This window comes from Pseudochaenichthys georgianus, chromosome 16 (assembly GCF_902827115.2).
Source record: "Pseudochaenichthys georgianus chromosome 16, fPseGeo1.2, whole genome shotgun sequence".
NCBI lineage: Eukaryota > Metazoa > Chordata > Actinopteri > Perciformes > Channichthyidae > Pseudochaenichthys > Pseudochaenichthys georgianus.
This window is the reverse complement of record NC_047518.2, coordinates 20,845,971-20,990,149: the sequence shown is the minus strand read 5'-3', so window position 1 is coordinate 20,990,149 and position 144,179 is coordinate 20,845,971. Positions and strand designations below refer to the sequence as shown.

The 144,179-nt window shown below is 41.4% G+C and overlaps 2 protein-coding genes and 1 pseudogene across 4 annotated transcripts in view; all 3 read right to left on the bottom strand.

Moving 5' to 3' along the window:
- Nucleotides 1-8,623, bottom strand: part of slc6a3 (solute carrier family 6 member 3) — a 26,297-nt gene extending 17,674 nt beyond the window's left edge. The window contains exons 1-7 of the mRNA XM_034102743.2: nt 8,536-8,623; nt 7,705-7,810; nt 7,138-7,345; nt 5,583-5,714; nt 2,417-2,633; nt 1,333-1,471; nt 950-1,084 (exon numbers count right to left, since the gene is read on the bottom strand). Coding sequence (XP_033958634.1) covers nt 950-1,084; nt 1,333-1,471; nt 2,417-2,633; nt 5,583-5,714; nt 7,138-7,345; nt 7,705-7,761 — 888 coding nt within the window. The 5' untranslated portion in view covers nt 7,762-7,810; nt 8,536-8,623. The remainder of the gene's footprint in view (nt 1-949; nt 1,085-1,332; nt 1,472-2,416; nt 2,634-5,582; nt 5,715-7,137; nt 7,346-7,704; nt 7,811-8,535) is intronic.
- Nucleotides 8,624-27,782: 19,159 nt separating this feature from the next.
- Nucleotides 27,783-74,410, bottom strand: LOC117461242 (lysophosphatidylcholine acyltransferase 1). Of its 3 annotated transcripts, none has more exons than XM_034103040.1 (14): nt 73,969-74,410; nt 47,351-47,490; nt 46,181-46,395; nt 38,574-38,686; nt 38,334-38,394; nt 37,874-37,932; nt 36,087-36,121; nt 35,016-35,070; nt 34,812-34,894; nt 34,018-34,143; nt 33,298-33,451; nt 32,763-32,861; nt 32,218-32,359; nt 27,783-31,748 (listed from the first exon to the last, which is right to left on the bottom strand). In XM_034103040.1, exons 1-14 carry the CDS (start codon nt 74,089-74,091, stop codon nt 31,516-31,518), a joined length of 1,638 nt encoding a protein of 545 aa, XP_033958931.1. In that variant the 5' UTR covers nt 74,092-74,410; the 3' UTR covers nt 27,783-31,515. The 3 variants fall into 3 exon arrangements, with proteins under 3 accessions (XP_033958931.1, XP_071061932.1, XP_071061933.1); XM_071205831.1 differs by having other exon boundaries at nt 74,205-74,410; XM_071205832.1 differs by lacking the exon at nt 47,351-47,490 and having other exon boundaries at nt 73,969-74,034.
- A 1,638-nt stretch (nt 74,411-76,048) lies between these two features.
- On the bottom strand, nt 76,049-76,690 carry LOC139435402 (uncharacterized; annotated as a pseudogene).
- Between the last annotated feature and the right edge of the window lie 67,489 nt (nt 76,691-144,179).

The following is a 144,179-nucleotide window of genomic DNA, read 5'->3' as shown; positions in this document are numbered from 1 at the left end:
GGCACAGGAGAGGAAAAAAGCCATTATTAAGGATAATTGCAGGAAACTCATTCAACGGCCGTAGATGAAAGACGCTAGTGAATACAGGGGTAATTTTGCAAATTACTGCTCCATGAATCTATCTAATCTAATTCTCCAATTGCTGCCATGCATCTCTCTGTCTCCTTTCTTGCTTTCTCTCTCATTCTCCATAACCGAGTCCTTCAGTCCTGCATGCTTACTTGTTGAGCTCTTTAGTGCTGTGATAACGGCTTTCACAGATAAGGAACATATTAGAAATAGTTTACACAAATAGTGTTCTCACTTTATTTTTAAGCCTAAAAGGAAAAGCCTCTCTTTTGGTAGCCCACTTATCCCTGCAAACTAACCTTTGATTTATTTGATGTTTTAACTCAATACTTAGAAATTCCGTTTGCAGGAATAGTTCCCTACTCAGGCATTTTTCATTGAAGCACGTTGATCAAAATGAAAGATTAAATATCTTCTCCTCATTTCTCTGCTACTATCTTAATTTGTTTTTGGTTCTGTGTGAACTGTTGCAGTTTGCCTTATATAATATATTTTCTTTAGAGCATGTACAAGTGAAACACAGCACAATCAACATTGGAAACAACATCAATATTGCCTTCAACACTCTTTAGCAGTAACAGTTTGTTGGAAAGCCCTTGACATGGATTGTTATCTTCATACAATAAATATAGTTTGCAGTCATAACAAAATTGTTTAAGTGTTAATGCAGAAGTTAATTCATTACGTAACAACTTGGGGTGGATAATGTCAATGATAATCTTTTATAATGGCTTATAATTATGTGCATTTTCAGGTTTCTGAAGACATTTTTGGTGAAATATTGAAGTAATAAAATAAAATCATATTGAAGTAATAAAATAAAATCTCTACACCCTTCCTTTTCTTCCTCTTGCTCTACCCCCTTCCTGTTGAAACTCACCTGGGCATCACACAGTTTCAAGAAGTCCACGGAGAGGTAGGCCTTAATGCCATCGATGGCTCCAGGCAGAGTGACTCCGCGGATCAGCAGCACAGTCAAGACCACATAGGGCATCGTGGCTGTGATCCACACAACCTGAAAGGGTCGTACGAGGTACACACACACAGATACACACACATTTGAACAGCAGATTTGCACAGAGATATAAGGACACACAAACACATAGTCAGATTCAAACATGTGCATGCATTCAATATGGAAAACAAGCCTTTTCTGTTGATATTTTCTAATTTGTTCTAGCGTAAAGTGAGTCACTGAGAGGAATCAGCGTAGTTTTGTGTTTTTCACATAAAAAAAAAATTGGAAAGTGTTTCATTACCCACCTTTCCAGAAGTTTTGACGCCCTTCCAGAGACTGAAGTAGAGCAGAACAATCACTACACCTAGACAGGAAGTCAACTGCCAGCGTGGACGGCCCAGATTATCAATACCATTACTGTCCTGGATGTGGAGCACCCCTCGTCTGAGGAAGGAGAATATGTTGGTAAGAACCACTCTCCAGTCAAAACTCTGCCGGCTTTTGTTTAAGAAATCATTGAAATATTATATAATTTCAATTCACAACCTTTAACCAATTCTTGTTCTAAGACCTACTGCGCTGGTAGAAGCCCTTGCCTGGAGGATACATGGCCTTTATCGGTCGTTATCAGCAGGATAGATTTGAGCTGGTATGGCTCTGTTGAGCATTATTATTCACAACATGAATTGAGCTATACATTTGGATGTGAATCTGGTAAATCTGATATTCTGCATTTAATTGGCTCAACAATCAATGCCTGGCATTGTTGAAAGAGAGATCTAAAGCCTAAAGCAGAAAGATGCCAGGTGTTCACACATCTGTTGCTACTAAATTTGTCATTGTCATTAAGTTATGATCATAATAGCCTGCCAAGGCAAGACAACTTCACCTGCATTTAAAGCTAACATATGTCAAAGTATACTTTCAAACTGCATTCTGTAAAGTTGGCTTACACGAGTCACCTGAAGGACGAAACATCTTTGATTCAAATTATTTCAGAGACTGCCTTACAGACAAAAAACGAAAAAGATCAGCCGATGCTCGACCAATGTGGTCAAATTGTCTGCAGGTGTTTCTATGTATATAGCGCACAGCAATTTCAACTAGCATGGATCAAATATCTCAACTGTCACAACAGAACAACCCCCAACTCTTTGGAAAAGGAGACACCTGGTCAGCTTCACAGTGTGGGAGGCTGCATAAGCTAAATGCAGCCAAACTCTGCATCCGTTTTCAGGAAATCATACCCATAGAAAATTATGCTTTTCTTTAAGTACTTATAAGAAGATTTGCCAACAACTATTATAGCAATTATTAATACCCATGTTATTTAATTTCCTTAAATTATAACGTGCTATAGGAAACAAACATTAAGTAAATCCAACTTACTCAAAGTATTCCTGAGCAGGGGTAGACTTGTAAATGTCGCTGACTGAGCTATTGTCAGCCCAGTCAGAGCAGTTTGGACTGTTCCAACTGTTGTTGCAGTGGACCCACGGCAGCTCGCTGGTGAACGAGGAGAAGAGATAGAAGAGCGCCCAGGAGATGATGACATTATAGTAGAAACCAACGTACAGGGAAATGAGGATCACCGTGAAGCCTACACCTGTTAGAGAAAGAAATTAAAAGGCATATGTATTAAAAAGAGCTACAAAGAGGTGAGGATTTGTTATGCTAACTGCCCACATAAGAACATGATATTTTAAAAGGGGCACCTCACTGTAATCGCTTACATCCCACATGCACATCACTGCGTCAGTCCTTAAAGAGTGGTTTTTGGCTTATAACCCCTCACAAAAAAAGCAACCGCCAGTTTACTTCCAACCAGTGATCTTTTTAGCATGTCACTCTGCATTTCTCTCCAGCTGCTTTTAATAGTATTACACGTATACCTGGTTATTGTTGTCTAACTTTATATAAATGTATGTGTGTGGTGGCATTCTAGTCACTTTGCATTCTGAGCGCTACTGCTTGTTACAACTTTATTCTCTTCGCCGCACTCGCCATCAACTATTATTGCTCAGATTAATCTCGCCCCAGCCTCCAATGTAAGCCTGACGTATTGGCTTCTTGGTTCTTGACCAGCAGTTTTTTGGTGCCAGATGCAAACCGGTTTTAGGGGCTGAGAGCCGGCCCTGCTGCGGAACTGGCCCTGGAACCAGTTTGATGGGAAAGGGGTACTTGAGACCCTTTGTGGTTGACACACATTGGTAGATAGGGGTTATTCTTCTGATGCATTGGATTTCTTTAGGGATTGCAGTACTGATGGTTGTTGAATTGTTTTCTAGGGAATGCTTGCTGGAGTTTGTCTTGCTGAAGGAGCCCTGTTCCAAAAGTGCTGATTCTGTATCTGTAGATTTAAACACACATGAGCTGCTGCTGGCCACGCCCCCTATGGAAGTGTTTGGTTAAAAAAACACAATGGTGCTCTAGGAGGAGATTCAGGTGATAAGGTGGGCGGGCGTTACCTTGGTTGGTTAGTGGCTAATGGTTGTCCAACCCAAAAGACAGTTGTGACTTCACAATGTGGCCAAATCTGATCAGCTCATTTTCTTTTTTAAATATTTGGATCAGGAAAAAAAGAGAGAGATTCTTTATTCCTGAAACTTTCAGAATCTATTCACATACTGGGGCAACATGTTTATTTATAAAATACATGAAAAAGTGGATTTAGCATAATGGGTGACCTTTAAGCATAATTTCAGGCATTCAACAGTGACTTTATCTGAGAAAGATTTCAGCACTGAATTGCATACCAGAAAGCATAGTCTCACGTTCAGTATGAGCCTACAAAACATGCCTGCGGTCGTGAAGAAAGACCCTCAACTAAAGGTTTCCTCTTCAAGCCACAATTATCAACATCTACCCTTCAATACATCTGAAACAATGTCCACTCTTCTAAAGAAGGATTTAATTGTTAATCTTTGCTAACAGCCATGACCACAAGTGTGCCTTATCGATTCCTTTTGTAATGTGGATGTGATATTTGTCAAGGCAGCGATGCCTCTTATTAGCGCCACATGTGCCATCTCTCCGTCTGCCTTTCATGCTAATTTTCTTCAAATGCATTGATCCTGACAGGAAACCAGCTTGTTGATCAGAGTAATGACTGTCAATATGGGCATGTGTGTGTGTGTGTGTGTGTGTGTGTGTGTGTGTGTGTGTGTGTGTGTGTGTGTGTGTGTGTGTGTGTGTGTGTGTGTGTGTGTGTGTGTGTGTGTGTGTGTGTGTGTGTGTGTGTGTGTGTGTGTGTGTGTGTGTGTGTGTGTGTGTGTGTGTGTGTGTGTGTGTGTGTGTGTGTGTGTGTGTGTGTGTGTGTGTGTGTGTGCGCGTGTGTGCGTGCGTGTATCTTTATAATTACTGTTATCCCCTGCTGAGAGACAGTGAAAGAGTGAAGCGTGTGATTAGAACGTCAACCTACAGTGTGGTCTGCGGCAGAAGGCACATGCTCACACGCTCAGAAACACACTACAGGGGCACACACAGTACATGTTAAGTACTTTTTTAGCTAATTCCTAGTCATTAATATATATTTAAAAATGGTAAACTTTGTATATATTTTATAAAATGATTTCCTTTTCTCTCAAGTCAGGAATCATTTAAGTACAGTAGGTCTTTGGTCACTGCTAGGTCACACCAGACACATAGTAACAGTTGTGGCGCCCCTTTATCTTCAGGTGGCACTTCTGTTTAGTGAAGATTGTTTTACTACAGGCACATGTGTTTTTGAAAAGCTCAAGAATCCGGTTAATATGCAGGTTGAGTTTTGGCAGAACTGTTGTTGGTATACAGCGTGTACACTTCTCTGTGTACTATTCGCAATGTCATTTCTGCAGCTGAATACTTTGAATAAAGCTTCAGTTTGTCAGACATCAGATTGCTCTCCAGCTTCCTTGTCTTCCAGTCAATGCTCCAGAAAAGACATCCCATCAGAGTAGACACTGTTTGACAGCATCAGCATCGTCCTGTGCAGCAACAGATGGTCAGCTGGTTTTAATGGTATTTGACGTCGTAATGCTGTTGCATCTTTGGGGTGATTGTAAGGTGTAAAATGTTGATTAAGGTCAAACTCTGCAAACAGTACAGAGAGAGAGAATATAAAGTTGAACCAAGAAAGCATTTTCTTTTTACCAATGACTTTGCTTAGAAACGTGACATTTCTTCTCCATTAGATGGCATTGCTCCTGAACGGCTCTTTTGCTTATTGATGTGTTGCCAAGTACTCCTGAGAGTCTTATTTGACAGAAGGATTTGGACAATCAGGGTAAGAGCCCAATTTTCATTTGCTTTCCATCTGAGTGCCAGCACAACCTGATGTTCTGGGGATGATAAACAATGCCTGTCGCCCCACTCAAGGAGAGACAAGCAGACAAAAGAGACTGGCATGTGGACAGACAGGCATGTGGGCAGACAAGCAGACAGAAAACACATGTAGATCTTAAAGGTCTATTATCAAACAGACAGGCATGCGCAAACCACGACAGGCGGATTCGAAATACATGTGAAAGCATTCCTGGGACATAATTTGCATCATCTGAGTACGTATCATTCATACCTTTAAATATGGGACAGATCTTCCAGACGCCTGCTGCCCCCTCTCTGTTATACTGTCCCAGAGCCAGCTCCATGTAGAAGAGAGGCATGCCAGCTATTAACATGAAGAACATGTATGGCACCAGGAACGCACCTGCACACACAGAGACAGGTCAACAACGTAATGTCTAAAAAGGACATTTCAAAATGCTATATTACAGGATAAAATAAACAATTTCCAAGTTTCATGTTAAACCTTTGTAATTTGATAGAACTATCTTTAATATATAAAATACCAACGATGATTAGATTACATCAGTGATTCTCAAATGGGGGTACACGGACCCCTAGGGGTACGTTGGAGTACTGCAGGGGGTACGTGAGATAAACAAAATAAAATGGTTCGCGGAAAATATTCCTAGAACCACCAAGGGAGTCCTCATATAAACCTATAAACATGACAAATTTGTGTATTGCATTTTATAGTTTTTCATAATATATCATTTGGTTCACTGGTTTGTTAAACTATTACTTCAATTGAAAAACTCCTTGGAATAATCGGTTTCAATTTTTTTTCGTAGTGTTCTTTTTTTCATGCATACAGATGAAAATATCCTTAGTTTGTTGTAATTCATGCATGAAGGAGTTAATAAATCACACACTGATGGAACATCACTATATTGTAATTATTTATATAGGCTTTTTCTATCAAAAATGTTCGGGGTCGGTCAGGGGGTACTTGGCTGAGAAAAATTTTCAAAGGGGGTACATTACTGGAAAAAGTTTGAGAAGCACTGGATTACATAATACCGTTACTGTCACAGAGTAGGGATTATGGTGATTATCAACTATATTAAAACAAATATAAAGTTTATGTTTGGCGCACCTTGGTAATGGAGTTATAACGCCAGAATGTCCCTGGTTTGATTCTAACCGGGATGCTTTGTCATTCCCCCTTCAATCTTCTTATCGTCAGATTTCAATAAACATAAACCGCTTCAAATGATAATAAAAAAGGGGTAATTTCCTCAGATTAAACTGTTAAATGTTGCCAGATTACAGGTATGACAACATGCTGGATTTGAGGGACATATGGTGAGCCTTGCCTATGGCCACAGCATCATTTAAAGCTCATAATTAGAGCTCTATGTTAAACAGCTATAATTAGTGCTCGTGATTGTTAGAGCTAATCTATTCTGAGCAGCTGTGGTGGTTTTCCCCCTATTTTGATCTCTGAAAAAGGGTGGAAAAACAGATCTCAAACAGAACAGACAAGCACATAATCTTTGCTTGCACATGGATTTGAAAGTAGGATCAAATATACAGCATGCGTGATTAAATTCCACCTTCATTTCACCTTCTTCTATTCTGTTTTCTGTACTCCCTGTCTTTTCTAATAATACAAACACCATCAACGCTTCAATTTCCTCCTTCGCTACTCTCACAGGAGATGAAGACATTCACTCTCACATTAAACATTCTTAACTCCTTTCCTTACTTCCTTTATCCACCCTCTCTAGGCCAACATGAGCCTTCTCCCCCCAGCCCCCTCCCCCCAGCCTTTTCATCCATCTCACCTCCTCCATTCTTATAGCAGAGGTAGGGGAATCTCCAGACATTGGCGAGGTCCACGGCAAATCCGATCACAGACAGGAGGAAGTCGATCTTCTTCCCCCAGGTCTCCCTCTCCTCCCCACTGGGGTTGGTCTGAGGAGGAGTCGGAGCCACTAAGGTGGAAGAGGTGAACTGAACCCCATTTTGCTCCTTCACCAGAATCAGCTCCACCTGAAGAGTCATGGAGTTAATAATCATCAGATGAAGACATACTAATTTAATGTCACTTAGTTAAGTCTCACCCTCACTTTATTACGCTCTCACTTCGCCCACATGACAGACAGTAATCACTTTCACATGGTCAATTCTTTATGCACCAGCATATTTTGTCTTCTCAACATTAATTCCATTTTGGCTCAAGAAAATGTATCTCCTTTGAGTTTTTATCCCAACACTGTTTTTAGGAATGTAAGAGAGGAATGCACTTAATTAAGAAGCTTGCCCCCATACTGTGTTTCAATTAGGTTTTCTGAATCAGACTGAATTGCATGCCATTAATCCACTAATATATGCGTGAGGTCCGTACAAACCTCTTTGTGGCCCATGGTGTTTGAGGCGGGCTTTTCTGGGGCCACAACCGAAGACATCAGGCCGACAGTGCTGGTGGTCACTGAGGAGGAAGGAAGGTAGCTGTGGCTGAAGAAACAGAAAAAGGTGGAACTTTAATATTCCCTATATAAATTAATATATCAGATATACAATAAGTGAGACATTCAGCATACAAAACATTTAAACATGTGATTGTTCTTCCAAAATGTAAAAATGTTAAATAGTCATTCATTTTATGATTTCAAGTCGTTACATAAAATTCAGAAAGATCAAGAGGAGAGTGGAGAAAGAACCGAGAGTGGAATCCCCCAAAGGGGAGCAGGAGGGGAAGGGGAGCGTCTCCAGCAGGACATTACAGCAGGCTCAGTTTATTTCACACTTGTTGATCGCCATTTTGATCACAGTTTCGCACAATTGGCCCAGTGTCCACTAACCCCATCTAACCACGACATGGTGTACACCAGATCCTGTCCAGATTTCCTTTCAGTACTTTTCACTAAAAGGATCTTTAGGAGAAAAAGGACCAGTTGAAGGCCCCGTTTATATTTTAAATATTAGAAAGTGATGTAAAAAAAAAAATACTTCAAATGTCTACAATATAAAAAGTGCCTTTTTTTGCTTTTTCATTTGAAAAAAAGTAGACTTGTGCTCAAAATGTGGTCAATTACATAGTTCATTGTCTACAAAACAGCAGACTCTCAAAACTGATAACAGATAACATCAAAAGTTATAGAAAAATATAAGATATTTAAAGATAACAATAATATTATGGTTAAAAAAAACGATTTTCAAGGATGCAAAAAAAGACCTACCTTTGAAATTTGACAGGTAAACACTCCTCCGTACGTCAGTTTGGACAGTTTAATTCCAGACGTGCTGATGTTCCTCTGTGCGCTGCAAACTGATGCTGACCACATTTAAGTGGACCGCCCTTGATGAGTTAGACTTGGACCAAGATTAAGGCAAAATGTTTTGAAGAAATAAAGAGAGTAAGAGAGTCACAGTAAGACAAGAGATGAGGATAAAGCCCTCCCACCCTCTGTGGATCCAGTGACAGACACACAGAATCCAGAGTACCCTGTGGTCTGGTATGGAGATCTGTCTGCGATACCACTCTTGTATGAGAATCAATCAAACACCCCCCCCCATGACCGTCACTCTCCTCCCTCCCTCCTTCGTCTGTTCCTCCTCCTCTCTCTCCAATCATTGCATTTCTTTTTACCTGATTTAGGTATTTTGCTGGATTACTTTTCTTTGTATGAATCTATGGAGGGAAAAATAAAAGCAAGAATTAAAATACATTAATTCACAAGATAAAGACATTCTTTGGATTTTTTTTTTTTATGTTCTGTCTTTCACTACTGTCGAAACAGACCGAGATGCTATTAGGGTAAATTGTGATTAATGTTATCACATCATGGATCTTTCTTAGCCAGAGGATTTCACTGCTGTGAAAGAAGCTTAAAGTTAGGTTGCAAGTGTTTATCTTTTCTTCATTGTGGATTCTTAATAACAAAAACATGTTCACAGCATGATATAATTCAAACATTTATCAGATGTTTTTTGTATATAAATATTCCTGTAAATAAAATGCTTTAATTAAGGTTGAAATAATTATAACGAGCATGTATATGTGTGTGTATGTGTACAGTATACACATTGTCTATCATCATATAAAAAAATTATCCCTAACGCAAAAACTACATTTTAAGAAAAATCAGCACCAGGTCCTAGAGTCGACAATGACATGTGAATGAATGGGATTCAAATGTACAAAAAATATTGATTATAATCTTTAATTATTTTATTGATTCAAATGGATATCTTAATTCTGCATCAATTCCTCAATTGTTCTAGGGTGTTCTTTGTGATGGTGAGGATTTCAACCGTAAATATTGCAAGCAAATAAGTAAAAACGTTTTTAATCCAGATCTCAGCAGCTTCCAAAGCAAAGTTGATTTTTTTTCATTGTAAATAATTGCTTGGATTTGGTTGGGAGTGTCCTGGCAACACAGCCCAACAAGTGTTTTAAGTTTCGGATTCATTTACTGCTAAATCCTGATTGGTTCTTGGAATGAAGTGACAACAACTTTGTAATACTTAGCCCCGCCCACATCAAACCTTTAAGCAGAGCACAGACATGATATTAAGAAAATAAATCTCCAGGGCTTTTGATTCCTGCATTACATCCACTGTGTAAAACATTAAAGTCCCTCCGTACCACTAGATGAAACCAGTTGCCCACTTTTAGCATCCGTCGATAGACCCCATTGACCCACCCTACGGCCAGTGGCGGTTCTACGGGGTGGCAGGTGCCACCTCAGAAAAATGCCTTGCCCCCCCAGCTGCCACCCCAGTTGGCAGCTTTGTTTTGAAAGAAAAGTTGTGGCTCATCGGAAATGTATGAGAGAAAAGCTCTAATGTCCGAGTGCAAGTGAATGCAGCACAAGACGCGAGCCTTGTAACCCCTCCCCCGGCCCTGGCACGAGCGTGGAAATATGATTGGCGGCGATTTCATTTGAACGGGGGGACAGCGCAAAACGAGAAGCATTTCGGATCCAAGTAGACGGAAGGAATGAGGTATTTGCGGTCAGGTTATGGGCTGGGGTAGTCTACAGCCATACCAATAAATTAGCCCCACCATGAAAAATGATGTTAACATAAAGTCCGCCAACTCGCGCGGAGTAAATTGCACAGACAGCAGTTAGTAAGATTGATTTCAATAGCCACTTGTCTGGAAATACCGAAGACTAGAGACGGTTTTGAAAACTTTTGTCACGTAGTGATCGTCTTCTCAATAGAACATCTTTGATAATGTCTTCTGGCCAATCAGAATCACGATAACGGCGTGGTGTTGTTGCAGGAAGTCCCGACGGAGAATACTTTTGCTGTAGTAGGCTACATCTCTATATACATCGATACAACATTACGTGTTGATAGAAATCAACACGTAATGAAATAAGACCCCACGGTTTGATGATTGATAGGTGTGTGGGCTGTCTTTCATTTTAAAACACATCACAATAATAATAATACGTTTTATTTCGAGGCGCCTTTCAGGACACCCAAGGTTGCCTTACAGTGCAATGGGGGCCATACTTGCCAACCCTCTCGATTTTCGCGGGAGACTTCCGATTTCATTGCCCCCTCCCGGTTTCCTCCCGGGGTGATATTTCTCCCGATTTCTGACAACATCTGATGTACTCAGGACTGTTTCCACTCGGATTTTAATACACCATTGTTTGGTTTCTATGGTAACGCCTCTCTTTAGTAGCGCGCGCAACTGAAAGTCTGAGAGGGTGAGGAAGATAGTCACAGAAAACAGAACAAGAATCGACAACTCTACCCTCTGCTCACTCCTTTCCTGTATACAAGTCCAGCCCACACATATGCTCCATCAAGGATGGTGCTGGTGCTACAGGGCGCAAGGCCTAATTGATGCAGTTAGTCACTTCTTTAATGTTTGTTCTTTCTGATGTAAAGTCAAGGTTGTAACTGTTTGCAATGAAGTTGTGGGGCGCTGAACTGTTCTTTTAATTATTTTGATTTATGATAGTAATTACTTGTCTTTCAAATTTGAAGGAGCGTGAGCAAGCATCTTGAGGAACATTCATCATTAACTCCTCCAAAAAATATAGTTTCTTTAATAATAACACTGAATATGTGAATCATATAACAGTGATTGACAGCTGATAGGAATAATATGATTGTTAATATTATCATATTCATACAGACAAACATCGATGAGATAGTTAATTAATGTACTTATTGCAGCAGTCTGCATATATTTGGTACCCCTGCTGGTCTAAGAGTGAGACAAACTCATTCAGTTATTGTTCAGTTAAAATTCATTAAATTATGTCTGCCACCTTATATATTTATATTTAAGGCTTTACTGATGTGCCACAATAATGTCACCTAATGTTATTGAGTTAAAATATCAATATTGTGGTTTTCCAAGTTAACATTGATTGATATGACTGCGATTAAATCAGCATATACTTCTGCCAGGGGATGCCACCCCTGAAATTCTCCTACCACCCTCTTGCCACCCCACGAATATTTTTCTAGATCCGCCCCTGCCTACCGCCTTGCCAATAGGCAGACAATCTCATTACCTGTAATGTCCGACAGGTCTAAACATAATTATCCCTGACACTCAGACCTCTCCCATTTCAAACCCAACCAAAACAGGGACAGCGTTTTAAATAACCCAATCAGCCCGCTCCCCACGGACAGATTTATGGCCGTGTGTCCACAATGACAGCTTGTTGTTTGCAAGCCACTTTCAGTGATCAATCGGCCACTAATCCCTCCCACCAACACCACAGTCGCACCAACACACCCTGAAAGTGCAATCATCCATCAAGCCTTGGGCCTCATATCAGAAATTGTTGGGTCGATGTAGGCCGCGCTCGATGTATGAGGTTTCCGATGGAGCTCGGACAAACGATGAGGTGAACATAATCGAGTGTCTTGTTTTCATAAAGGCAACAGCTGAGACCCAAAGAGGGTGGGGGCAGAGTAGATGGGGTGCAGGAGGTGAGGCAGAGGAGATGGAAGAGGGTGGTGGTAAAAATGAAAGTGCATTTTGAATTGTGCACATCCTGGGCCTTTCAGAAACACCTTTCTTCAGAAAAAAGCAAGTAGCGGCCTAATTGCCTGCAACAGTATAGTCACAATGCCTTTGAAATCTCTGTTCCATTCTAACAAGTTAATTGGTAAATGGACAGCATTTATATAGCGCTTTATCCACTCTTTACGACCACTCAAAGAGCTTTACATTCAAGTCATCATTCACCCATTTACACCCCATTCATACAGAGCATGTCCTACTTTTGGTCAAGGAATCTAACATTTACAAACATTCACACACTATTGGCCATCGGGAGCAAGGACACATCAACATGTTGACTGCAGGTGGCTAAATGTCATATCTGGATCTTAAGCAGGAAATACTTTGCAAAGCATGTAGAACCAAAATCTTTCACCCGTCCTTATAGTTTATCTGAGCATTGTCTGCTTCCTGCAGGAACTTTCTAAAGGAATACAAAAAGACAAAACGAGGAATGAGGGCACATTTTTTGTCTATTGTGTGATGGATGATTCTGGACAATTAGAGTCCAAGAGGTTACCCCCCCAGCCCCAAAAAGAAAAAGGCGACAAATGTTACCTGCTGAGCAAAGCAGTGGACCGGCAGCCTTGAATGATGCATAACAAGAGCTGCAAAAGAGGAAGTAGTTAATAAAGAAGAAAACATGTCAGGAGTTAATAAGAAAAACACCACAATCACTTTAAAGTTACAAGTTTGAGCAGCCAAGCCCCTGTTACATACAAAGCAATGTAAGCAATACTTAGTTTCTGGTAACAATTTATAGGATTATAAAAGTGTTTCCAATAAATCCTGATGGGGGCATACTTAGCTGTAGGCTATGTACTATCATATACAATAACATGTCCAATAGAATCGTCAAGATATTTAACTGAAAACGACAAATATTAAAAAAGTAAGTAGTAAGTAATTGCTCAGCACTTAAGGAAATGTCAGGTGACAATCGAGGTGATGATCAATCAACATTTGACATGCTAGGTATACTACAGAAAAACTCTAGAGTCTCTAGAGACCATGAATGTCTACACAACCTGTCATGGAAATCCTTTCAGTCGTTGGAGTAGTGGACCAACCAACAGCCAGACAAACCAGGCCTCTGTACTACTAGAAAGTTCAAAATAGCAAGGCATTCAATCAGTCAAAACTGCAGTAAAAAAGAGACAGGGATGTAACACAAATTGAAGACAACCAGGAGAGAAAACTAAATAATGTCATCTATATAACATGCTTCATTGGTAGTTTAAATCCTTCGATAGCCGTGATAGAAAAACCCAATGACACACATTGCACATCCTTTGCTGCCACGGAGATACATCAACATGTAAATCAATTTTTCTGCAAACACAGATCTAATGAAAAAGGGCTTTGATGATGTCAAACTCAACTTGCTTATTAAGATCTGCATTATATATATATATATATATATATATATAGATCAGACATATCAGACATTCATTTAAAGCTGTACTGACGATCAGGTTCAACAATATTGATGATATGGATTCAAGGGGCCAGGGAAATGACAATACCACTTGCATTACATCTCTTGAAATAGGAATTATGTGCAACAGTTATTCACACGAGTTATATGAAAGACTTTAACACACCTGATGCAACTGCACTCCAGACTCAACACCGCACTGCCACCATGTTACCTCAAGAGGGAGACATTTGTACAATAAGCAAGATAAGAAGAAGAATCAGCTGCATTTCAACTTTGACATAATATACAGGCATGAACACGGGTCAGGAGTGAAAAAGGTGAGAAGGATATTATCCCTCTAGGGGGGTCCGGAGGCATGCTCCCCCGGAAGAAAATGTTGAATATTCCATATTTTAAAGCATCAATCTGATGCATTTTGAGATGCATTTTTTTGCCAACCTGGGGAGAGCTGGAGATACTTAACTTCAGCCATGAGTCAAAAATATTATGGCCTCCTTACTAAGTATTATCAGGGATGCAAACTCATCGGGTATGGAAAAGGTGACAAGGACCCGAGCCCCCCGACCCCACGGAATATCGGCTTTAAAATGAGGAATAACAGAGGATTTTAGCAGTCAAAACAACTAAAGCAGTGTTAATAATAACAGAAATGCTAAAGAGTCACATCTAATAGAAATATATAAAAGCATTTATTTTAATTGTGTAGCAGTCAGTTTATAATTTTGGCAGCACTGTTGAGCATTTTGAAAATCTATTGTCATGCCTCTGTGCAAGGCTGAGTCTTTCTATCTTTATGGCATCTGGTGTAAAGTAACTACATTCATAAACTCAAGTACTATACTTGGGTACAATTTTGAGATACTTGTACTTTATTTAAGTATTTCAATGTTTTGCTACTTTGTTCTTCTTCTCCTCTACAGTTCAGAGGTAAATGGTGTACTTTGACTCCACTACATGTATTAATACCTTTAGTTACTTTACAGATGTGGATGAATGATGTGAAATCTAATCAAGTCTTGAATCAGACTTTAGTTCCACCTGGAGTAAATCCACAAGCTACCCTGCAGTATACAAAGTCATTCAGACTAGCTGCACCTTCACCAGCTTTGAGAACACTTTCATGATCAATCATTATAAAACATATCATATATATTATTCTGAAATGGACCAATCTGCACAACGACTACTTTTACTGTCGCTACTTTCACTATATTTTGATGAGAATACTTTTCTACTTTCACTTGAGAAACATTTTGAATGCAGTACTTTTACTAACAGAGTATTCCTACACTCTGGTACTTCTACTTTTACTCAAGTACAAGACCTGAGTACTTCTACTTTTACTCAAGTACAAGACCTGAGTACTTCTACTTTTACTCAAGTACAAGATCTGAGTATTTCTGCTTTTAATCAAGTACAACATTACATTACATTACATTACATTGCATTTAGCTGACGCTTTTATCCAAAGCGACTTACAATAAGTACATTCGACCAGGAAGACACAACCTTGAAGAAAACAGAATCTTATAAGAACATCAGGTTTCAAAGAGCCAATCGTTTCAAGTGCTACTCAACTGGCTATAGATAAGCCAGTCCTTTATTAGTATATAAGTGCTCTGTTAGCAGTTCTTTGTTAGTCATTCTATCGCTCGAAGTGGAGTCGAAAGAGATGAGTTTTCAGTCTGCGCCGGAAGGTGTGTAAGCTTTCTGCGGTCCTGATTTCAATGGGGAGCTCATTCCACCATTTTGGAGCCAGGATAGCAAATCCACGTGTTTTTGCTGATGGGAACTTGGGTCCCCCTCGCAGCGAGGGTGCAGCGAGTCGTTTGGCTGATGCAGAGCGAAGTGCACGTGCTGGGGTGTACGGTTTAACCATGTCCTGGATGTAGGAAGGGCCAGATCCATTCGCAGCATGGTACGCAAGTACCAGTGTCTTGAAGTGGATTCTAGCAGTTACCGGAAGCCAGTGGAGGGAGCGGAGGAGCGGCGTGGTGTGGGAGAATTTTGGAAGGTTGAAGACCAGACGAGCCGCTGCATTCTGGATGAGCTGCAGAGGTCGGATGGCACATGCAGGTAGACCAGCCAGGAGGGAGTTGCAGTAGTCTAGGCGTGAGGTGACGAGAGCCTGGACCAGAACCTGCGTCGCTTTCTGGGTCAGCTGGGGACGTATCTTCCTGATGTTGTAGAGCGTGTATCTGCAGCAGCGGGTTGTAGCAGCGATGTTTGCAGTGAAGGACAGGTTGTTATCCAGGATCACACCCAGATTCCTTGCAGTCTGGGTCGGGGAAACAACAGAGGTGCCGATGTTGATAGTCAGATCTGAGTACTTCTACTTTTAATCAAGTACAAGATCTGAGTACTTCTACTTTTACTCAAGTACAAGATCTGAGTATTTCTACTTTTACTCAAGTACAAGATCTGAGTATTTCTGCTTTTAATCAAGTACAAGATCTGAGTACTTCTACTTTTACTCAAGTACAAGATCTGAGTATTTCTGCTTTTAATCAAGTACAAGATCTGAGTATTTCTGCTTTTACTCAAGTACAAGATCTATACTTATACCACCTCCGTTTATAGCCTATAGAAATTAGAAAACGAAGGCTAAAGCTAACGTTAGCAGATAGTGACAATGTATGCTAGCTAGCTAGCTCAACGATAATATTGCGACAGAAAAACTTGTCAGTGCACATCACGCTCTGCGCTCCGACAGGGAGCTCTGCTTTGAACACCTGAACGGCCCGTTCTAACAGCTGTTCACCAGCGGTCCAGTCTGTACCACAGTGACTCCCGACCGCACAGTTAATATTAACGAACGCACCCGTCGGTAATGTGGCTGCTGAAGCTAGACCATCATCGCGGAGCAGCAGAGCCGACAGGCAGGAAGACTCGAGCACACAGCTCGCGCTGCATTATAATATATAAAAAAAGAACACCATGCGTGTCATGATGGCATATAACAGCTCGCGGCCGCAGATTACTCCGGGTCCCAGACGCCCCCCATACCCCAAAAATATTTGTATTGCAGATCTACATGAATCACACAAACGACCTATTTTGGATTCAAAACGGCGAATTTCGCCGAAAGGTGAGTGATTCTCATGCCTGAATATAGAACCTTTTTCAATATGCAAGATGGAATCACTTTCCTGTATTAATCATACTTCAAATCCCTTCATGCAACCAAACCAACCTGATCTCACCAGAATGCGTGACTCCACCACGACTCCAATATGGAGTCAGATTTGGGTCAATATTCTAGCGCGTAAAACAAGCTACTCACGAGCGGAAAATGTGCTTTTACACGCGCATAAAATGACCCTCGCGCGCAGATTAAACCCCCGCGAGCGGCTCTGCGCCCGCGAGTGGCTCTGCGCTCGCTCGCGAGAGAGACAGCCTTCTTGCTCGCTCGCGGGAGTGTCAGCCTCGCGGAGTCTGTCTACGCGCGCGTGAAAAGTTTCTGGGATTTTGGAGCAGAGCCACTGGACTTTGATTGACAGCTGCAAGGAAACCCGGAGTTGCCAGGTTTGATAAATGCCTGCACTACCAAGAGCCGAGGAGTGACGGCAGCAAAATCAGTTGGACGAGATTGAATGGTAAAATTGTCCATAAAAAACTATTATATTCGTAAAGTCTACAGCTAATATATATATATATATACAAATGTATTTTATATAAAACAATATATTTTTGAGTGGGCTGTATCTGTCGAAAATTGCATATATATATATATATATATATATTATTTTATATAAAACAATATATTTTTGAGTGGGCTGTATCTGTCGAAAATTGCTAGCTACTGTCTGCTGTACACTCTTAGAAGGGATGTGTCAAATATGACACAACATGTGTTGAATTTCAACACACCTACAGAGTGTGCTCAGGGACAACACGTGTTGTGTTTATTTATGTGTAAATCATTTTTACACACAAAATGTGTTACATGCCCCTAACACACAATGTGCACATTTTACACGTTGTGTGTCATAAATGTGTAACCAAGATAAACACACTCATTTGTTATTTCTGCACATTTTGTGTTATATTTCTTTAACCAGAATTAACATTTGATTGTGTTATATCTGCACATTGTGTGTCAATGACGAATACTGGAAGTACCAGGTGGTGGATATGGTTTTTATTCAAAAAATCGAATGCAAGAATACATTCATTGGACATTTATTTACAAGGATTTCATTAGCACAATATGTCATTAAGAAAATAATTGTTAACATTTAAATAACATTAATATTTTTCTAATTCATCAAATGTTGACAGAATAGATCATTCATAAAATCACACCTAAAAAAACCTTATACCTTGGTTAAAACAAACTTAATCTTCAGCAAACTATTGTTGTAAATGACTTTCAGCTGAGGGAATATAGTGATGAGACTCTTCACAAGGACCACCTGTTCAGTGTTGGATGGATAATTAAGGATTAAAATGAATGACAAGTGAGCTATTTATTTTTTATTTTTCAAAAAGAATACAAAAAGTTCTAGCATACAAATATTACAAATGCGTGATAATAAAGCAATTGGTTATAAAGAATGTCCTTTTGTATCAAGTAAATAAATGTTTACAACCAATATATCACTTAAATGCAACAATTATATATACACATATGGACAACTTTACCATTCAATCTCGTCCAACTGATTTTGCTGCCGTCTCTCCTCGGCTCTTGGTAGTTCAGGCATTTATCAAACCTGGCAACCCCGGGTTTCCTTGCAGCTGTCAATCAAAGTCCAGTGGCTCCGCCCCAAAGTGCCAGAAACTTTTCACGCGCGCGTAGACAGACTCCGCGAGGCTGACACTCCCGCAAGCGAGCAAGAAGGCTGTTTCTCTCGCGAGCGAGCGCAGAGCCACTCGCGGGCGCAGAGCCGCTCGCGGGGGTTTCATCTGCGCGCGAGGGTCATTTTATGCGCGTGTAAAAGCACATTTTCCGCTCGTGAGTAGCTTGTTTTACGCGCTAGAATATTGACCCAAATCTGACTCCATACTCCTTTGTCGTGGTGCACACACGCATTTCTACAACGTCCCGCAGTGAGCTTTTATTCTATACAACGTTTTTAAAATCTACTATATAGCTTGTAGTAACTCACGGGAGGCTTCTTTTATTTTATTTGTATTCATAATAATTTTTATTTTTCGTCAGAATGTAAAATTACATTAGTTACGAATTTGTGTTCTCAAAAAACAGTGCATTGTGTGTAATGCAACTGTGATTTTTATTAAATCAGTTAGTTTTTAAGGAAGGCCAGAGCTTCAGCTGTGTCAAATAGATTGTTCCCTTCAGTTAACGTTATTTAAAAGATAATGATCATGTCCTCTGTATTGTATTACGAGCGTCCATTCCCATTGGATAACGGAGAATTTTACACCCGGAAGTAAGTAGCCTATTCTCCTTACTGTCGATTGATTTTACAGTGATATCTGCACTACTCATCGACTAAAAAACACCAAATTGTCCTTGTTAATTACACAACATTGATTGGTTTGAATTGTGTGCAATGCTTTTGTATTTTCTATGGAAGAAAACAAGAGACAGAAGTATTTGAATTTGATCAGACACCGAATTTATAGCATTGAAAATAATTACTTTGAAAATCATGTATCTGAATGTTTTTTGCTCCGAATTTACCTATGTGAAATAAAAATGTTGAAATTCAGATCCCAAAAATTCAAGCGAAAAAAATTCGACGTCAAATATTTCGGTGTTTAAAATTCGATGTAAAAAAATTCGGTGTATAAAATTCGATGTCAAAAATTGCGATGCAGCATCATCCGGGCTACTCAGACAGGATAAGCAATCGAGCCCGAATGCAATCAACCCGACTTCTGGGGGACAGTGCTGTGAAGCTCAATGCTGCAAACTGTAGGCCCTATGTTAAAATGTCCAACTTAACATCAGAAAATGAACATGTTTCTAGCCTGGATCCACAAAAACATATTCTGTATATAGTTAGATTCCCCCTTCATGACAACAGGGCTGCTTCTCCTGGCTCCTCTGTCTCACTGCTAGCTCCGTTAGCTCCATTGGCTCCGTGATGCTACAGCGGCTCAGCTCATGAGGAGAACACTACTTGAACTCGGCCGTGTTTGTTGTGTTGGCTCCTGGTGGACTATTCGTCATGAAAATATAGGATTTATCTGCGGTTAAAATAGACCGACCGTGAATGCAGTTTCTTGGGTAAGTCAACCCTGCATAAGTACATAAAGTACTTATGTTATGTTACTGGTGTTTTTATTAAGCTAACGTTAATGAATGTTTAGAGTTGGGTTAGCATTTGACCAGCGTAGCTCCATCTGTGCTAACGATGCTATGCGTAGCATCCAAGAGTGTATAACATTAAGTGGGATGCTACTGTATACCAAAAGACTTCTGTGCGAGGTTGCTAAAATAAGGTCATCCTTGTACGTTAGATAGTTAGGTTACTGTATGCATTGTTAAGGTTCGTTTAAATTCGCAATGCTCTACTATAGCATACAATATAGACTAGCTAACGTCAACGTATTGTTGAAGAGAGGCTTAGTGTATATTAAATCAACCTCACAATGAAATGTGTGTATCTTTCAAATATGAGCGTCACATTTCAAGATGGTCCAGAAATAACGCTCCCTTAGATATTGTAATATGGTTTGTTGAACTGGAGTTATTTATTGCAGCTAACCGCCTATCCGACGAACGACACAAACATTGTTGTTTTTAATATTATTATTACCAATGCCTCTTTTAATTGTATTATCCTCACACTTGAGAAACAGCCTTATCGTGGCTGTAGAACAGAACATGTAACTTAATGCCTGCATTTAAGGATGATGAATAGCGTAGTCAATGCTTTAGTGACAAGGAAATTATTTGTTTAAATATTAGATATGACGTTATGTGTGACTTCAGTGAAAATTAAGCTTATCCATTGCATTTGTTCAATAGGTTTGTGTCTTACCCTTACGTGTGTGATGCATATGAATATGGCATATGAAAACAAATACATTTGACTGACTCATGAAAACCTCATCCAAAGTAACAGTAAAATAAAAAGGACCTACACAATAATACTCAAACTGATACAGTATGAGGACTGTGATATCCAGCAATTTCTTAAGTAGAACAATAAGATTATGACCTGTTTTTAAAAGAAGATAAAAAGTAGTTTGCATGTAAAGAAGTCTGTAACCCACGCATGTAACTTTACATCCGTTTGTTCAAAGTGTCCTTAAGGTGATCCAGACAGGCTGGACCAGAGGAGGAGAGACAGATCTGGACTCCTAGCAGCAGAGAACTTCAGCACGGATTCCAAGGTACACCTTTTTCATACTTTACAAAGAATGCATAAAGTAATGACTCTAATACACTGATAGACATGCCATTAAACATGACTGAATAATAGATCACCTACACATCAGTGATGTTGAGTGCACTTTCTTAGCTAAAGGTTACATTTACATTTTACCAAGCAACATCACTTTTTTGTTCAACTTTCACATTTCAATGTATTTAAGGCAATATTATTGAACATAGTGAGAGCTGCGACACTTTCTCCTTAATGAGACAACCGGACAGAGCAAGCTTCTACAGTTGCACTAAGTTTTGATAACAGTTAAATATTATTTTAATAATACATTTATTTCAATGTTGATGAATTTAGAACGGTTTATTCATAATCTGATTATTTTTGTAGTACACTGTTGGATTTAAAAAACACATTAAAATAAAAAAATCATTATATTTATAGCCCCTGAACAAACAAACACACCTCTTTCTTAAATAACACACTTGCTCTGCAATAATATGTGTTTTGATATTTCTGTTAGGAAAGGACACGCCTGAGAGACAGGACTGCTTCACCATGTTCTCTTTCTCCGAGGGTCCAGAAGAACATCCAAGAGGGAAAGGAATAGCTGATGTGATGAGATTTAAGAGCAGTACAGGACATTCACTAAGAGACAATTAGGCCCTTTCTCATTTCACTAATTGCCCTCCTCGAAACTTAGTCCCGCCCACAGGAGATGCGAGCGGAGGAGCCAAGGAGGGGAACCGAGGAGAGAGGAGGAGGGGAACCGAGGAGAGAGGAGGAGGGGAACCGAGGAGAGAGGAGGAGGGGAACCGAGGAGAGAGGAGAGAGGAGGAGGGGAACCGAGGAGAGAGGAGGAGGGGAACCGAGGAGAGAGGAGGAGGGGAACCGAGGAGAGAGGAGTGGAAGCAGCAGGCGGTTAGAGAAATGAGAACTCCTCTCCTCTGAGCGGTCATCTTAAAGAGACGTCCATTAATGATGACAGAAGGCACAGCAGCCCTCTGTCTGATGGACAGATGTGTTCATGATGACTTATATATTTACTTTGATTCATTCACAGTGCGGTATAATGAGACAATAACAGGCTGCAGATGCGGACATATACACACACATAGCCTATGTATATATTTATATAAATATATACAATTTCAGAATCAAACGGAGCACTCTCATAATAACGTAACACTATCAGAGACTGGATATACCCAAATAAATGTTGCCAATCTTCAGTCAGATGTGAATGTGTAACTTAACATTTTCAGGAAGAATAACGGACAAAAGGAGTGCAAATGCAAATACAATTTATTGAAATGTGAACTAAAAGTTATCAAGCATGAACCATCACAATTTTTTTTAAATGAAATAATATACATAAGTTACACTAAATGTTAATCTGTTAATTGATTAAGTAAACACATTTTGTCAAATAAAGTGACAGGCTAGGCCTGTGCAGGTGGTAACAGCTATGCCCAGCATGGGCTAAGTTCTGTAGGTGCAGCTGGTGCAGGTCCTCCTCCCTCAGGCCGGGGGCCTGTACTACGAAGCTGGTTCAACCTAACCTGGATATGTTTGAGTTAGCCGGTTGGCCTAATCCAAAACATACGCGCTCTCGCTAAACTGTACTACGACGCTTACATGAAAGGGGTGGTATCTTACATGAAAGGGGTGGTATCTGGAGCATTCGACCAATCACAAACATGGACAAGCGTACTGACAGCGCAGCGTCATACTTCCTGAATGAAAAGTCAACTATAATATTAGACATATGAAGAAGTTAAACTTTAAACATCCATGACTTAAACACTTGATCCAGGATAAAAGCCACAGAGCTGCACCTGCAAGGTGAATACAGCTGGTAACAGAACAAGTGTTTGAATGCGTACATTAACAGGTTTATGATATCACTGCCCCGTCTAAAACACGATCTGACTTCAATTACATTTGACTCGAGTGTTTCGTCAACTTAATGTAATACTTCTGCATACAGTATGTGACACTGAGTGTTGCACGGCCAGATACGGCTCAGCTGACTCAGATCAGGAGAGATATGATACATTATGAAGTGATATGCCGCGGACTGTACTTAATGTACTCTGATCCGGTTACTTATGTTGTGGCAGATATTTAAGTAAGCTTTCTTAACGCTAATGTTATAATAGTCAGATTGCTCTGAAGATGGAGGTGATATTCTATTAATGTTCACGTTCACACAGTCGGTGATTTTTGCCGGCCGTCTTTCCTGCGACGGCAGCTTTTCTGTATTTCCTTTCTCCTGTAATATGACTTGATCGCTTTAAACTCCGCACACTGAGCTCTGATTGGTCAGCAGGCGGTGCTTTCACTGAGTTGAGCTCTTAGCCTGCAACCTAACCTGGTCCCGACCAGGTTAGCCGCTAAGCATAAGTTACCATGGAGATCTAGCCTGCTAAAAAGAGAACCAGCTTCGTAGGACCGGAAACCCAGAGTTTTCCCTGAATTTAGCCGGCTAAGCGAAAATCCTGCTTCGTAGTATACCCCCCTGGTCCTCCTCGCAGGGAAAGACCCTCAGCCCTCTCTGGCCAAACCAACAGACAGGACGTTCATAAAGCTGAGGTCTCCCCCAAAGTCTCTAATCATCCATCCTGTGAATATGAGAGGGGAACAAATAGTGTAATAGATGCTTTGGACAATAAGAAATATAAAGTTAACTGTTGAGTTGCTCAGTTTTTTAGATTGACAGGGTTTAATAATACAAACAAAAGGAGAGGCACCGTAAAATAAAGATTGGTCTTTCAATAAATTGTGTTGATTTTGTCTTTTGAATTGTTTGTCTAAAGTCAAGTACAGAACTGTTACTTATAGTTTGAATGATAGTCTGGTTATAATGTTTGGAGGAGGCATCACAGGTAAGAGCACCATTTGTTGTGTTGCATCCACAACAAATCAGATGTGTGTGTATTTATTTATCTACTATTTCTTGAATCATTACTGTCAGTCCAAAACAAGAGATTTTGTTTTAGTAACATTTTTTTAAAACATTCTCTTTTCCACTACACTATCTTGAATACTTTAGTTTTACATCACTACATTTATCTAACAGCTTTAACATTGTAAAGGTGTCACTTCGGACTCTGGGTAATTATGACAGCATGTCCTACTATTTTGAGAGTTTGAACAAACCAGACCTTCATCTATTAATGTAGAAAATAGTCAGCACATTAAACCATTATGAAAGTAATCATTAGTTAGCTCATTGTTAAAATGAGCTCCAACTACAACAGTTAAGTCAACTCGTGCATCGGTAATAACAATAAAACAAATTATATAATAGTATAACTTGTGTCGACTTTAACAACACTTTCCTAATTATACTAGCATACTTTTACTAAAGTAACATTAACATGTTTAAATACAGGGCCTTTGCAAGAGAGTATTTCGTATAGTGTAGTGTATATAGTGTCTACTTGACTTATCTAACCGAAGTGATCGTTACGTTACTTTGCAAACCCCCCCCACACACACACACACACACACACACAAGGACACAGTAACGTTGTGATTCACTTCAATTAATGATAACTACGGAGCTTGCTAACAGCAAGGCACAAGGCTACTTCACTCATTTAGCTAGCTAATGTAAGATACAAATGCTGTCGAGCCCTCACTGCTTGTAAAATAAAGAGCACAAACTGACTACTTACCCGAGCGGCGAGCCCTGCTGTTCTCCGTCATTTTTCTCCCGGGTTGTTGTGATCACATGACTGACAAAGCCGTGCTCTGATAGGCCAGAAGTCGGTTTGATTGCATTAGGGCTCGATTGGTTTTCCTGTCTGAGTAGCCCGGATGATGCTGCATCGCAATTTTGGACATCGAATTTTATACACCGAATTTTTTGACGTCGAATTTTTTTCACTTGAATTTTTGGGATCTGAATTTGAACATTCTAATTTTTTTCACTTGAATTTTTACATTTTTATTTCACATAGGTAAATTCGGAGCAAAAACATTCAGATACATGATGCTATAAATTCGGTGTCTAATACAATTCAAATACTTCTGTCTCTTGTTTGCTTCCATAATGTTCCCCCTTCGATTCGGAGAAACAAATATTTGTTCGGCGTTTTAGGATAGCCGAAGACACTACACTACCCAGAATCCTCAGCTATCGTTTGGAACTACACCATGTGCTTAGCTTGACAAACCCCGTGATCAGTCCTCAACCTCTGTGATTGGATGCGCGACGTTTACACACAGAGCGTCCAAAAGGACTTTGAAATGGAATGAAACCCATCGACGGCACACTATTCAAAACAGGAATCGAACGTGTCCTACCCCCCTCCCCCCCTTAGGTCACAGGCTCCTCCAACAGTGCTACGCAATAAAACAGATACACAGAAAAAAATAGTGAAATAGTGCAATAAGAGTCTATATACAAGTGATTGGAATATGATATATTAGATAAATAATTTCTAAGTAGCAGCCAGATGAATATTATTTCTAAATTCAGGTTTAATAGTCTTCTGGCCTGTGGGATGAAGCTGTCTCTGCGTCTGGTGGTTTTAGTCCGAATGCTGTGGTACCGCCTGCCAGACTGCAGCAGACAGAACCGTTTGTGGCTGGGGTGATGGTGGTCTTTTATAATCCTGAGGGCTTTCTTTAAGGTTAACATGGTATTTTTACTCCACTACATTTATTTTAGTTACTTTACAGATTTGGATTAATGATGTGAAATATAAACAAGCCTTAAATCAGACTTTAGTTACACCTGAATGAAATTCAGTGAAGGTGATTGTCAAGTGCCAACAATCAGGCGAGATATTTGATAGTTAGTGCTTGAGAAGACTAAATATTTATCTGCAGATCCATTTAAAGCATATTCATTACTCGTTATTCTCTAATAGTTCATTAAAGACTGTATATAATTGCTATTTTGCACATGCCTTTCAAGATTTCAAGATTTTCTAAGGTTTATTGACATATCATATACACAATAGCGTAGTTATGCAATGAATGACAAACTTAGGTCACAGGTTCATCAACAGTGCATTACAAGACATCTATCAATGTGTGTACCTCCACCATTACACTGTCGTATTCTGCACATTTCTTTAAATAAAGCCTTATTAGTTAGCACATCCTCCTATCAGGCACTAAACTGTTTTACTCTAGATATCATTTGAGTATCTTCTTGATATTTTCTATTCTCTATTTATATAATTGACCTTCTACTTTCCCACTATGTACTCTTAATATTTGAATGTTTTCATAAAATATAACACATTCAAAAGTGCGTTACAAAAATGAAAGACATTAAGAAAAAGGCATTTTAAACAGTCATTAAAAAGCAACACAATCTTCCTGCATTGCAATTACTCTAAACGTGTAATAACGTGCTTTAACCAGTAGGTGGTTTAGGTTAAAAGCATAGGTTAAAAGGCTGTCAAGTTTACAGTGTTAACAAAATAAAATATACTGCTGTTTCCGGTTTAGTTTACGACGAATATTATTTTGTTATTGTTTTGATATTTGTAACACAAAAGCGATGGAAAAAATCCATAGAAACCAAAAAAAGATGGTCTTAACATGACCCAGTCGTCTAGTAGTTAATAAAAAACAATAATATCAAAACAAAATATTACTACTAACTTTATTGTGAAATTAAAACAGAACGGTAAAAGAATAGTTTCCGGTCTATGCTGATGCCCGATCTCTGTAGATAAATAAAGAACTAAGACAGATGTGTAATATTTAATGCAGCCAAACCATTTATTACAATGCATTCATGTGATGACTATCAAAGAGTAAAGCAAGCACTGCTGAATAAAGTATGATTTTCTCTTTTACGAAACGTTTTTTTTTCATATGGAATGCAGTTGGAGGTCAACCAATCAAAGAACTTGAGGACTGATCACGGTGTTCATGGTGTAGTCCCAAACGATAGCTGAGGATTCTGGGTAGTGTAGTGTCTTCTGCCGTCCAAAAACTTCGAAAAAATATTTGTTTCTCCGAATCGAAGGGGGAAAATACAAAAGCATTGCACACAATTCAAACCAATCAATGTTGTGTAATTAACAAGGACAATTTGGTGTTTTTTAGTCGATGAGTAGTGCAGATATCACTGTAAAATCAATCGACAGTAAGGAGAATAGGCTACTTACTTCCGGGTGTAAAATTCTCCGTTATCCAATGGGAATGGACGCTCGTAATACAAGACATGATAATTATCTTTTAAATAACGTTAACTAAAGGGAACAATCTATTTGACACAGCTGAAGCTCTGGCCTTCCTTAAAAACTAACTAATTTAATAAAAATCACAGTTGCATTACACACAATGCACTGTATTTTGAGAACACAAATTCGTAACTAATGTAATTTTTACATTCTGACGAAAAATAAAATTAATTATGAATACAAATAAAATAAAAGAAGCCTCCCGTGAGTTACTACAAGCTATAAAGTAGATTTAAAAAACGTTGTATAGAATAAAAGCTCACTGTGGGACGTTGTAGAAATGCGTGTGTGCACCACGACAAAGGAGCCTCATTCACTTTACATTGGGGTTGTTTGCGTGGTGCCGACACGCAAATGTAACAAAGTTCGTGACTCCACCACGCATTGTGGTGTTAAGGAGTCGTGGTGGAGTCACGCATTCTGGTGAGATCAGGTTGAACCAAACACACACACCATCAATTACCATCGTGACAGAAACAACCACGTGTTAACATTTCATTTTTTTATTCAATCCAAGAGTCACATTAACAAGTTATATCATAGCAGTCCTGAACAGACAAATTCAAAGTAGCTTGCCGTAATGACTCTTCATCATCAAAATGCATTAATAAAATAAAACCTGTTGAGTATAGAAAAAAGACAGGAAGTAAAGCTACAGAGAAAACAGAGAGTTCAGTTTCTTGGTCCACGGACATAAGCCATCAGAAAAACACTATCGCTCTGTCAAGAGTACACAAGTCTTTCGTCTTAGGCTCTCTGCTGGACAAACTGTGGGAAGCAGGCAGCAGTAGCATAAATACAAGTTTATCTCTCGCAGGTTTACATGTGATCAGATTGATAGCAAGTACAAAAATTAGACTCACCTCTACAGAGGTATTTGACATAAAGGGAAAGTGTGAAAAACAAATGGACTCGCTATATTCGTACAGCCCCGATGCCAAATTGTACTGAAGTATTGAATATATATATAAATGCACATATTTGACTTGATAAAATATATGATTCTTTAGAACTTCACATTGACATTGTGTTACAAAAAACTAACACACATAACTGGGTTACAGTGGCTCAGAACATTTCATTCTGGGTCAATGCTTTGTTTTCCACCTATGTAAACAAACAGTATGGGTTCCGTTATACATAGCTACATAGTGAATTGTATAATTAACCACCTGCTGTAAAATCACATCACTTGGGAGTACATTTAATATTTAATCATTCCACGGTGCAGTTTTTAGTCATTCCAATCGTTTCCAAGTCCTACGCGTTTACAAAGTTGTTTCAAGCTTATACAAATTCCAAAATTCAAACATGTTAAGATGTTTACACGAAGCAAGCTCTTACATAGAGTAACGTAGGACAGCTTTCTGTAATGTGTGATCTCTAATTTCTTCTGCGCTTTCATTATCGCAGCAGATATTTGAATGCAAAAACGTTTATATATTAACAAAATAGAGCTACAATACTGTAACCTACAAACTTAACATGCTTTACTAAAAAAAATTAAGAAAATAATCTAAAGTGCAAGCACAAATACGTACAAGTTTAAAAAGGTGATAGAAGTAAAAGATTGTTGTTTAACATGTTAGTTTATATATGCGTACAGTCTGTGTGTTTGTGCAATGCGGCCCGTCATGTGGTGGCAGACATCACCTCGAGGCCCGACACACTTAAACAATGCCTTTTTCAACCTGCATGCCTTAAACATAAAAAAAAAAGTCAATGGTGAAAGAAGGTTCAAACTGGATAAAAAGTTTAAATTTGAAAACCATGACTTTTTGGGAATATGTCCACTGGAGATCAGCGCTTTGGGTAGCTTCTGATTGTGACAAGATTGTCTATACATTCTCTTTTTTAGCATAAAAACTCTATAGATTCAAGGCTATCGGTTTCATTAAGAAATCTGCATTGTTGTTTCTAAGCAGTCAACTTAGCGATAATCAGCAGTAATAATATAACAACAATAAACCTTTAAACTGTGTAGGAGGTGTACGACACAAAACATTTGCAGTATTATACAAAGGAAAATGATAATGTAGCTCATTTGTCACCATCAATACAATCTGCAAAAGAGAGAAGATCACAGATCTTTGTCATGGCAGTGGAAATAAAAATCATTCATATACGTATTTCAAAAATTCACAAAATGTCCTGCATTTGGAATATTCTAAATGCATATCAGAACTCTTTAGAAGCATATCTTTTGAGAAGATTTAAGAGATGTGAACTATTGCTACACCGAAAGCCATAATGAGAGTACATGTACAGTATGCATGGTCATGAATGGGATGGGAACGTGAAGCTCACCCACACAAACGTATACAATTCAAAGTTGTTCATTCTGAAGTGATATCAATAAACACAAACTCAATGGACTGAAACCATGAATGCACAGATCCAAAGTATAACCGGCTACAAACAGAGTCTCTTGTGTTTCATTCATCTGCTCAGGAGAGGTATTCCCTTTAACATTTAGTCGTGCTATAAAATAACATGATGTATAGCACTGTACATTTTGAAAGGCGTTGTAGTATAATATCGTTTCACGTTTGCAGAAATACGAGACATAAATAAGGTGATTGAAATGAGCATCATTATGTGTGGCTTTCTGGCCAATAATTCCAAAAATTGATTGTAATTTTAGATTCTTGATTTCAAAATCAAACAAAGATACTTTATGGTAAATTCTGGACACATTGCAAAACGCCAGAATAAAATACTTCGCACTGAAGTGAAACTGTGTGCTAAAATATGTTAAAGAATACTAATGACTAAAGAAGAGTGATTTCAGATTACATTTGTAATCCTATATAGTAATAATAAAACATAGGCCAACCCAGCCTTTGATTATTAACGCTGCAGGCTGCATGTTAGTGCACTAAGAAGTAATACAATCACATTGTGTGCCAATTAGATCATGATAACAAAAACACAAAAAACCAGGCAAACATATTACCATAGGTGGATATTTTCCAATTCTCAACTGGTCCCTTGAATGTGGCTAGATGCAAAGGTACTTGGGTATCTTTTGAAAAACAAGCGACTTAAGGCCCATTGTTTGAATATTCCATGAACACATGAGAAGTAGACGTTTCAGAGATACTGAGGATATGCTGTGAAAATGGTAGGAATGACTACAAATATAGCAGTGTAAGACAGAAAGGGAAGTAATATGACCTTGCCTTTAGAATACCCAACAAAGCCACCTAACTGTGCTTTCAATGGCCACACATTGTGAGCCCCCTCCCCTCCTTGCAGCCATTACACTACTGACAGAAAAGGACAGTACAGACATGACGGGTGACATTAAATCACCCAATGCATTTTTGGTCCACGTTGTGTGATTTCAACAATAAAAAAAAAGACACTTCAATTCGCCAACCTGAAAGAAATGTGTGAAGATAATGTGACTGAGGAGTAACAGATGAGTACTGAAAATAAAGACATGCACTTCACCCAGTGAGCATCAAAAATGATGACATCATACAAGTTACATTTTTGTCACTGAACCCTGAGCTAAATCAAATGTATCACTGTATATGTAAGAGGCTCATAGCAATTATGACCGTCCACTCAGAGACCCGGGTTAACCTCAAATGTGGCTACTGTACCTACAATTGTCACCAGTACCCTTAGGACTCCCTTCTTCAGATGAATAATCCTCAATACTGCTCAAAATATCATGAGCCCAAGCACTCTGCACTTCAGTTCAAAAGGCAGCTACCATTAAAGAGAGGGAACAGATACAAGTTACAGGTAAAAGAATCCAACACTGATTTTTACTAAATATTTGTTAACTTCCCTGCCCGGGGCTTGTGTTTTTTCTCGCTTCCATCATGTTGAACACATGCGCAGATAGCACTATGTTGGAGGAAAAAACATTTGCCCCAGGAATTTTTTATAAGTGCTTGCCCTATAAGTATTCAAGCCTCTGACAGCCATTGTTTGGCATTTTGACGATCCTTTCTATGAAAAAAAAAAGGAATTTATAACAAAATAAACTGGTTACCAGAATGAAGATAACCAAAATCATGGACACAATACTAATACAAAAGGGTAAGGTAAACTTCTTCATTTTTGTAGTTGTGGTTACTAAAATGATTTGATACTTGTCAAACATTTTAATAACCAACAAGTACATAGATACCCTCTGCTCCCCCACTACACAACACCCTCTCACCAGGAGAGGTGTTTGTTTTTCTCCCACTTTTTAAACCCTTTTAGTTGTGTTTCTTGAAAAGTCCATCTATTGTGCCGTCATGGTCTTTGGGGCTGAAGTCAGGGCAGATCCCGTTAGCTGTTTTTTTGTTGGCAGTGCCTCGCAGCTTCCGGGAAGACAGGCTGGACTCTGTGTGGTGAACGTGGCAGGAGCCGCTGCTGAGGCCTGCGTTCTCTGCGTACAGGTACTCCTCTGAAATGTCTGGGTGCTGCTCCACAAAGCATCTGAACTTATCTGTAGAAAGGCAAGGCAAGTTTATTTATAAACATAAGGCAATTCAAAGTGCTTTACAAAAATGAAAGACATTAAGAAAATGGCATTTAAAAACAGTCATTAAAAAGCAAAGATAATAAAATAAACATTAAAAGAAAAAATACATGAATAAAAGTTACAGTGCAGTTTAAGATGTGAATAGTTCAATTAAAAGCAGTGGCAACAAGAAAGGTCTTCAGCCTGGATTTAAAAGTAGTAAGAGTTGCAGTGGACCTGCAGGTTTCTGGGAGTTTGTTCTCGATATTTGGAGCATAATAACTGAACGCTGTGAAAGACCACAGGAGGGCGCCAGAGGCAAAGAAAGCATGAGACTGAGGCCTAAGAAATGCCCAGAGACAGACTGACATGGTTGTGAATCTACTGCTCCTCATGAACAAAAGCTAAATTAATAAAGATGACCTTATTGACTTAATTGTATCAAATCTCTTACCAAATGTGATCTTCCCTGTGTCTTCGGGATCGATGGCAGTGAAGAGACGCGACACGCTGAGGTGCGTCACTCCTAAAGCCGTTTTCAGGATAACTGCCAGCTCCATCTCTGTGATAGCACCGTCCTCCTCTGCCTCAAACATCTGCATAACACACAATGGGGAGAAGCGCAGGTGTTATCTCTCTTGTTATCAGCACTCTGACTGGTTGTCAGATAAGGAGCCAGAGAAATTGTTCTTTAAGTGGTTTCCCAAGTTTTTATAAATCATAAATCTTTATTCTCAATACTACTCATTGTTTGGTTATCAACAGATTGGTTGTTATGATAATGCACATTAAATCTGATGTAATGAAATACACATCTGAGCATGGACAATGAGAAACCTATGTTTAAACATGTGTCAATATGCTAGAACTGCTTTATTAGAACCTACAGTTAGCGTCATTTTAACACAGCACATGTCTCATTGAGATCCTAAGCAGGCACAGGGAACTCTTTTTCTGTCTGGTGGTTAGATAAGCGTAAAGCTTGAAAACAGAACATACCTTGAAGGCCAATTTCATCGTTTCCAGAGTTTTGGCGGGTCTGCATATGACAGATAAGGCTATCACATATTCTCTGATATCCATGCAGTTATCTTCATGCTGGAAAAACGAGAGAAAAACAACGCTTTACGAAAGATGAAGACAGAGGATGTGAGCAAGGCTGCGGGTGATTGTTGATTAGGTCGTGAACACATCGCTGCAATAAAAAACATGATTGTTTGTTTGGGTTCTATACTGCAAATGTATCCCCGAATGAAAAGCAAGGGGCTGTGATTAGTTTCAAATATGCATCTGGTATTCAATGCAGCCTCCAGTCTTTACAGTGTTTTTATAGAAGCACTTAGTCAACTGCCTGCTTGGAGTTTATTCATGCACTAAACTGAAGCACAAAATGCTTACTGCACATGTATCACAACTCCTGTCATTTAGTGTAGCTATATTGCAGTGCTTTATCCATCGAAGGCGAGTATTACGTAATATGAGAGTTATCCTTTAGAGCTGTCATGGTTGTGAGTGAAACAGTTCGAGTCTTTACCTCATCAAAAAGAGAGAACATGTCTCGGAGCATCTCTGAAACTGGCACGTCGAGGAACTGAGCAAAGTCGTCCAAGTCCAGCTTCTGACCTTCCAGCTTCCTGGCTCTGTTCACATAATCCTGCAGAACCTTCTCAGTGTTCCGGGGTTTTAGCCTGGGGCAGCAAGGAGGGATACATTTACAGTCATTAATAACTGGGTCATAGAAAACATCATAATGACCATATTATAGAGTTGTATCACATCAATTGCTACCTTTTTTGGACTGCATTCAATTAAGATTCTGCCGTATTGCTGCCAAATAATGAACATTTTCTATCCTTTTTCTCTTATCTGCACTAATCTTAGTCCTTGTCCCTGCCGAATATTGGACTCCATCATAAGACTTAGTGCTGCCAGTTTTGCCTTTCACCTCCCAGAGAGGAGTTGCACCAATAAGCCAAGCCATGTGTGGACTGGACACTATCCCCCTCCAGATCACACACTGTGCAGGCACAAGACCAACCAATGGAAGTCAGCAGCACAGCCACAAGAACACAATCCCATACTCCACCACCTGTGCACAAGACCAGTTTGATTCGCTGGAAAGCAAACCACTGCCAGATATTGAATCTGGATCCCTGCAGTGTTTGGTGAGTTCTTTGCCCTTGTTTCACCCTTTTTGCCCCTGGCCTGGTTCTCTTTGATGGGAGGATTACATTGGAATGGTTGAGAGACTCACCCCAGTCTCCTGGCGAGCTTGGAAAACTCCAGCAGACAGGTGTCCACTGGCAGTCTCAGCTGGCCTTCTGCCATGGCCAGCTGGCAGTCTTCAAATGAGTAGTCTGTGATGGGAACCCCCAGGGCTCTGAGCAAGGCGACAAGGAGACAGTGATCAGTATGTACAAATCAATACGAACTCTGGTGAAGACTCATAAAGGATAACTTAGTGACTGATATGGCAACTTTGATGATTGGAACAATGTGTTTAGTTTTTCTGCAGGACTTTTGTTTCCCATCCCCAGCTTCAAGAAGTGAAGCAGAGTGTGGGACAGAATGATAACACAGGTAAACTGTGAGCACTGCATACGATGGTTTGAATGAAGAGATATGCCGGGTGGTACAGAACATTAACATTACTGCAGGAGTTGTTATACTCAATGCAGGAGAGGTATTCAAGGTAGACAAAGTGTCAATACTCAGGAATATCAGGGATGCAAAATGTAAATAGAAGGTTTCAATTTAACATTTTATCTTCACATTTTCACAAAGTGATTGACCTGTGTTAAACTTTCGCCAATCCTTCTCCTTGGTCGAATTACAATAATGTTGTTGACCTAAAAGCAAACAAAGGCACTTCCTTGTTTGTTACATTGCTCGTTGTCCCTATTAGACAATACAAAGGTATATTGTATTTGATGTTTATACATTTAAAAAATAACTGTGGAGAGTTATCACCTATCCCCTCAACCTTTCCCTTTGTACATTCAAAAGGAGCGTCTGCCACATATGATATGAACAATACATTTAACTTACTTTGCCAAGACACGTCTCACGTTGATAGCATAGAGAGCAGGGTTCTTTTTCTCCTCCTCTGACGGTGTGTAAATGGGAAGGAACTGCAGAGAGACAGAGAGAAGAAATAAACTTCCTTTCACATAGAATACGTTGAAATACTACAAGTGCAGGGATTATCATGACTTAATAGGGCAAGATGTACATGCAGTATGGGGAGCTTACCTCGACCACAAACCTGTTGTGCAACTGGCAGAGTGTCAGCCACAAGATTTCAAACCTGTGAAGATAAAAGGACACGTTCAAAAACAGTAAACAAATGCAGTAACAAAGACATGTGATTGGTGTCCATGGCAAAAAAGGTCCGACAAAGAATTTACGGTGTGTTCAAAAGACAACACTTTTTTTCTCAGAAATTGCTCACTTCAACAGTTTTTCGAAAATGTTCACATTGTTAAATCATTACTTTTCAAAACCAAAAAGCCAGTGTTTGGACAGACTATTTTTTTTTTAAGTACGCTTGTCAAAGCTTAGGGAAATGCATACAAGCTCAACTTTGGTATGAATATATATATATGTAAATGTAGTATTACTCTTAAACTTTCTATGACAGGTTTGAAATGAAATGATAGTCTGACTGCATAATGTTAGAGTTTGTGTGTGTCTTTCAGAGATTTATTCCAATAATGTATAGCTGTGCTCCTCCGAGCCGGGCACACAGCCAGATGCATTCACAGAGCCAGCATAATGATGGAAACCACACCGAAACGTGATACAGACACATTATTCTACAGACATATATTCTGAGGATGCTCCAGGGACAGATAACAAGGGCAGGGTTTCTCCTCCAGCCAGAACTAATCTGCTTCCAGTCTATTTGAGATCTCACTGAGGAGATTCTGGTTCAGACCACAATGTTCAGTTCAAAAATAGTATCCTGCACTTGAGTTGTAGAATGACAACCTTGACGAACCTTTCAATTATGTTCATAAGAAAAACTATAACGCTAATCTTTTTCAGAGACACTGTCAAATTACTTTATTCAATATGTATTTTTTTTAGGTCGGAATAATTATCTTTCTGTACAGTGTAACCCTAACCCAGATGTTGGAGGATTTATACTTCATCACCATCACCATCACCATCATCATCATCATCCAGTCTTATTATCATTTATTTTATTATATATTTATGATGCATTTAAAAAGAGTTAAAAAACACAGTGCATTGTACATTTTAACAGCAAGCAAATATACCGAAGCACACTTTATATGAAATAAGGAATTGTGTACTTACGCTCCAGGCCCTTGCCACGTCCATGTGATCGAGTCCTGTAAAGAACATGAAGTGTAAACATCAGTTTGAAGTAAATATTCATTTTAATATTTCAAGAATGCTTTTCTTATGAACCGTTTGTTTCTTCCCGCAGCTGTTCCTGCTAAGAAACAGTTCATGCTCATTTGCCCACCAAACACCAGATTAAGCGTAATGAGGTTAAGGCAGGAAATCACCACGCTTACAAATCATGATAAGATCAGGTTGCCCCTTCTAGATAACAATATACCAGTTTTGGCATATTTCTAAGAGTAAAGAGATGATTTTTAAGCACAAGTGTGTCTCGTTAGTCATTGCTAAGGTCACAGGTTTACTAACAGTAATGTAGGCATACTGTAGTTACTAAGGTGCATGCAAACACAATGACTTAGCAAGAAAATAAGTGACATATTTCAGATATGTATCAATCTTTTGACTCATTTATTTCAAAAGCCTAACCACAGAATCAGGACTGGCACCACTCAAATGTTGCAACTACATTTGTGATTTCTGCAACTGACCTCAGATATAGCAGACCATATAGCAATAGCTCCCTCAATAGAACATGTTAGCTGCATTTATAACAGCCTAAAACAGTTCCATCTCACAATGTCCTGCGTGCATTACCACAGCCTCACTAACAACAAGCCCTATAACAAGAGATATGCCTTTATTTGCCTTCTGAGTCACACCATGATTAGCCAGATTCCCAGTCAGGCTATCAGGAAGAAACTGTGTGCGCATCACTGAGTTCTTCTCATAACCCAGATGTAAACAACGTAAACTAAATCAGACTCGTTTGTCGTTCCAGTAGGCCTCTCGTGAAGAAAGAGTCCATCATTCATACGAGATGCAAATTAGTTTAGTCTAATCCGAGCATCCAGAGCATGAGCGGGGTAAACTCTTTCTTTCACAATAAAATCTTCACCTATATAGAATATACTTGCCAGAGGCTGTGGAAGCACAATGGGAATTACATTTGAATCATAAATTAAATAAACAGTTGTAAATGTTTTATAAATAAACCAAAAATAGTGCATTCACTTAAGTATGCTGCTGCGGCAACATGAGTCCCATATGCCCACAGCATGTTGTATCTACATAATTACTACACGACTGGATTACAAAGCCTTCACAGACACATGATATCTGCGGAGCTTTGCAGTTGAGTAGGCACAGGGTATCGAAGCACTGATTGTTTTTTTTTTATATTGACTATTTTTGTTTCTTGTTGTGTTAGTTTTAAATGTAAGATTCAGCCTATTAACCAATATACACTGTATGTGTTCTCTTCTTTACCTTTTGAAACAGTGTCAGCGTTATCCCTGTATTTAAAATCAAACAACGACACAATGTGACCACGACAACAAGCGTTGACCGGTGGAGGATCTCACAGTACCGTATGGGATTCTGCTGAGTTTGCACATCTTTCTGCATTACTCAGAACATTTTCTCCTTCATGGATACTATATATAACTGCAATATCTTTCTACCCACCATGTGACCGGCAAGATCGTTACCTACCCACTGAGTGAGACTCTGGTGAGGTGCCAGGCATAGTATACACACACGCACACATACAAACACACACAAAATATGGCGCATGCAAATACTTCACAACTAACGCTGTGAATATGGAGATTGCTGGGGAGTCACTCATGATAGATAACCTATTGGTTTGATTTTACAACACTTCAATACAAAATAGAAACTTAAATTGTTATGTAGAAAACTAAAATCGTATTGAATGTTTGTTCAAATTATCTTACCAGTTTATTGGGGTAACGAATCACTACAGGCTGCACGGGTACAGCTGGGATGAAGGCCCCTGCAAGAGTAAACAAGACAAATAAATTGACTAAAGAACAATAGCACAATTATTTGAATAATATTTGCATGTTTTGTAGGTGCACTCAATGACATTTTACAAATCAAAAACACCAAAGGAATCAATGCAGAAATTAAAAAAGGCATTTATTTGCATATTCAAATATCTGCCAAATAAATCAGCCACCGATCCAGCCAAATGCCCAACCTTATTTTATCTCTATGCTTTATCTGTTTATCAAAGATGTTCTTCCAGCAGAATTTTTTTTATTTGTAATAATAAGTACATTTGCACGCAGGGTTACATGTGAAATGTCACTGCATGTGAGCAAAATGGCAGCATCATTTTGAAGGATAATCAAAAGAGAAAAGCTTAATAAAATGATGATGGGAGCGTTTTACCTGGCTTGAAGGTGATTAGGCAGGATCTATTTGTGCATGTTCCTTCTGGAAATATCATTATCTGTAGGAAGGAAGGAATGGTTCACAAATAAAAAAACAAAAACAGGGGTCTCATCCTGAACAAAATGTTATAAAACAAAACGATGTTTATTAGCTTGCACTAAAAAGAAAAATCTAATTAAATGTACTCCTGTTTAAATCAGGTGATGTTATCTGTATAAGCATCACATTTCTGTTTACCTGAGGCCATTCCCCCCCTGAGTGGGCTCTGCGTTTGATCTCCTCCACAGTCTTCTTTCTGGAGTCCTGGTCCGACCGTGAGACAAACACCGGTCTGATGAACTTAATCAGAGCTGGAAACAAGAACGCAGAAAGAACAGATGCTAATTTAGTTATTTAATTTGACATTAACTAATGTTTCTATGCATTATTGGTATCTACTGCATTAGGTAGAAGGAGATGAGGGAACTCTGACAGCTGGATCCAACAGGAATATGCACAATTTGCAAGAACTCAGACAAGTTAACCAGGTAACACATGCCGTGTATGTATATTGTGCCGCAGGGATGACATACTTTTGTAGGCCAAGCCAGAAGTTATCTTTGCCCTGGTTCCTTTAATCCTCTAATGAAAAGTAAATTGTCTTTCACCATTTCAGATTTTTGAAGCATAAATGCAATCACCAGAAGTGAGATAGTATAGTAATGTTTTATAATAAACTATACCATGGTCACATGACTATAGTCTAATTTAGCCACTTGTTAGCAAACAAATGTAAGAAAAGTACAAGCTTTAGAGTTCACATTTGGGTTATAAGCTGACCTTTTTTGCTGTAAAACATAAGTGACAATCTCTCAAACTGCCTTAATCACAGACCTTATGTCTGCCATCAAACCAAAAAGCCATTAAAAAAACTCATCGACTGAAAAATGATAACATTTTCAGCTTAAGGACTGATTAGTGCAGCAATATATTGCCTTAAACAGTAAAGAATGATGTAATTAGCATTATGATCATGACTTTTGAACGATCAGATACATCATTTCAGAAGCAAAAACACTTCACTAAGAAAAGCCAGGAAGGGAAGAGAGCATATCATCTCCTTTTTACATCAACCCCCACTCTAATGATGTCCTTAAACAAAGCACTTAAATCCAAATTACTCAGCAACAGAGCTGCACATTGAAGAGACGAAGAATGTGGCTGTACTGAAACATTCCTCTGTGTTTTTGTGACATTTATGTAAAAAACTACTGTTGAGTAAAAACTATAGGTTACTTACGTAACCCCAGTCTCAGAGTAACATGAAGTGATATGTCTCACTATGGGATGTGCCTCATCGCGGAGCAAACAGAAGCATCAATCTCATTACGCCAATCCTGATTGGCTGGTGATCTTGACGTCAGCGTCAGGGGAAATCAGCCCCTATAAGTAGCTTGCGCTACAACGCATGCGTCATTCAAAATAACCACCTCTTCTCGCTTCACCATAGCAAGGAGGGCCGTCTGGTGAGACACCTCACTTCATGTTACTCTGAGGACTGGGGTTACGTAAGTAACCTATAGTTCTCATTCATAACACTCCGTTCGATGTCTCACTATGGGATATTGTAGCTCCCGTATTGCCAGACGAGCTTATCTCGAAGATCACCGATCAACCAGAATTTAACAGGTGGAGTCCCGACTCAACAAGGTGCCCAGCACTGCTCGGGCCACGCTTGGAGCGGAGACGTTTAGCCTGTAAAAGCGGACAAAAGTGAGCGGTGAGGACCAGCTCGCCGCTGCACAGATGTCTTGGATGGAAACACCCTTGAACAAAGCCCAGGATGTAGCCAGGCCCCGAGTCGAGTGAGCCCGCAGACCCGAAGGTGCTTGCAAATTCTGACTCGTATAGGCCAAAGCAATTGCCTCCACAATCCAGTGGGAGAGCCGTTGCTTAGTAACAGGCTTACCCTTGTGAGGGTTAGCCCAGGACACGAAGAGTTGGTCATTAAGACGAAGCTCCTTTGATCTGTCCATATATGTGTGTAAAGCCCGGACTGGACACAACAGATCCTGCTGCTGCTCCCTGGAGGAAACTAGCGGCGGAGGAAATGCCTCAATGTCAATTGGGGTACACGAACCAACCACCTTTGGTGTAAAGGCAGGGTTGGGCTTCAACAACACTCTAATTTGCCCTGGGGCGAACTGAGTGCATGAGGTACAGACATTGCGTGAATATTGCTGACCCGCTTGGCGGCTCTGCCATAACGCACCCACAGCGGACTCACGATCCTTGGATGTGGAGTCCAGTCTGCATAGAGTGGTGCACCTCTGGACAGTAATTCTGTCCCGAGGTGCATAACTCCCGGTACCTGTGTCGCTCTCAGAGAGAGGAGACGTCTGCCGCTCCAAGGGATCAGTTTGTGTGCCAGTGTGTGTGACTGGAGACAACGCAACCTCCCTTGGTGGTTCATACACGATGTTGTGTTGTCTGTCCTCACGAGGACATGGTGTCCTCTGAGAGAAGGCAGGAAGCGTTTTAGGGTGGGGAAACACCGCTAAAAGCTCCGGGTGATTTACGTGCGCCCGCTGGAGGTCTCTGATCTAGAGACCCCTCACCGGGCGACCTTCGTAAATACCATCCTGTCTGACCTGCGTCCGTGGTGACCACCTTCCGTGAAAGGACAGCACCCGTAGGCGCGAGAGAGAGAACCTCTCTCTCCAGAATATGGGTTGACTCTCTCTGGGTTTGTGAAAACAGATAAAGTATAACTGTTTTGAGAAGCCCAGGCAGATGTCGTGAGTATCTCCTGCTGTATGCTCCAGCTGAGATGTCACGCTTACGGCTCCAGCCGGCACTGCGCATGCGCGTGACGGTGGTGCCCTTAAAGCCCCAGCCGGCACTGCGCGTGACGGTGGTGCCCTTAAAGCCCCAGCCGGCACTGCGTGTGGCGGTGGTGCCTTCACAGACCCGTCAGTAAACCGCCTTTTGAGAGATGCCGTAGCTGCTCTCAGAAGGGGAACAATTGACGGGCTGTTTATTGTTTTTATTGATTTTCTTTTCATTTTTTTGAGCTGCGCCCTCGGCCTGAAGCCTGGATGCGTCAGCGGCAAATGTTTTATAACAAAAGAATCAATCAGCATGTGACATGTGTTTGTGCGGACTTGAGGATGGTGTTTAGGCATCTCTCGAGGCGGCGGGAACACATTCACGGAGGGGAGAAGGAGGGGCTGTCACGCCGCTCGCTTCTTCTTCCTCGACTGCTGGCCGAAATTCTGGGTTGGCTGAGCCTGAGCTGCAGCCGGAACCGGAGATTTTCTCGGCCAACTTGCCCTTGTCTCCAGCCTGGGCTGGGGACTCGGGGTGGGCTGCGACCTCTGCTTGTCCGGTGCTTTAAACCGAGCAGAGTTCGAGACAGCTTGGGTGAAGGACTGCTGCTGCGAAGGCAGCAGCTGGACCCTTCGAGGGAGGCAGAGGTGGAGTGCCTCGTCCTCCTTCTTCTTCGTCTCACACCTCGTTTGCATGGAGGCGAGAGCGGAGCCGAAAATTCCCTCGGGAACGATGGGCATATCCAGCACATCCTCCTTTTCTCGGTCAGGGAGGTTGGTGATGTTGAGCCATCTCGCTCTTTCCTGCACCACCATGATCCCCATTACCTTGCCCGTGGCCTGGACGGCGCAGCGCTGGACACGTAGGCAAATGTCCGTGACCGCTGCCATCTCGTCCAGAGTGGCTGCTCCCGGGCTACCCGACAGGTCCTCGCAGAGCTCCGCTTGGTAGGCGGTTAGCAATGAGGACACGTTCAGGGCCCTGGCGGACAGCGCTGCCGCTTTGTAGGACTTTTCAGTCATTGTAGACTGAAAGCGGTCCGACTTTGCTGGCAGCGTGGGGTTCCTGCTCGGTGACGGGCCCACCTTCGGTAGAAGGTGGGCCGCTACCAGCGGTTCCATGGGCGGTATGCGGAGCAGGCCGAGCCTCTCCATTCCGTCGCAGTCTAGGGAGGAGGTACCCTGGATTGGGACCTTGTTGCTGAAGGGCCGGTCTCTCCACGAGACCGACACTTCATCCAACATTTCCGGGAAGACCGGAAGGAGTTGCCTCTTTTTGCCCGCTGCTTGGGGAAGATGTTTTCCCTCGTAGCGGGATCTGGAGGTCTCCTTGGCCATTTCAGGCCACGGGACGTTGAGTCTTACCGCAGCGCGTTTGCACACGGCCTGCAGGTCCATGCTCAGACCGGGCGAAGCTGGTGTGCTATCGCCCGGGAGAGCAGCCCTCGCTCCAGGCTTTGTAGCCTGAGCCGATGACATGAAGGTGTCCTCTTCTTGGTCATCCGACTCGGACAGGAGGAACGCCAGGGTGTCCTCCTCTTCGTCCTCCTCATAGTCCAGCTCGAGGACATCCTCCGCGGGTGAGACCATGGTGAGGTCTAACCGGGAGACCCAGCTTGGTAAAGCGCGGGAATCCGTTCCCGCGTGTCTTGTCGTCACCGGGTCCCGGCCTGCCAGGGCGCGGGATTCCGGTTCTGTGGCCATGTGGATAATGAGCCCCAGACCGACACGGAGAGGGGTTCACTCTCTGTGGCCGGCGGGTCCATGGACATGGGGGGGTCCTGTTCCGACAGGCTAGCTTGTCTTGCTAACCGTCGGCGGAGGCTCTTAACGGTGAAGCTGACAAAATGTCCGCATGAGCCGGGGTTGTCGATAGCGCCTCGGGCGTGTTCCAGCCCGAGGCAGGACGAACAGACCTGGTATGTGTCTGTGCCCGAGATCTTCAACCCGCAGCCGCAGAGTCGAGCCACCAAGTCGAGCAACCGAGTCGAGCCACCGAGTCCCTGACTCCTCTGGTGTGAGGGAGAGGGGCGTCCATCGTGGTCGCCTCGTGGCGTGGAGAGGGCCCGCTCTTGACAGGTGGGACAGGAGAAAAAGGTATTACCACCTTGTCCTTAATCCGGAGAAAAAGGACGGTGTGGGTCTTTTATTCCCGGAGAATACTGACTGGTGTGGCAGTATGCTCCTTTTTAATCCTTTTCCCCTCCGTGGAGAAGAGAAAAGAAAAACGTCCTCACTACCGTGGTGTCGGTAGAGAGGGAGCGAGCTAGCAACAGGTGTGCTGCTAGCTTGAAAAATCGGACCTCCCTTACTTTCTCGGGTAAGAGAAGGGCGAGGTCGATTTTTTTAAAATACTAACAGCGTTAGTACTACCGTCTTCCTGCGAAGCAGAAGGAGTAGCCGGCGAGCGCTCGTCGACCGAAATGGGTATTTGGGTTCAGTCTGTGGACAGTGAAGCTTGCCCGGCTACTGTAGATATGTGCTCTGAAGCGAGAAGAGGTGTTTGAATGACGCATGCGTCGTGGCGCAAGCTACTTATAGGGGGTGATTTCCCTGACGCTGACGTCAAGATCACCAGCCAATCAGGATTGGTGTAATGAGATTGATGCTTCCGTTTGCTCCGCGATGAGGCGCATCCCATAGTGAGACATCGAACGGAGTGTTATGAATGAGAACTGATAAGTTGAGTTATGTTAACTTATCAGTTTTAATCAGGGTGCACACTTTTTGATTGTGGGTGAATAGACGGCATCTATTGTACGTATGTCCGTCCTGGGAGAGGGATCCCTCCTCTGTGGGGTTTCTCTGGAAGTGTTTCCTTGTACGATTTGAGGGTCTAAGGACAGAGGGTGTCGTATTGTCATACTGATATTCTGTACAAACTGTGAAGACCACTGAGACAAATGTAACATTTGTGATATTGGGCTATATAAATAAACATTGATTGATTGAAGAACAAATTGATTCCAACTGTGAGCCGTCTGCCCAGAGGAAGGGATTAGGTCTCTATCTGGTACCGTGAGACACTTTGCACACGTCACCGTGGCTGATCAGGTCTTAATGCTTTTTCTGGACTCCACTTGTTTGGCCAGGCCAGCATGACTAGTCAAACTTAATTTGAGGGGACACATTAGTTGATAACCCAAAAATAAAAACAATGTTCAATGAAAATACAAGACATATCCATTGTTGCTACTAAGGTATCAAGTTGATAGTAATGCCAATTTGTCTACGAGAACATGTGTTCTCAATCCTGAAATACGGGCAAGTAAGGCTTACGTTGTTTGGCAGGCTTCACTCAGCATGAAGTGGCTAATTACTGACTTATGGCGCATTTCCACTTCAGGCCTCGCTCGGCCTTGTTCGGTTTGGTTAGGCCTTATTAGGCCCGATTCACTTTAATGCTGCGCTTCCATTACAGTTTAGGAACTGGGGTAGTTACTATAGTAACGCAGTGTAGGCGGAGCCGTGACGTCATCTTCAATGAGAGCCCCAGAAAAACAACACAGCCGTTAGCTCTTAGCACTCATATCTGTTCAGAAACTAGACAAAAGTTAAACAAGTACAAACCACAGACTGCCTGTGTCATGGCGAATACAGTCGCTGGTTTATTTATGTCTGTATAGGCCGTTGTTGTGAGTGTGGACGGACGGTCGGAGCATATATAACGTTAGCTTAGCCAAGCTCCATTTAGATAACAAGCATTTTAAAAGGGTTTTTCGCCTGCCGTCTGTCTGCAGACTTGTTAAAGCATTAATTCATGGTTTTTACTAACCGGTATCAGTATGTTGTTACTTCGGCATCATTTTGAAATGTGTATTATTATTAAATCACGGTCAAATATGTTCATCTTGTTGTAGTTGTAGCCCCCTTGCCAGCGATTCTCTCTCTAGTTTAGCATACTCAGCCCGACTCAGCCTGGTTGTTCCTGGCCCTAGAACCACGATTTAGTCGTGCCAGAAAAAAGGTGAAAAAGTAGCCCCGGGCCAAAACTAGGCCAAGTGGAAACGCAACCAAAAACGGGCCCCGCACGGCTCGGCACGCTTAAAGCGAGCTACCCGCTGCAGTGGAAACGCGCCATTAGTGGGCAGGGAAGGGGGGGAGAAATAAAGGCTTAAAAAACACACACCTAGTACTTTTACTGCATGTCCTGCTGGCTGGGGGCCAGAGGCATAAAGACGCCTGAACTGGAACTACAAATGAAACTGAACGTATAGGTACAACCTGTTCTTACACTAAACAGTGTGTGTACTGGCAGTCCCTCAGCAAGGCCTACTTGAGAATACTTGAGTGTACAGAAAATAACTCAAGCTGCCAGATGGGATACACTATAAGCAGTGATGGTAGGATACATTCACATAAAGTGTTCCTTTAATTGCAGTGGCAACCACGCCAGGTGGATGATGATAAGAGATGAAGGTTAAAATAAATAATGCCGAGAACGTGAGCCTCGGATTTCATGAAGAACATAATGAGACAATTTTCCCTTCCATAAAATCTGTTATGGTTAGTATTGGCAATTATGTCTGACACGCTATGCTTTCATCTTTAGATCTGTTAAGGAAGTTGTGAGTTACTAGGACGTTATTTTCCTTCTGCAGTGAAAGTGTGATTAATTAACTAAAATAAGAATATTTAATTTCCGTTTCCTCCTGTCATGAGTGGTTTCATGAGTTTAAGTGTGTCATTATGACTTTGGAACTGACTCAGAGATGGTGAAGTGTTAACTTGCCAAGTCAGAGCTGAGAGGTAATGGTCATATTTTTGGAAATGTCTGCTTCTAAACTACAGCAAGGCGTGTGTATTCTTGTGTTAACATATTTCCTTTACAACCACTGCTTTGAATATAACCAAGCTGTTCTTGACTTCAACCCTTATAAAGACATTCGGCAAAGTAGATTGGGCAATCCCTTTGTTTAAAGCAAGATCCCAGAAACTGTTGAGACCTGCCTTTTACCAAGTAGAACATCACAACACAGGGCACAGGGCAGATAGAACTATGAGACTAATATATCCTGGTATGCGTTTGGTACTTACTGCCCCAGAGAGGTATGTCCTTGCTCTCAGCCTTCATGACGATGGAGGCCATTGTCATGGTGACTGGGATGGCATCAAAGTAGGACGAGTGGGGGGCCAGGGTGAGGATGGGTGCTTCTGCAGGCAACGCCCTTCGACCTTTCACCGTCATCCAATGGAACCCCCCCACAAACCACATGACCCGCATGATGATCTTCAGAATTATGTCCACAACTCTGAAAAAAAAATCATGCATGTGTGAGGCATCTTTCAATTAAACTGCAGACAGGGACCGTATGATAGGTATCCAAAGACATTTAAAAGTTGAAATAGAAGAATATGGCTTGGTAGAAATTCAATGTTGAATGAATAGGATCAGTGAATAGCGCCAAATGTAAAAAACATAATTGAATGAAAATCTATACAGAAATAACACAGTTTACACACCAAGAGGAACTTTTAGAGAACCTAACCATTTGCAAACTGCAAAAGAAAAGCTTATTTCACCTTTCGTGTTGTTAAAGAGCAGTTTGCATGTTCAAGCCCAACATGGCATTTTGTACATGTATACCTCTAACTATTCTTACTTTTTAATATAAGTGAGTTTCTAACCACCTGTGTCTTTTAAGACTTGATTGAGTCTAAAAAAAATCTATTTATTTTCTCAAGGCAACTTTCACCAACCCGCCCACACGAAAAAGGTACAGGCGTCATCTATGTGACATGATTCAACCGCATGTTCATGAACCTTTCTGGTGCTATTTTCGTCACGAAGTGGAGACCTGTATCAGCTGTGACAGTATGGAGCACAAGACTGAGACAAAGGGTTGAACATCTAAACTATTAAAGCTCAAGAATTACTTAAAATAAACTGAAAGGTAACATGGTTTTGGGGAATTTTTCTTTTTAACACAAAACTCTAAATTGCGACATGCCAGACATTTCGGCTTCCTTTTTATAGTTGCATTTGTATAAACACAGGTTTTGAAGACTAGTAGTCACAGACTGTTCGAATGAATTCCTGAAAATGTATCAATGGATGGCCCATTTCACAAAAGAAAGGAAATCCTATGATATTTTTGGAGCCATTTATTCCTACTTTAACCATCACTGGTGGCCTAATGATAATAGCATTCTACAGTTGCTGCTATACAACTTGTTTTTAAGACAAATACAAGACAAAGCACCCACCTCCTCCAGAGGCACTGGGGTTCGACGGTGGTCTCCGAGCGCCCTAATGAGGCCAGGAAGGCAAAAGGCCAAGCCAGCAGCATCATGAATGCAGCTATGAGTAGACGGATGGGGAACAGTGTGACTGTCATTAATGCAATCTGGGAGAGATTGAGGAAAAGAGAAAAGGGAAAGGGTTAAACAAAAACACACCTCAAAGTAGATCTTTCTTCATGTAATGTCGTCTTGGATCAATTTAATCTATGCAGTATTAAGCCAAAAATGACTATGAAAGTACCCTAAATCTTGACATGACTCTTTTTTGATCGCAGGGAAAATGCAAGAACATAGCTGACTGTATTGCATCTTCTGAATAAATGAAAAAAGCTCATCAGAACACAATGATTGCTTTGTCTTATGCAAAGCACAACAAATTATTAGCACTTCTGGCGGTGTTGGCTTCTGCAGCTTTTTCCTGTATGTGCATGTCCTCTGCAGTACAGACGGCAGCAGGCCGGCAGCATGGCCTGTGTTGGACCATTTAAATAGCTAGGTTTGTCTGCCCTAAACTCACAATATAAACCTTTTATATATAAAACCTAATCATGTAAACGCTACTCGGAAGAAAGCCTCTTCATGTATTCAAAGCTCCGTAAAAGCTTGTTCAGTTTGGTTTGAATGGTGACTGTTTTTACAGCTTGTTATGACTCCCTGATAGCAGCACTTATCTTCTGTCAATATTTGTCTTGATAAAAAGCGCTACTGAAGGGCATGAAGCCTATCTGCACTATCTGATCCAGGGAGAGTGTTTGTCTGTTAGCATGGTCAATCTAAATCAGTGCTTCTCAAAGTGTGGTCCGCGGACCACTGGTGGTCTGTGAGCGCCCCCTAGTGGTCCGTGAGTATATTGGTAACATTTCACATTTGAAATAAATAAATACATTTGAGTTTTCCGCACTCTCGCGGGAATATCTCCGCAATGGAGCGAGGTTACGTTTCACTTTCGATTGCATGATATAGCCCAGCCCAACAACTTCATCACACATGTTGCCACTTGTTTGTACCATTTTCAGGCGATTTGTAATCTGTTCTAGAAAAACGATGTGTTTTTGGATATTTATGGATTTAGGTGGTCCGCGAGTGTTTTTTTATTGGTTAAGTGGTCCTTGGTGTGAAAAAGTTTGAGAAACACTGATCTAAATCAGTCAATCTAAAGCTGGCTTGTTGAACTACTGACAATAGGAAACTAACACATTTTTGACAGTAGTTGATCTTCATGTAACACATGTATTCTTTTCTAAAAACACACACCGCTGTTGGAACGGGAAACAACCATGTATAGATCATGATGGTATTAGCTACTTTCTTGGGTTTTGGGAGAGTCGCAAAATGACATTATTACACACTGATCCTCCCGCAGTAACACAACACCTTAGTTTACTTGTTCATTGTCCTCCAGACTGTTACTTTCCCAAGATCCTCTTAAAATACATTATGCAATTATACATGTCAACCACACTTACGACTCTTTTTTTATACAAATGAAGTACTGCACTCAAACTGCAGTATGGCTTTTTATCCATGTATTTTATACCCGTTGTGTTGATGCTATTATCTTTGCTTTTTAAATGCATGTTTTTAAATGCCTTTTTATAATGTGCTTCCACTGTATTTGTTCTTAAATGTCTTTTATTTCATTTTGTAAAGCACTTTGGGTTGCCGTGTGCTGAGAGGTACTGTATAAATAAACTTGCCTTACACACTTTTGCACAACTGACAAACAAGTATTTTTTTCCTATAATAAAATTGGCCTTGCCTTAAATGCTTGAGAGCCACTGTATAATGCATTTGTTTAAATATGTATTGAGACCTGAGAATGAGAATGCATGAATGTCAAAAATGATTAAAATTAAAGCAATGCTATAAAACCAGAGAGGTTTTATATGAGGAGTATATAGGAGTTTGAGTGAATGCAGGCATTGTACTAAAGAGCATCTTAAAAGCGATTGTGAAAGCAAATAAACATTCAACTGTTCTCATGCAACTTGGGAATTGCATTTTAATTGCCAACAAAACACATTCAAACAAAATGCTAAATGTACACATTTAACTAAGGCTTTTTGGTATACAAATATAATAGCATAAAAAAAGGAAAAACGCAAAAAAGCCATTACCAGATATGATTTACAAACCAGCAAATGCAAAGAAAGTGAACCAGATGTTACCAGTCTGTTATTATTTCTGCACGGATGAAGAAGGCCCTGCAAGGTTGAAACCCATCTGCATTTGTATTCATTATTATTCAAAAGAGAGTAGACCCTGTGTGTTTGTGAAAGCAAGCATATGTTTATGCACCCCCATCCAAATCCATAGGTGTTGTAGTCTTTATTCTGAGTGCATCATCAAACTAAAAAGGGAATGTTTTTCCAATGACAAACAACCATGCTTTCCATCAGATGTCGTTGTTTCTTCTTATCTAAATCAACAGTAGGAAGCTGTTGTACAAATATTTAATTGTAACTGTTGATTGGTAGTAAGGCAATGCCAATGAGTTTCTAGTTTTACAAGACTGAACAATTTCCTCATTGGAGGGTTTTTAAGTTCATTGAGAAGCTGCAGCACTTTCTTTAGTATTTAAAACATTGGTAAGGTTGTTCTGTGTGGTAATGGTTGTATATTAACACAATAAACATGTGAGAAACTTTGTAAAAAGTCTATCACTGAGAAAGAACATTCCCCAATTTGTCTAACTGCACCTTACAATTATGTCTGATGAATATGCATGACTACTCTTATGCGGAACACATAAGTTGGCCACAAATGACAATGCACAGGCATGCTGTAGCAGGTGGCATAAGACCTCATAATTTAAGAGTTACCTTAAAAAGTAACTTCCCTATTGCACAAATTCACCTCAAGTCATGTCCTTAGGGTATTTCGTTGAATACTAGATGTTCTCATTGTGATGTGTTTTTATGTAGGTAATTCCTTGAAATGTGTTAGGTGTTGCAAATTCATCTTCATCAACAACTTATAAACCCCAAATAAGTGTATTATGGCTCAGTCGAAGAGAAAAAATTGTTCCAAAAATATTCACGGCAGGAGCAACCCGATGGACACACTGACTGATGAGCAGCTGCTGTGAGATTATAGATTTAACTGGCAATCAGTTTATTTGTTGTCCAACAAACTGGCACTGGATTTGGAGCACTCCAGCTGCCTCTCCCTGCTGTCCCACAGTAGCTACAGCACTTCGCTTCCATGCCACTGGTGATGTTTTTGGAGTACAAAAAGTCATCTGAACAGAGGCTTACCCCCTGATCCCACCGGAAGCGTCTGCGCTGCGCGCGGGTCCGCTCGCTCAGTGAAACAATAACAACGAAACATGGAGGAACAAATGTCTGCGTTTAAATCGCGTGTGTGTGTGTATATATAGGTGTGTGTGGTTAAAACACATCAGCCTGCGGTCGCTCTTTAGCCTTACTAATGATTATTTCTGAAGGTAAACACAGTGAAGGCGGTGCGTGAAAGGCGGTGCTCGGCACGCTCGTCTTCTCAGAGGCTGAGTTAACCCTCCCGCTGCCTCCTGGTGCTGCAGAGATTTCATGAAGTGAAGGAGGTTTTCCTTCTATAAAACAGCTGTGGGCAGCAGATACTGTGAGTGTCACTGTGACGGAGCGGATCACATGAGTGACTGACAGCCGACACACACACGCACACACAGTCACACACCAAACATTTCCTGCTCTCTTCCTAAAAAGAAACCATACAATGTATTATTTATAGGGCTGTCAGTCGATTAAAATATTTAATCGCGATTAATCGCATGATTGTCCATAGTTAATCGCGATTAATCGCAAATTAATCGCACATTTTCTATCTGTTCTAAATGTACCTTAGAGGAATATTTTTCAAGTTTTTAATACTCTTATCAACATATGAGTGGACAAATATGCTTTATGCTAATGTTTATTATCATTTGAACAATGACAAATATTCTCATGAATATTAAACACAACAACCTCTGAACATTACAAATATTCGCCTCAATTCAACCTGGAACCTCTCTCATACAATACAAATGGTGTGTGCGCGTGTGTGTGTTGGATCGTTGGAGCTATGTGCAACTCAAGGCATATGCTCGAACGGGAGCTGCCTGGACGCTGCGATCATGTTGCTGCAATCATGAGTGTGCTGACTTCTCCTACAATGTCCCACTGTCTGACTTCCTGCATAAAGTCAAGTGCTCGGTGCAGTTGTGTGGATAGAGCGCTCCTCTGTTTTCATTTAAACAGCTTCTTATATCCGTTAGCGCAGCTAGCTAGCACCCGATGCTAACAACAACAATGCACGTACGTACGGTCTCTCTCTTGCTCACTCGCGCCACACAAACACACACCCTCCCGGTGTTGCAGTATAACGTGAGTCATGACAACTGGCGACATTCTATTATTTTCGTCATAGGAATCCGGGGCGTGTACATTGAGGACCCATTGTTGATTTACCATGTCGATCGCCTCGTTTGTCGTTTACGTTCATCTTTTGCTATATCTGCCTTCCTAAGATCACTTTGATGCACATTCAGTACTCGTATGTGAGGTTGTGGGTGAGAGGTGGATATCGTGACGCTTACAGGGAGGTATCGAACATTACAAAGTAGGTGACTGTGTGGATGCCTGTTCAAAATATTGCAAACTTGAATAAATCATTTAAATTATATATTTGTGTCCGACTTTCATTTGTACATCGTTCTTAATGTGATGTATAGTAGCTCTGATAGCTGTCCATACCTTCAGACAGCCTAAAAGTAAAACACAAGTCGTTTATTCACAGCCCGAACGCTCATCGAGATGACTGGATCACTCATGACAGGTTGTGATCAGCTCCGATTAAATTGTGATATCAATGCTGTAGCTATTCTCCAGGGAGCACGTTTTTTTATGAAATACCTGTATCCCTCTCATCACAACAAGACTCTACACTGTGCAGGAAAAACAATTACATACATGAAAATAACCTTGATGAATGGGTAATAAGTTGTATTTATTTCCTGACCAACATTTAGCTGGAAGACTGGGATACACCCTGGATTGGTTACCTCTACATCACTGGGTGAACACTCTCTATAACAGATATTATAAATGTTTACTTTAATTCACCAAACTTGCATGTCTTTGCACTATGGGAGGACACTGGAGCAGTTGAAGAAACTTCTGAGCATGGACTCTGAACAGAAAGGAAAACAGCTAAGATCTAAAACTGTACATTGCTTGCTTAATGAAATGTAAACAACGTCATTACTGCTTACTCTGGATGAGTGATGTAAAATGTTTGTCAATATTCTAACATGTCTTTTTTCTGTTTATTTTAAGATCGAGTGCACTGGGTGCGCTATGTGGTACCACACATACTGTGTTGGGGAGCCCTGTCAATGCAGATTTCTTTTGTAAAGGCTGCACTTCACACACACACACACACACACACACACACACACACACACACACACACACACACACACACACACACACACACACACACACACACACACACACACACACACGCACACACACACACACACACACACACCCACCCACACCCACACACACACACACACACACACACACACACACACACACACACACACACACACACACACACACACACACACACACACACACACACACACACACACACACTTATTTCTGTTGGCAAAATCCTGAATGTCCTCTTCCAGTATGAGAGTAACATGATAACAAAGGTATCCCAGCTGTAGCTGTGAACATGACAGGATGTGAGATGACCTAGAAGAGCATCAGGACTGTTTGAGGCATATGATAGCTATGTGATTAGCATGATGATTCAGCCTCTATGGAGATAGACATATGACAAGCATGCTCATTTCTGACGTGGAGCTAGTCTGAAGTAAACATTGAATACTGCTTTCTATTCCGCCATCTTGTGACTGTGTGACTGCCTCTCTTGGATATCAGCATGTGAAGGACACTGTTCAGGAACTAGTTGATGCTCTGTATGCGATGACTGCATGCAACTTAGACAGTTAAGCATTTTATATCAGTGGGTCCTCGTGGTGCAACACGGAAGGCAGACAGAATTGCTTAGACACAGGTGTCACATGAACTTTAAATGTTCTGGAAAGTTCCTTATACAGCTTTAGCCTTTTTGATCTCATGAAGTCCCTAAGTGACACACACTGAACAGTCTGGTGGGTTATGGTCCTTGTCATTTGCTTTTGTGTTCCCATAACAACATGTCCAAGATGTCCATGTGCCAGGCTAACACATGTGACATAACTAGCTACATTTGGAAAGGTTCTTTGTTGCTAAAGTTAACATTCAAGCCATTTAAGAATACAAATGCTTACATGACATGTAATTTGTTAAACATTAAGCTGTCTTGGGCTCTTTTCTGATTCTGATTACATATAACCTGTTGTAGAAACATTTATTGATGAAATTGATATGAAACTAATGGCATAAATATTGCTGTGACACTGATGTCACATCAAGACATTAACCCTAAACATTCACAGTAAACCCGGTGTGACATATATGCACAATTACAAATATGATTATGATCTGCTCAGTTAATTTAGCTGATTCAATTATATTTAGTTAACATATTCTTTATTATTCAATTCAAAGTATGTTCACACACATGTAAACCAAAAAAATCATCCTCATTAATGAAGTTATAAATAAGAGTTACTTTACCATTAAAGCCCAATGTGACATATATGTCACATTTCAGATATTTCACACTGGGGGGGTTACTTGTCAGAAATGTGTTCTAGGTGGTCTATTTAGTCTAAATGACGTTCCCCTTAATTTCCTCAAAAGTAGAAATGGGTCCGGGTTCTTATGGGTTAAACGTATAGGCTTAAAGGCATAATATAACTACTGTATTATATGTATTCAACGTGTGCCCCGCTGGACTTACGTTTCTGTGGTTGACCGTTACTGTGACATATCAGTAGAGCCACGGAAGATAGTTTGTGTGTTTCATTCCCATGCATCAAGGTTATTTTCATGTATATAATTGTTTTTCCTGCACAGTGTAGTCTTGTTGTGATGAGAGGGATACAGGTATTTCATAAAAAAAAACGTGCTCCCTGGAGAATAGCTACAGCATTGATATCACAATTTAATCGGAGCTGATCACAACCTGTCATGAGTGATCCAGTCATCTCGATGAGCGTTCGGGCTGTGAATAAACGACTTGTGTTTTACTTTTAGGCTGTCTGAAGGTATGGACAGCTATCAGAGCTACTATACATCACATTAAGAACGATGTACAAATGAAAGTCGGACACAAATATATAATTTAAATGATTTATTCAAGTTTGCAATATTTTGAACAGGCATCCACACAGTCACCTACTTTGTAATGTTCGATACCTCCCTGTAAGCGTCACGATATCCACCTCTCACCCACAACCTCACATACGAGTACTGAATGTCCATCAAAGTGATCTTAGGAAGGCAGATATAGCAAAAGATGAACGTAAACGACAAACGAGGCAATCGACATGGTAAGTCAACAATGGGTCCTCAATGTACACGCCCCGGATTCCTATGACGAAAATAATAGAATATCCCCAGTTGTCATGACTCACGTTATACTGCAACACCGGTCCTCCCGATGGCCAGTCGGTGCCTGCCGGTGAGCGTGGAAGTGTGGTCTGCCACAAGCGGACAGCAGGAGTGGGGCTGTCAGCATCAGCTTGTAGATGGTATTTTAAACTCGATGCGCTCTGAAACTAGGGGCGGCCGAGGAAAAAAAATACACATGCGTTAATCGCGTTAAAATAATTAGTGGCGTTAATTTTTTTTTGCGTTAACGCGTTATTAACGCGTTAACTTGACAGCCCTAATTATTTATTGTGTGTTTGTTAATTTGTTAAATGATTATGTTAAGAGGTGGTTAACCTGTTTATGTTTGGGTCGGATTGTTATATTGAAATGTGGTTTGGAGTGTAATTGTTGTCACCTGTTGACGGTAAGCCTGGTGGGAGGGGCTACGGGTTAATAAGGGACGGGGTTGGCCCTGGAAGGGGGACTCGGGGAATGTTGCAGAGAAGGCAACAGCTGGGACGTGTTCGAGAGATCGTTGCAGAGAAGGCAACAGCTGAACACGTTTACTCTCTGGGAGTGATGGACGGTTTGATTTGGACATTTATTTATTTTGTTTAAGTTGTGCTGGTTCGTTATTTTATTTTTTGCTGCTGTCATTAAAGTTTTGGAGCTTAACCCAACCGACTAGGCCAGTGTTTTCATACGGACAATAGAACCCCGTCACAGTCACGGACATGAATTCATAGATCAAGGCAGACTGGGGCACACACTCTCCTGTTTTGCCAATCCGGTGCTTAAACAAATATAGCTCTACACCCCTGGCCGAAATGTCTTTAAAATTAAGTCCGAGTTCGACATTTTAATTCATGTCCTGCTAACACTGGCAGGACAGAAGGCGTCATGCCCGTTCTAAGCCGTGTCCCTCACTCCTCACTCCTCACTCCTCACATCCCAAGATGTTTCAGTTGTGCTCTTGATACGCCATTAAAACAGTAAAAACACGTTCAGTTTCCTTTTGCTTTTTGTATCGCCTGTTCACCAAAACATACCCATCTGTGATGGAAAAAGAAAGTCATCCAAAAGTAATCTAAAAGTAATCTGATTACAGAGCCATGTAATCAGTAATCAGTAACTGATTACATTTACAAAGTAACCCTCCCAACCCTGGTCATAACCCACCAGGCGCGTTTCAAAACGTTGCAGAAGCGGAGCGTCGTGTGTGCAGCCTCGCAGTTGTTGGATGAATGTTCTGCTTCCTTCCTGCGCTGCGCCGCGTCAAAAATAGGATTCATCCTATATTTTAGAAATTCCTTGCGGCGAGGAGATTCTGGGACGCTTCGAGCCGCGGCGCAGCGGGTCTGGTGGAATAGCACCCATTGACTAGAGTGGCCGCGATCGCTAAAAACGCCGCAGACGCTCCTGGTGGGATTAGGGGGTTAGGTTACCTCAAGTACAGAGCTGTGTGGAGTCCTTGACATTACTTGTGCGCTTTTATCGCCTGCTAGACATTTGATTTCCGCACAATATGAACCTACCTTTGTACTGTACAAATGATCAATTTCCATTAAACAATTGAACATATTTCTTCAGTGTTCAGTCCGTTTTGGCAACTTTAAAATGATTGATACCAATAGCCGCGTTCACACCGCAGGACTTTCCCTGGTACTTTAGTTCTTTAGTTCCGTTAGTACCAATAATGTCGCGTTCACACCGCCGGGACTACTCAGTGCCGGGAACTCTTTTGGAACTCTTTTGGTACTTTTTAGTCCCTGCTAGAGAGGTGGTACGAACCTGGTGACAAAGAGTGCCAATTTCTATTCTATTTCTATTGGCTGGGCGAATTGCAAACCACGCCCCGTTAGACTCTGAATTTGTTTTGTTAGGCAGCCATTTTTTTCCTCGCTACAAAACCACATCCACACCTGAGCGAGTAGGTTGTTTGTAAAGCAGTTATGACAACACGTACAGCACCGGAGCGGTGGAATGATGAGGAAGTGTCGGCGCTTCTGTCCATTTACTCAGATGCAGGGATGCAGCAGCTTCTACAAAAAGCAGTTCCCAACTCAAAATGTTTTGAGCGATGTTCGCAAAAGCTACTTGAGCTGGGAATCGTGCACAGTGCACACGGATGCCGGGTAAAATTAAAAACTCAGGCAGGACTATAAAAAATTAAAGACCACAATAACAAAAGTGGTAACGATAGAAAGACCAGTAAATGGTACGAGCGCCTGGATGATCTGCTCGGCCAGAGACCCTCGTTCTCCGGGACAACGGCGACCATCGACTCGGGCACGCTGCTGTGGGAGCTCGCTGAAACGGCGGATTCAGTCGGCTGTGAAGTGAGCAACGACGACAACGACGAAGGTAAAATAAACTACTTGTACTGGGGTTTTTAATATGCACATTACTGGTCTCAGATGCACTTTTATTTGCTCAGTAGATCGAGGTAGCCATGAGCAGGCTGAACTGGCTAACACTGTTAGCCGGCCCTGAGCTGGCTAATAACATAACATCTAACTAGCTATTCTCGGCCGCCATGAAAACGTGTTGTCTTGTGAATAAGTGGGCAGTGTTTTCTGTAATATGCTTCACTAACTCATGGCACTACATTTGTTTGTTTCAGGCGAGGCGGGACAACTCGCTGGATTGGAAACGAGTGGACTTTCCTTTCCCGATCGCAACAGCAGCCGTTGCTCGTCTCCCTTTTCATCAACCAAACGCAAAAGTACGTTCACACACACTGTAGCTTCACAATCACGTTTACTTCCTTCATGGTACAATTATGAATTATGAAACACCGTGGAAAACGTGTTTGCCTAGGCAGGCGTTTACACTTTTCGCGCCCATTTTACGCTCACAAAATTGTAAACATCCGGGCTAGGTCACATGACTTCCGGTAAGAAAACGTAACGTGTGTCTCTCTCGTGTGTGTGTGTGTTTATGTCTTTGTGTGTCTGTGAGTGTGTGTGTCTGTGCCTAACCCTATCAGTCGGAATAGCCCTAACAGCCTGACCGTGTCCCTTCTGCCTGTAAAACTACATGGTGATTAAATAATGTTTCCTCTTAGGAAAGCGCGCACAGGACACACATGATGAGAACTTCTTTGCCACCATCGAGACTATGGAGGACAGGCGTGCCATGGCCAGCAAGGCGATCCACGAGGACCAGATGATGCTTTTACACAAGGCCCAGGAAACAGAGGACAGGGTGATTGCGATGATGGAGCGCCAGGATGAACGGGACGCAGTCTTGGCACAGCAAATGGAGCAACAAAAGGCTTTTCAGCAGGGGTTTCTGGGAGTGCTTTCAGAGCTAGTGAAGTCAAACAGGCCTTCCTCCCTGTAGTATTGTTTTAAATATTGACACACAGCGGTGTTTCCTGGACATGGAAACATTCAGGGCTTAGCCCACAGTTAAACTCTTACAGTGCTATTTTTATATATTTGTTTTGGGTACATTTGATTGAAGTTGATTTTCTATTGTTATTATATATATATTGCCACTGTTTTTTAATACTGACACCTAACTTGCACTAAGGTGTGTCTGTTACATTGTTTTGAACTTCATCTTGGTGAAGTTGATGCTGAATTCACTATTTAGTAGATAATCATGTGACACTTTAACTTTGCACTACGGTCTGTCTGCTGAGCCTACCTATTGTATTTGCCAGTGTTATGTTTTGATACTGACACTTATTGATCTGCTGCTGATAAATAAAAGATAACCTCCATGGCGATTTAACAGATAATGTATCTTGCTTATTTCTCCTCTGACACTATCTTTACAGTGACCTGTGTAGCATCCTATAAATCACATTAAGTGATTATTCTGATACCATCATGTTTCATCGGTTATAAACTGGCGAAGCTTTAGTTGTGTCCCACCCACAATGTGGCTTTGAAATAGATAATTTCATTGTATTTCAAAACGGCGTCCATCAACACAAGCACTATTTATTTATTGAAAGAGAAATGGTTAAGTTTGTAATTACCAGTGTTGTGAGTTCAATATTTTAATTAATTATAGTAAGGGAACATCTTAGGAGGATATATAATAAAGGTGTGTTAACTGCTGAGCCTATTTAATGTGCATATGACACCTGGCAGTTTGTTATTATATTGCCACACTGTTTTGATACTGACATATTGTCTTTGCACAAAGGTGTGTCTGCACTATTGTAATTGTGCCTGTCTTGAATGTGGTAAATAAAAGAGAGAACCAAATGCACTGTACAAAGCCTTCCATTGTCCTGGAAAGGTTTCATCAGCCATCTTTGCAGGGGGTAGGCTGAGTCCCCAAGGATATAGTAACCCACATCATGTCCCCCAATATTCCTTGTTACATGAGGAAGTAGACCACCCCTATCCACAAAACTAACCAGTGAGGACATGCTGAACACTCTGCTATCATGCATGCTACCTGGTAAGCCAACAAAAACACTCCAAAAGAGGCCCCTAGCATCCACAACACCCTGCAGGACGAGCGAGTGCCAGCCTTTGCGGTTGAAATACTCGTTATGGTACGCCTTCGATTCCGAACCAGCATTGCACTTACAGCATCCGACGCGTGGGTCAAATCCCTAGTTGGCTGCAATAACCCAGTTACAAAGCTGTATAACATGAGCACAAAGACAACAAGCTCATTGAACTCCATCATGTCTGAGGTCTGAAAGTAAACAAACGCCTCATACAGCGGGTGAGCTTTATACCCCCTCCCCCGTGTAGTTCTTCTTCTCTTGTTTTTTTGTTGTACTCGCCGTGAAGTGGTTTTGCGGCCTGCCAGTAAACCCAGAGAAGAAGAAGACGAAGTGACGTCAGCGTAATCGTGCCTCAGGGAAAGTACTGCGGTGTGAATGCGATTGGCACTAGCCCCCTGGCGGATTTAGTGCCGTGGTACTTTAGTGCCGGCACTAAAGTACCGCAAGTCCTGCGGTGTGAAAGCGGCTAATGTGTTTCAGTTTGGTAAAGAGCTAAGTTTTGAATGTGTGTTGCAATTTACAATTTCCTTAACTTACAAGAATAACTTAAGAATCTTTACAAAAAAAAAAAAAAAAAAATTGAAACTTTATTCAACCGGGTACTGCTTTAAATAGTGTGGGAATTAGATATTGACACATGCTGCATTGGCAGGATCAAAACAGATTTAGGTCTTTATGGGATCATTCTTCAATACATTCACACAAGGAATGTCAATTAGGCCCATCTAACCTAAACTGGGAATTAAATCAACTTTAACACTAGCATCTTGCCCTCTGACACGTTACCAACGTTTAGGCTAGAGTAGGACTCTAATGTTTTCTGATACACCTAAAAACAATAACAAAAACACAGAAATGTGTTCTCACAGTATGTCTATGCCTATCAACTTGGTAGATCAATTAATTAGCTCATTAAGGTGCAAAACTGCAAGCACATCTTTATATGGATTGAAAGGCCATGCTCCCGAATTACAGTATAGCCTACTAATGAGAATCTACACGTTTGAACAGTTGCTCCAAGATTTGGGTCAACCGGAGAGCAAGCTACACAAATAACTAAAAGTAACAGGTAAGCAAGGAAGTGTGTTTTTTATTCAAGTATAGTGTGTAAGTAACTTGGCCAAACTGCTTTGTTTAAAAAAAAAAGAAGGTATATCAGAGGTTGCGCTAGGCTTTTTCACTGCCCGTCATTTTGACGGACAGGATCGTAAAATTTCCGTCAAAATTCAGTATTACCCGTCGGCCTTTACACTCTGGGGTGGGGAGCACGGTCGTGAACTGTCAACAGGTGGCGGGGCACACGCTCGTGAACCGTTAGCGCTGTGTTATGCATGCCCACTGCACCTCGCGGGAGTGCGCACAGTGTAAAGCCAAAACTCACAGACATTTCAATGATTTGTAGGGCAAAGTTGGGTTTAGAAACGGTATAATTTCCTTTTTGGCAGGCATGCTTAACCTTAACCGAGCCTCGCTGCGGGGAAACTTTGGAGCTGTTCCGAGTTTGTTCTAATCCGTCAAAATGACGGACTGCTTTCAGATTTTTCCGTCATTGTTAAAAAAAATCCGTCATAGACGGAAAATATTCGGTTAACGCGACCTCTGATGTATATACACTAGAAAAAAGCTATTATTGCGGCCAACCGTTCACGACATTCACAAAAGTAACCTTCAATGCATCGGTTTCATAAATTACATAAATGCTTACACCGTTGTAACTAGGCCTGTTGCGATAAGCAATTAATTGACCTATCGTACGATAAATAAAAATGAACTCGATAACTTTTCTGAACTCGCTAAATTGCCGTTTACGTGCGTGTTTGTTTACATAAGGATGTGACCAGCATTTTAGCCAGGCGTGCTGTGTCTGCCGGTGTCGGCACCATATGTGTTTGGGGTACCATATGTGTTTGGGGTCCGTCTCTTACCAATGACGTCACGCATTGTGATTGGCTGTACGGTAATTTACCCAGGGGTGCCCGGGGGCAAATCACATCTACAGATCAAGACGAAGCGAATGGAAGTACTCCCATACTCCTAGCGTGTGAAAATGTTTGTGAAAAACGTGTGCAAAGTCTCCGAAAACGGAGCAGTGGCTGCGATGCTAGCTTTGCGGCTAGCATTTTCAATGGAAATATACATCGAAACATCATGTTTCAGTAAAAACAAGGCCCCACTGACCATCTACTCTCTGAGACGATTCCAGGGATTTCTGACTTGAGTTTCTAGCACCAGGGAAAGTGGACAAAAGTGCCCCAGATCAGCTTCTTAATTTACCCAGGGCCTAGTGCTTGGCTTTGAGCATGAACATTCAGGAAACTCCCCTGAGTATTTTATTACATCTCAACTTTGGAGAGGAGTTGGGGGACAAACAACATCAAATCACATCTCCACATCAAGCCGAAGCTAATTCGAATATTATTGACTGCCTAGCCTGCGGGGAAATTGCAAAATCACAATGCGTGACGTCATTGACGTCATTGGTAAGAGACGGACCCCGAACATATGGTACCGACACCGGCCAGGCGCGCTGTGAGGGGCGGGGCTCACAGCCAGCCAGGTCAGGACAGTCCAAGTGCAGCAGTGTAGCAGCCAAATGAATAATATAGAGACAAGCAGGAGACAACGTGTGACTTACTCGAGGGGAATTTGAAGTTAAATGGAAGTGGTTACAAAACATAACTTCATCTCCGGTGTGGGAATATTTTGGATCCAAGCCAAATCAACGAGGCGAACCTACGGACTTGAATGAGCAGTGCGGTGTGTCACATTTGTTTTAAAAAGGTAGCAACACAAGCTAGCAATACGACCAACCTTAAACTGCACCTGAAACACAACCACCCCATTCCGTTTTCCCAGCTGGGAGCAAACACGGCAGCTGGAGATGGAGAGCCCCCACCTTCCCGACAGTTTACAATCAAAGATGAATTAGCCCGACAATGCAAACATGTTGGTGTTCCTTTTTTGATTGATAAAGATTTGGATATGGCCTGTTGAGGTTTTGCTTGTGAGACAATGTGTGCTCATATTTATTTATTTATATATATAACATATATATATATATATATATTATATACAGGGCTGCACATAACTGGTGCGCAGGTGCACCTCCGCCAAAAAAAGAGCACCGGGTCATTTGAAAAAAGGTATATTTGCGTACCAAAATTGAGAGAGAGAGAGGGAGAGAGAGAGAGAAAGATATTTGCAAGTTGCATATGAACTCAGGGTCGGGCGGCCTGTAGCACTGGCGTTATAGATGTTCGCCTAGGGCGTCAGATCTGTGGAGGCGCTGCGCTGGCAGTTCTGGGAGGGAAAAAAACATTTTTGACCGCTGGTGCTCATCCTAATTTTCGGCCTTGATGTAACAACATTCATAATTAAGTAAATGTAACACCCTTTTCACCCCGGTTACACGTTTCATTTGCCCTGTACGATGGGCGCTGTAAGTGATGAAAATGGGGGATGTTGGCTTATCTGGCGCCCGCAGCTCACAGCCAAAATGCGAGTGAGCGAGGGAGAGAGAGAAGAGCGCACCGCCCGGTACCGGCGCTGTTGTTATTAGAATCTGGTGCTAGCTGCTTTAACGGATATAAGAAGAAGATGTTTCTACAATAATGTGGAGGGAGAGTCCTCTCCAGTCAGACTGAGAGGCTGATAACTACAGCTCAGTGAGGTAAAGGACTCTGAGTGTTTAGATAGTTCACTTTAGTCTAAGTTCAAATTGTTTGGTCACAATTTATGTAAACACATATTTCCAAGGCACTCCTTTATAATTATTGGGATAAACAGGTGTGAAATCATTCCAATGTATACTATAGGACAATAACCAAAAAATATCCTTTAAAACTGGAGAGATTACAAAAAAGAAAAGCATAAATAAATAAATGTTAAGGTAAAATAAGATATGAATGAACAACACAAATAAAATAAGTTACATTCATTTGTTATTGGCTATGGTAGGTTATTGGTTATGTTCATATACTTATTTGATTACATCCACTTGTCTAAGATGATAACAGAGACTTTCGACCCAAAACTAGCTGTTGACTTGTGCATGCAAGCAGCTAATCGCAGACTCAACCAGAGAGAAAGTAGTAGGCCTACATCATCAGCTACCATGTCTGACAGAGAGGAAGACAGTGAGCAGAACAGTCAGGAGGGGAGTGATGACAGTTTGTAGGATTACTGGTCATGCTAATGTTGTCTTGTGTTCACCTCTGCATGTGTGTTCTGTGTTCACCTCTGCATGTGTGTTCAGTGCCGTGTGTCTGGCAAATAAAGTCAAGACCCCCTCAAAAGTTACGGTTTATTTAATTTTAAGGATGAGCACCAAGCAACATCTCCAGGTGCTCCTTTGAGAACCAGGGCAAAAAGGTTATGTGCACCCCTGATTATATACATACATATATGTAAGGGATAATGTGCAGTGACGCGGTCATTATGGGGAAAAGAATGCTGATCAGGAGCCCGACGCGATGCGGAGGGATCTAGATCGGCATGAAGGTGTTCTTTTCCCCATAATGACCAAGTCGCTGCACATTATCCCACTTATTACATGGCCACATTCTCAACAAAGTAACCTTATGACCTTATGACTCCCAATATTAATTGAAATGCTTTTATGGATTTAGAAAATGATTTTATTGATTTAAAAAATAGTTGTATGTATTGATTTAAATTGACATGCATCCGCTAAGAAAAATAGTCCGTTGTTACCGTTTGAACTAACGTAGCAACGGCAGGAACTGCTTCGATAGCGTTTTTGAGGAGCTTTTTGATTACAACTATCCTCCAAATTACTGTGCTCTCCAAATATATTAAAATGAATGTTAAAATCCTCCATGTTGCGATCACACGACAGCGGAAAACTAAAGACAATCAGACAGTTTGCTTGCTTTTCAAACTGTTACATTTGAAAAACAGTTAGAGCGTCTCTTGTCTTGTCAGTTTGAAAAGCCAACGGTAGGAACTGCTTGCGTTTTTGAGGAGCTTTTTGATTACAGATTTGAAAACATCGCTCCTTGCTTTAAAAGTAGCACAATTCATTATGTCAAACCTTGGAAAGTATCTAGATATCCCTGCCCTAATGACAAAGTAACTGGCAACTGAATATGTGTCGCCGTTTGATGTCTATGTCTTGACCGCTGCGTAAAAAGGAGGGTTTCTGCCCCGTTACTTCTGCGCTGTTTTTCTTGTCCCAGTTCGAAAAGCAAACTGCATGCAGTTTGCTTTTCAGCCCAACTGTATACAGTTAAATCGACCGGACTTCTTTCTGAAGTTGTGAGCGTCCTTAACAACGGTCAATAAGTCCTTGACAGCGGTCTGTCTGTTCGGTATTAACAACGTGTCACGTGTTCTGAATTGACCAATCAGAATCGAGTATTCAACTAAGCCATGTAATAAATATATATATATCAGAGTTCCCGTTAGCCGGTAATTACCGGACTATGACCGGTAAAATATGCTGAAGACCGGCAAATCTAAATCTCTCCGGTCAAAGTGTCCGGTAAAAATAATTTCTGCTTAGCGCAATACCGCATCATTTGCGCAACTTGCCCACTTATGTGACAGACAAAAGAGTATGTGACAGACAAGAGTCCATTCTAATGTCTAACACTTAATGTGGAGAAAGAGATGTCCTGTATGGGTTGATTGTGCGTTGATCTGTTGGTAATGCCTCTGGGTTCCGGTCGGCATGTAAACAAATGCATAATGCTGCGCTATACTTTGCGGCCTCACCCGGTTGCATAGCGACGCTTATTGTTTAGGTGTCTTTTGATAAGCAGGTAGTCCTATCATTAGCTAGAACTAGCTAGATCTGATCGATATGGACATAAACACGAGTAAAGTCTAATCTGACGAGAGAGAGAGAGAGAGAGAGAGAGAGAGAGAGAGAGAGAGAGAGAGAGAGAGAGAGAGAGAGAGAGAGAGAGAGAGAGAGAGAGAGAGAGAGAGAGAGAGAGAGAGAGAGATCTGTTTCCAGTCTATTTAATTTATTGTTTTGGTTGCGTGTGATTTAATTATTTTTTTATAATTTATTTGTTTATTTATTATATAAATTACAATATTATTTCAAATTTCGTTTTGCAATGTTGAATGTTCAATAAAAAAAGTTATGTTTGAAAGGATGTACATGAATTATTATTATATATTATCATTATGTCAGTGGTCTAAAATGGTCTTACAACGGTGCCGACAATATTATCGTTTCTCACAATAATTTGTGGTAAAACTTATCGTCCAACAACATTTATTATCGTGACAGGCCTAGTACAAGTCAACAATCCTGAGTCATCTCAAGCAATTCGGTGACAGTCTGCACCGTAACTTTGAAATAGACAAGAGGCTCATTCAATTAAACAATCCCTATTTTCTCTTCAAACAAATAAAATGGTTCCGTCTGTTACGTTGTTATTACGTATTTGTTTTTCCCCCTTCCACAGTTGACCTCAGAAAATGATACTTAATGTCAATATGCTTGCATCTCTGTCTGTTAACAGGATTCTTTGCCAACGCTAACCTGGTTGTCTTCTTAAATCTTAGGTAGTGTATCATTTCACATTTGTCAATGCCCTCTCGTAGTTGTATTAAAGTACATACACTCCTGCATAGCTGCTAAAGCCATATTTGGCCTCACAAGTTGATAAAGCAACAGTTGGCTGCTTTTTGGTTTTCCAGGAAACCACTGGCCCGCTCTCATTAAGGCTAACACAATAACCTGACAGACTACGTCTGTCGGTTAGATCAGCAGCCCAATCTGCATCGCTGTATGCTTGTAAGCCCAGTTTTTCACTCTTACATTTCCGGTAACACAGTTCCCTATCGATTGTACCTTTCAAATATCTCAGTACATGATTTACAGTAGTCCATTGCTCTTCTGTCGGCTCAGAAATATACTGGGACAGTTTACTGACAACAAAACTCAAATCAGGCCTCGTGCACACAGCCAGGTAGATCAGGCTACCTGCTGCCTCTCTGTACATTCTAACAGCCTTCATTGGTACAGCATCATCTAAGTAGTTCAGTTTTTGCTCACAAGGTGTCGCTCTTGGTTTACAATCCTTCATGTTAAACCTTTCAAGTATTTTGTTCACATATTTCTTCTGTGACATCTTTACACATTAATCAGTTTGATCAAAATCAATGCCAAGGAAATGGTTTAGTTTCCCCAAGTCTTTCATCCTGAATGTAGCTGTGAGCATCTCTTTAACAACTTTCAATGCATTGTTATCACTAGCTGCAATGATTATGTCATCAACTCATATTATCATTATCACTTTCCAGTTTGCTGTTTCTTTTGTGTAAACACAATGGTCAGCAGGGTTCTGTAGGAACTCATTTTACTCAGATACTCATGCAGCATTTTGTTCCAATTTCTGCTGTTTAAGCCCATATAGTGACTTTTCTAGATTGCACACCAACTTTTCACCTTTACTGGATTTTACCTCAAAACCTTCTGGCTGTTCCATGTATATCTCACAGTCTATTGGTGCATGTAGGTAAGCAGTTTTAAACTTTTAACATCCATTTGGTGTCAAATCAGATTTTCCTGTGCTGCTTTTTGCATTAACACTCTGATACTGGTGAGGTTAGCGGTAGGTGAAAATGTCTCATCATAGCTTTCACCCCTCTTCTGACTCTATCCCTTGGCTACATATCGTGCCTTGTATCTTTCAGACCCATCAATATTGGTTTTGATATCATACACCCATTTACCCCCCACTGCTTTCTCACTTTGAGGTAAATTGGTCAGGATAAATGTGTCATTTTCTTTTAGTGATTGCATTTCCTCATCCATTGCAATAACCCATTGTTTTGACTCCGATGAAGTTACAGCTTCCCTAAATGTTAAAAGGGATATTGCACATTAATCTGTAACAATAGTCAATATTTGTCAGTAGCTGATTCTCACTTTCCTTACCACATACACTGTCACATAAGTAAACTGGCTTCTTCCTCACTCTTGAAGGATAACGCCTAAGCTCACTGTTGTTGTCTTCTGTCTCTGTTACCACAGGTATAGATACTGGACTAACGTTAGTATCGCACTTGATTTAGCCAGATTTGTTCTGTACCTCAAAGTCATCATCAGAGACGGTTTCTGTTTGTGTTTCTCTTTCTGCATTGGTCTTGGTCACAAACTTCACAAGTCTAGATCTTTGCACTTTTCCACTGTGAGGGAAATAGACCATGTAGGCAGGACTATTTTTGTCATATCCGACAAATTCCCTTTTCACACATTGAGTCCAGTTTGTTTTTGTCTTGCTTATAGGCATAGCACACTGACTCAAACTTTTCCTCGTCGCTCACCGTCCCGTTCAACTTTTTCTCGTCGCTCACCGTCCCGTTCAACTTTTCCTGGTCGCTCACCGTCCCCGTTCAACTTTTTCTCGTCGCTCACCGTCCCGTTCAACTTTTTCTCGGCGCTCACCGCCCCGTTCAACTTTTCCTCGTCGCTCAGCGTCCCGTTCAACTTGTCCTCGTCGCTCAGCGTCCCGTTCAACTTTTGCTCGTCGCTCATCGTCCTGTTGAACTTTTCCTCGTAGCTCATCGTCCCGTTCAACTTTTCCTCGTCGCTCATCGTCCCGTTCCACTTTTCCTCGTCGCTCATCGTCCCGTTCCACTTTTTCTCGTCGCTCACTGTCCCGTTCAACTTTTTCTCGTCGCTCACCGTCCCGTTCAACTTTTTCTCGTCGCTCACCGTCCCGTTCAACTTTTCCTCGTCGCTCACCGTCCCGTTGAACTTTTCCTCGTCGCTCAGCGTCCCGTTGAACTTTTCCTCGTCGCTCATCGTCCCGTTGAACTTTTCCTCGTCGCGCATCGCCCCCGTTGAACTTTTCCTCGTCGCGCATCGTCCCGTTCAACTTTTCCTCGTCGCTCATCGTCCCAGTTTTCCTCGTCGCTCATCGTCCCGTTCAACAACTGCTCGTTTACTTTATGGGTATCAAAGAGTACTTTTCCAGCGTCTCCCTCCAACATGGACTCCATCGACTGGAAAAGTGCGAAGGCTTTCTTTAAGGAGATCTCATTGGGAGACAGATCTCTGACTAGACACAGTCAGTTCAGTATATAGGCTGATAATTAGTGCTGGAGCGACGCGTCGACGACGACATATTTCCGCGTCGACGCGTCGCTACACACACGTGGGTGTGTAAACAAAGCAACAAGCAGTTCGCAATCGCACTTCAAACACAATGGAGACTGAAACGGCTACCACCTCCTCACAGGATTGCGCACGAAGCCCTCAAACGAAAACATCTCGCCCTAGGTCTTCAAAAGCATGGGAATATTTTAAAGTTAGTCCAAAACGCAAAGATATTGTCATTTGCAGTCTTTGCCAAATGGAGTTGGCATATCACACAAGCACAACGGCTATGTTGGAACATTTAAAGCGGCAGCTAGCTGTGGTGGCTACCATTAGCAGCTAGCATTTGCTCTCCGATTTTTACATAAAAATGGAATTATGGATTATAAATTCAATCATTTTTTTATACATAGACGTTAAAAACCTATGGATTAACCGATTCAGCCGCATTTTTTCTCATTTTAATGCCATTGAACACGTCTTTTGATCAGATTGACAGCTACGGTGGTGAGACGATCTCCCTAGAAGCTCTGTAAAGGTATGTGTTGTGATGACTGTATTTGCTTCCCCTGTCGCGAGTCCGGATCACTCAGTGATGATACTATATACCTACATAATCTGTGGAGTCTCAGCTTTAATCGGATATCTTGTATGTGCAGCTACGATGAGTAATAAGGGTACTTTTATCTTGAGTTCTGTGCCAATGTCCGTTAGCATTTTTCGCTCATGGGTCATTTAGATGCTTCTTATGAGACTTGTGTTTTGTTTTGGTAAACATGGTTTGTATCGGCAGTTAGCTGAGATTATTGCCGTTAATCTGGTATAACACATTAATAGTTTTTTAAATATTAAGATCCCCTGAGACACAGTATTGTGAATAAAAAAATGTTTACATTACGTTTTTTTTACATTACGTTTTTTATGAATTGAACAACAGAAAAATAATCGTTAGATTAGTCGACTAATCGATCAAATAATCGCCCGATTAATCGTTTTCGAAATAATCGTTTTCGAAATAATCGTTTCCCCCCAGCACTACTGATAATACGTGGCTTACCTATGCCAGCATAATAGTCTCATAAAATCTTCATTGCCTACCGACCATTATCCGCCGCCTCCCTCATTACAAGGGACAAACTTTTGTCATCCAGAAATTGGATAAACTCTGCATAAGCCTCTTAATTTTTCCCTTCATTGTCCGCCTCTTCATCTTCCTCAATTATGTCCGTAGGCCTCCTTAAAATAGTATTCCTCAGTTCCTGTAAGCGAAGATGGCCCAAGAATTTCGTCTCCCACAGTTCATAGTTCTTTTCAGCCCCGTCAAACACTAGCCGAGACCAGCGGCTACTGGAACCTGCGCCCAACCTGGTCATGGCGTTAGCTTAGCTTACTAATCCACTACACGTGTTACGTTGTGACTTTTCATCGGTGGACAAACACCGGAAATACTTATTTGGGTGTCTCTGGGCCCATAACTTGTTAACAGAGTAAGCTTTACGTGCATTGCTGTTTAGCATCCAAATAAGCAGAGGAATAACAAAGCATCCGAGACAGTGGCATTTCATTCAACGAACACTCCCATTGGAGGCGTGGCTTTATTTATACCCGTCATTGAACTTTAACCTGGTTCGCTATTGGCTTCCAGCCATGCACAACAAATCACAAACAGGTAACACATTTACCTCAATGTTAACACTGTTGGCTCGTCAACCAGACAGAACTATCACTATTTGTTCTGGTTTTCAGTGTTTTGGTTAGGGGTGCAACAACTAATCGACTTAATCGATTAAAATCGATGACCAAATTAGTTGCCAACTAATTCAGTCGTCGATTCGTTGGTGACGTCATCACGTGTGTTTTACGCGCCGTTAAGCTCCAACGTTATCGCCGGTCTTTTTATCGGTACTGGAGACATTTAAAAAAGATATGTCATATGTGTTATTGCTACATAAACATTATATCGCAGTCTTAGTGTCGCCAACTTGTTTCTAATATGCAAAAAGACAAACAAATGCTATGATGTATTTTTGATCTTTCCAATCCAGAAGCGATCTCTCTCCCCCGTCTGTGTGCGAGGGGGCGGGGCAGTTTACACACACGCGGCTGCTACATGCAGCAACACACGACAGGGATGGCGGAGAGAAGCGCTCCCAAGGTGTGGTTCAGGGTTTCCGCTAGGATTTTTTCTCGCCGATCAAATGTCCGGACAGAATTTATTTTACCGGACAAATTTGAAACGTACCAGTCATGTTTCAATAATGATAATAATAATTGTGTAGCATAGTTTCCGTTAGCAGGTAATTAACAGACTATGACCGGATATGCTGATGTTTAAAACTCAGTTAATGGGAGTCATTTTTATATTGCTTCAGTTTATAATCGTAACAGATGGAAAAATTCAGATTCATTTTTCAATAAATGATTCCACAAACAACAAACAACATCATTATTACATTCAAACAAACTAATTGTAGTAGATGAAGTACATTATTCAAAAGTTTACATTAACTTTGAATAATAACACGGGAGAAACGGATCCTCTCTTTTCCCCTCTCCCTCTCTCTCTCTCCTGACAGCCCGTCAGTTTCTCAAGCAGCGTGCTAAACAGTGGGCGGGGCTTCAGGTGATTATGCAGCAGCATAATCTCTCTCGGGTCCGGTTACACTTCACTCGCGTTTATGTCCATATCGATCAGATCCAGCTCTCCTGATCGGCCTTTATAGAGAGCACAGATCAAACTATTAAGAGTGAATATCGGCCGATAATGATCGGCGGCTGATCGATCGGAGCATCCCTAATTATTAGTTTTGAATTTACCGGTTTTTATAAAATTTTACCAGCTAAAAACCGGTAATTACCGGCTAACGGAAACCCTGGTGTGGTTAAATGTTACCCGTCTTGAGGTGGACAATGCTCGTTGCCAAGAGTGTTTAGCATGTAAGGGCGGTAACACGAGCAATTTGTCTAAACATTTAGCAAAAGTGCACCACATTCAGACGGAGGAATGCACCGGGTTCCACTGTCTTTCTAGTAGCTCTGTAGCCCCATCCACGAGTAACTTTTCCACGTCAGCAACACACTGAGTTAACACAATTATACAAACATGGGTTAATGATTAGAGGTAACTGAGTTATTTATTCAGTAAAAGTTTCAGCTATTCTGTTTACAGTTCTGTTATCACATTATTTAATACCATTTGTTAAAACATTGTCGTTTCTTTTAATGTGAAATATTATTTATTTAATTTAAATAAAAAGCAATGTTAATTTTGTTCACAATTTGTTTAGTTAGTTTAATAATATATGTATTTTTGAATGAAGTATTCATCTTTATTGTCTTCATTGTTAGTTTCCACATGCCTAAAACAACCTCAAGCTACATCTAAAAGTTGATGGCTAAATAAGAGCGTTTGAGAAATAGTCCGAATAGTCGATGAATCGTTTAATTAATCGATAGGTTAATCGATTATCAAATTAGTCGTTTGTTGCAGCCCTAGTTTTGGTTCACATTTTTTCTTCCTCATGTTGCTGCGGATGTGAAAGCAAGACCAGCACAACGTGTTCAAATATAAGTTCTCAGACGAACTAGGAAACTCATTATCACTCATGACCTGCTTTGCTTCTGCACTTAGTGTTTGAGTCTTTGAAGTAAAGTTACAACATACATGCGTATTGCAGGAAAGCTTTTTTGCTGTATTGCTCTGTTTATAACTTCCTTGATTTTCTTATACAAGTCTTACAGATGAAAGCCTGCTTATTTATTTGTTTTTGATCAACCTGACATTCTACCTTTTTCCTTCCAGTCTCTGTCAAAACAGCCAGAAGGAAATTAATGTGTGTGAGCCTCCCCAGGTGACTATTCTTACCCGTAACACGATTCTCAGTTATGCCTTCTATTCCAGTACTGCCATTCATAAAACTCAAGCTCTCCCATTGGACTTGACCTTTCTATTGAAAATACCTCACAGATGTGTTACAATACTTGCCTGATCTATGTGATAAGAATTTTGGTTGGTGATATATAATAAATGACTGTGCTTTTCTGTTGTTGTACTTACAACAAATACAAGACACACACTGAGGGACATCAATACAACTGCCAATTTGAAAAGCTGCTTTTTTTTTTATTGGAAGCTCTACAAAGAGAAGGAAATCTGATTTTGGAGATCTAATTTCATACTTTTGTTTATTTATTTAAGATCTATAGGTGATACAAGTGGACCAAGTCATATCTAAGAATACATCTGACTTTTTGGTTTCCTTTTCCCTAAAGTAGGTGTTCCACATACATGATACATGATAAGAAGAACTATATATATATATATTGATTAACAGGGACAGAGCTTATTAGGCCCATGGAAACAACATATGGCCATGGTCTGTAGCTCTATTGCTGTACAAATCTATGTCTCATTTAACCAGGTTCTATTACTCAATGCACGGCACCTGTCAATGCTAAACCATGGCTTGTGGATAGACAACACAAACACACATTTAATCTATTCTGTACATAAGGGGAAATGTTGCAATGTGGTCACGAAAGACACAATTGTAACTTTCAAGTTGGACATTTCCATTAGATAAAGTAGCCTTTTTATTTAAATCGCTGTGTTGTTATATCTCTCCACGCTGCATTCCAATTAAACACTTGGATAGCAATTGAGCTTAAACATATTGAAATCAGTGTCTGGAAGTTTGTAGTATCCTGCACCTTATCACCTTTTGCAGAATGCTTAAAATCTGATTATCAACACCGATGACTGGGCTGAATATCTGCTCTATGCTGCAAAATGGCGATCATATCACTAATGACAAAACGTGTGAACTTTTACTAGGGAATGTACAAGTCATAGATGAGGGGGACATGAATGACTGTCATTTTTTTTATCCCATTCTCGACATGCACACTTGTTCTTTGGTGGTTAAGTGGGACGCACAGTGATAACCATTAAAGCATGAAAAGATGCAATGGAAACAACACAACGTCCCCGTGTTTACAATAAATGGCACATAAAAAAGGTTGAAGCTACAACACAGCATGTTCGTATATGATGCACATGATAACAGTTAAAGAGCAACAAGCTAGGCCCATTCTCCACAGGCGGCCATACTCAAATTCTGTATTTCATTCCAATGGGTTCACATTCCTGGATGGAGACTGTGTTGATCTTCATGGTGTATAAATACTTATGTGAAATATAAGCAGCTGCTGCAGCTAAACGTAAAATAAAAAAATAAGACTCCCATCCCTTTTCGGCAACATCAAAGCAAAGCAGCAAACAAACAAGACAGGAGATGAGAGTGAAAGCAACATGTATGTGGCTACTGTTAGCTGGCTAGCGAACACTAGCTCAGCTGAGTACATGCAATCAGGACAAACCAAGTTAAATGATGGTGACAGCCTCTCCACTGTGTTCTACAAACTACCAAAGCCACATGTTAACATACAAGGACTAGAGAAAAGCATTTCCGTGCAAACATAATTGTACCTTTGCCTTTTCCAGAGGGGAGAATTTCAAGACGTGCACAAAAGGGTTTCTGAACGGAGGAGCTTGGTCCATCTTCTTTCCATCTTCTTCTATCGCACATCGTCTCTTACTCGGTAACCTCATTCTTGCAAGAAGTCACGTTGGTCGGGGTTACAGCTATATTTTTAACATTCCGAACATGAAACAGGTTATGCCTAAAACGTAACGTTGGACCCCTAACGCAAAACGCAGTTTACCTTATCAGTATTGGATAATTCAGGTGGCAGTGCAATGTTATTATCGTTATCTCCGTTTCTCGGACAGCATGGAGGGATAATGGTTAGCTAAAGGATTAGCTGGGGATATTTGAAGTCGCTGATATATTTCTGCCTACAGTGTGCAGGACGCCTTCCTCCACACGGTGTTCCCCAAACAGTCTGCTATTCCTGGGTGCTAACTGAGCAACGACTCTGCTCTTCTCACAAGGCGCATGCGCCACACATCCTTCGCATCTATATCACGTTGCCTGGGATGCTCCCTTCACAACTGTCCAATGTAGTTTAAATATTGAAGCATCGATTTATAATACTGTTCTACTTTTGGAGAGGGAATGGAAAACATATAATCAACTATTAAAGTATGCACACTTGGTCAATAAAATAGCCATAATGTAGGAGTAGGCAACATAAATCTAATGTCATAGACAGAAAATAAGGTTGTCACAGCTGCTCAAAGACAGCAATAGTAAAATGACATACAAAGAGTAAAATGATGTAGGAAACATAACAGGTGTTTAACCTGAGATAAAAATAAAATAAAATAAATGCATCCTGTGTTTCATCTGGTTACTGTCAAGCCTTGCACCAACTCTCAAAAGGTAAAGTATATCAATTGTGTTCTCTATTGCAATGGATTCTGTTATGCAGATTACTGGAACAATATATTGGATGTTGCTGCAATGCATCACATGTTGCTTACTGCAACCCTGCAGCTATTTCTGAAATATAACATCAAACTGACAGACTGCCATTCACCTAATTACTTTTTAGGAAATTTAAAAGAGGAACTAATCATTGCTGCCATTGTGGTTTGTTTGGTTGGCCTTAGCTCCCCCTGAAGGCTATATACTCCCAGTGTGTCAATCCGTATCTATAAATAACAACAAAACAGTTAATAGGCAGTGTGTGGCTGCTTGTCTATTAGGTCTATCTACTTGCACTCTGGTGGCTTAGGCTGAAGAGGCAGTACCGCCTGCTTTGCTTGGAACAAAAGGAAAGGTTAAACCTATTAGTGGCATCCAGCTCTTCATACAGAAGAAGAGTGGGAGTCTTTACAAGTCGGTGTGTATTATTGGACGGCTGGTTAACATAAAATGCAAAGTAGTGGTCCATAAGAGCTATTTCTGCCGTGCATGCTTGCCTTTGTGTGTGTGTTGGTGTTTGAGCTAGAGTGTGTGTGCTTGTGGATGTATACACAGATGGCTACACATTTGTAACTGTGAGCCGGTATTATGCTCTGAGTGCAGTCATTGTCTCTGAAATGACTCACGACAACCCTTCACTTTTTCCACATTTTGTTATGTTACAGCCATATTTCATAATTGATTAAATTCATTTGTTTTCTCGAAATTCTAGACACAATACCCCATAATGAAAAATTGAAACAAGTTTTAAAATAATTTTTGCAAATGAATAAAAAATAAAAAACTCACATATTACATAAAAATAAGTATTCACACCCTTTACTCACTACGTTGTTGAAGCACCTTTGGCAGCAATTACAGCCTCAAGTCTTCTTGAGTATGATGCTACAAGCTTGGCACACCTATCTTTGGGCAGTTTCTCCCATTCTTCTTTGCAGATCATCTCAAGCTCCATCAGCTTGGATGGGGAGCGTCGGTGCACGGCCATTTTCAGATCTCTCCAGATATGTTCAATCGGGGTTCAAGTCTGGGCTCTGGCTGGGCCACTCTAGGACATTCACAGACTTGTCCTGAAACCACTCCTTTGTTATCGTAGCTGTGTGCTTAGGGTCATTGTCCTGTTGAAAGGTGAACCTTCGCCCCAGTCTGAGGTCGAGAGCGCTCTGGAGCAGGTTTTCATCAAGGATCTCTGTGTATATTGCTGTATTCATCTTTCCCTTGATCCTGACTAGTCTCCAAGTTCCTGCCGCTGAAAAGCATCCCCACAGCATGATGCTGCCACCACCATGCTTCACTGTAGGGATGGTATTGGCCAGGTTTGGTTTCCTCCAGATATGATGCTTGGCATTCAGGCCAAAGAGATCAATTTTGGTTTCATCAGACCAGACAATTTGTTTTTCTCATGGTCTGAGAGTCCTCTAGGTGCTCCATGTGGGTTTTCATGTGCCTTTTACTGAGGTGTGGCTTCCTTCTGGCCACTCTACCATAAAGACCTGATTGGTGGAGTGCTGCAGAGATGGTTGTCCTTCTGGAAGGTTCTCCCATCTCCACAGAGGAACACTAGAGCTCTGTCAGAGGGACCATCGGGTTCTTGGTCACCTCTCTGACCAAGGCCTTTTTTCCCCGATGCTCAGTTTGGTTTGGGCAGCTAGCTCTAGGAAGAGCTGTGGTGGTTTCAAACATCTTCCATTTGCAAATAATGGAGACCACTGTTCTCGTTGGGACGTTCAATGCTGCAGACATTTTTCTGTACCCTTCCCCAGATCTGTGCCTTGATACAATCCTGTCTCTGAGGTCTACAGACAATTCCTTGGACCTCATGATTTGGTTTGTGCTCTGATGTGCACTGTCAACTGTGGAACCTCATATAGACAGGTGTGTTCCTTTCCAAGTCATGTCAAATCTATTTAATTTACCACAGGTGGACTCCAGTCAAGTTATAGAAACATTTCAAGGATGATCAGTGGAAATGGGATGCACTTGAGCTCAATTTTCAGTGTCATAGCAAAGGGTGTGAATACTTATGTAAATGTGATATTTCATTTGATTATTTTTAACACGTATGCAAAAAATTCTTTAAAAACGTTTTCACTTTGTCATTATGGGGTATTATGTGTGGAATATTGAAAAACACAATTAATTGAATCCATTTTTAAATAAGGCTGTAACATAACAAAATGTGAAAAAAGTTAAGGGGTATGAATACCCTCCGGATGCACTGTATATGACATATTTTATTTATGAATGATGTATATTAATATGTGGTTTATACGTCATAATTGTGGGGGAACTTAAAATTGTATACTGATGGTACAAGTTTAAAGCCTAAGATTGTATGATCAAAAAGTATGTCCAAAGTATATTCATTAGATATTTTTTGTCTCAGTACAATCACAAAACATTTGTATTTGAAATGGGATCAATTTTTCAGATCTATAAAACCCAGACCATTTTAATAAAATAAATGAAATAGTCCTAGTAGAAATAAGCTATCATCTCTTCTCTTCTCTCCAGAGCCCTGATGTAATATTTTGGAATGTGACACCTCATTATAACTGATGATATGATTCCCTCTAGTGGTGAAAACCTCACAGTACATTCAGAGGTTCTATATTTCAAAAATGAAAAAGCACACACACTCAATCATTGGTGCAAACACACACAAACCCACAAACCTGTCGTGGACCATACAATACACTAAGGCTAAGCAATATACTTTGTTCTACTTCACAATAATTGTAGCGTGCAAATGTTAACATTCCCTTTTGTTCAGTAATGCAGGATATACTTAGCAAGCAGAGCCAAGAGAGAATGTAGACACCAGAAAATAGATAAGGTTAATTCAATAAATGACATTGAAAACCGTTTTCAAAGCAAATACCAGCAACAATTTACCTTTCTTTGAGCGGGTGGAAAGATTAAGGTGATGAACTCTTTTTCACCCCTATGGGATTCTTCAAATGAAACTAAGTTTCGACCACAACATCCTGTTTTGTTGACTCATTTTCACACAATGTACATTTCACTTGTGATTGAACTTGTGACAGTGAAGGAGGTTTCACAAGCAAGCGTTAGTGTCTTACTGGAACAAGGAATGAGGACAGAAAATGTAAATGAAAAACCATACCACAACACAATGTTCTGTGTCTAGGCAGGATCAAATTATAATGCAATGCAATATGATAAAACTGATTTATTCTCGAGTAAAGCTGCACCTGACCAATGTTAAACCGAAGACAAAAATCCTGCTGTCCTATTTTGATTGGCTATTTTCTATTTGTAACAAATTGTAGGGCTCTTATTGCCACAATTATAAATCTGGTAATTTCAGATGCAAAACTTTTCACGACAAAGAAAAACCAAAAGCGGCACACATCCTTACCACAGTGCTTTATACTGCTTATAAACTGAATTGTGCTCGCACAGCAGTTTCGAAAGTCCTACTTTCACAAACCTATTGATTGGACTACATGTTCATATAGGTACTCAAGCATGGGGTGTGAAAAATAGCGCTGTATGTTGGAGAGACTGCACTTTATTTATCACACGTGATTTCTCCTTGTCCTCTCAGCAATCATGTTTTAGCTTACGACTTTTGTAATTGCAAGTTTTTCAAGATCAGGTACTCGAACGTACACAAATATGCTGGATGCACATCTTGCAGGCACAAACACACACCCACCATTCGACTTCATATTTTAATTTGGGTGTGGAACGTGTAGTCAAAGTGCCCTGTGGGCTGACCATATCAGGTCGTGACATTTGCATTTGACAGGAATCACATCAGACAGGGTTAATACTGAGAAGATGGAGGGATAGAAAAAGGGAAAATAAATAGTGGAAAAGGTTTCCCCCATTCGTCCTACACCCCCTCCCCTCTCTCTTTCCCTCCCTCAATCCCATAGCTGAGGTGCTTAAATTAAAAAGGAAGAAATGCAATTTAAAGACATGGGGTAAACAATCACAAAACACTTGTTTCTGGAGGAGACACAATTTCCTGGTGCCTTGTCCAATTTCTTATGGCCTCGAGGGCTGCCGCATTCGTTTTAACACCTGGTTCTACACCGCTGATTAAAATTGTAATGCCAGTGTTGAATCAATCCATATGACATTTTGGAAATACACAAGTATCAGGTCATTTTATATATACAACATTTCTTTCTATTGTTTTCATTTGGAAAGAGAAAGGTGCAAGTGAAGGTGGTGACTCGTGCTGGGTGTCACTGCTACGCCTTCCAACTGTTTAAAGGGAATAAAGGAAGTTTCAATATCCGATACAAGTATAAACATGTCACTATCATTGTTTTCCATACTATTACCTCAAAAGCCACATGTACGGTGTACTGCAAAACCCAATTACAATTACAAATGCATTTCTTTGGTTTTGTCAACAACATGCAGTAATTATCATAAAAGGGGCCATAATTGAACTGCTTTAGGAAAGTGGGGAGAATTTGGAGTGCTTTCACTTTTCAAGAGGTATGTGAATGATGGCTAGTATGTTTGGTTGCTATCATCATTGCCAATGTGTCTCTAAAGGGACAATTCACCCCAAAATCATAATAAAGTGGATAATTGTTAGATGCTCGGTAATGATTAGTTGCATTTCAGCTGTTAAGACAAGGCAAGGCAGACATTTCTACTGCAGGTATCTCCAACATTTGGCAACTCACTCGAAGACAATCTGGATTGAAAAATAGCATTACAGGTACGAAAAACAACATTTATTGTTGGTTGTGGGGCGAATGGTTCCTTTAAACCAGGATCTCAAACTGAAACCGCTTCTTTCACTTTGCCAAAAGCTCAATTGACCATAAAGGAAATTTGAAGACCAAGCGTGAAACAAGACAAAAAAAACGATTGAGAGTTGAACCATTATTTAAGAGCAAAAATGCAAATAGAGGTGCAGTGTGAATGTGTCAAAGGGAAAGGGACGAGAGGACGTCCAGATTTGTATACATGTATTGTTTCCGCTATACCCCCTCCGGCCAAACATCTGAGGCAGTGTGACAGACGGACTGCTGTTTGCTTCACACCACAGTAATGTTTTACCAGCCCCTGCGCCCATGTCAATCAATGGCCGTCATGTTCCAAAACATATTCAACACACAAAGAGAACACTTTGGCTTGAGGAAATGGATTGTGCACAAGATTGGCAGCTGACTCTCTGGATGTGTCAATCACCAGAGGCCCTTTGTTTTTACCGCTGTCCAAGGCTTCAGGAACAAAGACGTCTCATTTGTCTTTGTGTGTGATATAAACATACGAATATTCCCTTTTTACATTTGGCGCAAAGATACGAGAACAGCTTAAACAAAATGTATAAAATTGTAGGTTTACTCCATTGAGGTGATTTCTTTAGCATCTCTTTACAGCATGTTTTGTGAAAGCGCTAATCTACACATTTCATGATATGCTGATGATGAGAGCAGGATGAGGGGGTGCAGCGTTGGGAAGGCAGTCAGATTGTTAGTGTTTGAAACCACAATTTCACACAACGGACATTTGAAATCGGAGAGAGCTGACGGTCCCTGCTCTGGCATCGAATCTAAGCGGCTTCTCTCTGTTTTTTCTTTCCCTCATCTCTCTCCTCTGGTCTCTTGTCCTTTCTTCCTGTCTGGCCTCTCCAGGTGCCGTGCTATCTCACAGCTAACGCAGGAATCCATGAGCCATGTACATCCACGGCCCTTTGAAAGAGGAAGCCACTTTGTCGCTCATCTTGGAAAGCACCTTCCATCGTCCTCTGTGTTCTGTGGGGAGATGAAGGGGGCTCTTGCTAGAAGAGCGGGGGTTTTGAAACCAAAGCCACATGCTGGGCAGAACAGCCAGTTGTAAGACAAGAAAGATCTTTGTGGCAAACACAAGTGCTTGGCTGTCCTCTTGCATGCCTGTCTGTCAGCATTGCTTTGCCGGCTGGACACCTGTACAACTATAATTTTACACAGGCAAAAACAAAGACATGAGACACAGGGAGAGGGGCCTGTAAAGAGAGGATTATACAGGCGTGTGTTTGTGTGTGATTTTTCTCTGTAAAGAATTCAGTAAGTGGTGCTGAGTGCCCTCTTCTGAAGGGTAACGTTTGATGGTGAAAATTATCACTCCCCATCTGGAAAAGAGTCTGCCTTTCCTAAGGTGAGACTGATATACTGAACACGTGAATGTGACATTTGACACTTGTGAAAAATGTTGCTGGGATAGTCAAGAGATGGCCTTTGACCTTGAGAGAAAGCTGGTGTGAGCACTGAGTGACTGATCATTTTGAACATGCTTTGATCTGCTCTGTGTAAGCTTCCCTTTCAGTGCTGTTCTCAAGCTTGAAATACACTTTTAAAAAGAAACATAGAAAGACTAAAGCACTGAATAAAACAAAGGAGTGACAACAAATAGAGACATACGCCTGTTTGGGAATGAAAGGGGAGGTCATGGCCTTGGAATGTGAGTAGATGATAGAAAGCAGGAAGAGGAAACAGATAAACTCTTGCATGAACACACACACACACACACACACACACACACACACACACACACACACACACACACACACACACACACACACACACACACACACACACACACACACACACACACACACACACACACACACACACACACAATACAGATACCCATGCCCTGTTGTGCTATCATCAAGGGTCGAGTGTTAGTTGACAGAAACCACTGATCTGCTTCAGTGCTAAAACAGTGATAAGGTGCACAAGGACATTGGTGACCTGTGTCTGTCTGTGTGTAGAAGAGACGCACATACAATCAAGGCTCGACTGTAGAGGGGAATAGAGAGGACTCAGGCCCGGATTACGTGTTACTTATTTTTATCTCATTCATTTTCTTAACATATTTGGGACAAGCACACTGCTCGCTCACTTCCCCATGACTGTCATGATGATACACTGGTTAAGAATCAGCTCTTTCAGCATCACTCTGGTTTCTAATGTATAAAACAACACTGCCAACATCACAGTGTGGCAGGTGTTATGTTTCATAATTTAGTAGGCGCAATCCATTATGTATATGACTGGCTTAAATTATATTCACTAAAAGGCACACCCATCACCTCAGTGATTCACTTCCCCTGTTATGTGCATCCCTTTTCATTCAAATGATGTTCCAATACAACTAAACTGGATTCTGAATCAAATTTCATGGGAAGCATATTTTGTACTGGTTTTTGGTGGCAGATCTAGACAAACCAAAACACATAGACTCATACCCTAATGGCGGCAGAGTTGCCACGCAAGACATGGCACAGCCCATTGCGAAGGTCACTAGAGTAAGACGATAAGACAACATGTAACTGCAATTTTGCATGTTAGGCAAACATATCCACAACAGTCTCCTAATGTAATTCAATCTCTCTCTCTAAAATGATGTAGTGAAAAGCAAAATGACTGTCCTTTGATAAGTACAAGTGAGGCAGGATTGTAAGAAGTGTGAGTGACATGACAGGATGACTCCAGACTCAGATCGGTGAAAGTCTGATGTCAAATGTTTTGTGTCAATTGTTCTCTGTTAGTTCTGGGGAAATGTCCTTCTGTGTCTCCACATCTGTCGACACTGCAACAAATGTGTCCTTTTTTCTGTCTCTCTTGTCCCATCATGTTCTATTTAGTGTAATTGACCTATGGTGATGACACAGGTATCAAAGCAATGGGATTTTCATTTCACGCTCTCTTTTCCGATTGGACTTTCCTGTCTCCTTCCCTTAGCCATTTCCTCTTCTTCTCCGGGGCATCTAGTTCAAATCTCTATGGCGGTGGTGACAACCCAGAGGTTAGAGATTATGATTGTAGGGTAGCTGGTTCTAATCCGCAAGCTTGGGAAAATATGAGTGTAAAATGTGAATGAATGAGAAGAAGAAGCCCTTCTCCCTTAACACTAAACAACCATAAATCAACCCAATGGAGCTAATCAGTGTTAAATGATTGCTTATATTGTCTAGTCTTTAATGTGGAGTTTTGTTAAATTTGGTTGATATAATCCATTATTTAAAGATGAGCTTGGAAGAAAATGTTGTTAGGGGAACTCTTTATATAATTTATTTGTTGCTTTTCCTTTACATACATGCTTAAGGTAAAGGTAACAAAGCATCATCTTATTGTAAACTACATACTATAATTCATATACAAAATAGGCAACAGATACATTCATGGTACCTATCTAGATAGGTGTCACAAGATTACCGTACACTGTAAAAAATGAAGGTAAAACGCTGAAAGTCATCTGTACGAGAGGTTATAATAAAAAATGTAATGTTATCTAAGTGCGGCTAACCTAATTGTGATTTTGTTTCAGTTTCAATTTGTGCAGGTGTTAGTAAAAATTAATATCTTACATATTATATTTTACATTTATATCTACTATTTTGAGTCAGTTAACCTTTGTATTACTTGTGATTAATACAAATGAACAGTTAGAACAATTTACTATAACATAACATTTTTTATTTTTGTAAATAGTTGTTTCTTAATAAAGTATTGTCAACTACAGAGTGGCATTTGTCCTAGAGAGGATTGTGTTTGTTGCAGTACTGGCTGTGAGCAAGTGGAGGAGCTCTAGTGATGTTCTTTTGACCGCTTGGGAAGACCACTGGGAGGACCACAACACAAACATTGTGTCTGTCTGTGGGAGAACATCTACATTAATGTGTGTTTATAGTAAGCCCCCTTACTGTATTTGACATGTTTTTGTGCACAAATATACAAATACTGTACATTAGTGGACATACTTTTGTTTTTGTAGATCTTATGGGGACCAACAGTTATTTCATATGCTTGTTTATACATGTCTATGCATATTGTAAATAGACTCAGATTTGAAGGTGATAATGTGTATTCCAGAACATCAATTTAGATAAATGGATTTAGGAAGCAACAAATAATTACTGGTGTGGCTGGATAAATGTTTTCTTTTAGTGTGAACAAATAAATAAAAGTCTAATATATGACATGTTATTCAGTTGGTAATGTCCGTTTTGTAGAATCATATGATAAACTGTCCTTTTTTGTGTGGCTGCAATTGATTTCAAATGCACTTTGTTAACAATTTCAAAAGCATGTCTCTTGAATTTAAAGGAAAAAAAGATTGCATAAAGGACATGCATAGCCCAGAGCAGTATGTGATGGCTTCAAAGAACCGTGGGAAATATGGATTTTCTTAGAACTGAAGTTTAAACTTTGACTTACAGATGTGATTATGGTGCTGTATTGTAAGAAAAACATATAGTTCACAAACACAATCATATAGTTAAAGATATTTAATAATCTTCCATGCAATGTGTAGTGCTTAACATGTGATCAAGTATGCATATGCATTTAAAAAATATAAAAAAAGATGATGTGTCAGAGAATATTATGAATGTAATACAGATTTAATGGGTATGAAAAAAAGTTGAAAAGTTAAAATATTTGTAAACTTTGGCTATTCTGGATTTGTGTTTAAAGCAGAAAAGCATCAGGTTCCTAGAAGTGACCAGAAACCAAATAGTGTAAAACAGAGAGACAACTTATAAACTAAGGCCTCTCAACACATACATTTGACACATTTTTCTTGAAGCTGTCTTCATGATTTATGTTGGTATCCTCGTTTAAAAAATATGTGATTTTCTAACCATCAGATCTGACTTACGAGGACAGAAGAATTCAGTAAAAATGTGTTGAATGCAGGAATTTGTTAAACTGTATAAACTGCATAAGGCTACATGTTCTTGTGCTATATAATTATATATCCAGCATTGTAATAATATTTTAAATAATGTGTACCTTGCATAGACAAGAAAAAAAATTATTGCATTTGTTCATCATAAAATAAATAAATCAAGGAGACAAAACTCAAAACAGACAGCAGTTTAACAGAGACATAATGGGGAGGAAAGTAAAGACGTGAAGGTCAGTGTGCATTTGACACTGGTGACTGGGGGGTGACACGTGCTTAACTTGTAATTATGAGAAAAAATGAATATTCTTACAAAACTTCTCAAGTGTCTCGAGTCTCAAGGATTCATGTACTTTTGAAGAGATAATTTAATTTCCCAATGTGGCTGCAAACAATGACATTCAACAGCAGACAGATTATCAAGCAGAAACATCCTTTCTCTACATCTAAGACCCAGCTGTCTTGTAGCTCTTACATGGTGTTAAAACTGTCCCGGCACAATGGTTGACATTGGTCTTGCAGCAAAGAAAACAATGGCCCTACACGCTCCTATCAAACTCTTACTTAAATCCCCCCTTTTATCCCGCTTTCATTCTGTGTCATTCTGCCTTGTATCTGGCCAGGACTTACAAGTCTCCGGCTGTGACACAAGGGATTCCATGTTGTCCACTCCTAACAGATTACACAAGGACGCAAAGACAAAAGAACAGCAACACGGCCTGTGCATTTATTTGCCTTGCTAAAGAGAGAGGGCGAGAGAAGCGAGGGGAGTCGAGAGGGTGATAGGAGAGGGAGAAAGGAAGAGAGTAAAGGAGAAAAAGAGAGAGTGTAAGTAAAAAGAGAGAGACATAGTTATTTATGGATATGGATATTGATGGACTAAAAGGAGGATAAGAGGGGAGAAAAAGGGTAAGCGTTTCTTTTTACTCTCTGCGGTTATCGCTGGTCCAGGCCCGCATCTTTATTCTACCAGGAGAAAATGCTAATCATCAATCTCAGGCTGCATGCTACGTCTCTGTTTAATAGCTGATAGGGAGTCTCCACAGGCTGCTTTGCTTCTTTGTTTAAAATGACATATAATGGGACTGAGCCTTATCTATGTGTCTCAATGCATTCTCTCTCTCCCAGTGTCTCTACCAGTCTCTTTCCCTCTCTCTCTGGGATAGCGGTCCAGTGTAAAGGAAGAAGGAACAGCAAGCCGCGATTGATTCTGAGCCAGGGATAACTTAATCCATCAATTTAACATGAAATGAATATGCAAAAGTGAGGGGGGTGGGGGGTTGTAGTGGGAAGGGCATCGGCCAGCGTCTTCAACAATAACAAAAGAGGAGGACAAATAAATGGAGGGAAGAGAGAGAGAGGGACAGAGAGAGAGTGGTATAATGGATGGGGATGGCTTTGATATTATTAGTTAACTACCTCCAAAAAACATATTCGCATCTTCAAGGCAAATCCATCACTCCATGTTTTGGTGTGTGGTGCCATATTTCAGAATGATAAATAAGATGTACTGGAGCCAAATCTTAACCACATTTCATTGTTGCGCATATCAATAAATCTATTGATAAACAAATGCATCATCTCTATAACATTTGAGATGATTTTACAGACATGTGGGGGAACACTCACGATGCCATGTACTGTAAGTTTGTAGGGCTTCTTCAGTTCCAGGTCAGCTTGGAGATATATCGGTAGAAGACTGGTATTGACGAAAGCACAGGTTGGATTGATATTTTAAGGGTTTAACCTAAACAAAAAGCCCAATCCCTTACTGTAACTTAATTTACCCAATATTGTTTTTGACTAGCTCTGTGAAACATTGTTTTTTTAGGGTTAGGGTCGTTCAAGTTGTGGACATGATACACATTCTTGATTATGGTTTAATTCTACTCTTCTACAGGTTATGGTAATAATACGTGCAGCAGTATGCCAGTAAAAAGCAGGAAAGAATAAGACTTATAGTAAGTGAACACAGAGGTTTCAAACTTTTAAGAAAATGTCACTTTGTAAGGAGAAGAAAAGTCACTTGTTTTGACTTCAAGAATACCATTTTTGACGACTTCAATAGAATACAAACAGAATGTTTTTGTTTAAAGAAAGCTTTATAGGACATCTTAAGGTCCTTACACACCAATCTGACACCAAAGAACACGTCCCGACGGACCCGACTGTTGTGTCGCCTCACGTCTCCTGCGTCTTGGCCAACAGTCGCACTGGAACACACCGCAATAGGCACTTTCACACCGGAGTACTTTTCCCGTACTTTTCCCATACTTTTCCCAGAAATAGTTCCGATAGTTCCTGGGATGTTGCGTTCACACCAAAAAGATTTTTCGGGAACCTTTTCACCCCTTTTTAGTCCCTGATAGAGAGCAGGGACTTTCCTGGGGAGAAAAAGGTTCCAATTTCTGATTGGCTGGGCGAATTGCAAGCCATGCCCCGTAAAACTTGGAAAAGTTTTTGTGAAGCCGCCTTTTTATTTCCTCGCATTAGCATTATTAGCATTAGCATTAGCCCAGTGCACCAACGGAGAGAGACTATTATGGCAACACAAAATAAAACGTGGGATCGGTGGAGTGATGAGGAGGTGTCGGCACTTCTGGCGATTTACCCGGGGCTTCGGGTGACGATTTACTGCCACCCAAAGTCCCGGACTCCGGGGGGCTCCGGGACTTCGGGTGGCAGTATACGCCGTGAAGTTGTTTGCGGCCTGCCAGTAAACCCAAAGCAGAAGAAGAAGAAGTGACGTCAGCGGCTTCATTTGCGTAATCCTCCCTCAGGGACTTATTCCGGTGTGAACGCGATTTAGTAGATAGTTCCGGGGAAATAAAAGTTCCGGGGAAAAGTACTTGGTGTGAAAGCGCCTAAAGACTTCAGCAGACGGCCAAGTAGCACGTACAGACTGCGCATGCGTGAGTAGCAATAACTCTCCTTACCAGCAGGCGGCAGTAGTGTGTATTCGTCATTCAAAAGAGGCAACAACCGGAAGACAAACTGCATGATACACCGAGAGAAGAAGAACAGACTGCGTGATATAAACAAACAACAAATAGCGTGCACGTTCCATTTTCACTCAACAGCGAGAAGCTCATGGAGCTTTCCCGAACCTGTGTCGAGAGCTGGAGTTAAATTGAATCTCAGATTTGGCTTCTTAATAGTTTGTTTGGGTCCCTCACTTCCGTTTCGCTTCTCATGCACTGATTCGCTAAGCTGAACAACCAATCAGTGATTTCTTTTGCCGACAGCCTTTTACCGACAGCCTCCCGATTCAACATGTTGAATCGGCGGCGGAAGGTGTCGGCACGGCCGAAAAGACACGATGGGGCGGGACACACCAATCTGAGTAGGGCGACAGGACACTCATCGACGGCCAGACATCTATTGACGTCGAAAATCGGCTTGGTGTGTAAGGACCTTTAGCCGTAAATCTTACTACAATGCCATGGTGTAAATGGTTATTGCTTTGGTTACATTACATTTTCCTTTGATCTCACAGCAATGTCTCTACTTCTTTGTTATCACTGGACTGACAGAAGCTCTCAACACCTCAAATAGCTTTATAATTGCTGTATCTGATCAGACATGCACACTTCTGCTACCATTTCATTTGTAAACCTTATTTATTACACTAGTGTTACAATGAAACCAATGCGGCTGTAAAATGCATCACTTTCTTTGCAAAAGAAGCTTGCTGCATTACCTTCAACTGCTACTGATCATGTTTATAATAAAGCAAAAGCAGTTATTTACTGTGTGCCCCGTTTTTATATGTTTTGATGAAACACAAGTGGTTTTGATCATTAGATTATTAGAGATTGATCTTTTAGGACACTTAAAAGAACCGACTGCCATGCTGGTCTGACTGTCCTAAAAAAAGTCAATGAACATAGTAAGGTGTTGTTGCCTTTGTGTTTTTATTGAATTAACTGTATCTGTGCTTGTAACCAGTGGTAAGGGCATTTTATCTTTATTGACTCTCTTTCACTGAGTTCCTGGCAAAAACAAACGACTTTAAAAAAAAACGTAATACAACACATTTGATTCATTTTCCAGGAATACACTTTTGTACTTGGCTTTCAAAAAGTTTACAAACTCAAGTGTATATTCTGCCTAAGTAATTGCCTATTTGATGAAAATCAAATAAAGTAGCTGGATATTTCCCTTTCCTCACCGTCATGCACTTACAGGTTGCTAGTGTTTATGCTGGTTTCGGGTCAGCTGCTTGTCTGTCACATGATCAGGAAGGAAGAAAAACATTAACATTGAACATGGGCTGGAGCAGATGAAAGCTCTTGGCCTGACTGTCAGTGCTCTGAGGTGATGAGAGATGTCATTACTTATTCATGAGTCCTAAATGCAGAGCAGAGGAGATGGGCATGGCTGACCCTGAATCATAGGGGGTGGGTTACATGTGTGTGTGTGTGTGTGTGTGTGTGTGTGTGTGTGTGTGTGTGTGTGTGTGTGTGTGGGGGGGGGGGGGATATTAGATGAAAGCTGTGTGATTGAATTAAACACAGAGCGCCAGCTGTGGTGTTGACATTATCTACAGGGCCATCACAGATAAACAAAGAACAAATGCAGTCTTTATTTCTCAAATATGTTTTAACTTTTTTTGTCATGCCCAAACACTCCCAAGTTTTTGTCAGAGAAGGGAGATGGAGTTTGGAGTGTGTTATGTCCGTCGGGTGTTCTAGGGAAATGTCCAACTTTAGTGCTAATTAACACATATGGAAAAATATGTTTTAGCCTTTTACAAACAACTCTATTCAAACAGATTTTCAGATAGTTTGCGATGGCAGTGGCTTGGAAACTATGATTTGAATATTTGTATGTTATTTTTAGCATTAATGCTGGAGTGAGGCATTTTTACAAATACTATCAGATATCCTATTGTTGCCAGGGAACGATCTCTGTATTTCGCAGTATACCAGAGTCATGGTGTCGGCACGTTTGCCTGAAGGTTGGCTCTTTCTTCAAGTCTTTGTGTACAATTTATTTCCCCTGAATTAAGTATTCATTTATTACTGGAGGATCCCACCCATACAATAGCCTTCACCATACTCTCACCTGCTAGGGTCTCTCCCACATGGTCATTAATCTCACTGCCAGAGGGAGGGGGGGGGACACAAGTTCTGCACGGCAGCTTTATCATTTCATGTCAATCAAAGTCATTCATTTTTAAAAAACGATAACGTTACAAGAACTGTGGGACAATACTTCAAAAACTGCATTCAATGAAAACAATTGTAAACATATCTGTTTAGTATGTTGGTACCTGGTATGGTTTAGGCTAGGATAATATTGTGTTTGCGGGAACTAATTAATGGTTAAGGTTATAAAGCCAACATTTGGTTAAAGCTAGAGTAGAGAAAGACGATTGCTGATGTTAAAAAGAAAGGAAGAAGGAGACACACTAAGGAACTGTCTACCATACTTTTAAATTCTTACTGTACTTTGCTACAGAGCCCAGTCGTACTACGTAACTTGTCACTGAAACGATAAGGTTCCAAATCACCCCATATGAATGCAGTTCCTAAGTTCCTTGAAAATCACACAAGGTAGTTGTAAAGTGTATGAACAACGGAGCACTACAACAACTCAATACTTAGTACAACAAAGTAGTTTAAAACATAACAATAATTACATTATTGATTTCAGAAATAGCCCACATGTAGTTTAATCAAAAATACCATATCATCAGTTGCTGTAAATAAACATCCCTTCTTGAGAATTATGCATGTAACCTATTTTGCTATTTGTCAATACTAAAAACGGTTCAATGAAGAAAAAGGTGAACATGAGAAGACACCTGTTCCTGTTCCTCCTCACACTTTGTTTGAACTATCCCCTCCTCCTCCCCCTCTGATGAGTTCAGTTACAGTGGAATGCTTTGGATGGGATATTTGGAGTGAGCAGCATCCTTTATAATCCATATCCAGTTATCCAGTGACTCAATTTCCTGCTGAATGCTGCCCTTGTGTGATCAGAGACCTGTACACAGCTGAGGGCACTACTGTTTCAAAGCAGCTGGAAACGGCCTGTCATCAGAGGTGGGGGGGGGGGGGGGGTGATGATAATGGATGGGTATTGTGGGTTGTATCTGAAAGCTTAGGAAGATCATACACATTTGACAAATGTGCGCACACATGTTTTGTGTTTGAATGTGATACCTGAAGGTTTGAAATCTGAAGCCAGACAGCTGAACTAGTACGATCTTACTTTGTGAACACACATCAAGAGATTTGCCAAAATAACTCAACATAATATCCTTGAAATATCACTCACTACTGCGACCATACCCTGCCGTCCCAGGTCCGGTGAGCAGTTTCCTCAATTTGATACCACTGGCCAGGGATAAAAAATGTAAACTAAGTCCCCGTCTTGTAGCTAGACAGATGATAGCAGGTAAAAAACAGTGTTGCCCCATGTTTGCAACCTGATTTACAAACTCTGCGCTCTGTTTTCTATCTACCAGACTCCCGAGCAAACAGGCCAAAGAGGTTACACTACAGGAAATGAATTCAATATCACCTAACTATTTATATTTGATAGAGGTGGGTGTAAAATATGCGCATTTGGCCTCCATGGGACAACCCCGCCAAGCTATTATTGACTATTCATTTTTCCCTGCTTGTCATTGATGTATGTGGGCAAAGGGATAAGTAATGCATATGTAAGCCATAGTATACTTCTTCTTAAATATACATTGGCCAAGAAGTAAAAAGCTGCCCCAGTGATTTTTCCACAGTCCTTATCTGCATTTGCAGGTTGCCCAGATCCATCAATGTTTATGAAGCCGAGGCCAGTGTAATTCTAGTACATTTATCCAGCTTGAACACACACCTGCGTGTATAAATGCACATAGAAACATACAGACACAAGCACACACACTTCGAGGGACTTTTCCATTAAGCCATGAATATCTCTGGCATGGCCCAGTATGTTTTTTTCACTTTGTTAATATCCAACCCAGACAAAAATCTTGAATTATTTTCAGAGAAAAAATTCCCAAATATTTGACTGTAGATAAGGCCGAGGGAGGCTCCTGGCTGGGCGTCACTGGAAGATAACTAGGTTTTATTAATGACCTGACAGTGGAACAGGCTAAAGTAATTAGGCTCTCCCCTCTCTTCCTCCCTTCTGCCCTCCTTCTCCCTCTACGCTTTCGATAGATGGGCGAGCACATTTTGGCGATAGTTTGATAACCAAAGGGACACCAGCATTCTGTGGACAACGCAGGGAAAAAGAGCAGAATGAATGAGTGCAGGGGAAAAAAGAGGGATGCCATTGATGTTATCGAAGTTCATTCGATTTGTCGCAGAGAAAGCAAAGCGCCTATCGGTTACATTCACCTGTGAATGGTTAATTGACCAGCACATGCATATGGGCGAGTCATTAATAACATTTGACTAATGGTTTAATTCTGTCTCTCTCTCTCTCTATTTTTCTCCCCCACTCTCCCTCTTCCTCATCTTCTCCCTCCTAAATAAATGAAACAACATTTATTTCTGTCGTCAAATTGTATGTATTCTACTTGGTAGAGCCACGCATAAAGTTAACTTCTAACATTATACGCTCAAAGCCATGTTCTCTAACACTCTCTGTGTTATGTATATTCATACAAAAGATAATGATACAAAAGAAAAAGTGTTATACTGTATTTACATTATTAGTAATATGTATTATTCATATGTATTTATCTGTGTTTTCCGTGGCACATACAATTATGTTGTAAGTATTTGAGGAGTTTTTTTATTCACCGCAATAAGTCAAAGAAAATATGATTAAAAACTCATAATTTACTGAAGTAAAAGTCAATTAGTATTTTCTAATGATAATTCTGGGAAATATAAATCTACGTGGATTTAAAAATATTTGCCACCACAATACAGGACAGTGAACAGTGAACAGCTTTAAAACAGGTTTTAATATCAGCATAACATTATTATTCATATAATTGTGAAGTGAATTGCATAGTGAAGATAGAGTACTAACTAGCACTTGCAGTTTAATATTCCTCTTCAAAGAGTAATTTCAACCACAAGTAAAGAAGTACGTAACCTTTTGTAAAAGAGGGGTCATCTAAGACAAAAACATAAACCTGCCATAGTCTGTAAAACGCAATTCTTGCTAGTGTCAAAATAATAAACATTCACTCGTAACAATGTGGAATTGGAGTCATCCTTCTTAGCTGTTCCCTTAGACAGCGACAAAATCACTGGGCATAGGAACTCATAAAACATGTAGAACACAATGTGATACATTGCACTGCTGCAGTCGCTGAATACATTTTCTGTTGAGCTAATAAAAAATGGCATATGATAAAAATCACCAGATGAAGAATAAGTCATATAATTATCTCCTCAAGACACAGCACCCATGTGGGGCCAGCTCTCCCTTTTAAAGGCCTATTTGTCTTTTGATTCATTAGTAGAAACATCTGCACTATCTGTCTATCTCTCACAGCAGCTGTAGGCTGGATAGGAAGAGTCTGAGATACATTAAGACAGCCAGTCGCTCTGTTAAGTGTTTAAATGTGATGCTATCCATCCCCCGGGTGCTGAAGCTGACCCTCAGAATGGGTGTGTGTCTTAGAGAAAGAGAGTGTACATCTGTGTCTATGCAAAAAAACTTGTGGGATCCGATAATGACCCTGAACATTTTTCTAAATACGTGCATTTGTGCATGTTCAGACTTGGATGCTGTGTGTGTGTGTGTGTGTGTGTGTGTGTGTGTGTGTGTGTGTGTGTGTGTGTGTGTGTGTGTGTGTGTGTGTGTGTGTGAGTCAGACAAGACAATCTGGCAGACAGACAGAGAGCAGCAGAGAGTCACTCCAGATAGATCCAATGTCCACTTATCACAAAGGAGAGGATAAGGAGATTATCTGGAAATCAAAGGCTGCCAGTGCTATCTGAACTGGTTCTTCTCTGAGCCGGATGGACAGCCTGTCTCTTTACTCCTACTGTCTTCTTTTTCCCCCTCTCCATCACTTCCTCGCTGCTCAATTTAATCTTTTAAATTGCACACCCTTCTGTTTACTGATCTAAACACCTCTTCATCTCACTTTATTACTTTTGTCACTTTTTTCCCTGTGTTCTGAATCTTTTCTTTCATTTACCACATCCTCATTCTACCTCTGGGTTAGAGGAAAATTGAGATTAGAATCAAGTTCATTTCTCATATTAAGGGTGAATGAAGTTGAAAAAAGTCAAATATATTTGGCACATTCGGTGTATATTTTAACAGTGTACCATCTTCTATGAAGGGAACAAAGTCATAGGCTATATCTTTTTGACAGATTAGATTTACTTTTATTTAAAAGAAACTGTATAAAGCAAGTGTGGACTGTTTTAGAGGTTCATCGGTCTGGAATTGATTACTGGATACTAGAATTTCTTCGAAACTCAAGAGTGTGGCCTGTTTCCTTTGGACGATAGTTCTATGCTTGTATTTATGTAAATGCCTAAGAGGTAGCACTGATATTCTTTTTATATTTTGTGTCTGAGGATAAAGAAAGGGACGTCAGTCAGTTAGCCTTACACATCTAGCTGTCAGAAAACAGCAGGTGAGGTGCTTTAGAGGCACACAGTAAAAACACAAGCAATCATTTTATGTGTGTTATTTTTGCCTTGTTATTAGGCAACGCTGTATTGGTGTATACATTATGTCTATATGTTCAAGCCAAAATAATATTTTCCTTCAGTAAGTGTATGTGTAAAATCCATGGAGCCATAATTGCCTCCGTTTGCAGCGTTAGGTTTGTAACAAGACAGACTAGATGTACTTCACCCAGTAGAATGATGGACTCTTGATGTAAGATGTAGTACAGCAGTTTAGCTCTGGTGTACGCGTTAGACAGACAAGATGTTCTACAGCCTTAGAAATGACATATCTGCGGTCGAAGATGTGGGTGTGTGAGTGTGCGTGTTCCTGAGTGTGATGGATCAGCCCTGAGTTGACATGATGTCCAACAGGAGTGTAGTACAGGCTCAAAGAAACCATGTTGCTTCTGGTCAACATGCTCTGTGCATTTGCTCAGTTAACTAGGTTTCCTCTTGTGGAAAGCAACAAGCACTTTCCACCTCCGGGCATCTTCCTTTCCTCTCCGGCATCCGTCTGTCTTTTATTTGATCATTTATTTTATGAAAATACGTGTTTTACCAGCCTATCAATATTTAACTTTGCTGTCTGACAATGTACAGTTTTAAATGTCATGCATTTATGAATATAACTGAACTAAAATAACAACATAATACAATGTAAGAATTAAAGCAACAATCTAGAAAAATACCAAAGATTTACAATTTTGAGTATCAACATTATTTCAATTGTATTATATATATATATTGTTTGTAACATGCACCTCTGTCTGCATCATGTGTTGTTATATTGATGTAATAACCATATTTCTATTTAGTTTGTGTGTGTTTATTTGTGTTTTATTTTTGTGTGTGTTTCTTTGTGTTTTTCTTTTTAAATATGTGGGGGTAATTAGGGCAGAAAAGTTTCTGGATGAAATACATTTTCCCTGTAGTGACCTACGACAGCTGCCTGCCATCGCAACTCAAAGCTTGGTCTCTCCTCTTCCTCAATTTACTTTGTCTGCAAGGGCTGGAGAGTCCCTGCAGAGCATCACCACAATGCAACACACACACTTAGACACACACACACACACACACACACACACACACACACACACACACACACACACACACACACACACACACACACACACACACACACACACACACACACACACACACACACACACACACACACACACACACACACACACACACACACACACACACACACACACACACACACAAAGAGCCATTATAAAATGCCAATTTATATTTCATATGTTCCTGTTTGAATCTGTTTGCGCCTCACAGTTACAAATGGAGGCGACATGGTTAAAGTATTTATGCTATGCAACCCAACAGTCTATCTATTAGTAATATGGAGGAGTGAAGGGAAACATATTCTTTGTCTTATATCCCATTTGTTGTCAGGATGGATTCACTCATTCAGGAAGAAGTCATACGGGGATAACTTGGGGTTTGTAAGGGGCAGGGACATGTGTGTGTGTGTGTGTGTGTGTGTGTGTGTGTGTGTGTGTGTGCGTGTATGTTGTGTTCACAGGTTTTAACTGAATGTTCTTTGTTTTGTATACTGTTTGTATCTACCTGTACAGTATCTAGACCACATGTGTCAAACTCAAGGCCCGGGGGCCAAATCAGGCCCTTGGTGGATATAATTTCGGCCCGCAGGATGATTTTGAATTACTATTAGATCTGGCCCGCCGGTATATTGCACGCACACCTTCACTCAATCCTGAGGGTTTCCTCAGCTCAGAGCCTGACCCCAAACATTGATGAACTTGCATGAGATGCCAAGTATCTGAACTAGCTTCCCAGAGCAGAAAACTGAGTTTCAATGGATGTTTCCTTCTGCACTTCTTTTTCTTGCGACAACAGGGCATGTTTGTTTTTTCCTTTGAGGGAAATTGTGTTTTTGAAGCTGTTGTTGGCCTGTGGAAAAATGTAATCATAAGAAATGAGTCGGGAAAAGCTGCAGATAGAGCCATAAGAAATTAATGCAACTGATTATTTAATGTTTTATGTTGTTTTTATAGGCAATAATTTAAGCTTTGTTACTTCCAGGTTTAATATGTGCAATAAGTTCATTTCAATAAGTTTTGCAATAAACATTGAACCAGTCCGGCTATAGTACCCATTTTTTTTATTTTGGCCCACTGTGTATTTGAGTTTGACACCCCTGATCTAGACGTACAGGAGATATCAGCTATAGGGTATACAAAACCATCTATTATTTATACATACTTTTATATGTGTTCATGGGTATGTATGGTTTAGGTATTCATATGGTGAATGATATAGATAGATCATGGCAAACAAATTAAAGGGCCTTACTTTGCAACATTTCCGGTTCATATTTGCATTTTGTGCTTCAGCTGTGACATTTCTATAGGTTTGAATGTTTAAAAGGCACTTTATTTGTCTCAAACTGCATGTTGATGCAGCACCTCTTTTCACCCTCCATCCAGTCTGCTCAGATTGGTTTGCTGGCTCGCTCTGTTGTGATTGGTCAACCACTTACAGATATCCCGCCCCTCCACCTATCATGTACAATGTGTTGAAGAGCAAGCCAATAGAAGCGTGAGGGTTACATAGTGATGTCAATATGTTACAGAAGTAAATAAAGGAGTCCAATCAAGGCTTTCGGAATTTAGCTTTTGCATTTAAATGCACAAAAAACCTACGCATCACACTACAGGAAACACCTGAAACCTGCGGCCCACATGGCTAAAACAAATGGTATTGTGATATCTGGAAAAAGTACAGTGTGAAAGTAGAACACAAAGCCAACAAAAATTAAATAGTTCTGATGGATATATTGTGTAATCACTTAGTTTACAACTTTGATAAAAACCTTGGTGCTGTAATAAAGTAACCAGTGTATTGAAAACAAGTCGAACATGACCATATCACCCCTCTGTCAACCTTAATTACAAACAGATCCCTTTTACCTGATGTAGTTAGGATCTCTATTCTTGTTGCAAAGATGCTGACTCACACTTGTACTGTAGGTATCCCGGTGACACCGAATCTATTTGTTAAATCACTTTAGGAAACAACAAACTAATGTTGCCACAGTGGTAGTAGTAGGCTAACATCATGTAAACAAGGAGAACTGGATGCTGCATTAGGCTAAATGACAGTTAAATCTAAGGCATGCAGCGCTGCTAGCAATATGCCAAGTAGCAGACAGCAAAACAAAAGGAGAGATGTTTACAATTGTGTTACAATGAGCCATGCCAGGGAGAAAGGTACAAATTAATAGTTACAAAATGAAATCTTGCTTCAGATGCATGTTTACCTCTGGTTAAATGCATATTAAATGAAGGGTGTAACCTAAAAATAAAAGCAAATACCATGTTAAAACCATGCTGAGGTGCAGGGGGGCATGTTGTAATCACAACATGCTGGAACATAAGTTAAAAGTATTTCAGAATTTATATAACATGGAAGCAACATTATTTTGCATGTAAGCGAGGAAGGGAATTTGCATGAGATATGAATAACTTATGAGGGCACAACACAAGTTGCACCAATCAAAATTAATTATTTCTATTGTTAATTTTTTATTGTCTCAACACATGACTTAGAAAATGCATTAGTCCCTTAGCATCCCTTAAATGTTTCATGGCAAGCTGCTTGGGAGAGAAGAATATATACACTATAGTTGCAAAAGAGAAAACAACAAAATGGACCCACATGATGCACGCAGCTGTCACACAGAGGAAGACCTTTGGTAACATATTGACATTGAAGTGTCAGAATTCAGTATTTACTGTGAGTTATATATAATATCACATTTTAACAGAACTTTATTTGAAAAATGCACAACATGTTTGGGAAGACTGAATTGAAGATTTAACAATTGCAATCTAGTGTATTCTTTTGACGTCATCCATCACATCTGACTGATTCTCATAGGGAAGTTACTATTAATTTCCCAACAATGATGTTCAGAATGGATGAATGGAAACATTATGTCTCATACCAAAAGAAAATAGCAGCCCTCATCCAAAAGGAATATGGTGGATATGGGCCTTAGAGCCCATGTTTTATTTTCTATATATTTCTCAGTCTTGCCCATAACCATCTAACTGTGTGTGACAGGCCCCATGCATATTAAAGACATTAATTTCAGTGTCAAGCCATGATGATGATTTGTCTGAAAATATGCTCGATTAGCTATTAATCCTTTACCTTCACACAATTAGCATTCATTGTGATGGAGGGGGAGGTGGGTGCCTGATTATAACAGTTTGGTTCCAGAGGTACTGGAGGTTTTCAATCTGATCAATAATACAGGCCTTAATGAGGTGCAACCTGTCCCCAGCTGTGAGGATTTCATCCAAAATGCATTAATTTCCTGTTTTATTAATCTGGAACCACAAGCTGAGATGTTCAAAGCTGCAGGAAGGCCAGAACCTGTGGTGCAGGCAAAGAGGGCAAGAAAGTGAGCGGGAAAGGGACAGAGAAATTATGTATGTTTACCGACACTCCAACAGGAGTCATACCATCCTGTTCTTCAAAGTTATCGGGAAAGTCACTAAACTCTCAAAGCTTAAACATAAAGCTGCCTTAAAGCGATCACTTTATTTTATTTCACTAAATAATATTTTTGTCCAAACGAACTAGGAAAGGAATATTTTCATGATATCTATGAAAGAAATGCCAGTATTTAAATTAATTTTAGCTTTAATTAATGAGTATTTATTGAATGTTTTGTCTTCTTTTATAATTAGACTCAAAATACGGAGGCGGGCGGAGAGTCTGTAACCATTCTTGTAATCGGCTCCCGAGTATTTACACCATATTATCATATTGGTATTACTGACATGATGTCAATTTATCATTTTCTAAATATTGCAGTTATTTTCAATAACGCTATATTGTGTGATGATAGTCATAACTGGTATTGTAGTACACAAATATGTTGTTTAGGAATAAAACAATCCATCTGTGTGTACAGTACAAGTAGGGAGAGTGACAATGCATATTCAATGTGTAATGGAAATGCCAGCTAAATCTAATATAATATACTGTACTTTAACAACAGTTGTACACGACAAGACAACAGATAGTGTTGTATGCTGAGCTGAGCCTGGAATGGACACACACACACACACATTAAAAAAAGTAAAACAACTCTAAAATAAAATACGGAGATAACATGAAAAAAATAAGTAACTTACCTTACCACAAGTAGGCTCTATTACTGTAATTTTACATGAAATATTTTTCTTTTAACATATATTATTGGTTAGAGACCTCTAGAAAACAGAATAATTATCTTTAAAAAAATGATAAAGAAAAGCAAAAATACAGAAAATTACTTTTATTATTACAAAGAAGTACCGCACTGTATATCTAAGACCATTTTCAAGTAAAACACAAAGAAAAGAACGTCATTTTACTTTCCAAAAGCCTTAGTTTACATTAACTATCACATTTCTTGCCAACAAAATCTGTAATTTTACATCAAATTATTTTATAATTACATTAAATCTTTTTCTTTTAACACATATTAATTGTTAGAATAGAGTAATACACCTAAAAAACGGTATAAATATTTTTTTAAATGATAAAAAAAGCTTAGAGACAGAAGATTACTGTTGTCACTTTAAAAAATACTGTAAATTCAAGATAGGATCAGAAACGTTTTTAAGCTTCTTCTTGCCCCTTTTGAACATTTATTTTATACCTTGAACCTTGAATTATTATTATTGTTTGTTTTGTTTCTAACATGTTCAATAACTAACTGACTAATACATTTTTTTTTAAAGAGCTGCTGTCTAGCTGTTTTGGTGATGGTGTTTGTGTGTCAGGTCAGGTCCTCAGTGATGAGTCCATGTCAGGTCCTCAGTGATGAGTCCATGTCAGGTCCTCAGTGATGAGACCATGTCAGGTCCTCAGTGATGAGTCCATGTCAGGTCCTCAGTGATGAGTCCATGTCAGGTCCTCAGTGATGAGTCCATGTCAGGTCCTCAGTGATGAGACCATGTCAGGTCCTCAGTGATGAGTCCATGTCAGGTCCTCAGTGATGAGTCCATGTCAGGCCCTCAGTGATGAGTCCATGTCAGTTCCTCAGTGATGAGTCCATGTCAGGTCCTCAGTGAAGAGTCCATGTCAGGTCCTCAGTGATGAGTCCATGTCAGATCCTCAGTGATGAGACCATGTCAGGTCCTCAGTGATGAGACCATGTCAGGTCCTCAGTGATGTGGACACAGAGGAACCTGAAGCTGCTGACTCTCCACCGTAGTCCCATTGATGGCGATGGGGGCGTGTCCCTCTCTCTGCTGCTTCCTGTATTCCACAATCAGCTCTTTGGTTTTGCAGACGTTGCGATGGAGGTTGTTATCCTGGCACCAAGATGTCAGGTTTTCGACCTCCTCTCTGTACGCCGTCGCGTCGGTGATCTGGCCGATGACGGTCGCGTCGTCAGCAAACTTCACGAAATCTAAGACCATTTATGTCAAACACAAAGAAAACATGTCATTTTACTTTTCAAAAACCCAAGTTTACATTAACTTGTTTTGTAGAAAAAAAACACAAATATATATATTTATATATACAATATATTATTGAAAATAATAATATACATCACAAAAATAAAAACAATAAATTAAATATATTTTAATAATAAAGCAGAATAGACCGGCAATGAAACATTTCAACATTTAACAATAGCCAACATTTTTCCAACATTTTGTTCAAAAGATAACAATTATAAACATTAAATAAATCTACCAGTTATGTGTGTGTGTGTGTACATGACTATGTGTGTATTTCTACTCTCTCCATTCAAAGTCAGCGATATTTGTAATTAATGAATGCACCTTTATCTTTATCAAGTGTTGTTTTTGTTTTTATTCCTTCCTCTCCACCTTAGTCCCCTTGTCCGGATTGATCTTGAATAGGCACCTGTCAAGACACAAAAACACTTACATTTAGTGTTTAATTACAAATTATGTGGATGATACAGCCATTAATTGTCTTAACAGTTATACAGCTTGAAGTCAAAGGGCAATGCCAGAGCCATTTAATAGAAGAGTTACGAAATCTCCGTTCACTCCAATGGACCACTTTTTTACAGCAATGGCGGATCGTGGAGCCTCTCAATCGTTCCCCGGAAGTTAGCGCCAAGGCTGGCAGAGCTGTGGAGTTGCAGCATAATAGACCGTTCGTGACGGACTTTTAAAGGTAAGAAGAAGTTTAAAGATTTATATTGCGGATATTATCAGTACATCTGATTCAAATGAACATGTGTATTAAAGGATGTCAGTGGATTATCCCTAAATTAGTAGATTTAGGGAACGTTTACAGATAACAGATTAAGCTAGCATACCGAAGCAAGTTAGCAACACACGTTGAACAGCCTTTTAATTGTAAATTCCGTTCTCTTAATGTCATTTCGTCCAACATGTTGAATTAGAGAAGAGGGGCTTCTAAACGGGATTGTATGCGGGGGTGGAGGGAGTTAAATATTAGATAAATATAACTTTGGTGCGTGTAAGAGTGAGTGTTTTTAGCAGAGCCATATTGTGTCCTTGTGATTCTGTTGATTATTACCTGTCTGTATAATGTTGCAGCTCAGCTGATTTTGGATTGATGGCAAAGGGAGAGGGACTTAAGTGAGAGTGAAAACACAAGGTAAGTTTAATACTGTTTTATATAAGTAAACACCTTATCTCCCCAAGGCATTTCCCATCCAATAGGTGTGCTGTGTGTATAACCCTTTCTCCTGTCTGTTACTCCCTCTTTCAGCACAATAACCAGAGGGGGATTCAATGGAGCCTGAATACCTGCACTGAGACCCTCACCCTGCACCCTGAGTCTCAACTCTCAGTGTTTTTCAAGCCTTTCCCTGTTTTTTTGTATTAAACAAAACATTAAGCTTTCCCAATGGTGTGGTTTTCGTTTTGTGAAAAAGTGCAAATGCAGTGTTTGCATATAATTACATCACATATTTTGTTGCTGTTGGTCGTGAAATTGCTCCTGCTGACTTGAGCCAGCCATTTTCTCCTCCGCTCTGTGTCAGTGGGGAAGCCGTACATTCGTATTCCTTTCTCTGAGCGATTTGAGCATCCCCAGGCAGCACAGCAAACCATGGTGGCGACTAGGAGGCAGCACAGCAAACCAGGACAACACGGAGGAAAAGGCACAGACAAACTGCATGATATGCTATTCAATGTTTATTGAATTCCATGTATTTGCAATGGATGTTCCTAAAACAACACATTTAACATCATCATTATCATCATATGCTGCTAGTCCTGCTGCTGCTGCTAGTCCTTTGATAGTAACCTGTCGGTCTCCTGTCCTTTCTGAAAGCCATAAAGATGACATTAGTCATTTAGATAACTTGTGTCCTCAATTACCAGGGGATTACTGAAACTACCATGAATTTAAGAAAATGGTAGAAATGAATCCAATCTGAATTTTAAAGCATTACTTTAGATCCCCTCCCTCTAAATGTATCAATAAACATTAGAAAGTGATGCTCCTGACTACCATACAAGTTTAAGAAGATAATGTTGGTTTTAAAGAATTCAAAGCTATAAATAAACAGCAACAGGCTCTTTAGCCTAACATGTAAACTAGTTGTTCTCACTAATCCTAATATTATCACTTAATATTAGCAAATTCGATTTTATTTTTTAAAACATATTGATGTAAATACATACACATATCGATTTGTTGTATAAATATTGCAAATCAAAACCTTTATTCACTAATAATTACCAAAAATCGTAGTTCTATCTCCTGTTATCAATGCATTCACATTGCCCGCCATGAACTTCCGGGGAACGATCCTCGTCTACATGAACCACGTGACGATAACCGTTTTTGGACTTCCGTTGTCGTAACTCTTCTATCTATATGGCGCTGGGCAATGCTACACTTAAATGTACTTTTCATTAACTGTTATGATCATATCTGTACATTTAAAGCATTGGTTTGAATAGAGTTTTGTTATATAAAGTCGTCACTTGGCATCACTATCACACTGGACAGTATCGCAGCAGGTCTGTAAACAGGAGCAAGCGGTCACTTGAAGATCATTTGAATGTGGGTAGCTACGAGCAGTGTTGGGCAAGTTACTTCCAAAATGTAATATATTACATATTACTTATTACTGTCTTTTGAAAGTAATAAGTTACATTACAATATTACTGTCTCTGAAATGTAATGAGTTACACTACTTTAGTTACTTTTGAGTTACTTTCACCAAAATAACTGGACGTCATCACCAGAAGAAGGCAGAGAGGAAGTAAACAATAACAGGACACGGAATGGGCTCTGTATTTTGTTTAGTATGGCCGTGTACAGGCCATAAAAGACAAGGCATTTTACAATAAAACAAAACCACAAATAAACAAGAATAGAAAGAAAAGAAAAGAAAATATACGTGTTGAAATAGAAAATATACATGTAGATATTATATATGCAAATATACATATTCAAAAATATATGCCAATGGAATATGGAATATCAAATATTGAACAGATTATATATGTGTACAATGTACAGCGAGCTTGTATTAGAGAAACTATGGAGCAGAGAGTTCTTTTCCAGCCAGAGGTGATTTATTGTACAAAGTTATGGCAGTGGGCAGGAATGTGTTCCTGTATCGGTCCTTGTGACAGCGGAGCTGCAGCAGTCTGTTGGAGAAGGAGCTCCGTTGACTGTCCAGCTGCAGGTGGAGAGGATGGGTGGGTTATCCATCATGGACAACAGCCTGTTCAGTGTCCTCCTCTCCACCACAGCTTCAAAGGGGTCCAGCTTGATGCCGATGACAGACCCAGCTTTCCGGATCACTTTATTGATCCTGCTGGTGTCACCGGCTCTGATGCTGCCCCCCCCCCCCCCCAGCAGACCGCAGCAAAGAAGAGTGCACTGGCCACAACAGACTAGAAGATCTCCAGCATCTTGCTGCACACGTGGAAGGATCTCAGCTTTCTCAGAAAATAGAGTCTGCTCATCCCCTTCTTGTACACAGCGTCAGTGTTGATCCTCCAGTTCAGCCCATAAGTGCACTCCCAGATACTGTAGTCCTCCACAACAGCCACATCCTCTCCTAGAATGCGGCTGTTGTACCAGATGGCAGCAGACAGAACAGTTTGTGGCTGGGGGTCTTTTATAATCCTGAGGGCTTTCTTTAAGGTTAACCAGGTATTTTTACTCCACTACATTTATTTTAGTTACTTTACAAATTCTGATTAATGATGTGAAATATAAACAACCCTTAAAGCAGACTTTAGTTACACCTGAGTAAAATTCAGGGAAGGTGATTGTCAAGTGCCAACAATCAGGAGAGATATTTGATTGGAGGACTGGCTTATCTAAAGCCAGTTGAGTAGCACTTGAAATGTTTTTGCTCTATGAAGCCTGATGTACTTTATGATTCTGTTTTCTTCAAGCTTGTATTTTGTTGGTCGAACGCACTTATTGTAAGTCGCTTTGGATAAAAGCGTCAGCTAAATGCAATGTAATGTAATGTAATGTAATGATTGTTGGTGCTTGAGAAGACTAAATATTTATCTGCAGATCCCTATAAAGTATATACATTACTCGTTATTCTCTACAAATAGTTAATTAAAAACTGTTTTTGTAATTGCTATTTTGGACATCCCTTTTCAAGATTTCAATATTACTCTAAACGTGTAATAACGTGCTTTAACCAGTAGGTGGTTTGGGTTAAAAATCTTACAGTGTTAACAAAATAAAATATACTGCTGTTTCTGGTTTAGTTTACGACGGATATATTTAGTTATTGTTTTGATATTTGTAACACAAAAGCGATGGAAAAACCCCACAGCAACACAGAAAAGATGGTACTATTAACATGAGTAGTTAATAAAAAACAATAATATCAAAACAAATTATTACTACTAACTTTATTGTGAAATTAAAACAGAACGGTAAAAGAATAGTTTCCGGTCTATTCTGAGCCAGATCTCTGTAGATAAATACAAATACAGAACTACGACAGATGTGTAATAGTTAATGCAGCCAAACCATTTATTACAATGCATTCATGTGATGACTTCCAAAGAGTAAAGCAAGCACTGCTGAATAAAGTATGATTTATCTTTTACGAAACGTTTTTTTTTATATGGAATGGAGTCAACCAATCACAGAGCTTGAGGCAACGCAGACAATAGCTGAGGATTCTGGGTAGTGTAGTGTCTTTGGCCATCCTAAACTGAACAAATATTTGTTTCTCCGAATCGAAGGGGAATATATTACAAAAGCATTGTACACAATTTAAACCAACCAATGTTGTGTAATCAACAAGGATAATCTGGTGTTTTTGAGTTGATGAGTCGTGCAGATATCACTGTAAAATCAATCGACAGTAAAGAGTATACTTACTTCCGGGTGTAAAATCCTGCGTTATCCAATGGGAATGGACGCTCACATTGCTCTCCGTAATACAATAAAGGGGACATTATCAAATCGGAATATAATGTTCTTTTAAAAAACGTTAACTAAAGGGAACAATCTATTTGACACAGCTGAAGCTCTGGCCTTCCTTAAAAACTAACTAATTTAATAAAAATCACAGTTGTATCACACACAATGCACTGTTTTTTGAGACCAAAAATTCGTAACTAATGCACCATAATACATTCTGACGAAAAATAAAAATTATTATGAATACAAATACAATAAAAGAAGCCTCCCGTGAGTTACTACAAGCTATAAAGTAGATTTTAAAAACGTTTTATAGAATAAAAGCTCACTGCAGGACATTGTAGAAATGCGTGTGTGCACCATGACAAAAGAGCCTCATTCACTTTACATTGGGGTTGTTTGCGTGGTGCCAACACGTAATTGTAACAAAGTTCGTGACTCCACCACGCAATGCGGTGTTAAGGAGTCGTGGTGGAGTCACGCATTCTGGTGAGATCAGGTTGGTTTGACCCAACATTTCTACAGGCATGGCAGAATATGGCACTATTTTCACATGCATATTCCATTGTCTATTTTTATACCACGAGCTGCAAAATGACCGCCTAACCCTACTGTAGAGGCGGGTACTTGTTTAGATATACCTGTGCAGGCTCTGTTTTGCCGTGGTATCCTGGCTGGCACCTGCGGGCCGCAGAGGGGCGGCGTAGTTTCGAGCGACGAAGACTGCTGCTCCGGGGGCGAGGGCGGCGAATCAGGCGGGAGTAAGCTAGTGTCCACAGCGGAGGGTCACGTCATGTCCCCTCTGACCTGTTGTTACTGTCTGCAGTAGATGCAGTGTTGCTGGCGTTTAGTGATGGTTGCTTTAACCATTTTCATATAAATGATTATCCACAGATGTGTGTCACTGCTGTGGAAGCACTTTGGAAATGATGCACGCGCAGCGGAGCAGGTCACGCGCACCTGACACGATTTGTTGTTAGTATTTTTCGCTCCGTTCTCTTTTTTGAATAGAGGGTGCATAACATTCAACTGCCCCGAAGATCCCGACGCGAAGCCTGAAGGGTAAACACATGGGTTTACTAATCTACCTGTACAATTTGTCTGGTGTCGGAATGTCTCGCTATGTTAGTACATTCTTAACTCTTAAAATGTGTTGTAACTGCGTTATCGAGCATTGTAACGGGTAATATATTACCCACATTTCATTAGTAATGAGTTACATTACTTCGTTACAGCACAAAGTAATATATTACTGTAACTCCGTTACTTTTGTAACGCGTTACACCCAACACTGGCTACGAGGGCCATCTTGAGAGGTTTGTGTGTAACTGGGGCGTAGGTGTAATTGTAGGTGCGTGTCAGCAGCAGAGTGAGCAGTGTAAAAGCATCGTTAACCGAAATAAGTTTTAATGGGTTGGTTCACTGCAATAATACCAGGTTCCGGTGCCCATCCCATTTCGGTGCAAGAAATAGTTGCGTCTTCCTCATCAGATTCCATTGTCATCAGGTGCTGACACTCACGCCAAGCCTTTACTTGGTGGAACAAGTACAATGTTCTAATTATACTCAGTGCTTTAATTGGAATAAAAAAGATGCCAGTACTCTAAATCAGCAACTGTTTCAGGTACATTTATTTATACAGCCCAAAAACAAGTATTTGGGTCAAAGTCATAGTATATCCTATAATGCTGGTGGGTTTTTCTCTTTACTGTATATTTTAGAAAGGCTCACTGTAATTAAACAAAATGACTCAGGGTGCATCTGAGATTAGACACATTTACACACGGCATCTATTGCACGTCTGTCCGTCCTGGGAGAGGGATCCCTCCTCTGTTGCTCTCCCTGAGGTTTCTCCCATTGTTTCCCCTTAAACTGTGGGTTTTTCTCTGGAAGTTTTTCCTTGTACGATGTGAGGGTCTAACCCCCTAAACGCACCAGGAGCGTCTGCGCTGCGTTACGGCTGCACCGCGGCGTTCGCAAAGATCGCGGCCACTCTAGTCAATGGGTGCTGTTCCACCAGACGGGCCGCGCCGCGAGGAATTTCTAAAATATAGGATGAATCCTATTTTTGAAGCGGCGCAGGCAAGAAGTGATGAAAATCACCTTGTTGTCTGCTTTGCTGGTTGAGGGGGTGCACCGGGTGCACCCAAAACCGGCTCCTTCTCCTCCCCCCCACCACCGTCTTTCAAGTAGGAGAATACTGCAGCGTTCTCCTCCGGTTTACAGGCACTGTCAATTATATATATATACAATAATTATGATGATGAATGCATATTTTTTTACCACTAAAATACAGCAACACATCTTTGATTCATGTCGTTTATAACTGGAATATTACAATTATTATTAACTGTGTCTGTAGTCTACAACACAACAACATAGGAAATAACAACAATAAACCCGATTTAAACAGACACAAACATAAACCATTTAACTACGTAGCCTACTTACTTGTAGAAGTACAAAATGTCCAGGAAATATTCCAAAATCAACAACAACTGCGAGGCTGCACACATAACGCTCCGCTTCCGCAACGTTTTGAAACGCGCCTGGTGTGTTAGGTCGCAGGAGGAGGTCGCAGCGTGGCGCAGCCATTTTATGGATATAAAATAAAGTAAAGCCTGACTCCTACTGGCGGCTGGTTAAATGACTCCTCGTCCCTGAGTACACTCACCATCTTTCAACAGGAAAAGAGAGAGGGAATCAATGGAGCTGCCAGGGAGGACACAGGGGAATCCAGACGGTGGTTTATGGGATGCAGAACTTGGAGCAGGAGGCTCGACCAGAGAAGGCTCCCCGTCAGACAATATTTCTAACACAGGCACAGCATTTTCTATATTTGCAGTCGGCTCCTTGTCCGGCGACAACCGCTGTCTTTTCGCACTATTGTTAAGCCACGCTAACATTTTCAAAATGCTAACGTTATGTGATGTCTTTTCTGCTCTAGTCTATCGGCACAGAGCTCGCACCTGTGAGAAGGTATGATACATTGTATCATACAGCGCGAGAAAGGGAGAGGTTCCCGTAACGTGTGTGTGTGTGTGTATATATATGTTTTCCATCTGCAGGATGAACATAATACACTCATACCCATTCATTTTCTATGGCGGTCAAATCTGACCGAAAACGTCAAGGGTGTTTCACTGTTGAATAAATCACTCAAAATTCAATGCAAGTGGTGATCATCAAGTATATATATGTTCAGAGCCCTAGTGTGGAGGATAACATAAGGTATTGAGGCAATTGGATGAAAAACACAATATTTATGATTAAAATAAAAGTCATTCGGTCACTTTTGACCCGAAACGCAAGAGAAGGGTTCAATCATGGTAACAGGGAGGTACCTTCTGTAGATCAGGATAGTCAGGGTGATCAATAATGATTCTACTAGAGTCTGTTGGTGCATTAACAGGTTGTGAAAGTTTACACCTGCCAATACAATCCTCTCCCCATTCCTTAATTTCCCGCCAGAACGCCAGTCAATGTGAGGATTGTGGGTCTTCAGCCATGGAAACCCCAAAATAAGTCGGGTGCTGAGCCGACTCGAAAATATGAAATTGCATGCTCTCTGTATGGTCCTTATTCACAGTAATCTGAATGGGCTCAGTGCAATGGGAAACTGTGAACAACAACCGGCCGTCTAAGGTACTGGCATTAATAGGATGAGATAGCGGAACAGTCTTTATTTCTAGCTGATTGACTATGCCCCAGTCCATAAGGCTTTTGTCAGCCACTGAGTCTATTAACACACCCTGGTCAATGGCCTGATTGTTAATAAAAATGTTTACCTGAGTAACAGGTCGAGGAGGGAAGTCTATGGGAAACTTGCTCACCAGCACCCTCCGTTTGACTGGTGAGCTCGATCTTTTCCCGGGCATGAAGCGAGTTGATGATCCAGCTGGCCGCAGTAGAAACAGCAACCCTCCCGTAGACGGCGCTGCCTCTCCTCCAGAGAAAGCCTGGTTCTTCCCAGCTGCATGGGTTCACCGGTGTCATTCGGAAGTGTAGTCCTCCGACGGTCCGATAACATGGGCTGGAAATTCTCAGCTGGCAGTGCGACCCTCCGAGACGAATCCTAGAAGCTGGGAACAACATCTCTGTTGCGTCGACGCTCCCTCTCTCTTTCCCGAAGACGGTTATCGATCCGGATGGCCACAGCGATGAGGGATTCCAGATCCCGGGGTGTCTCCAGTGGAGCCAGCTGGTCCTTTATCGGTTCCGAAAGTCCCGTCATGAAGGCGTCACGAAGAGCCGGAACATTCCATCCGCTGTCCGCTGCGGCTGTACGAAACTCGATGGCATAATCAACCACCTGACGGTTGAGCTGACGTATTTGAAACAGTTTTCTGCTGGCCTCTGTAGCAGGCGATGAGTGGTAAAAAATGCGACTCATAGTCTCTATGAAATCGGCCAATGAGTAACATAGTTCGGTGTCTCTAGACCATTCTGCAGTAGCCCAGGCTGCAGCTCTTCCCGTTAAGTGAGACACGATAAACGCCACTTTACCAGATGAAAAAGCTCCTGGGTTGTGTTGAAAATGCAGATCGCACTGTACCAGAAAGGCTCTGCAATTCGAGGAGTCTCCGGAAAATCTCTCCGGAAGAGCCAGCCGTAAAGGGGAAGAAACAGCCTGATTTGGGTAAACTGTGTCAGCTGGAGTATTGACAGGCAACCTCTCAGCTGTGGATGACGTCACCAGAAGAGAGATGTTTTCATGATAATCTGCCTGGCGTCCTTCCAGCTCTTTCCTTTCCTGGGCAGCTATGCCCAGCTGTTCCTCATGGTGATAAATCCTCACGTCTTGTGCTGACAGGGTGGCGTGAAGTGTTCTTGGGTCGGCTGGGTCCATAATGGTCAGTTCGTTCTGTTACAAACTCAGACACTTAGGATGTAGGACCCAATTGCACGACCCGGGAGACAGAGGTAAAGTATTTGTAGGATACTTTATTTTCCAAATACAGCATTGAACAACAAAAAAGGTAACTATCAAATCTCTAGTCGAGATGACAAAAATAGAGAACAAGAAATGAAAGCGCTCACGTAGTGAGGAATCAAACTTTTTCAAGAGCACAAGGAGCATAGACCTGACCATAGCAAGAGACAATACGAACTGACACTGAACACTGGGAGACAGGGGAATTGAAGCACATGATAATAAGACACAGGTGGGAACAATCAGGGGCGGGGCTGACGCTGATGAGCACAGGAGACACACAAGGGGTGGACAATCAGAAGCCTGGAATGAGAGGTAAATGGTGAGTGACAAAACAAACATACAAATGAACCTCTCTAGCATTTCTGTCGGTGCACAACACATACCTCACCTTTAACCTTGCATGACAATTACAATTAAAAAAGTTAATTGTCAGGGTTTGAGTTTTGTTGTGTGGGGTTATTTTGCTGTTCTGTTCCCTGTCATGTTTTCCTCCTTGTTTCTTGTCTGGTCCTTCTCCCTGTGTTTTCCTCCCTGTCGTTAGTTTCCCTGGTGTGTCTAATTATCTGATTGTGTTCACCTGTTGCCCTTGTAGTTTCTCCTTCCCTCTCGAGTCTCTTCTCAAGTCCTCTCTCAAGTCCCTTCTCGAGTCCCTTCTCGAGTCCCCTCTCGAGTCACCTCTCGAGTTCCCTCTCGAGTCTCCTTTCTAGTTCTTTCTCAAGTCCCCTCTCAAGTTCCTTCTCAGGTCTCCTCTCGAGTTACCTCTCAAGTTCCCTCTCGAGTCTCCTCTCAAGTTCCTTCTCAGGTCCCTTCTCAGGTCCCCTCTCGAGTTACCTCTCAAGTCCCCTCTCGAGTTCCCTTTCAAGTCACCTCTCGAGTCCCCTCTCAAGTCCCTACCCAATGTCCTGGTCCGCTGGGGGTCCTGCCAACTCCATGTCCTGCTTTGTTGGAGGTCCAGCCGACACCGGTTTCGTCGGGGTCCTGCCAACTCCATGTTCTGTCCCGTTGGGGGTCCCGCCGACGCCTGCTCCGCCGGATTTCCTGCCAACACCATATCCTTTCATGTCGACACCAACTCTTGCACCGTCCGGTGTCCCACTGAAGCCGGCCCATGTTCCGTCCAGGGTTCCGTCTGTGCCTGTCCCGCCGGGGGTCCCACCGGCTCCTGCTTTCGATCCCAGTGCTCCGGCGATCCAGCTGACACTGGAGGGGTCCCATTGCGGCGTATGTTTTCCTCCGGAGCTATCCCGTCGCCGCCTTCTTGCCCGACCTTGTGCCCGGCCTCCTGAGTTCCCCAGCCGCAGCCTTCGCCCTCGAGCCCGGCCCCCTGACTTTCCCGGCCGCGGCCCTCGCCCTCGGGCCCGGCCGTCTGACTCTTCCAGCCGCTGCCTTCGCCCTCAAAACGGGCCCCCTGAGTTTGCCCGCTGTGGTCTTTGCCCCTTTATGAACTCTGCCTTGTCCCCGGGCCGTCCGCCCGAGACCCCCTCCAAGGACTCTGCCTTGCCCCCGGGCCGTCCGCCCGAGACCCCCTCCATGGAGTCTGCCTTTCCCCCGGGCCGTCCGCCCGAGACCCCCACCATGGACTCTGCCTTGCCCCCGGGCTGTCCGCCCGAGAACCCCTCAATGAACTATGCCTTTCCTGGGCTGTCGATCCAGACCCGTCCTCCGGACCCCCTCCACCCACCCAGTTGGAAATGTTTGACTTTGTGTAGGGACGTCTGGAATCCGTCCCTTGAGGGGGGGGTTATGTCAGGGTTTGAGTTTTGTTGTGTGGGGTTATTTTGCTGTTCTGTTCTCCCTGTCATGTTTTCCTCCTTGTTTCTTGTCTGGTCCTTCTCCCTGTGTTTTCCTCCCTGGTGTGTCTAATTGTCTGATTGTGTTCACCTGTTGCCCTTGTGTTTCTCCTTCCCTGCCCGGCTGTTTCTCGTCTCGTGATTACCCCTCCCTGTATTTAGTCTTGTCTCTTCCTGTGTTCGGTGTCGGTTCATTGTTTGTTTTTTCCTGTCTCCCTCCATGTTGGTCACGACCGTGTTTTGGGTATTGTATTTTCCTCGTGTTACCTCTGTGCTATCCATGCTATGCTATTTTTCTGATCGGCTTTGAAATAAAGCTCGCTTTTGTTTGTAGACCTTAGCCTTTTTTTGTAATCTGCTTTTGGGTCCTACCTTTCCCAAACCGTAACATTAATGCAGGATTTGATATGTTTTACAAGACGTAAGGGCATGAATTCAGAGTGGAAAGGAGCCGGTTTTTTTTTTAACGTCAAACGCATCACATTAAGTCACATGGGGAGCAACTTTCTCGGACTCTCTCCTTCTCTGGTCAATCCGCCGTAGTTATTTGTAGCGGTTGTGATTTAGTGAGCTGGTATTTTTTCGGTAATTTTACATTGCATTTCACAATTTGTAATCATGGTGATCTTGGTTAGCCTGTCAGGACATTAAGTCCTCATTTTCCCTAACAGAAAAAGGACTGGAGCTTGCTTTCGTTCCTGGGTGCGTTGTGCGAGGTGCATCCACCTCCATGCAGCACATACTTATGGGCTCAGAACAGTCTCATAATACACACATGCACACAGAAGCCCTGTTCGCGGGGACGCGCAAAGGTGACGTCATCACCTGTATTGAGCGTTCGTCTAGTTTAATACGCTTTTTCTCTCTCTTTTGAATGACATATTTCCCATCAGATTAAACAGCAAACGGCTGAATAAATAATGTGCATACAATTGCGAGGTGGCTCGTTTTAAGGACACAATCTTCGTATTGGAACAAACTTCCGTTTTTAAGTGTAGTCCCACTCTGTTATGTTCCTCCTTCCTATAGAACCATGACAAATAATGAAAGGATAAGATGTCATTTGTCAGTATAGTCCTATTTCTTAAAACCTTCTCTGTTGTTTAAGTGTCTGATACTTGATAACCACGAATAGTAAGCAATTATATGACAGTAATGATATAACATATTTGATAATGTCAGACAATGTGTTATTTTCAATCAAGCCTAAAAGATCATTCAAACTGGCTTCACTCACTTTAATTGCTCCTTTGAATGTAATGTTCCTCTGTGGTTTCCTACTCAACACATTTTCGTATTGTAATGCAACTCATATTTTTATTTTAAAGTGACATTGAATGTTTTGAAAGGTGCCCTAAAATAAAGTGTATCATTGATCTTATATCTGTGCCTATATCACACTATTAATGTTCCTTATTTTAGACTGGGTTAATCCTGGTGTCAATAGGGAAGATCTGCACTGTTCTCTACATAACATGTTCAGCAGAGCAGGTATTTCTCCTGCCAGATATGGCACCCCCCCTACAACTTTGTCCAGGGCAGTCACACCGTCACCAAAATCACACCGGTGTTGGCTGTTCCCCTCTAGTGTGTGCTCACAAAAGCATTTTACTCTGGGCCCAGCAGGTACACAATTAAAGAAGGGCTTCCATATCCGGCAGAGCAGGTGCTGCTGGATTTGGAACCCCCCCTATATCTTTGTCCAGGATAGTCACAACTTCACCAAAAGCATACTGGTGTTGCCTGTTCCTCTCTAGTTTGTGCTCGCAAAAGCATTTCACTCTGGGCCCAGCAGGTAAAAAACTAAAGAGGGGCTTCCATATCCGGCAGAGAAGGTGTTGTGGCTGGCTGCCGGATATGGAAGCCCCCCTATACTTTTTTACCTGCTGGGGCCTCGGCATCGGCAGGAGTTGTAGTCGCCTATGAGTATTAGAATTTAGATGAACAAAAGGCATAGAAAAACCCTGAAATATGTACTGACACAAAGCTACAACTCTCAATTTTGTAAGTAGTAAATACATAGGTAGCCTATATGTAACCCCGGTGTAATGTCCTCTCAGCAACAGACCACTCAGAGCTGGTGATTACTTCAGTTTATTCCATACATAGGATACCTGCATTGCAATGAACACATACAATGAACATGTGAGCTGCGTTTCTCAACAGATCCTCACGCGGTATCTAAATCTTCTTTACAATCCAATAATCAACAACACAACAATGATCGTATAGTGGTAACAATGTGAAACATTAAACATAAACAAACTGGTGTACAAAACTCACATACCTGCATTGCAATGGACACATACAATGAACACGTGAGCTGCGTTCTGTTGGAGAGATAGCACCACGCTCACGTTAGCCTATTAGCTCAAATTAGCTATTGACGAACACATTAATAAATCATATAACACAAATAGCGAATCACACAAAAACATGTTGCTGTGAGCATTAAACGACTAACATTAAACTAAACAAACACAACAGAACGTTATTGTCCTAATAAAATAATAACATACATTTTGTCCACAGACATAATACAATAGCACCTTACTCTCAACAGATCCTCACGCGGTATGAGAACCTCCCACAATCCATTGCGGTAACAAAGCTACAGCAATGCAGGCACACGTTTGTAACACCAGATGGCGTAATTCTCCAATTTAACCTGGATTTTACACCAACCTTTATAACTCTGTTACATACACCCCCCTAAAATTCTGCTAAATTGGGCAAAACACAGAAAACAACAAAACACACAGGAGATACAAAATACAAGCCGTGTAGAAATTTGAGCATAACCTCGTTGAAGTCAGTTTGAAACTGTCCACTTGGAACAAGTCAGCAAGAGATTGGCCAAACCCCTTAATAACATAGACACAAAAGATGCCGTGTACACCTCTTATAAAATAAACATTACTCTTCTACATCTTGAAATTACTGAGGAACACTGTAAGACAGTGTAAATACTGGTTAAAAAAAACAAAACTAAAACATATATATATCTATAATCACTATCAGGAGTCTAACCAAAGAATATGTCTCTCATAATAGAAAACACAGAACCACTTGTTGACACCGAGTCATCAACAATCTGCTCATTCACTTCACAAATGAGTCTAGCTGGAAGCTTTATAGGTCTACCTGCCCTAGTGCAAAGTGGAAGAGGCTGTTCACTAACTACATGGCCCTGTGTGAGTGCACCTAGTTGTGTATCTGTTGCCATGTCAGGGGAGGGCACACAATGAGCTCTTTCTGCTGAGGGCTGTAAAGATGCATCTTGGGACACCTCACATTCAACAGTGGAGGGCAACTGTGCAACACGTACGGAAGAGTCTGAGGGATTCAAAACCTCACACACAACATGTGAGATCAAAGACTCTTCTGCTTCTGAAGATGCTGTGCTCACAGCCACAACTGAAGAACAATCAGGCTGGCTGGCTATCTCATCCCCATCATTTGCATCATCCATCTGCAGGAGCCAGTTAACTGTCTTCGTCTCACTGTTCTGTACAGCAAGAGAAACCACTGGGTCACTTTGTCCACTTCCAGCAACAGAAGAGCAGCTTGACTCAAGATCTTCATCGCCTCCCACGGGGAGAAAACTCACAGGAAGCAGGAGATTCCTGTGAACAACTTTCTCCTTTGACGTCACAGGATCTCTAATGCAGTACACATTGATTCCTGGCTTCACAGATATCACTTCATAAACTGTGGAAACCCATCTGTCTGCAATCTTTCTTTTCCCTCTCTCACCACGATTTGCAAGCAAGACTCTGTCACCAATAGTGAGAGGTGACCCTTTTGCTTTGCGGTTGTAGTTCTTTGCCTGACGTGCCTGTTCAGTCCGACTGTTCTGCCGGGCAATGTGAGCAGCTTCAGCCAGGTCACGTTTCAAGCGGGAAACAAACTCACAATGGCCAACAACAGCACTGCTAGAGAGGGCATGCTGGAACACAACATCAACTGGCAGACGTGGGGTCCTCCCAAACATGAGAAAGAATGGGGCAAAGCCTGTTGTTTCATGCTCAGTGCAATTGTAACAGAATGTCAGCATTTGGAGCATTTGTGGCCACCTGGCCTTGGAATGTGGAGGCAGGGCCCTTATCATGCTCCCAAGTGTTCTGTTGTACCGCTCGACAACTCCATTCCCCATAGGATGGTAAGGGGTGGTGTGTGACTTCTGGACGCCAGCCACCTCCATGAGCTCTTTAATGAGTTGACTCTCAAAATTGGCTCCTTGATCTGAATGGATGCGTTTGGGGAAACCATATATGCAGAAAAAGTCAATCCAAAGTCGACGAGCGACCTGCTTAGCTGACTGATTTTTACACGGGAATGCATGAGACATTTTAGTAAAATGATCTGTGACTACCAAAACATCCACACACTTTTTGTCAGTCTGTTCAGCAGTCCAGAAATCAATACAGACTAGTTCCATCGGTTCAGAGGTGCAAATGCTTTCAAGAGGAGCACGGTCGTTAGGCTCAGGTGTTTTTCCAACCACACATCGGAAGCAATTTCTCACATGATTGATGATGTCACGTTCCATCCCTGTCCAAAAGAATCTCTGCCTGGCAAGAGAAAGCGTGCGGGCCTGTCCCTGATGACCAGCCGAGTCATGTATGCCATTGAGGACTTGGGCCTTAAGGGAGTCTGGAACCACAATTTGGTGGATCGTCGTGTTCATTTGTCTGTCTTTCTTTACCTTGCACAAAATGCCATCCTTGACGGAGAGTTTGGGCAAGTGTCTTAGCAGTTTTGTCACTCCGCGAGACTCAGCAGCACGCTCACGTCTTGTGGGTCTCCTGCGGCGCTGGATGTAATAGAGAGCCCTGCCTATGACATCATCCTGCTCTTGGAGATTAACAAGTTCACTCTTCGGTAGAGAGGAAGTCTGGTCGACACCAGCGACCTGAAAAACAGCTGGTCCTGTTCCTCTCACTTGGCCGACACCTCCAGTGTCGTGTGCATCCAACACTGCTGAGACGTCATGTGATGACAGGGACCCCTGAGAAGGAGGCTGGGTGATGACGGCGACTTCCTCGGACTGATCAACAACCACCTGGCAGTTATTAGTACACCTAAATGCATCTTGCACTGTTCTATCCACCATCCCAGACATGTGGTTCATTAAAAACGCATAAGGTTCAGTCACAAGACGGTGGCTCATGCACGATTGGACAAATGGCTCTCTACTTAATGCATCAGCGACCACATTCTTTGGACCAGGGATATAGTTCAGGTCAAAACTGTATGCTGCGAGCTTTGAAACCCACCTCTGCTCACAAGCATCCAACCTAGGCTTAGTCAAGATGTATGTCAATGGATTATTATCCGTCCAGACTGTGAAGCGTTGCCCTTTTAGCCAATGGCTAAATTTGTCACAAACTGCCCATTTAAGAGCGAGAAACTCAAGTCGATGTGCTGGATAGTTCAGCTGAGAGTGGGAAAGTGTCTTGCTAGCAAATGCTACAGGTCTGGCCATCTTTCCATCAGGAGGCAACTGTGAAAGGACGGCCCCTATGCCATCAAAGGAGGCATCAACTGCAAGAATGAATGGAGCGCTAAAATCTGGATGTGCTAAAGTGACACTGTGCACCAGCTCATACTTCAATGTTCCAAATGCTTCTTTGCACTCATCATTCCAGTCTGTTGGAGAGAGTCTGACATAGCCTTTTTTAAACTTTGGTTTGTGGCCTCTCCCTCTTTTGTGTGGTGTGGCAGGCTCAGCCACAAGGTTGAACAGCGGCTTAGCTTTGGCAGAACATCCCTCAATGAAATGGTGGTAATAGAGAACCATCCCTAAGAAAGACCGGATCTTCTTAGCACACGGTGTTTGCCCATCTTGCTCCATCAAGTCAGCTTCCTGCATATCATTTATAGCCTCCACTTTACTCGGGTCGGTCTTAACACCATCCTCACAAATAATGTGTCCCAGAAACTTGACTGACCTGCGTAGAAAGTAGCACTTCTTAGGGGAGAGCTTTAAGTTGTTGGCTGCAAGACGCGAGAAAACCATCTGTAGACGCTCAAGTGCAACCTGTTCAGATGGAGCATAGACCATGAGATCATCCATGTAGCATAGCAGACTTGTGAAGTTCTCATCCCCAAAGATGGACATCATCATTCGCATGAAAGTGGCAGGGCTGTTCGTCAAGCCCTGGGGCATCCTGTTGTATTCATGAAGACCGAATGGGGAGGAGAACGCTGTATATTTTCTGTCATCTTTATGCAGTCCGACATTGTAGAACCCTGACGTGAGGTCCATTGTGGAAAAGAACACATTTCCACCAAGCGCAGCAAGGGCATCTGTCTGATGGGGCAATGGATGTGCATCTTTTACTGTTCTTGCGTTCAACCACCTGAAGTCATTGCAAAGGCGAAGGTCACCATTTAGTTTGACAACGAGGACAAGGGGTGATGAGTATTCACTCTGAGATTTGCGAATGATTCCTAATTCCTCCATGTCATTCAGAGCAGTCCGTAGCTTGTCATAGTGGCATGGCGGAACCCGCCTGTATGGAAGTCTGAAGGGCTTGTCATCAACCAGGTGTATTCTGTGCACAAAATCCACTGCCTCGCCACAGTCCATTTTGTGCTTCGAAAATGTTGATTCATACTGCTCAATGATTTTCATCAGCTTATCTTTCCACTCGAGAGAGACTTCACAAGATGAGAGGTCCAAATCCTGCAAACCCATGTCACTCAACACGCGGGACATCTCCTCCTCTGACCTTGGCTCAGGTGACGGGCTCTGTGTGTACTGTGCACTGGATTGGATGCGAACTGGATCTGGTAAATCCTGCACTGAAAGACAGGGGGACACATCAGCAACCTTTGCATTTTTTTTAAGGGTGAGTGGCTTTTCAGTGGGGTTTACAATTTTGACAGGAACCCAGCCATTTCCCCATAAGGACGTGACAACCCTCCCCACCAGAATTTGTGCAGGTCTGGCTTTTGACTGGGTGGGCTCAATGATGACTGTACTCCCTACTGCAGAGACATCAGACTCAGGTAATTTCGCCCACACCAAACTTTCAGACATTGGCTGCAGAGTTACACATCTTTTCAGTTTTGCCGTGCCAATTTTGTTAGTTACTGCTCCACCTTTGCATTCATCTGAGGAGGACAGCAGACATCAACTTGGGCAAACTATCACTCTGAAAACTTGTCACAGGAGATGTGATATTTTGGCAACTTACAGTTTTTTTCATCTGCAAAATGAGCCACTTGATGGCATTGCTGCAGAGAATCATTTCATCAGTCTGGCCTGGCACAACTAGAACAGGGATTATTACCTTATAGCCATAAACTGATGCAGTAAGATCATACATGGCAGATGGAGTAACAAGGTGACCACCACAACCAACTATGACAAAGTCTTCAGCTGATTTCCTTTCCATGTTAGGGACAGATTGTGAAAGTCTTATGTCAGCTGCCTCACTAATTGTGCATGCCATAGATCCACTGTCCACTAATGCTTTGAGAGCTTGTCCATTATTGGTGGTCACAGCTGTGTGGAATAGACTATCAGTCTCTGGGAGTCTTTGCAGCCTTTGTACAATCAGTGTCTTATTTGATGGCACCATGCTGCTGTAGGTGTCATACAATGTTTCACAATCATCAATGTCTTTCATATCCAAGGTGGGAGGCTCACTCACATAATCTGCACTATCCTCCCTCTTGTGCAGATCATTCAGTTTCCCTGCTGGTTGTAGTGAGGAGGACGTCTCCCCTCTGGGCACTCACGTCTTGGGTGGCCAGGTAAGTGACACTGGAAGCAAAGTTTGTTCTCTCGACAGTGTATGAAAGCAGAGTGAGAGCTGTCATTACATATAGAACAAGGCATGTCCATAAAGCCCTCAATCTTTGGTGGCTTGTTGCTAGTATATTGCCTCCTATTAGCTTGAGCATACCCAGGGGCCTGGAGCAACACCTTCTCCAGCATGCCAATCAACCTCTCGAAAGCGGGGGTGTCCTGGCTCACAGCTTGTGCCTGTTTGGGAATGTCTGACACTAAAGCAGCATTAGTGTTCACCTCAGCTACATTCATGTTTATCCTGCCTCTCTCTGTGGAAGACCTCAGAGACCACCCTATTTCTTATCCCAAACTTCACAACATCCTTTGCTCTGCCCCTCAGGTGAATCAGAATTTCTTCAGCTTGATGCTCTGGATGGATACTGCTTTTCCTGATGTAATTTCTCATCAAATCCTCCCATTCATCAACAGGCAGTGTGTCTGAACTCTCTCCTCTGAACACAGGTGGGTCTTTAACTCCTCTCTGAGTGACTAGCTGGACTTGGGAGAGATCCAGTGTTTGGCTGGGGAGTGTGTCTTTTTTAATGCATGTTTCTTCATGACTCGTGTGCGCAGCAGCTGTAGTGTTAATGCGTGACATAATGCTATCAGCTAGCTGCTGCCCTATCTGCTGCACAATAGTGCTCATTTGGTCAGCTAGTCTCACATCATCAGGAGGGTTGGGGACTGATGAGCTAAAGCACTGTGGTGTAGATAACTCTACTGTAGGCTGGATGGAAGGTGTCATCACATCTCCATTTCTGATAGGACTGTGCACTGAATCCCCATCAAAAGTGTTCCTATCCCCCACCTTAAAGTCACCTAGTGAAAATGGAACAGGTGTGCTACATAGCCCTCTACCCCTACCAACATTGAAAGGAGTCATTTCAAAGGTATTAAATATACTGGAACTCATGTTTTATCGATAGTAAAGCAAAATAAAATGACAAGTTCAAAAGAATAAGGCTTATATCAACAAAATAAACCTGAGAGTCCAACACAATGAAGGAATTGAAGCTCCAAAACGTTGCAGCGGCGAGAAGACATCCACTCTGGTCCGGCGTAGTCAAGAACGGGTCACGGCACCAATGTAACCCCGGTGTAATGTCCTCTCAGCAACAGACCACTCAGAGCTGGTGATTACTTCAGTTTATTCCATACATAGGATACCTGCATTGCAATGGACACATACAATGAACACGTGAGCTGCGTTTCTCAACAGATCCTCACGCGGTATCTACATCTCCTTTACAATCCAATAATCAACAACACAACAATGATCGTATAGTGGTAACAATGTGAAACATTAAACATAAACAAACTGGTGTACAAAACTCACATACCTGCATTGCAATGGACACATACAATGAACACGTGAGCTGCGTTCTGTTGGAGAGATAGCACCACGCTCACGTTAGCCTATTAGCTCAAATTAGCTATTGACGAACACATTAATAAATCATATAAGAAATAGCGAATCACACAAAAACATGTTGCTGTGAGCATTAAACGACTAACATTAAACTAAACAAACACAACAGAACGTTATTGTCCTAATAAAATAATAACATACATTTTGTCCACAGACATAATACAATAGAGAGGCGAAGTCACGCCCATCTACTTCCGGCCCATGGGACCCCGGAAGCGAAACATTTACATTGAATTCAATGGAGAGAGAAAACGTATATTTTGATCCCGTTTGAATTGTGCCATGAACTACACATATGATGTTTGTCAATCTTAAACAATAAGTTCCATGTCAAAAAAGTCACATTTTGTCGTAAAACTGTTGAAATATAAGACTATGAAAAATACGCGACTACAAAGACTACAAATCCCAAATCCCATTCTGGCTCGCGTAAGTGATGTCACAGGTGATAATGCTCCAAGTGGTTGCGACTCGTAATTAAAGCGAAGAAGAAGAAGAAGAAGATCTCATAACTGATTTATTCCCTCCAATAAATAAGAGATTGCTAAAAATAAATTCACTTTTACAAGATGCCTGTGTGCTTTGTACCAGGTTGTAATCACATAAGTGATCATACCACTTGCTCGTTCTATCGATTCCCGTCTGATGAAAGGACCAGGAGTCGCTGGATCAGACATATCAGGTAATATACATGTTGTGCATGGAACATATATAGTCAAGTTAGCTACCTAGCTAGTAGCGACGAGTAGCGAGCACGTTAGTTAGCATTACATTACTTAGCCTTGTCACTTTTTGTAGCCTTACCATGAAGTTATTATTTTATTACATGAAGTAAACCAACATTTTAAACAGTCATGATGGTAAGTATTTCGTGAAACATTTGAAGAGTAGTCTACTGCGCCATCCACCGGGTGCTAAGGAAGAAGTCAGGGAGAGTCGAAGGCAGGCAGGGAGCTTTGCATGACAGATTCTTCTGGACGTGTTTCATTGTGATGACAGTAAGGGTGAGTCAATCTGTTTGTTGGAAAGACAGTAGTTGAGTGATTCCTGAGAGAAAATTATTAGAAGAGATAATTATTCAAAGTGTTGTTACTTTAAAGTGTTGTTACTGACCTTTTTCTCCTTTATTTCCTTTCCCTCACCTGTAACTGCTGAGACCCTGAGGAACATGCACACTGACCTGCCCTGGCAACCTGATTTCCACTGTACGTAATAGTATTTGGTTATGGTATATTATTTATATACATCAAAGGCACAATGCACCTCCCAGAGACACACATGTATTGAGTGTGATATTTTGCATAGGTCAAGTGAAATCATCTTTACACACTAGAAAACTGTAGGAGCGGCAACTTGTTTTGAAATTGAATTTTTAATATCCGATAATTAAGTTGATCTGTTTTCTTTATTCTTCTCTCTTCCCAGCTCCATCCATCACCATTCTCTGTTCCTGCAGGTCCTGCTTGCTAATCAATGCTTTATCTTTTTACACAATTACAAATAAAGTCAATGTATTGTATGACATGAAGTTGTGCTTCATTCGGAGTCAATAATAAATTAATTCTGCCTTCAACTGCACAATGATTGTGGACTGCACCGACATCCATGTAGCTGCCCCCCAGTAAGATGAACCAAGCAAAGAGGGTCACCATCATGCCCAAGGACATCCAGCTGGCCCGCCGCATCCGCGGCGAGAGGGCTTAGACTGACCCGAGACCAGCACACCCAAACACAACGGCTCTTTTAAGAGCCACCTACAGTTTCAAAGAGTTGCAATCCTACGTTATTATAATGATTAAACTGGTTCATGTATCACTTAGTTTACTGAACCGTGATGAATGAAAGAAATGAGTGAGGTAGTGGTTTAAAGAAGTTACAAAGACATTAATATATAATAATAATAATACATTTTATTTCGAGGAGCCTTTCAGGACACCCAAGGTCGCCTTACAGTGCATTTAAAAGTGTTAAAACAGCTAAAACAAAAACGGAACAGTACACAATTTAATCGAACCGACAAGGCAATACAGCAGCATAAAAGCATAAAACAGGCCAGACAAGAGTGTGGAGTGACGGAGTGAGAGGGGGATCTGTGATAGCAGGTTGAATGTGTTTTAGAGTGAGTAGGCCAGTTTAAACAGGTGAGTTTTGAGGTGGGATTTGAATGTCGTGATGGAGTCAGACTGTTTGATGTGTGGAGGCAGAGAGTTCCAGAGCCTGGGTGCGGTGCAGCTAAAAGCCCTGGCTCCCATGGTGCTAAGGCGGGAGGTGGGGACAGTCAGGAGTCCGGCTGAGGATGAGCGCAGGGAGCGGGTATATTCCTGGAGGAGGTTTGAGAGATAGGTGGGGGTGAGGTTGTTGATGGCTTTGTATGTAAGCACTGCAGAAGGTTTTTGTAGACAATCCGGTGCTGAACAGGGAGCCAGTGAAGTTGGATGAGGATGGGGGTGATGTGGTCAGACGATTTGGTACAGGTAATGATCCGGGCAGCCGAGTTTTGAATGATTTGGAGTCTGTTGAGTAGTTTTGTGGGTAGGCCAGAGAGGATAGCATTACAGTAGTCAATCCGGGATGTGACAAATGCATTAACCAGGATTTCGGTGCTGGATTGTGAAAGGGATGGGCGGAGTCTGGAAATGTTGCGGATATGGAAGAAGGCAGTCCGGGTGATGTTTTTTATGTGGGGTGCAAACGAAAGGGTGCTGTCCAGGATGACGCCAAGGCTTTTGACTTGGCTGGTGAAGGATACAGGGAAGCCGTCGATCATGATGCTTGGGGGTGGGGTGGTTAGGATTTTGGAGAGGGTGTTTTTTGAGCCGATGAGCAGGGCCTCAGTTTTACTACCATTTAGCTTCAGGAAGTTCCTGCTCATCCAGCTCCTGATATCCTGGAGGCAGGTGGTGAGGGAGGTGGGCGGGAGGGCGGTGTTGGGTTTGGTTGAGATATAGACTTGCGTGTCGTCAGCATAGCAGTGAAAGTGGATGCCATGGTGACGGAGGATTGTGCCTAGTGGGAGGAGGTAAATGATGAATAGGAGTGGACCCAATACTGATTAATATATGAGTAACAGGTCAGTGTAAACACAAGCTTCTGTCAATTATGGATCATTCAAACTATATACAAATAATATGTAATAAAGTTCTAAAATAAGTATTCGGTATATTCCTTGATAGCTTTTGGAGAAGGTTGTTTTTAAGTTTACTAAAATCTATCGTTTCAACTGTTTCACTTTATAAAAAGGAACAGGTGAGTAGAGCATCATTGAGTTTCTTATTCTGTCAGTAAATTATCCAAATGAAATGTTTATCATTATTTTAGTCAACCCTAAACAAATTGATTGTACCTTTTTAATAATGACCTTACATGGTTAAGTTAAATTAACTTCAGAAAATCAAATCTGTTCTGAGAAAAAACTATTAAATGTTTAAAGATAGGAACTTGCCATCCCACTGAAAAACAGTCCGTAGAGATTTAAAGGCGTAGTTGTAGTTCAGTCCAACGTTTCATTTGGATTCATTTCTCCAACAGTCAACTATTTTCATAAAGAATAAATCAAGCCCCCGACCCCCATGCCCCTTCACCAGCTCCGGCACGGTGACAATGGCCTGATGTTGAGGCCGCGGCTCTGGCTCAGGTGACAAAAGCCATGCCATGCCACACTGTGCGCCCCTCAGTGCAGACCTGAACCAGTCTACATCCTGAGTGGCGATGTCTCTGGCCAGTGGGTTGTATGTCTCCTCTCACTGTTGGTAAAGTTGAGACACCGGCTGGACTACTTTGGAAGTGCCAGGCTTCCTCCACTGGCACTCAACATCTGTGGAGCTGATCTGCCACATGGCACATATTGCCAATGCTGCAGCGTGGCTGCATTTGTACATCCCCGTGCACAATCACAGACAGCGCTCTGCATCGCGCCATCGTCTCCCATGCAGATCTGTACAAATAAAGTAAGTACCATGTTTGTTAGCATGCCAATAGATTGAATGAGCAATAATACAAGGATGGTCCGGATCTGGGGGTGGGAGGGGTTATTTTTCCATAGTTTTGTCTGATTGTTGTTATTGTTTGTTTTTTCTGTATTTTTTGTAATGTGTGTTGTACTGGTTGTGATTGTACATTGTATTTTTCTAAATGTGTATGAATACATTTTTGAAAAACATTTGATCAACAATAAAAAAGGATTTGGTCAGGATCTAGACTCAGTGTGTAGTTTATTAATTAATCAATGCTCTCTACATTAGGAAAACACATACCAGTGTACCAGAGGGAGTCACACACAGCTGTGCCTGGATAACCAAACAAATTGACAAGATAACCAAAACCCTTGAATCTACACACAGCAAATAAACTCAAATGACACAACGAGATGTAAAAGGAGATCACACATACAGTATAGTCGATATAAAACTGGCCGCTTCAATCTGAAGAGCAACTAAAACAAAACACGTGTGTACCTTGTTCTTGTGAACACTAATGTTATCCACAGCATACACAGAGACCACGAAGTTCTTAAGGAGAAAACTAGTTACTGAAACAAAACACGTTAGTGTACCTTGTTAGCTAATGTTAGCTAGCTGACATTAACGTTACACATTGCACTCATATTACTCACCAACATCTTGTAAAGCCGGTCCCGCTGCTCTTACAGAACCGACTAACTCCCCTTTCGTGTATGTACAGCTCTCAACGTGTCCAGACTTGTAGTGATGTTCACCTCATTTTATACTTTTATTCTCATTCTGAAAGAAACAGGTGAAATTTGCTAACGTGACGGCCGTCTTTGTGATGGTGACGCGTATTGTGCGAGACCAGAGACCTGTAGTTCACTCAGCGGTTTCACACAAAAAAATGTGTAACTTCACAGTTTTACGACACATTTTTATTTTTTTGACTTGCAAAATATTCTTTTAAATTGACAAACATCATGTGTCATTCGTGGCACAATTCAAACGGGATCAAAAGATAACCTTTCTCTCTCCATTGACTTCAATGTATAATTTTACGCTTCCGGGGTCCCATGGAGGCTCCCGGAAAGGGAGGGACTTCGCCTCTCTATAGCACCTTACTCTCAACAGATCCTCACGCGGTATGAGAACCTCCCACAATCCATTGTGGTAACAAAGCTACAGCAATGCAGGCACACGTTTGTAACACCAGATGGCGTAATTCTCCAATTTAACCTGGATTTTACACCAACCTTTATAACTCTGTTACATATACAACAATACGCTTAGTGCAATTAGCAGTACCAGTAATAAAATAACTGAATACATAACTAAGCTGAATACATTGACATGTGAAAAGTAAAATTATAGTGAAATGAAATTACAACATTAAAACAACATGTACATTGGAGTGCAAAATGTGAAATTCCATTGACTGTAGGCTACATATTATACACACAATTGTCAGCAGGGGCAATAACAACTCAAATGTGAACTAACTTGAATGCATTAGTCCACAACACATAGCCTAACTAATGTTAGCCTACATAGTTACTAACACCAGAAGACATAGAGCAACTGTGGTTACATCACTTACAGTAACTAGCTAGCTACAGCAACAGAAGCATCATCTTCACCGGTCAGAAAATGTCCGATAGCCGCGATGCTAATTTCCGCTATGTTAAACTCAATTTACTTATGCTAAAAATGTTAGCGATCTAAAAGTGTCACGATCACAGGTACAGATCAGAACCCAATAGCACGACTCAGATACAACCAGTGTATTGCAATGTTCAGTGTATTCAGGTCAGGGACAGGCAGGGTCAAAACCAGGAAATCCGTCAGACAGGCAATCAAAACCAGACAAGGAGCAGGCAGGAACTCGAGATCCGTAAACAGGCAGGCAGGGATCAAAAACCGGGCAGGATAAAAATCTAGGCTAGAGAACAACACTCACTGGAGATCTTGGCGGAAACGACAAGACAATCTGGCAAAGGACCAGTGAGGTGGTATAAATACTGTGGAGTGATGAGGGAATGAGTAACAGGTGAGGGGAAGGGCTGGGGAGACCAGGTGAGGGAAGTGAGCTGATTACAAGGGCCTGGAGGAAGGCGGGATCTGAAATGACAGGAGAGTTTAGATGAACCACCAAACAAACAATAATAGGAGTGTCTAACTTGTGACAAAAATTCCGCTATTTGTGGCTGCTTTGGGTCGACTTCAGTTGACTGTAACATCGAAAATGTTACCGAATTGAATGTTCACAAAGCTGCGGACCGGTTATACACTGCATAACAAGGGAACTAACATAGCTAATTTAGCTAACGTTAGCTAATTTAGCTGTTGTAGTGCCGAGAGACAGGACCTGCGGATTAAGCAACTAGACTACTTGTAGTGTAGGCTACATGCAGAATTATTTCAATTTAAAATAGTTTTAAATGCTCACACACTCACAGAAATATGTAACCCTAACTTTTAAGATGTATGTAAAATAATTACATGACAAAGTTCCATTTCATTTTTTTAATATTTTGAACATAAACCTACCTAATAAACTTTACATGATGCATATGCATGAGTGTAATAAAGCCTATTCATTTGAAATGCATATTCACCAGGTTTATGTATTCAGTATTAATATAATTTATTGAATTTAAATGCATATTAATCAGATTATGTATTCATATCCTATTCAAGATGAATAATGTGTATGTGTTTGAAATACATAACAATTAAGCTTAAATTTAATCAAAATGCATTAGATTTATGTATATTTGTGATTAATATCCAATTCATTTTTCTATTTTCCATTCAACAATATCTCAATGATTCATACAATCAGACCACCTTGTTGATTCAACAAATGTATTAACATTAAAGCAAACCTCTTCTCTTCACACAGACACAGTACTCCGCAGGTAGTGTAGCTTTTCAACCAAGTCATCTTGTAGATGGAACATGTGAAATGTTTTCTAACTTTAATAGAACAGAGACAAGTTAGGAAGGTTAAACAAAGTGTTGACTGAGCACCTGCCGTTTCTATCTTTCTGTGAATCACCTGAGCAATTTGAGTTTCAGTGCTTGTACTTTGGGGGAAAGCTTGGACGATTCCAGGTAGGGCTGTGGCGATACACTAATCTCACGATACGATACGATACACGATATTCAGCCAACGATACGATATATATCACGATATTCAGCCAACGATACGATTCGATACGATTCGATATAATTCGATACACTTATATCATTTTCTGAAAGATTTTCAAGGGACAGTGGGATTTTGGTGTGATCTTGTGAGTGTTCCATTGACTTGGATTGAATTAATTCAACTGAAAACGGAAAGCATCAATTATACAATATATGGCTCTGACAGAGAGTCTCCAGCTTGCAAATGCTGGACAAAATGAATCAAAAGATGTGGTGAGAAAATTAGTTTCATTTATTGAAACAGTGCAAACTGTAGCTTACAAGCCTTTGAAACGTAAGTACATAAAGTGCAGTATCACAATGGACAATGGAGAATGAAAAGGTGCAGCAGGTGGCGGAACACGGGGGATTTGAATGGGACTTGTTAGAAATTAAAATCAATGTTTTGATGGCATAAAGTACCATAAACATACCGTCAGTTTAAATGCTGTTTTATACTGAAAAACCAGAAGTTGTTGTGCACAACCAGTTGTTGAGCTTTTATTCTGAAAATCCTTCATCTCCGGTTAGCATTTAGCATGTGGCTAATATACAATTTCCTATAGAGGTGAATTTAGTAGCGATATGACACGGAGTGTTGCACACCGAAACCTACTGATTTCAACACTACAACTATAGACGTCGAGATATTATTATTGCTGAATATTAAATGAAGGTACAGTTTATTTGAATACGTTTGTTTACAGACGTGGGTAGCATGAGACAACATTCGGAACTACCGGAAATGATACCAGTATTGATTACAGCGTTTAAAATGTATTAAATGAAAAGTCATGAAAGAGATAAGGAGGAGAAAAGGCGTGTTTAGTTATATATTTAATGTGCAATGTCTGAATCCTCTGTAATGCGCAACAACGAACATTGGAGACGTGGAGGGCCGATCCCCAGCAGCGCCAACCGGCCCACAGGGAGGATTCAGCAGAGGATATTTAACAGCTGGAAAGGTGGAGCTCGCTCTCTTCCCTTCGCTCACAGCCAGAACACAGCTGTTTTTCTGACTGAACCATCTTCTGCTTGTAACATTACCGCGCTTTTTATTAATTAAAGTATACATTTGAACCTTCTCAGAGACTCAATTAGTCTCATTTTTAAAGCTTCTCTCCTGGACGAGAGTATAACAAACACAGTTATCAGACTTAATGTATCGATACCCGCGGCTGAAATATCGATACTTTCTCGGAAAACTAAATATCGATATATATCGCAAGATCGATTACATTTCACAGCCCTAATTCCAGGTCCATCAGGATCTTCTGGTAAACTTCAAATGTATTCTTCAAGCTTTTTGGATAGCTTAGATTAAGTGCGTAGATCAACCCATAAAGCATCACGCATGCATGGTTGATACTCTGGAGGTTGTGGAGAACTTCGACCCCTTCCAGGACCACACCGACATCTGCAAAGCGTCCACCAGGACCATCAGGATCATCACTCTCAGCTCGAACGGTGTAGATTGCCATAGTCGTCCCTGCGACGTCTGCCTCGGCCTCACGGCATTCGATGTCCTGAAAGATGGAGGGAACAGAGAACAATGAGCTGTGTCACTCTAACCTAGACCTTTGACCACCAAATTCTAAGCAGCTTATCATTGTGGCCAAGTGTGTGTTAATTTGAAGAATTCCCTTAAGGCACTGTAGATATAGCGTTCATGAAAATGAGATGGACACAAGTTCAAGGTCACTATGACCTCAAGATCTTTGACTCCCTAAAAGCCTGGAAAACAAAACAAAAAGTCACATTATGTATAAATGGAGTTGTACATTCAATGATCATCAACTATTTAAATATGATAAAAAGTGGTGTTTGAGCATTGTTGATCACAATGAGGGTCGCGTTAAAGAATCTCGATAGCATTTTTTACCGTATTTGTGGGTACGTGCCATAAAGAACAGCATGTCTTTAAAGTAATATTCTTAATCCTTTAATTTAGAGAATTTTTAATGGTGCACATGAAACATAAGATAGTAACTTACATGTTCATAGGATAGTCCTCCTCTCAGGGTAAGGTTCCAAGCTTCTTTAAGATGTAAGGATTTCCGGGGAGACAGAAGAGACTGCACTGTATCCAATGAAGCCTTTGACCTGCCACAATAAAAATGGAGTCAACAAAACATCCCAACTTAAAATGTAAAAAAAGAAAAAATACAGGACCAGGAACCCATTTTATTCAGAGATCTGTGAAGTAAATGAAAACATTCTCATCAGTAATCAATATCTGAAAGAGCCAAATAAGAAACTGTTCTTTGATACAATGTAGGGGAGAAAGGACAGTAGGAAAGAGGCAAACCCCTTCTGTCCACCCCCCGCTCCCTTACTCCTACCCTCCACCATCTCTTCTCACCTCCTCTCTCCTAATCTCCTCTCATAGGGTAAGGTTTACTCCTCCCTCCTATCCAACCCTCTCCAAACCTCTCTTGTGCTGTCCTCCCTCTCTCCTAACCTAATTCTGTTTCCTGTTAGGAAATAGAAGGAACTAACCTTTCCCTGATCTTCTCTCCCCTAACCCATCAACCCTTGATCTGCACGGTGTTGTGAAGTTAAAAGTTGAGCTGCAACAGCGCCTGTAAAGTGGTGACAACTGTCAAATCGTTCGAAAACTGAGGCCTGGTTCCACCTGCTCTGCTCTGCTGCTGTAGCTGAGGCCTGGTTCCACCTGCTTTGCTCTGTTGTGCTGCTGTGGCTGAGGCCTGGTTCCACCTTCTCTGCTCTGTTGTGCTGCTGTAGCTGAGGCCTGGTTCCACCTGCTCGGCTCTGCTGTGCTGCTGTAGCTGAGGCCTGGTTCCACCTGCTCTGCTCTGCTGTGCTGCTGTAGCTGAGGCCTGGTTCCACCTGCTCTGCTCTGCTGTGCTGCTGTAGCTGAGGCCTGGTTCCACCTGCTCTGTTCTGCTGTGCTGCTGTAGCTGAGGCCTGGTTCCACCTGCTCTGCTCTGCTCTGCTGTGCTGCTGTAGCTGAGGCCTGGTTCCACCTGCTCTGTTCTGCTGTGCTGCTGTAGCTGAGGCCTGCTCCACCTTGCTCCGGGAACAGCGTGGATACTGTTGTGCTGGACTGGGAGAATGGCGGGTGTCGTGTTTCTGCTGTGCCTTTTCTTGGCTGTGCTGGACAAGGAGAAGATCGCTAGTCGTCCTGAACAATCTACTGGATTCGGGTATGTTCTGCCGCCCGCAGTGGACATCCCCTGTACAGTTTCGGAGGTGTTGCACAAACAATTGCTGGTTGCATTATCGCGGACATTCATTTCGGAAAATGTTTGTCTTTCTCACATGCCTGCCACGATGGTCCTTCAGAATTGTTTTTTAAACTCTAATCTCACTTTCGCGAAGTTTGCTGGTGACTCTAGAACAGCTGACAATGTATGTGTGTTGATTAAGAGGAAAAGGTGCTTGGTATTTTTATTGTTGTTACTATCAGGAAATGTACAGCCAAATCCAGGTCCACCTAGCAGTATTAGTCAAATAGCTACTCCTGCTGATCTTATATCTAGATCTGGGCTAGGTTTAATTCATTTAAATGTGTGTAGTCTGTTACCTAAATTAGATTTTGTCCGTATTTGGGCGAGTTCGACTGATGCTGATGTCATTGTCTTATCAGAAACGTGGCTAGATAAATCCATTTTGGCCTCTGACATTTACATAAATGGTTACAGTGTATATCGTACTGACCGGGCTAAAAAAGGTGGTGGCGTTGCCATTTATGTGAAAAATAAGTTTTGTGTAACCAATATGGTTTCCAAATCTGTTAGTAAACAGCTAGAATTTTTAGCCGTGAATATTGAGGTAACAAAGGGTCAACAGGTCATGGTGGTGGGCTGATACAGGGCCCCTTCGGCTGTCAAGGACTCTTTATTGTCATTGGCAAAACTGTTATCGCAACTTTCCTACAAGGAAATAGTGCTGCTTGGTGATTTTAATTGGGACTGGTGAACTTCTGTGTCAGAGGATTTTAAAAACCTGTGTACCTCTTTGAATTTTAACCAGATTATAGACAGTCCTACTCGCCCAAATATTAAGTCCCCAAATAAATCCTCCTTAATTGATCTAATTTTAACAAATGTTCCACATAAATACTGATGTGAGTGACCACTGTGTTGTAGCCACAATTAGGGACACTAAGGTCCAAAAGGTTAAACCACGTATCATCACAAAGAGAGACAAAAAACACTTTGTGGAGCAGGGTTTTTTACATGATCTGTTTGATTTTGATTGGGGTAAAATCAATCTGTGTGCTGATGTAGAAACTGCATGGTCTTATTTTTATCTTGGTTTTATGAAAATTATAGATAGACATGCACCTCTGCGTACATTTAGAGTGAAGGGACGAAACAATCCCTGGTTTTCTGCTAAGCTGTCCAGTCTACTTCATGAAAGAAATAATGCTTGGGCTAAGGCTAGGAAATCAGGCTCAGAGGTATAATGGCTAAATTTTAGGCAGCTAAGAAATAGCTTCACATCTCAAATAAAAAGTGCTAAATCAAAGTACTATTTGTCAGTTACCACAGAAAACCTGAATAATCCTAGGAAATGTTGGAAAGCCATAAAATCGATTTCCACTGGTGATATCCCAAATGAGCTACCTCCGTGCCTTACCACAGCATCTGGCACTATATCAGACAGGGCTTTAATAAGCATTTTGTGTCTTGTGGCTCTATGTTTGATTCTGTCACTGACTGTACTTCTGCTTCTGTGAACGCTCCAATCCTTGACTCTGAACAATGTGGTCTGGAAAACCCTTTCAGTTTTACTCCTTTAACTATTGGTATTGTTCATGAAGCATTGTCCAAGTTAGATCCTAGGAAACCGGCTGGCCCGGACAACTTAGAACCTTTCTTTTTAAAGATAGCTGCAGATTTTATTGCTCCACCTCTTACTTCTCTTTTTAACCTTTCCCTCAGCACAAATGCAATTCCAAAAGTATGGAAGTCTGCTTATGTCTTGCCTTTACTGAAAGGAGGGGAGGCCACTATTTTAAATAACTATAGGCCAATCTCTAAATTGTCAGTTCTGGCTAAGGTGCTCGAACGACTTGTGAGTGAACAAGTAAAGGAGTTTTTATCGATAAATGATATCCTGTCTAAACATCAGTCAGGATTCAGAAAGAAACACAGCACCATCACTGCCACAATGAAAGTGGTAAATGACATTACTAGTATTTTAGATAATAAGCAGAGTTGTGCAGCTCTGTTTATTGACCTTTCCAAAGCGTTTGACACCGTTGATCATCGCATCTTAAAGCAGAGGCTACTCAGTATTGGCCTATCCAGCCTTGCAGTGGGGTGGTTTGTGAACTACCTCTCTGAAAGGTCCCAATGTGTTCATTTTGATGGACTGTCTTCTGAGTGGTTAAACATTTCTAATGGTGTTTTAGGACCACTTTTATTCTCCATATTTATTAACAGCGTAGGTGATAATGTGGATGAAGCTACTTTACATTTTTATGCGGATGATACTGTGATGTATTGTGCAGGTCCCTCCATTAAGGAGGCTGTTGTTAAATTACAGGCTGTTTTTAACATTATTCAGACTCAGCTCTCTGAATTAAAGCTTCTTTTAAATGTGGATAAAACCAAGGTAATGCTCTTTTCAAAAGCAAAAAAGACACCAGAGCCTGTTTTAGATATTGTAACTACGCAAGGAACAAAACTTGAAGTTGTTGCCTGTTACAAATACCTTGGTATCTGGCTTGATGATTGTCTCACTTTTAAACTTCATGTCAATAACCTGCTAAAAAAAGGGTTAGGCTAGGGTTCTTCTACAGGAACAAGTCCTGTTTCTCGCTTGAGGCCAGGAAAAGGCTAGTCACTGTGACCTTTTTACCTGTGCTGGACTATGGGGATCTGATGTATATGAATGCACCTGCCCATTGCCTGGTCAAGTTAGATGCTGCGTATCACAGTGCACTAAGATTTGTGACAAACTGTAAAGCATTAACCCTTCACTGTACCCTGTATGCAAGGGCTGGTCTGCTTTCACTAACTGTACGGAGGCCCAGTCACTGGTACATTTTTATATACAAAGCCATGTTAGGGAAACTTCCATCTTATATCTGCTCCCTGATCTCTCGGAGAATTGTAAGTGGCTACTGCCTGAGATCGAATGCAGTGGTTTTATTAAATGTGCCAACTGCTAGGACTGTCTTACGGCCCCTACACACGGCGGCGTGCGTTGCCGCTTCAACGCTTCTGCCCATTCACTTTGAATGGGGTGACGTCACGATTCGCCGAACTGCATTGTGGGAGAAAAGCGTAGCTTCTCTCGAGGTGCTCGCTGCAAAAGTAGAGCAATGTTCTACTTTTGCCGCCTCGACGGAGGCGTCAGCCAAACAAATCCCTCGTATGTAAATCTGACAGTACAAGCAGTAGCCAATCAAACCGGGTGTATGTTGGGAGAGCCAGATCGCAGTTATTTCCCATATGTCAACAAAAGGAGGAGAAAATGATCGTGGCGGTAGGGAACATACAGGGATACAAACCGGAGGAGCCAGGCATGGGGGGAGGTGGCAAAGACAGTGGGGGAAACTGGTAGGTTTTCGCTTGTTTGGGGAGTTTATATCCAGTGTATTTCGTTTGAATGGACAGCTAGCAAGCATAGACAGTATATTTAGCCAGCATGGATGTAGCATGAATGCTTTGCTTTGTATGTCCGGGGCGGGACATTCATGTGGTTGGTTGTTGGTCGGGCTGCTCGCGTTGACTCCCCAAGCTCAAGACACGCCCACCGCCAAGCGGCAACGCACGCCGCCGTGTGTAGGGGCCGTTAGGGAAGACAGCTTTTAGATGCGCAGCTCCTCTGTCTTGGAATAGTCTGCAAATTAAATGGAAACTGAACAATCTGGTGCCACTAAATGTTTTTAAAGCTCGGTTGGATGCTAGTCAATCGGAAGCTATTGGTACCTGCTTATGTGGATAATTATGTAAATGATGCTGTATGATGTCCTTTTGTTGTTCTGTTTATGTTTTTATGTTTCATGTGGAACTACTTGAGCAGGTCTCCCTTGAAAAAGAGATCACTGATCTCAATGGGATTTATCTGTATAAATAAAGGTTTGAAATGAAATGAAAATGCCCCCTTCTACTAAATAGAATCAGTCCCAACAGCCAAAACAAAACAAAGTATCCTTACTACTACACTGTTTTATGACTTACCTCTTGACATCCGGCTTTGGCTTTACTGACTGCCTCAGATCCTCAGCTGCCTTTTGTCAGAGAAAAACAATAATTATCCCATTATTTCTCTCCATGGATATCAGCCTTAAATACACTACAAGGTATGGTAAAGGAGGAAGACAGGAATGGCATTATCTTTGTAAACTACATTGTAGAAAAAAATCGAGAATTAACCCATTTAGCCCTACTTTTACACCTTTTTAAAATCCTATGCTTTATGTATGATGCCCCTTTCACACCAGCGCCTTTTCAGCTCCGGCTCGGAGCTAGAGCCTGAAAGGCGCCGGGTTTTCCTGTTCACACCGCAGCGGCGCCGGCTCTTAGCTCCGGAATCCGCTTCATTTCCAGCTCCAAAAAATTGTCGGTCCAGAGGCAAGAGCTTTGGAGCTAAGAGGCGACGTTGCTTACGCCTCTCTTACGTCGAGGCGTGCAGGAAACTAAACCCACCTCCCCTGAACATGGGTCGACTGTTATGCCTGCCTACAAGCAGTAGTGCTTATAAACACACTTTATAAAGTCAGGCAACACTAACCAGGCTTCGTGTGATTCTGTTTATTTGTGCCTTACTTTGACCATCCGTTCACTGTTATCGATCATTGTGGAGAGAGGCAGACGTGTTGTTTTGTATTATTGCAGCTATGCAAGTAGTCAGTTTAGCTTCGGTTGCTATGCTAACATCACCCGTTTTATACCAGAGAAACTTTCATAACAGCGTTGTGATACCAAACAGTGTCAATTCAGACTGACACACATTCACTTAGGCTAAGGGGAACTGGGGATATGCATCAGCTGCTTGTGTGAGTCGGACAGTGAATACTTTAGAGCGGCCGCTGCAGTGTGAGCTAACCGGGAGCTAACGGGAGAATAAACTCCCGTGGAAGAGCAGCCAATACTGCAGCGGTCGGTAAATGCTGCAGAAACACATTAATAAACAATGAACCACGGCACTCTGGAGCAAAGCATAAGGTTGGAGAAGTCGTTATTCAATTTATTCTGGCCTCGTGTGATTAAAAGCAACACGATCATCGACCCGACGCTGTTGTTGTTGTTGTGAGCGCCGTAATGGCTGCCGTTGGGGAGCAAATCAGCTATGTAAACGGTGACGTCATGATGCAGCAGGGGCAGCTCTGGGGCGCCAGTGGGCGGTGTGAACAGAGCGGGAGCTGAATAGGGAAACCGGAGCTGAACCAGAAAAGCTCCCGCTCGGAGCTAGAAAGGGAAAAGCGCTGGTGTGAAAGCCGCATGAGTGAAGTTACACTGTGGTAGGAGGTAACACACAATAAAGCTATATGTGTGAGAGCAAGAGAGAGACACAGACAGACAGAGAGGGAGAAGATATAGGGGAAGAGAGAAAAAGCAGGACGGAGAGACAGAGAGAAGAGGGAGACGGCCAGACACAGAAAGAGGGAGGGAGAGAGACAGAAAGGAGAGAGTTGGGTGAGACAGACAAAGTGTGATAGGATAGAGAGGGAGAGAGAGACCAGTTGATCAGTCTTGTGTTGGTTAGAGTTCCAGTCAACATGTCCACTTACTGGCAATAACTTCAATGAAGACAAGAAGGCTTCCCTCTCTCTGATGTTCTCAAGGCGTTTGAGTTCATAAGCAGACAGTCCACAACATGTATCCTACACACACACACACACACACACACACACACACACACACACACACACACACACACACACACACACACACACACACACACACGAGGAAAATACAGCACAAGAGTCAAGTATGTGTGCACACATACTTGACTCTCGTGCTGTATTTTCCTCTCGTTTCTTTTTAATTTTACGTTTCGAAGCACCTGATGAATGTTTTCTCTTTGACGGTGCCATAATCCCATCATCAACAGACAGAGGCAACGCACTTACATTTGAATCTGCCAATCAGATCAATTACCCATGATCCTCAGCCACTGTCAGCCTTGACGCGTTCGATTACTGTTTTGGGCTGTCTGCCGTGGATGGGCTGCATTCCACTCCAAATAGCCGGTCGGCCGTAACCAGAATCCAAACTGTTCCAGCTGTTTTATGGATTCTCTTTTAATTTCCAAGAATATCTTATAATCTTAGAATATCTTGGTTATTTCCAATTTCAAAATAAACATATATTAAACAAGTAGAAATAAGAAGTAAGTATATTATAGTAAAATATGTGCATTGCATTGGACACATGTATATATATTTATATTTATATTTATATATATATATATATATATATATATATATATATATGTGTCTATATATATTTATAAACTGTATATTATTCCTGATTGCTTTATTTTTGAGAAACCTATTCTGCACCTACCTGGGTTTTAAGAGAGTCCAATATCCTATGAGACTGTTCAGTCTGTTCAGTCATAAGACATGCTCAATTTACTTTTTGAAAACACAAGCTCACAATAAAGTCAGATGGGAGATCTACAGAAACAAAGTGTGAAGACAAAGATGCATTTAAACAAACAGAAAATAAAACGTTGTTGTTCCACTAGGCAGTTGTAGCCATAGAAAATGGATTAACAAGTGCATTTAAGTACTTAACCTTCAACTACCTGCTGCCTGCAATCCCTGTGACATCACTGTAGATAGTTGTAACCAACTAGCTGTGTCGGACATTATCACAATACATTTAAGTTCATTGACTTGGATTTTAAAGGTCTTTCGCTGTAGTTACTATAGCTTTGTCAACATGCTTTGGTGAAGGCCTATTCTTTCAATATGATGGATTTGAATAGTTGGATATTATTAGATGTCTAAAAGGACAACATAGGTTATTTGTTTTACTGTAATTGCAATGCTAATACCAATTTAGCATTGTGGTTTTACACAGTTTTTATAACCTGAAACGCACATATTTAATAATTCAATCCTCAAAAGTCAAAAATGTGTTAAAATGTAGTTTACTTTACTTTAATAGGATAGTCAATACCTGTGTTTTTTCAGTTTATCAAGGTAAATTAGTGGTTAAATTAAGCAAAATTACAAAATATTTCTTTGCTCATATATTTTCTTGCAATTATATATTTTTTAAATGAGTATTAACAGTATTTTTTATGTATTTGACAGTGATATATAGCCATAACAAAAGTGTTTTTTAGTAAAATTACAGAAAATGCAGCTAATTTTGCCAACAGAAAATCATTTATTTTTACGGTTAGTTTTGTTAAATTCGCATTTAAAAACTGCTGAAAAACAGATAAATAATGTATTCCATTTCTACAGTTTTTTTTTGTTAAAAATACATCACACATTTCAATAAACCGTTTATTCTTGTAATTTTAATTATGATTTCCTATAATTATGAAATACAATAACAAACTTAATTTTTTGGGGGAAAACTGTAAAAAAAAAAGAATTACTGCGCGCACACACACACACACACACACACACACACACACACACACACACACACACACACACACACACACACACACACACACACACACACACACACACACACACACACACACACACACACACACACACACACACACACACACACACACACACACACGAACAAACACACACACACACACACAGTGTGTATGTTGGGACGAAGTGTGTGCCTGAATGGCTAAAATTGATTGATTTTGATCCACATTTCTGCTGCTCTAAAAGCTAGTGTGATTAAGATTTGTTAGACAGCTTTTATTCTAAAAAGCAGATGTGTGTAGCTTTGGGTTTTTACACAAGACAATTTAATGAGAACACAACAGAAGGATAAGGCTTCAGCTCCTCTTTCATGAGTCTCAACCCTCACTTATGTATTTAAATGTGTTAAAGTAGGTTTGTATACTTATACCAAGTTGTCCACTATTTCAAACCTCCTCATTTTTATCTAGTAAGGGTTAGGACGCCTGTGCTCTTCAACAGATCTTTTTTTAAGTATGTCAGTCTCCGTGCTTCTGGACCTCCCATGGCTGCCCTTGCCTTTATTTGCATTCATTTTCATGATTGCTCCATGCCTGTCTCTCTCTCCACGCCTCGCCCTCCTATTACCTGCCTGTCCACTCGGCTTTGCATCAGTCTGCAGACAGATTTCACCATATTCTCTTCCTTTTCAAAACCACAGGCATGGTTGAGGGGAGCTGTAGTCGAAACCGTTCAAGTGTGCACGTTCAATTTTTTTAGGGGCTTGTCATTTCACAATTCTACCTTTTCCAACGCTGCTGTCGGATAGGAGGGGATTAATAGGCATCACCTCAGTGCTCTTCAGACCCTGATTTTTTTTAACTTTGAAAATATTAATATAAATTCATTTTTCTGCTGAATTTATGTATTTTAAAACGTTTTTCCTGACCGAGAGCATATCAATGATATTTAACAATCAATGCAAGGAAAGTTGTTTTCTAAGATATTCAGAGGTGAGAAGCACATACAAGTATTTGCTTTACATCTTCACCAACTTCTCCAAAAATACCTGACATTTAATAAAACAATACATTTTTAGTTTATATTTGTATAGAATATCTATGTCATTCATAGAATCAGACATTGAAGCTATTTTTGTAAGAAACTGAACTGTGGTCAATAGAAGTTTAAACAAGAAATAAAGACACACTTCACAAGCCTCATCATGGAATTTAAAATCAATACAAATCCTATACTGTACATGTTTGCAATTTCCCAGAATTCTTCGAACCATAACTCACTATTGAGATGTTTGACGTTGTGCTTATGGACTACAGATAAACAATTAATCAACATATTTAGAACCACATTTTCTCCTGAACTACACTGCCATCATATTCATCATAATAATTTTCATGGAGATACTATTTATGTTCATACAAACATAGGCTACGTATTCAGTGTAGTGCAAAAATGAGTTTTAAACTAGATTAAAAGTCTAAAGTCATGCTGGTGGTTTCAAGGCACAGCAGGTGGACTAAAATCCAATGAAAGGACAGTTGTCCTACTTTTCCAGTGTAGTAATACAAGGTTGCATTGGTTTGGAGCCACTGGATCACATGATATTGAAGCTATAAACATAGACAAAATACTTATTTCAAATTAGAATAAAAAAACAGCTACATTTTATTCGTACAAAATGGAAAAAAGTGGTGTGTTACTTTTCAGGCATAGTTGTAAATGCTGTATTGATTTAGAGTCATAGGTCCAATGATAAATAGGATATATGGAAAGGAATGACACTTTTCTATAAGGAAATATTACATTTTCAATACAATATTCATATCAAATGGAAAAAGCTCTAAAGTAAAAAAAGAGGTGTGTCATACTTGTTCAGTGTAGTTATACAATACTGCATTGATTTTTCATTGGGTAATTAGGTCATTTTATATGGAAGCTATTAACAACAAATAATAATATGAATTAAAATGGATGAATTGTCATCTAAATGTTCATATAATACAGAAAAGCATCCGAATCCATCAAAGAGAGACATGCTAATAACAGTATAATACTACAGCTTTTGGTTAATTGATTGAAGCAACATCGACAAAACATGGACACTTGCACTTAAATTCTCCTGAAGAAAGTTTATATTCAGAATGAATGCATGTGTGCACAACCACATATAAGAAAACAGTGTTTAGTGACCCTGTCGTACTTTCAGCCATACAGACTTCTGTTCTCATTCATAACACTCCGTTCGATGTCTCACTATGGGATGTGCCTCATCGCGGAGCAAACAGAAGCATCAATCTCATTACGCCAATCCTGATTGGCTGGTGATCTTGACGTCAACGTCAGGGGAAATCACCCCCTATAAGTAGCTTGCGCCACAACGCATGCGTCATTCAAACACCTCTTCTCGCTTCAGAGCACATCTCTACAGTAGCCGGGCAAGCTTCACTGTCCACAGACTGAACCCAAATACCCATTTCGGTCGACGGGCGCTCACCGGCTACTCCTTCTGCTTCGCAGGAAGACGGTAGTACTAACGCCAGTTAGTATTAAAATCGACCTCGCCCTTCTCTTTCCCGGAAAGTAAGGTAGGTCCGACTTTTAAAACTAGCAGCACACCTGTTGGGATTAGAAAGGAGCATACTGCCACACCAGTCAGTATTCTCCGGGAATAAAAGACCCACACTGTCCTTTTCTCCGGATTAAGGACAAGGTGGTTTTATCTTTTCTCCCGTCCCACCTATCGAGAGCGGGCCCTCTCCACGCCACGAGGCGGCCAAGATGGACGCCCCTCTCCCTCACACCAGAGGAGTCAGGGACTCGGTGGCTCGACTCGGTGGCTCGACTCTGCGGCTGCGGGTTGAAGATATCGGGCACAGACACACACCAGGTCTGTTCGTCCTGCCTCGGGCTGGAACACGCCTGAGGCGCTATCGACAACCCCGGCTCATGCGGACATTGCGTCCGCTTCACTGTTAAGAGCCTCCGCCGACGGTTAGCTCGACAAGCTAGCCTGTCGGAACAGGACCCCCCCATGTCCACGGACCCGCCGTCCGGCAGTCAGGACACGGGGGCGTCCGCCACAGAGAGTGAGCCCCTCTCCGTGTCGGTCTGGGGCTATCTGCTATGGCTATAGAACCAGAATCCCGCGCCCTGGCAGGCCGGGACCCGGTGACGGAAAGACACGCGGGAACGGTTTCCCGCGCTCCACCAAGCTGGGGCTCCCGGTTAGACCTCACCATGGTCTCACCCGCGGAGGATGTCCTCGGGCCTGACTACGAGGAGGACGAAGAGGAGGACGCCCTGGCGTTCCTCCTGTCCGAATCGGATGAACAGGAAGAGGACACCTTCATGTCACCGGCTCAGGCTGCAAAGCCTGAGGCAAGTGCTGTTCTCCCGGGCGATAGCACACCAGCTTCGCCCGGTCTGAGCATGGACCTGCAGGCCGTGTGTAAACGCACTGCGGCCAGACTCAACGTCCCGTGGCCCAAAATGGCCAAGGAGACCTCCAGGTCCCGCTACGAGGGAAAACATCTTCCCCAAGCAGCGGGGAAAAAGAGGCAACTCCTTCCAGTCTTCCCGGAGATGTTGGATGAGGTGTCGGTCTCGTGGAGAGACCGGCCCTTCAGCAGCAAGGTCCCAATCCAGGGTGCCTCCTCCCTAGACTGTGACGGAATGGAGAAGCTCAGCCTGCTCTGCATGCCGCCCATGGAACCGCTGGTAGCAGCTCACCTTCTACCAAAGGTGGGCCCGTCACCAAGCAGGAACCCCACCCTGCCTGGTAGCGGCTCACCTTCTACCAAAGGTGGGCCCGTCACCAAGCAGGAACCCCACCCTGCCAGCAAAGTCGGACCGTTTTCAGTCAGCAATGACGGCCTACAAAGCGGCAGCGTTGTCCGCCAGGGCCCTGAATGTGTCCTCGCTGTTAACCGCCTGCCAAGCGGAGCTCTGCGAGGACCTGTCGGGTAACCCGGGGGCAGCCACTCTGGACGAGATGGCAGCGGTCACGGACATTTGTCTCCGTGTCCAATGCTGCGCCGTCCAGGCCACGGGCAAGGCAATTGGGATCATGGTGGTGCAGGAAAGAGCGAGATGGCTCAACCTCACCAACCTCCCTGACCGGGAAAAGGAGGATGTGCTGGATATGCCCATCGTTCCCGAGGGAATTTTTGGCTCTGCTCTCGCCTCCATGCAAAGGAGGTGTGAGACGAAGAAGAGGGAGGACGAGGCACTCCACCTCTGCCTCCCTCGAAGGGTCCAGCCGCTGCGATCGCAGCGGCAGTCCTCTGCCCAAGCTGCCTCGAACTCTGCTCGGTTTAAAACACCGAAGACGCCAGAGGTCGCAGCCCACCCCGAGTCCCCAGCCCAGGCTGGAGACAAGGGCAAGTTGGCCGAGAAAATCTCCGGTTCCGGCTGCAGCTCAGGATCAGCCAACCCAGAATTTCGGCCAGCAGTCGAGGAAGAAGAAGCGAGCGGTGTGACAGACCCTCCTTCTCCCCTCCGTGAATGTGTTCCCGCCGCCTCGAGAGATGCCTAAACACCATCCTCAAGTCCGCACAAACACATGTCACATGCTGATTGATTCCTCTGTCATAAGAGGGCGCATAAGAGGGCGCAGGTCAAAAAAATGAAAAGAAAATCAATAAAACCAATAAACAGCCCGCCAATTCTTCCCCTTTTGAGAGCAGCTACGGCATCTCTCAAAAGGCGGATTATTGACGGGTCTGTGAAGGCACCACCGTCACGCGCATGCACAGTGCCGGCTGGGGTCGTAAGGGCACCACCGTCACACGCATGCGCTGTGCCGGTGTCAGTACCAGATGTGTTCGGGCTACCAGATATGTTCGGGTGTATTTCCGTCGCATCCGTCATCCGTCATATCCGTCTACTCACCTCCCTCTGCTCCCAGCGCTCTGCTGCCACACACCGGCCGTCTGTGGAACTGCAGCCGGAGGAACTCGGTACAGCTTGTTATGTGTGTGT

Bases quoted from the DNA above. Each gene is read 5' to 3' on its own strand.
- LOC117461242 (XM_034103040.1), bottom strand. From the start codon at position 74,091: ATGAGGTTACCGAGTAAGAGACGATGTGCGATAGAAGAAGATGGAAAG. The intron at 36,122-37,873 runs GTAAGATAATTT...TGTTCTTTACAG, and splicing joins TTCGTTACCCCAATAAACTG to GACTCGATCACATGGACGTG. The intron at 32,360-32,762 runs GTATGTTCTGTT...TGTGTTATGCAG, and splicing joins CGATGAAATTGGCCTTCAAG to ATGTTTGAGGCAGAGGAGGA.